Source organism: Echiichthys vipera (assembly GCF_963691815.1).
Source record: "Echiichthys vipera genome assembly, chromosome: 21".
In the NCBI taxonomy this organism is placed as follows: domain Eukaryota; kingdom Metazoa; phylum Chordata; class Actinopteri; order Perciformes; family Trachinidae; genus Echiichthys; species Echiichthys vipera.
The window spans coordinates 19,753,618-19,875,513 of NC_139846.1; the positions used below are offsets into that span (position 1 = coordinate 19,753,618).

Sequence of the window (121,896 nt, forward strand, 5' to 3'; positions counted from 1 at the left end):
CTTCTCCAATACCGTACAATGGTGTGGTCTTGTTAATGAACTTGAATGATGGATATTCCCTTTTGTTACGTTGTTATATATTACTAAACGAGTTGGAGCTAGGTTGAGACATTGGGGACTCAAAGGTTGAAGGTAGGTTGAAACATTTTGTAAAGGCATGCTCATAAATTCTATATATATCTGACACATGCTGGTTGTTATTACAAGATTCTAAACAAAGTTTAACAAGGACATGTTTAACGTTCACAGAATTTTAAGTACGCTTAGAGCATTTTCTGCAACGCATATGTCCACCATATATTTTTATCTCCCTGGTGGACAGTGTTGTTTTCTCACGACTAGTTGGTGTACATTTTTCAACAAGACTTCAGATTGAAGAGCACTGGTTTAATAAAGCCCATGGGAGAGGGCTGGGAAACATCTGGATAAAAATCTCACTCTTCTTCATGCTAAATAAATATGAACATTAAACTTTAGAAGTGTGTAGTTGAGATCAAAATGATGGCCAAGTTCCAAATTAGGATTGATCCTAGCAATCCCCCCCCCCCCACACACACACACACGAACACTCTACGCCCCTCTTTGCCATCGCAGGCTGGTGTGATGCCATCACAAGTTGGTCTCCAGTTGTGCCTGACAACTCTGTGCTGCATGGTTTATGTTTGTTTTGTCTTATCACCATTTTACCACTACTTGTAACTGCATCTTTTGGCATTGTATCAAGATCTCCATCATGATTGTCGTATTCAATTTATGTCTCATTGCTTATTGCTGCTTTGCATGGTTGCATGTGTTTAAAATGGCTATAATAAGTGTTGCTTGGCGGTGTTTTGTTGCTTTGTGTCGCTTGCTTGCATGACTAAACGTGGATATTGTTGATGTGTTACTGTACTAATGTTTTGTTGCTGTCTTTCTGGCGTCTTGTTGTCTTCTGCCTGTACATTTGAACCTGTACTAATGTCTTGCTGCTTCCTGTCGCTCTGGTCTCAAGACATCTGGCCAAAGGACTGAAAAATAGACAGCTGGCTAACACTGACACATTTACAGTAATGTTGATTAATGTTTGAAATAAAAGCTGATGCCGTCCACTGCACACAAAAATACTGCACCACTAAAGCATATGCTGACTTTATGTATTTTAGACATACTCCTCCATTGCCTTCAGATGGCCTAACACATCCTCCCCCCACTGAAGGTCCACAGTGAGAGCATTAGTAGTCCTCAGGTGGTCATGTTTCTGCGGGGGAAACTGAAGAAAATGATTTTTTAATTATCCTCATGGCCTCATCAGAGGGGTCCTGCCACAGATGGCCTTTCCTGAAGTTGATGGTCTTCTTTATTATCTCCCGTGCACGATGGTGAAGGCTGTCTTGGTTGACACTCCTCTTCAGTGTGTGGTGGTTGGGGTTGGTGCCTGCAGAATAGTAGTCCCCATTTTTTAAAAAGGGGAACCAGAGCTGTACTCCAAATGTCAGGTATCACACTGCTTTCCTCTCTTTTTGCAGGAAAGGAGGCTCCAACTGATTGTCCATATCCAAGAAGAGCAATGCAGATTCCTTCCTGGTGTGGAACAGTGGACTAACTCTTGACCCTTGCAGGGTTGGGGCGGGGTAATATGGTCGTGACATCAACAGACAAATTTAATTTCAAGACCAGATTGCATTTTTTAGGACCCATGTGACACAAATGTGATAGATTTGATGTTTTGTATTAAGTGTAATATTAACAAAAAATATACAAATGACAAATGAAAATGAACCCCTCTGTATGATTTATTTTCAGCCAGTCTTTAACATATTGTTTATCATAAAGTCACTGACCACAGGCCCCTGCGTACATAATGTATGTAGTGCATTAACAATAATAGTAGGTGGCCCTAGAAGGTTCTGAACCGGTCACTGAAACTTCCAACAGCTTGATGCGGGAGACAGACAGTGCAAATAAAAAAAAGAATTAGCCTACCTTTACTAATCACCTACATTCACTATTCATGTCAAGGATGGGCTTTTTCATAGCAGACAATTAAAAAAAAACAACAGATATAGCCACCTAATAACATTAACAGTGGCTCTGTTCAGTAAAAGTGTCAGTCCTGACAGCATACTCAATACCAGGGCCTGAAAAAACTACCACTACTACATGGAGTACAGCCATGAACACTCTTATCAATTACATGCTTTTCCTGCAATCAAATGTCAAATGTCTACCTACCTATATCAGAGTGTGTAACTTAAGAATACAAGAGCAGAATTAATAACTGAAGTGTTTCCCCAAACACACGTGCAAATCTGACATTTGGTGAGTTTTTTTTGTTAAATTTCAAAGTCAGCTTGATTGTCAATCAGAATCAGAATCAGAATCAGAAAAACTTTCATAATTCAGAATTATTTTCAGACATACACAGGAATCGAAAATACATTTCTTTCCGAACCACTAAGAATGGTATTGTATACAAAAAATAAATAAACAATAGTGCAAAGGTAAGGCACAACCAAATAGTATAGAAAAATAAAGATACTTGAAAATGTGCAGTATATAGGACATGTTGATGCTGCAATTGACATTTGTACTGCCCTGCTGCACAAAACAATAAAACTGTCTCTACTCAGATTTAATACTATTGCTAATCTATATTACTGACCCAAGAAGTATGGGTCAACCATTTCCGGGCTCACTCTTTAGCATGTACTACCTTTAAAACGCCCTGCTTGTTCAGATGTTCTAAGACACTGTGCCTAATAACTAATTTCAAATGGATTTAGACCAGTGTATACAAAGTCTATATCTGGTAAGAGCAGACACCAGTAGCACAGTTGTATAGAGGCTACATGAGAAGTGAGGTTGATATGGAGAAAGATAAATGTACAAATCGTACTATGCCAACAATCCACACTAAGAAAACAGTGACTTATGAAATAGTCTGCTGTTTGCTGTCCTGAAAGTAAATGAACTGCATATTTAGTACACCTGAAAGCAATTGTATAGGGTATAATTGCTGTGGGTTTGCTGATACTTCTGATTTCAAATTGTCACCCCTAGAGTGGATCTATTTCTAATTAAATGGTTGAATAAATATCTGGCTGTATTTAGGCTACACTCAATGAAACGTGATTATAGTAAGGACAAAGTATAAACAGATTGGAAGTAAAGGTTAAAACTTCATCTGAGCTGTCAGTGTACTGTTATAAAGGGGAAGAATGAAAGAACAGATGTTAATGGTATAGGGCTTTACTGCCAGTATGCTTTCATTCTTTGCTCTCTGCACTAAGAACACAGAAAGTCTGACAATTAAGACCCAGACCTCAGATATAAGAAGAAGAACCTTGGCAGACTAAAGTGCTGAACTGTGTAAACTCTGGATTTCAAACTCAAACCTGATAAACCCTTTTTTATTACTTGGGAAATTGGAGCTTGATTTTGCTAATCTTTTGCTGGCTTTCTGATGTTGAAAGATCAAAAACACACGATGGCCCCAGGCTCTCGGGGCCTGTTACTAATGATGTGAAGGGTGTATCTTAGAATCATCAACATGAATCATGACATATGCCACCCGGAAACAACACCACCGAGCAGCCAAAAAGAGCAGCTAGTGCCCTCAGGCACTGGCGTGCACAGGGAGGGGGCAGGAGGCGGTTGCCCCTCCTCATGGCCTAACTAATTGTTGAAAAACGTGCGGTACAGTGCTCCCTGTGATTCAAAACGTGTGTTAAAGAGCCCTCATGGAGGCCAAACGTGTGCTGCAGTGTCCTCTTCAGTGGCGAGGACTTGCTGGATATGCCCTTTTTTCCCGTTTTCGCCCCTGCCCTTCAAAAAGTCTGTGCACGCCACTGCCTTCAGGTGAAAACAAATTACACCAGCTGGGGCCAGAAGTGCAAACATGTATCCTGGGTGGAGTGTCCCTTTACTCCACCAATAAATAAATAAATAAATCAATAAATAAAAAATAAGAATAATTCAAGAAATGTTGCCACAGGAAAACAAAGGTATAATTCACATAACATATGAGAATGATGTGCTTGCATTCATTTTGACAAGCAGACAACATAGTGGTCTTGGTGTGTGCACTGTAAAAGAGCACCATAAAAATCATGGATATTTAATTACATTAGTAGATGATAAGCAGCTATGTTCTGGTTTGTGCAATAACCGCATTACACCTCTCCAAAAGTACTGACTCAGAGGGTTAACGCTCTTGTCCCGTGTTATTACACAGCAGTATTTGGGGTGGCGCGCCTGTCGCCCGTGTGTTTTGCTACTCGGACGCTTCTGCACAGAGATGGCAACAGAACCGTAGCAGACAGTGCGGCCTGTACGGTTGGGCATTTGACCGACAACCGTAACGCTAGAGACGCGAAGAGTTGGAAAGGAGCGGAACAACGGGCAAGGTAAAACACAGCTGCTTATGTAGCTTCAACCATTACGAGTAATTCTTCACAAGTCTGTCTTTCACATTCAACCAAACTGTGCAACTACGCTTGCTGAATGCGTTAGCAAGCCGGCGAGCTAACTTGGCTAACTCCTTGCTAAACTAGCCGTGTTTGCTTTACTGTGAGTTTATACAGCTAAAGATTAAACAAACACGTTGAGTATTTGATTTATGCGAGGATATTATTATCTGGCTAGCTAATAATGTGTTTGACGATGGTTAAACGGGTAGTCAGCTTAAACAAATAACAGTAAATACTGAAACGGGTATTTTTTTTTCTGAAGCTAGCTAGCTGACTTTAGCTTAGCTAGCGCTAGTGGCTCCTGTCTTATCTGACAGATACACACACTGTACCTGTGCGAAATGTCTGGTGCTTACCACACATTGGTTCAGATTTATTATTAAGTTACTCTCGCTGTGTATGCTAGCGTTAACATGTCAGTAACGTTGGTTAAGTTAGCCAATGTTCGTGTGTGATGATCAGTGTTTGTGTTTGTAAATTCAACAAGACGTTGGTTTTAAGATCTGCTAAGAGTGAGAGCAATCTGCTCCTTTATTATGCAATAACCCATGGTCTTGTTTACTGAACTTTGTTATCTTATAGAAAAAAAGAGACCTCGAACTTTTAAGTGAGTTGACAATTGTCTTCTTTGGTCTTGGACAATACCTAAGTTAGTTAGGACACAGGTAAACAGGCCTGACAAGAGGCACCCTAATACAGCAGTGTTTTAACATATCAGGAGCGCCGTGGGTCTATAAATACTGAACAAGGACAATGTAACTCTTGCACTGTAACAGTACATGACTGGCAAAGACAGACTTTTGGGCACTATGTTCTGTAGGACTTGCTATCAGGTGTTAGTAGCTCAGCCTAGTTTAGGCTTAGCTAACACCTTATAGGAATCTCTATGAGTAAAAGTTGGCTTTTCTGTAGCTTGTATTTGTTTCAGTGGCTGATGAAGATTTTCTACACACTCTTGGCTATAAGTATCCTGCTGTCTGTCAGCTACATTTGACCGTTCAGGATGTACTAGGGCCACAGACAGTGCATTTACATGCAGTTTAGAAACCCGAATATATTCGGGTTAAGAGCATACCCCGACACCATGTAAGCACCATACCCCGGGTAAAATCAGGGTCCTCAAACCCTGGTTAACAGGTCTAGAGATCTCCTTCAGTTCCCCGATTATTCGCCCATGTAAACAGCGTTCTCGGGTTATCATCGGGTTTCTCGTCTGCACCTGTTCCCCACTCCGCGCTGGTGGAAATGAAACAAACCAGGAAAAACAGCGCCGAAAACAACTTAAAAAAAACAACAACAATAGAGCGCTACCTTTAAACCTTCGAGGACTTCGAAGACCCGATTCGGTCGTAATTCTGTCCGAAAGTCATCCATTTGTGATTTTAACAAAGGTGAACCTGGGAAAAAAAACCATAATCAGTCCAGTCCAGTCGGTCATTTTCCCATTCAACCCCTTTCATGTATACGAGGGGAACTTCAATAATCTGATTATTCCCTTAACTAGGTAAGGCCATTTTTGGGTTACTGATGTGCATGTAAACGCACTGACAGTGGGATTCACAGGGAGTCACATCAAGCTGTCATTTGAGCAGCAACTTTTGCTGTCTGGCTCTGAAATATACTTTGTCTCTCTCCCTCCCTCTCACCCCGACTCACCCACACACACATTGACCTTTGGGGCAAGTAGGAGTCGTATTCTGCAACAACTGTGTGAAGCCAGTGTGTCATGCTAATATAAAGAAAAGTTTCGAGACTTTATCTGCTCCCGGTTGTTGTTGAGATAAAGTAGAGCTAGGTTAAAGATCATTATTCACTTATCATTACACAGCCTTTACTCTATGCAGTGAAATTGCGAGCAAAATAGCTGACTCATTACTAACTAATCATTTAGGTTGCCTGATGGTCAGTAGACTCCCGCAGTGAAGTCCTATGTTGTCTGATTGGACTGATTAAAACATCTCGCAGGTAAAATGAAGCTTCTCCTGCCTCCAAAGATAAGAAGTTTGCTTATTAGAAAACTAAAACCATGAAACCATTTAGTGTAGTACTTAAAAAATGAACATTACAAAAATGTTATCGATTACCAATAAGGTTGCTTGGCCTTCCTAATCCAGACATGCTGTCTAAATTGTGTACATTTTCCTCTTTTTAGAAAACCTTCAGAAGAATCAAGTTAGATAATTACAGTGTAAGTCAATCTTAAACATGGCACAATTAGGTCCAACGAGGAAATGAAAAGTCCTGGCCTGTCTATGGAGTCAAAATGCATACTTGAAAGAAATGCTGTTTCAGGGCATATACAGTATGTAATGCAGCCAAGAGCTGGTGAGCAGCAGAACTGTTGTCGAGTTTCTAATGTTCATGTTCAGATAGTCTAGTTCTTGTAGTTTTTGTCCCAGCTGATTGAGGGTGTTATGATGCAATGTATTCTCTGTATTACTGAATGGATACTTTCTTTTGCAGGGAGTTGTTGTGTATGACTAATGTGCTGACAGTGGTTAAATGTCCAGAAGTCTTCCACACATCAATTTGTCACATCCCATCTCTGTATGCTGCTGGTTATCTTCAGAATCAGAATCAGCGGGCAACATTTGACTGTGTGGTTAAAATCATCACTTGCCAAAGTATTTTTTTAAATGCTGGATAGTAGGGATGGGAATCAGAGAGTAAATTTTAATACAGTATTATCACGATAAGTTGCCTATGATTACAATGGTATCACCGTACAGTGATTCTGCGATATTTGATACATTGCAAAACAATCATCCAGGATACATCACGATATCCTTGTAACGGAAGACAAAGCATCCCAACTCTTAGAAATGTGGTTGTATTCATCACACTGACTGCAGCTTTTCCATGTTCATGTGTGCTGTCATTCCCATTTACAATAGCCATTAACTGGCAAAAGGCAAATGACAGGGTTAGAGACGTGACAGAGTAATCAGGGTAAATTAAGTTCATAGAAAATGTTTAAAAACTAATAAATTAATGCAAAAAATACACATTTCTCTCTTTAATAAAAATATGAATATTTGGCACCAGTGTATCAATATCATATTACTAGACAAAGTACTATTATATAATGCTATTTTGTCCCATCCTTAACAGATCGTCTTGAATAGTCAAATCCTTATATTCAAAAGCCATTTTGGATTTTAAAAAATCTGATTTGGGTCCAGATTAATGCTTTAGGCAAAATAAAGACCTTCAGTTGGGATACCCCAAGCTATCTTCCAAATTGATATTTTTACAATTATATTCAATTATATTTACACTTTTGAAAACCATCTAGGGAGAGCTCTGATGAATGTATGAAAATTGGTCAGGATCAAACGGAAAAACCTGCACGTCTGACCTGTTGATTGTCAGAATACACTGAATCCAGGCTGACACTGGCAGAGCATAAAAACCTGATATAGCAGCGCTAGTGCCAGACATTGATTGGGTGTCTCTTGTTGGAAGATGCACTGCTCATCACTGGGTTTTTCTATGCTGTTGCATTCTTCACAAGGCATCCTTTGCTTTTTATCAGAGTTCTAGGTTTAATAGAAATAAGTACCTGACAGGCCACAATATGCTTGTGTTATTTTTTGGTTTGGAACATATGCTTATCTATCTAATTAAATGTTTCCCGTTAGTCAGATCTAATGTTATTTTGACGAGGGAAAAATCAAGCAAAGCAACAGGCGTTTCACAGAATGAGCCATTCATTCCTCCAACACAATAGTTAGTTTGTGTGGAACAATTGCCACTATATGTTATGAGATATACATACAAAGTAATACATTGGTTTCATAATCAGAGGACATGCTTTGAACTGCTACAGTCAGCACCAGCTGCGCTGAGCCTTGTCCTAAAAATGAGCTCTTTTCTGTTTCAGAGGAATCATGGGACACGGAGTGGGCTGAACCAGAGGGTCTAGCAGCACACACCAATTGTGAGTATAAATAGTTTCTAGCATTGTGTCCGTGTAAAGTGATAATAGGCGAAAAACACTACATAGGGATGGACCGATTGGGAAATTCTAGGCTGATATACCAATGGGGTTAAAGTGATAAGTTAAGGTGATAAAGAAATCTGAATCTTTTTTAAAGTCATCATCTTTTTGTTACACTATCTTTGAATGAGCACCTATTCAATCAAACACATTTGTGAAACAGCCCTTACTAATATATACTTCTTTACATGTAAAATAACTGCTTCAAAAGCCTTTTAGCCTCCTATACAATTACCCTCTCAATGACAATCGTTTTTCATTACCTAGACAGCCCAACTAAAACATTTTGTGAAACATAAATTAAATAAAAATGTTAAAGCCATTGCAAACACAATAAAATATTACTATATTATACTATGAGTGTATTACTGCTTTTATCGAGTTCAAATCTTTGTCAATCCACTTTGCAGTGAGGCTAAGCATACTCAGAGCTAGCATCCAAACTCATGAATGTGTGGTCATGCCATGAACTCATCACCGTGTTAGTAATCTCTTTTGATTTAGTGCTGTCCATGGGGAAATTTCTCCCTCTCTTAAATGCTGTAGTTATCAGAAACTGGAGTCTTGCTGGTGGCAGTGTATGATCTTTCTCTGACACACAGTGACACTCCCACATGGTAATACTCCCAAACATTTTCTTTCACTGTAGCAAACCACATATGCCCACGGCGCCCTTTGACAGCAAAACAACACATAAACTTCGTCCACTGCCATCGGTAAATGCCATCCATTTTTGCAGATTGGTAGATAGCAGTCAACGGGGTGGATATCAGCCGATACCAATGTTATGCCAATAGAGGTGCAACGAATCAAAAAAACTCACGGTTCTCGGATCAGAGTCACGGATCGGATCATTTCTTCGAAACTGCAAAAAAACATAAAAACAAAAATTCAAGAAAAATTAACATATTTTGTCTTTTTCACTACATGTGGAAAGCACCCTATCCGTGGGCCCAGTCCTGCTTCATTCACTGTGCTAATTTGATTTTTGGCATTATCAGTTGTGACTGGGATTTGAGTACTGGGCCTCTTTATCTTCAATCCCTCCACTGCTTGTGTCAGTACCTGCGCAATATGAGCGCCTGTGTGACTCTCGTAAAGGGGGCGTGTTTGGAGCACTGGACTTCTCATCTCCCAGTCTGCTGTGATGACGTCCATCCGTCTGTCATGAGCGCAACAGAGGATGCTCGAACACACCGAGTTTTGTGATGGCTTTAGCCTGGTCGGATTGTGCAGCGAGAGGCTGCTTAAATGCAGCGGTGATAAGCAGTTGTTGAGAAGCCTTCGTTTTCACTCCGGTCAGAGAAACACCGGGGTCATGTCACTTCAAATGCGTGGCCATGCTTGATGTGTTTCCGTTTCTTGAGCCACAGTGCCTACACACTGTCAAGGTTATCCACTAACCTCTTTCCTTCATCATTATACTTTACAGGGAAGCCAAAATTCTCCCATTTAAACAAGGCGGGGCATTAAAGCTCCTCCATTCATCCACTGTGTGGACTGTCTGAGGATGTGGACTGAACATGCACACAACTTTTTTTAAATTATAAATCACGTGTCATGGATCAGTGATGATCCATTGCACCACTATAATAAATCCCAATAAATCTTATATTACTGCAATTTTAACATTAAGTGAATAATGTAATATAATTCACTTAATATAGGTAAATATTAGCAGGACCTTAACACAAACCTTAACAAAATGTTCAGAATATGAAGAAGCAGTTTCTACGACTTCCCAGCTGTATCTTTATTGGAACCCTGCCAGGTTCCCCTGTTTCTTATCTGTGATTTTACTGTGTTATATGTCATGTTAGTGTGATGTTTGCTTTATTTGTATGTGTGTATGTGTTTAAAGGTTTCCCATTGTGGTGTATGACATGGCCACGGCGTCATGTAGAGCAGAGTCTAGCCTTAACCACAGAGGAACGTCACAGCTCCATGCCATTGGTGAGTCCAAACACGGTTGGCTGTATTGTACGAGATTGACCTCACATTGAAGCAGTGTGTCTGAACATCTGATAAGCGCGTCAACTTTTCGCTAAAAATGTATAATTTTGAAAGGAAAAAAAATCACTAGTTTCATCACTTCTTTCATGTACCCACCACCAGTTTCCTGTGCCAAAATCAAGAGGAAGAAGAGCCTGTTTGGGACTGCCATTTATGTGGAGGTGACAGCGGAGGGGGAGTCGCGCCGCACGGCGAAGTCTCACAGCTCCTCCAGTCCTAAATGGGATGAGAGGCTCACTCTGTAAGAAGCAACAATTTGGATCTGTTTCTATGTGTGTCATAGCATGTTATATATACAGTATATAAATGCGATTTTCTGGGTTTTCTCTGTCGTATAATGGCAAAGAAAAACATTCTTATCTCCTTTCTAGTTGGTTTAGTATGCTGGCTTTGGTACAGGAGTTTGGGGTCTTTGTCTGTCTGACAGTGTATGCCTTATGTAACAAACAAGGTTCATCGGACAATCATTTGAACTAGGGAAGAACTACTCACACTGTGACACAGAGCTCTTTGTATCATTTGAGACTTTTACAGCTCTCTGGCTTCTGAATAGCCCGGCTAAATGCCAGAGACATGTCATTGCAAATCCTAATTGTCTTGATGGGTAATTATTGCTGACAAGACAGAGTGGTGTTGTCTTTGTGTTCCTGTGATGGCACCATGGATGTTTTGCAAGCTGTTGTGAGTCCTACATATGGCATCTAGTAGGCTATAATGCTTGAAAATCTCTTTAGGCTGACGAGCCTAACCGTAAATGCGATGAATGTGGTTCAGTGTTAATTTTGAGTGAGAACAGCAAACATGAGGAAGCAGCGTTATGTGAGCTGAGGTCATCAGTGGCTCAGCCTACAGCAAAGGACAAGATATAGGGGAAGCAGAATCGGAAGCATCCAGATAATCGTTGTTTTCTTTGTGGCTTTTTTCTTTTGAGTGAGAGCAGATGCGGAAAGTACGAGTTTGTGAAGGGTGATTTTATCTGTTAAATATTCTATGTCACCGCGTTCTTTGTTCTCCGCACTTAAATGTCTTCACTGGTCCCAAATATTTAAAGAATTCTGACTGATTCATTGTCACAGGGTCATGAAATACATTCATATTCTATTGGATCGAGTATACAGCTGCTAACGAGTCTGTTCTTTAGCAATGCTATTCTTTGAATGTCTGACTGTCGTCGTTTTTCTGGAGATGTTGTAAATTTCTGTGATCTGTGTTATTCACATGTTGTTCGTGTGTTCTGGACCTTTTAGGAATGTAACACCGCACACTCAGGTGGATTTCAAAGTATGGAGTCATCACACCCTGAAGGCGGATGCTCTGCTGGGCAAAGCCACGCTGGACCTGATTCAAGCCTTGGACCAGCATGACAGAAAATGTATGATTAAGCTACATCAAACATACAGAACCATATTATAATAAAGTTATTTGTAATTATAATATATGTATGTATATGTACGTACATGCATACATACGTAGATGCCACATTGGCCGATGATTCATCGACGCGGCCGCCATATTGGTCCAATGGAGCTGTCTCCTAATGTCCACTGAGGCAGGAGGTCTATCCTTGCTGAATTTAGCGCTAATATATTCCTTTGATACATTTTTTTTTATCCCCCCCCCGACTTAAGTTAGCATTTGCTTAATTTCTTATCAGGACAGTCACTTAACGTTATGTTAGTTTAAAAGGAGGATTAGCGCCTACTTATCTTAAATTCAACTCACAAGCCTGCATGCAGTATCTATGTGTATATATCTATGCATACATACCCTTGTCATCTCTGATCGTCTCTTGATTTATTATAGGATTTATCAAGGTTTATGTCAATAAAGAAAAGTGACACATTTATTGCTAAGGTTGCCTGATATCAGATCAGTGTGTCTTTTTCTCTAGTGTTAACATTATAAATCAAGCATGTCTATGAAAGTCTTTTGCTTTATGCTTTTCTTAATGTCACTCCATTGTGATGCTTCCTCCCACGCCATCCCTGCTTTGGCTCTACAGTGGAGAATGTGAAGGAGGTGCTGAAACTGAGTGTGGAGCAGAAGGGAGCTGTGGTTCCCATAGGGGAGCTGACTGTCTACCTAGACGGCCTGACCGTCACTGACCAGGAGGAGCTGGCACCGCTTACCAACGGCAACGCGACAAATGGCACCAGTGAGTATTTATGTGTTAGGGTTGGGTTGTAGTTATAGTTTTCAGTTTTAGTTACTTACTATGTGTCCTGGTGAATGAGGAGGAATGGAGACAAAAGAGAGACACATGTATCAATCAATCAATTATACTTTATTCATCCGGAGGGGAAATTCTTTTACAAAAGAGGGTAAGAAGGGGTTACATTACATGAGGGTGTACAGGGAAATACTGGTACACTCACAAATCCTGGTACAATCAAGCCAATTAACAATTCTTCTTTGAATTAATTTACTAAATATACACTAATAATATACAAATACCTGTAGGCTAACCTTGTTTTCTCCAATTCACTCTAGAAGTTCAACAGAATGGTGAAGCCATCCATGAAAATGGAGACACGTCATCATCTTCCTCAAGGGCTGCCAACAGGTAAACTGACTAAACAAACCAGCTATTTACGGTCATTTTATGTTACTCATGAATCATTGGCATGAAATAAATGCTTGAAAACAAGGAGCATGCTAGTTCCTATGTAAAAGGAAGGCTAATAGGCTGATAAAAGTTACATGTTTGCATGGTTTCCCCCACAGTGTACCAGCCACAACAGCAATGTTGGTATTGTTTTCACCTTGTGAGTCTGTCCGTGTCATTAAGGCAAAATGTGATCCTGGAGACACCTATTGTAGTGGGAACAAACACAGAGTTGGTTTTGAGTATTTTGCTCAGTGTGTATATGTCTGTCTGTTTACCATCATATTTTTTCACTGTGATAGCGTTGAAACCGTGCAAAATACAGTCATGAAACTTTACAGGTAGGCAAGTGAAATCACAATGAAGCTCAAGTTCAAAGATTGGGAGTAGTCTGTGTAAGGGGCCAGAAGTAGGGGGTGTATGTAGCAGGGAATGGGCAGGGGTAGGAAGTAGAGAACAGACCACCACTTTACCCTCCGTGGCCCAATTTAATGTTGCGGCTTGTGTGATCCCAAGAGAGGTCTGTGTCTTGTCTGTCTGTGTCTTGTTTTGTTTCAACCCTGGCTGTCGCCTTCTCCTGCTTTAAGTGCTGCCCCACTGGTTCCGGTCTTTATTATCTGTCACACATTAAAAGTGCCCTTCAGTGAGGCTAACTGGCTTTTTATGGGAAAGCCTCAAATGAAGCACGTTTGCTCATCACAACAGACGGGAGGTTGGTGGGAGTAGGGGGTTGAGTGGGTGGTGGCTGCCTAATTCCTCTCTGCATTGCAGTTGCTGAGAGGACTGCAAGAGACAAATTGGTATTTAAAACTAAGTTGTGTTCCTCGTCTCTTGGAGTTCCTGAAAAGTTTGAGTACTCAGCCAGTAAGGTAGCCATGCGAGGGGTATTTGTAGTGGCACGACACAAGTCTCCCCTTGTCATTTTCACCTCCATAATAAAATCTTAAACCTAAATGTGTTCAAGAGAGCTTGGCAATACAATAGCATACATTTTTGTTCCAATGAATTCAAGCATGAAACAGAACATTGGCTCTAGTTCAAAACAGATGTAAACAATTGCTTAAAAGAGAATATCCTGAAAATTGTTAATGTATTTGTGTAGTTTTGGTCTGAATTTGGCCTCATGGAGAGCAGGAGATCCAGCCAACTGTAGCATGATGGATATTGCGTGACGAGTTAACTGATTTACTTGACCTCGACTAAACCTCAACTTTATGCAAATAAGGCCCATCCACCACAATGAACCAGACTTGCAAATTACAATAAAACAGTCAAACTAAGCAGCGTTGCTCAAACATAAACCAAGATTCTGTTACTGTATTGCATATTTCTTGCTTGAAACGTATATCAGTGTGCCATTTACCTGTAAAATGAGAACATTTGTGAGCCGGAGACTAACGGACTTGCCGGGTTCCGAAACCTCTTTCTGTTAGTTTGACAGGGACCTCCCTGCGTCCTCTCCAAAATGCGACTGCACTTGCAGCTTATAAAAGCAGAAGTGAGTGATGCACTTTTTCACTTGGAGACAATCCTTTGGAACCATCTGCCTTATCTCTTTCCTCTCTTTGTATTTCAATTTGTTGTCACTTTTATGTTTGGGTGTTTACTGACAGTCTTCACTCTGTTGCCTCTCCTCTCTTTTCTGTTCACACCTTTCAACCTGCCTCCCTTTAATTATTTTTCTCTTCCAAAATCTTTACGTTTTCTTATGGCCGGCTGCCTGCCCACCTTGTGCCTAGACAAAGCCTGGGTCATTAGCAGAGTTTGTATTGGTCTCAGTGTGGGCACGTCTGTGGCACCGTCTGAACTCTGCCAGCTCACAAAAGCGGCTGTTCAGCTGTGCCCATTACATCACCATGTCATCCCATTATGTCCTCTCCTTACCCGACGAGACAATAGTCTCAATGTCATGAGTCTCTCTTTCATCTTGCACGCACTGGAAGTAGCACACAATTGGCTCACATTCATTAAGCACTGTCAAACAAATGTATTATAAGCCGGTTTTAGCCCAGTGAGAAAAACAAAACCTGAGTTTAGGCACTGCAACTAATGATTATTTTCATTTTCAATTAATCTGCCGATTAGTTTCTTGATCATTTAATTAATTGTTTGGTCTATAAAATGTAAAAAAATGGGAAAACTGTTGAATCCCATTTTCTTAAAGTTCAAGTTGATGTCTTTAAATGTCTTTGTCATTCCAAAACCCAGAGATGATCAGTGCAGTACTATATAAAACAGAGAAAAGCAGGAAGTCTCCATATTTTTTAGTCTTAAAAACAGCATTTTCTGCTATTTTTGCATGAAAAACACATTCAACATTTCATCGATTTTCAAAATAGTTGGTTGATTTTTCTTTCGATTGACTAATCGATAAGTGGACTAATCAGTGCAGCTCTTGACTTTTTTGTTTAAATAGTATAAATCTTTTAGTATAATATACTAAGGTATAACATTTGTTGGGTTCAACTAAGGAATTGTTGTGTGTGTTCTCAGATTCAGATTTGATTCAATGATTAAATCTTTGTGTGTTTTCTCTTAAAGCACGGTAAATGGTACAGACTTGGGCCTGAGGTCAAGTTCCTGTTCAGTCTCCAATGGTGTAGATGGTCAGGTGGCTTCCAGCTCCTGCAGCCCCGCCCTTGGTCACATCGTCAATGGAGACACCACACCCAACTCCACCCCGGTCCACCAACCCTCAGACAGTGACACAGAGAGTAGGACGGGTGAGCTTTATCTTGAGTTTGCATTTCACAATGTGTGAATCACTGGATGGTTTGAAACTGAATCCCTGGTTTTCCAGTTTTGTATCTTGTGTTCAAAGCTATGTTGAACATACTTATTTCATTAGATCAGGCCTGTAATCTATGCTTCTGTAACCACATCTGTAGAAAACTCCCTGGAGAGATAAATGGATAGAAAATGGCAGCAGAGTGCAGTATACTGTGGAGACCAGGCAGGACACAATAAAACATATGCCTAAGTTAGGGCCATAGGAAATAAAAATAAATCCAGTCAAACAAATGAGAACTAGCGTGATTGGTTTTAATTTATTCAAATGCTACTTAATCATTTGAATAAACTATTGACCATGTTGTTCTTCCTATAGTTCCTAGCAACTATAGAAGCGGTCAGCACTTCGCTTACGTTATACTCTTGTCAATGCAAGTCTAGAAAGTCTACCTTTTAAGAGAATGGAGCGCCATCTGTGAATCTTTAAACCCCAAATGTTTACAGCATGTATATAGATTCCAAGACCGTTAGACTCTTGTTGTCCAGCCAGCCAAAGTAAAATGCAGTTCTTTTCCTTGAGACATTACTGACATCAAGTCATAGATGGATGACCTGTAACAACACCACTGTCTTTCTCTGACTTGCCTGCAGTCAATGGGGAGTCCTGTGATGCTGCTCTCGAGCCATCGTCCACTTCAACAGGTGATATCCTGCCCCCTGTAGATGACCACGAAGACTGCAATCAAGATGCCGCCCCGCCAGACCCTAACACAACACCAGATAGCACATCTCAAACCCTGTCAGCCTCCACACAGGCTCCAGCCTCCTCTTCTGCTGCTAAGCCTAGTGATGGCACTGCTGCTGCTTCCTCTACTTTCACCTCCCCAACACAGGCAGCCCCCACCATTACAACCTCCTCATCATCGTCCACTTCCCCCCCAGCAATAGGAGAAGCTAATGCTTCAGGAGGCGGCGGTGGTAGCAGTAGTAGCAGTACAACTGTGACTACAGATGCGGCCAAGCCCAGGCAGCAGGTCCCCAACGCAGGAGCTGCAGATCCTCTACCACCGGGGTAAAAGACACCACCAGCTGCACTTTCTGCATTCCCTGACTGCTTAAATTCACTTTCAAAAAATCAAAGTTATTATTATGATTATGAGGTATTTACTTTATTTCATAAATGTTGTCTTAAAACTTAAATAACACAAATGTTTGTATAATTTATTATTAAATAAAAGTAAAGAAGAGGGTGCCATATTATGATGAATACACACAAACTCACATTTCACATAATTAAATCAAAATCTGTATATTTTCTGTCATTATATGTCTCCTATGTATGTTTGCATCCTGCTTTTTTTTTTTTTTTTTTGCAAATTGTTGATAATTGTTGTCTTTCAGATGGGAGCAGAGAAAAGACCCGCATGGGCGAACGTATTATGTAGACCACAACACCAGAACTACGACTTGGGAAAGACCACAGCCACTACCACCAGGGTGAGTGTCTCTACTCTCTGTCTTCAGCCCTTCTCAGACATGGAATCAGTTAATTGTGCGTTCATTGGAACCTGTAGCAGGTTTATCTGTCCATTTTAAGAGGGACTTTTGGGCTATATAGTTAATTCCAGGTCATTTCTTGCACTTGTATTTAGTCTCCATAGATGTATGTGGAGAGTATCGATGTTTTAAAGTGTTCTACAGTAGCTCAGTCCATAGGTGACTTGGCTGGGAACCGTAGGGTCGCAGGTTCAAGTCCCTGTGTGGACCTGATGGCTGGAGAGGTGCCAGTTCATCTGTTGAGCAAGGCACTGGACTCCAAACTGCTCGGGCAGCGGTCACAGCTCTCCTTAATTGCATGTATATAGGTCCTGTCTGTGCATGTGTGTATTTCGGGCCTGTGTGTGTAACATGATTAATAATAAGAGTGAAAAAATTAAATTTCCCCGTTGCGGAATAAATAAAGTAATTCTTCTTCTTCTTATATGACTATAACCACTTTGCTTTAGGCAAAGAGTCCCGTGAAGCTGTTCTTTACTGTTGTCTGGTAACGCACTTACAAACCGAAGTACTGCTTCTAAGATATATATTTTTAATTGAATAGCCTTTAAGTAAGTTTAAGATATCAATAACAAAATTAACCTTTATTTAAATCTCATTCTGGGAGCCTGTGAAGTAGGGCTGTACGGTATGGTCTGAAATTTATATCACGGTATAATTTGAAGCGTACACACCTCTACGGTGAAGTGTACCCTGGATGTTTCAGGCTTTTTGTGAGATGTTCCTGTTTATTTATTGTACAATATCTCCTTCACTCTGCCAGTTGGGAGCGCCGAGTGGATGACCGGGGCAGGATCTATTATGTGGACCACAACACCCGCACTACCACATGGCAGCGTCCCACTATGGAATCAGTCCGCAATTTTGAGCAGTGGCAAAGCCAGCGCAGCCAGCTGCAGGGAGCTATGCACCAGTTTAACCAGAGATACCTCTACTCTGTAAGACAATTCACACCAACACCCACTTTGTTGTTTATACCCATGAAATGCATTCCCTTGTGTTTTACATTTAAGTCTAAAACTTCAGTTTATCAACATTCTTACTTTGTAGTTTTCGTTTTATTGTGGTTTACCAAATGCTGCACATACCAACATTCCACGTGCTAATAATCGACGCCACTAGCTTGGAAGTCAGACGGATCTGACAAACTCATGTTTCATTTGTTCTGGCAGTAAGGTCTGGCCCCTCTACCATACAGACAGATTTCCAGCAGCTTGACATTGTATTGAATAATCAAAAGATGGGTTAAGATGATGATTCACAGCCTCACTGTCTAGTCTGTTTTGTAAGTTTCTAACATTTAGATTACTTCACTATTAGAGCCTGCACTTTTTCCTCGTCATGACGCTTTTCCAAAGGGCAGTCATGTTTCACTGCACTGAGGACTGAAACATTTGCACTCTTTTCACTTAACACTTTGTTCAACTATGGACACCCTGTGAATGTGTACCTTTAAAAACAAAGTATTATTCAAAATAAACTCTTAAATTTTTTATAGTGAGATAAGAGTCTAGATTTAGATATATGATGCCAATCCACAAAACTCCAAAATCAATCAATATCTACGATGACCTAATTTCCCGTCGGGGATAAATATCTATCTATCTATCTATCTATCTTTTTATTTTACATTCAAAGAACACTGTCGATTAGGGCGCACTCACACTTTCCGTCTGTACCGTGCCCCGGGCTTTAGGGTACTTGTCCCCCCTCCTTTTCCCCCCGCGGGCCAGCCCCGTTTGTACTCACACTGCCTGGGCCTCGCAAGAATGCTTCTTGCCTGTCTATACGTCATCATATATACGCCGTAACACGTCACAAGCATTGATTGACGTCATCGCGATGCGTCGCTTTGTTTACAAATCTTTCCATAGACCTCTGAGTTTTTGTGCGTCTTGTCGACTGTTTTTGAATCTTTTCATCGACCAAATCTGCAGTAAACCCTCCACCTCCGCATCACACCAACGTGAGCCTTTCACCGCCATTGTTTTAAATGTCAGCACATGGTCCGTCTTTTTTTTTTTTCTATGTCCGAATAGGCGCACATAAAATGACGTCAGAACCGCCGTAGGCCTCATGCTCGTACACATGCGCACGCTCGTGCTCGTACATGTGCAGACGTGCTCTACAAAAGCCCACCTCTCCCGAATGGTCCGTGGCGCGGTGCGGTTGCACTCACACTGGTCAAACGAACTAGGCTTTACCCGTAAAACCTGTTTGGGCATGGTACGGATGGACAGTGTGAGTGCGCCCTTAGTCCCCTGACAACACTGGATCTATGCAGCTTTTAGCTTTTTTCAGCCCGTCACTTTTTAAAATATGCATTTAGCTCAAACCATTCTCAGTACTTAAACAGTACAACAGAAAACAGAGCGAACAAGTGTGGCTCTGACTGAAACCACTTTTAAAAATCTTTGAAGATAACTTAGTTTGCCTTTTGGCCAAAGTGAAAGGAGAACTTATGTGGATTATCAAAGCGTACTCTAGCAAGTTTTGCATCATTGTAGGTTGATATACTCTATAGGCCCTAGTGAAATACAGCAAGCTTTAAAAATGATGAGCCTTACTGTAACATATTGTAAAGTTAATCAGAGAAAAGTGAATGGTAAAATGTTCTCATCTTCATGATATATTTTGTCCACTCTTAGTCGGAAAGGTCAAATAAGTCCATGTCAGTATTTTCCTCATGATGATCTTAGGAATCAAAGCCCAGCTTGTGATGGTTACAAAGGATTTAACTTGAAACGTATGTCCTTTACATCCTTCGCCTAATGAATCCCCTCTCTTTCTCTGGGTGCATGTTTTTTGCAACCTCACTCGCTCAATACACAGCTCAACTCATTTAGCCTAAAGGTGAGAACTTTATGTTGCCAGAGTTAAAATATGCATGCCCCAGCCAGTGTCCTAATCTGGTTATCTTGGTGAGGGTCCTTCTCCTAGTCTTTGATCCCAGCGCTGATGTCATCTTCACTGATGATGATTAGTTTACAGCACAAATCAAAAGACAGACAGCTGGGAAGTATTGAATCGTAACCAGCCACAGAGACCGGGCCTTCTTGTCCGCGACATAGCAAATCTATAATTTCTCATTTTGTTTTTATTTGGAATAGTTCTTATTTGCCCAATCCTTGCAGAGTTTTTATCTGAATCCATTTTTTAATGTTTTTGAATACCTATATATATTTGGATTTTTTTTTTGTGGGGGGGCAACATTTGGATTTCCCTTGTGTTTTTAAATGGACGTCTACGTGTGCTTCCCTCGCTTACAGGCATCCATGATGTCAGCTGAGAACGATCCTCTTGGCCCGCTACCTCCTGGATGGGGTGAGTTCACATTCTTTCTCAAGTACCGCGCATATTTTCATACGCTGTCTGTTTGTACTGTTCTTTAAATTGGAAATGAATCAACCTCGGCAGTTCTTGCTGATTAGGAAATCACAGGAATGTATCAATTTATCTTTTTTCACTCCCAAATGGGCTGAATACAAAAGTACAAGCACTCTGTGATCCTGTTCTGAATGTATCCAAATAGCCTAAACCTCCGTTTATAGCAGAGTCAGCACTGATGATAATCTGTCATGTGTTGCCACGTTGTGCGGCATAGTGTCCATTCTGTCTTTTAAGCTACGGATTCCTGTTTGCATTTTTATCAACTTTAGAGAGGCGGGTGGACTCCAATGACCGAGTGTACTTTGTCAACCATAACACAAAGACAACACAGTGGGAAGACCCTCGAACCCAAGGGTGAGCTATGGATCTTTTCGATATCATAACTGAATCAAATGTGAAATGTTATGTAGACGTTAAAGGGGCTTTTTCTCCCCTGTCCTGCATCATATTGATACTGCACAGTTCTCTCTGAGGTTTACTGGCCTTGTTTGCAGCCACTCTTTAGTGTTTTTGCCTTAGACCAGCAATGTTGGGCTCCCTCAGAAAGGGCACAAATTATAATATGTATTTAGTTTATACTCGAAATCTCTGAAATGAAGTGTCATAATATTTACTCTGTAAGACAGGAATCATTGATTTACAAAAAGTCAAAACTTCAAAGGAACTCTTAAATCAATCTCTAATTATATTTAGTTGTTGACGAAATATTCAGCAAAGACAGTTCCGAGGCAGCAACTGTGTTCATAATGAGTTTATTGAATGTGTGCTGGAGGCAATGTCTGCTTTCTGTCCTGGTTTCAATGAAGCCAGATGAGTGCTTATAGTTATTATATCTGAACAGAATGTCCAGAATGTGACACACCATGATGTATGGTAACATTTAATCTACAAGAACAAAATATTCAGCATGTTACAGCCACAGTTAAAGCACACAAACCTCTACACACACCAGATGGCTCGATTATAACATGTCTCAGATATGCACAGGCACAGTGGTTCAGTGGAATTAATAAATTAGTGGTAATAGCCCAGAAAGCGCTGTGACTTTCAGCGTGCACGTCTCTTAAGCCTGCATTGTTGAAACAGAGTAGATAATATTGGTAGCAGAACAACGAGTTAGCAACTGTCCTTAGATTGTTCTCTGTTGTGCACACAGCGACCGAGCGTGAGGAGAGGTAAAGAAGAGAGACTAGAAAAGGGACCTAAAGAGCTGAAATGCAATCACTGTGCTGTAACACGTCTTTCAATATAATTAAAATAATTTTTTTAAGTTTATTTATATGGCAAAGTGCTTTACATAAAACATTAAAAGCTTTGGGGGGAAAAATCACAAAACATTTAAAACACATTTAAAACATGTGAAAGGTTAAAAGATATAAAAGATCATTACAGTTACAGAAGTTAGAGGTGTAAAAAAAAAAGGAATATTCAAATACCAAAATTGAAAATCGAATACCTACCCAACAAATGAGTATCAGAATATTCATATATTTAAGTCCAGTAGGTCCATGTTGTTTTTGTTCATTCGATTTTCAATTCACAAACGAATATTAACAAAACGTTTGTGGTGGTGTATATGTATGTGTGTGTATGTATATATATATATATATATATATATATATATATATAAGGTCTAAACTGTAAACTTCACTGTGCAACAATTTGACTTTAATCAGTATTCCTGGAATGCATTCTTGAATCAAACGTTTGCAGTATTTCTGAAGCACAGCAAAAGAGCAACCTATTATCCCCCATGAGTACCAGAAACCCATTATCCCACCAGCTGCCAATCATGATAGCACAATTATCCTCTTATTCGATTTGTTTAGAAGCTTCTACATCTTGTTCTCCAATGTCATTATAAGAGAGAATATCTTTGATTGGTTGTAACTGATTGCAATCTACTGCATTGTTTGCCCACATTGACATTATGTTATTTTCACACAATACTCTAAGGGTATGTTTTTTGTCATGGCTTTAAGGGCGCACTCACACTGTCCGCCCGTACTGTGCCCCGGGCTTTAGGGTACTTGTCCCCCCTCCCTCTCCCCCCAGCCCCGTTTGTACTCACACTGCCTAGGCCTCGCGCAAATGCTTCTTGCCTGTCCATACGTCATCACGCAGTAACACGTCACACGCATTGATTGACGTCATCGCGTGCGTCGCTTTGTTTAGTCTTTCCATAGACCTCTGAGTTTTTGTGCGTCTTGTCGACTGTTTTTGAATATTTTCATCGACCAAATCTGCAGTAAACACTCCACCTCCGCATCACACCAACGTGAACCTTTCGCCGCCATTGTTTTAAATGTCTGCGCTTGGTCAGTCTTTTTTTAAATTTTTATATATATATATATATGTCCAAACAGGCGCACATAAAATTAGGTCAGAGCCGCCGTAGGCCTTGTGCTCGTACACGTGCGCACGCTCGTGCTCGTACATGTGCAAACACGCTTTACAAAAGCCCACCTCTCCCAAACGGGCCGTGGACGGCCAGCTGGCCGCAGCTAGGCGCGGAGCGGTTGCACTCACACTGGTCAAACGAACTAGGCTTTACCCATAAAACCTGTTTGGGCACGGTACGGAAGGACAGTGTGAGTGCGTCCCTAAGTGTCTCTGGCCTGTCTCGAATTCAGCAGATACGGTTTGTTTTACAGCCAAGTATGGGGGTAAAGTCTGTTGTCATGTATAAGGGTTTTGGACATAGCTGCCATTTGGTCCATGTGTGTGCAGGCTACAGAATGAGGATCCTCTTCCTGAAGGTTGGGAGATCCGGTACACAAGGGAAGGGGTTCGCTACTTTGTGGATCACAACACCCGAACCACCACTTTCAGCGACCCCCGCACTGGAAAGTCCTCTGTGTAAGGCCACATTTTTAGACACTTAACTTGTGTACATGTTATAGATTATGTTTTGCCAGTAGACTGAAGCACTGCAGCTATGGGAACTATAATCTGCCTTTTTACTAGGACCAGATGTTCTGTTTTGCTTTAAATCCGATGAATGGTTCCCACTGGTATTTATTCGGTTTCACATAGGAACTTGAAGGAATTTGATAAATGTTCTCGGAAATACAGAAGATATTTCTCAATGTTCAGTTCAAGGGATCATAGCAGAGCATATTTCATGTGTGCCACATTTGTTATTTGATGAATATAAAGAGTTTTGACTTTGTTAAATCTTTTTATTCTCCTCAGCACCAAAGGGCCTCAGATTGCTTATGAGCGAAGCTTTCGATGGAAGCTTGCCCATTTTCGCTACTTGTGCCAGGTATGTGTTTTCTTTCTCTGACAATGCAATACAATTGTAGTCATGCACGTCCAAATACTGTTGAAAGCAGGTGCTAGAGCAATAGAAGACAGCATTTAAAACATAAAAAAAGCTTAAAATATCACTTTTGGATGTGCCAGTCAATTGCACTTAAGGGAGCTACTGTGTGATGGCCTTTTCTATGTTTTCATTGTTTTCTTTCTTTCTGTACTCGCACTGTTTAAACGAACTAGCCTTTAGCCGTGAAATGTGCTTGGGCACTGTAAGAATGGACAGCGTGAGTGCCCCCTCACCTTAATATTACTCTACTCCCCCATTGCATTATATATATTTTTTACTCTCTTTGCTCAGTCCAACGCTCTCCCTAGCCATGTGAAGATCACCGTCTCCAGACAGACGTTGTTTGAAGACTCCTTTCAGCAAGTAAGTCACAGCATTTATTGTTGTATGCACAGTTTAAAAGTTTCCTTATACAGTGAAACTATTCCTTCGCCTACCAGTTATAAAGAAGTAAAGAAAATAAATCTGGTTCCCATTTAAACTAATGATTTCCAGATATAAGTTTAATCTCAGCAAAAGTAAGATATGCAAAGGAGTATCCACCCAAAAACGTGACTTTTAAGACCACTGATTCTGGCTTTGTTTATCTTGGAGTATAAATGTGGCAGATATGTTAAACAACCTCTATAGGAAATACAATCTGTCTGTTTTAGTTTGTTCGTTTGTTTGGTGGTTGTTAACTTGTGATTGCTTTCATATGTGAAACTCAAAGTTGGAAATAGACCAATAAAACACAAACTCATGCAGTGCTGAATTGCAGTAACACATCACAGCTTGCGTGCATGCTTTTAATAGAGTTTTCTGTAGCTGTACATTCAACACATTTCCGCCACCTGTGCTTATGTATTTGCTGATGTTGTTTTTAGCTTATCTTGTGTGCGTTTTCTCTGTTTATTAGATTATGGCCCTGAAGCCTTACGACTTGAGGAGGAGACTCTATGTTATCTTCAGAGGCGAGGAGGGGCTAGACTATGGCGGCTTAGCCCGGTAATATAGACCATAAAAATACTATGATGTGAATTAAAAAAAAAATTAAAAAGCACCTTTTTGAGAAAATTTAAGCAGGCATTGATCATAAACAACTCCTGTCTCCCCCTCTCCTTCTCCCCCCTCTCCTTCCTCTGTCTTTTTGTCCCACACCTCACTTTGCAGAGAGTGGTTTTTCTTGTTGTCCCATGAAGTGCTGAACCCCATGTACTGTCTGTTTGAGTATGCCGGCAAGAGCAACTACTGTCTGCAGATCAACCCAGCCTCTGCTATCAACCCGGACCATCTCTCCTACTTCTGTTTCATAGGCCGCTTCATTGCAATGGCAAGTTCACATGCTGCTCACACATACAAACAGTCCTGATAACACTGAAGGGGCCTTCACATGATCAGCGTTTTGCTCTGGGCTCACCGCGAGGTTGGGCGCAGAGACCCAGTAAACGGCTAAATGAACGTTAGTATGAAAACAAGCGTTAGCTCGTAAAACTGCTTATTCACAAACCTGGTGTGACTGCTTATGAACCTCTTATGACACGACTTTAATGTAATGTTAAATAGTTCGGTTGCCTAGGAAGCGGAAACGTCACACTCAAAGCTTCAATCTCATTGGTTGCGTGTTTGAAAGGTCAGTGGCAACTAGGCTAAAGCTGAACTGATTTGAACTTTGAGCGCAGCGGCAGAGAGGCAAATCAGAGTGCCGCTACTGTGGACACTGCCGCTACACTGGGCGCTGTATCATGTGTAAGGGCCTTAACACCCATGCAATAACATGAGAAGTGACACAAGCTGACATTTTTACTTAAAATATGTTGACCAAGCAATAATAAATCACATGTTGAAACAAAAAAAGTTTCAAAAGTATGTTTCACAACATTTTCCTGGGGCTGCTTCTGGTTTTCTTATATAAAACACAGTAATCACTCATGTGATCGATGTATCACCATGGATGACATACTTTTGGATTGACCAGCACAGTGAAACAGAAAAAAAACTCTCAATCTCTTGCTACAGGCACTTTTCCACGGCAAGTTCATCGACACAGGATTCTCTCTGCCTTTCTACAAACGGATGCTGAACAAGAAGCTAATACTCAAAGATCTGGAGTCCATCGACCCGGAGTTCTACAACTCACTTATATGGATCAGGTAATTTGTGTCTTCGGTCCACACAGAATTCAGAGTGTGCATGTATATTCTTCTGACAGTAGAGCGCAGGCAGGAAAATGAAAGTGTATGTAATAACTTTAAACGGGACATATTATAGAACTAAAACATGTTTACATGCCTTAATGTTCAAAACGCATTATTTCATACTGTCTGTCTGAATATACCTGTATTCACCCCTCTAACACCTGTCTCTAAAAGCCCAGTCCGTTCTGATTGGTCAGTTTTTCTGGGTCTTCAGCATATGCACTCTTGGCATCCCTTCACTGCCATTGCAGCTGGGAAATGACTGTAACAGCACTGTAACTGCAATTTCTACCAATATATAGTATAGTTGTGACATCACAACAGTACAGAAGTCCTGATGGCCCATTTAAAGACACAGTTTCTGAATACAGGCTGTGTGCACCTATACAGCACCTTGACCTACTTTATAACTATAAAAAGATACGGAAGTCTCCCTTTTTACAATATGGGACCTTTAATGCTCACATTACTGTTAAGAAAGCCAGTTGTTCATTATTGATTTAGCAGCTCTTAATATCACAGCACATTACTCTGAGTTGAGCCTTTCGATTTAAGAGTCACTTTGCGTTCTTAAATAGATCATCTCATGACTTCACTCTTTGCTGGTAATATCTTCCACGGCCCCTGGATCCCACTCTTGTGTGTGGACACTTTTGGTGCGGTTCAAACAGATAGCAGATTCATCTAATACATAGTACATACTGCAGTATTTCTTCCTGAACAGCATGTGATGCAGGATCACTAGTGAAGGGACAGACAGTCACTGGAAATAACCTTAGATTACGCGCCCAGGGTGTCTAATGAATGAATGAGATGTGTTATTCCATATGAATGTGTTCAACTGAAGCCCCCACCACAGCCACTTCCTGGTTGTTTTTTTTGTACCAGGCTAGTTTTTATTTTATTGGAGGTTAAAGTTTATGAATAATTAGGGGCGCGGACTCTTTAGTGACAGCTAGCCGCTCGCCCTCACTTCTCCTCGGAGGTATACGTCAGCCAGATGGACGTATCTCCATCCCCCCACGTTAAATCAATGCCCCTTTTGGTAAGAGGAAATGAGGCAGAGTCAAAGTCTGACAAGATGGCGACTCCCATAGGCGAGTACATTTGTAGTGTAAGTGTAATACGTTTCAGTTAGTGTTAGAGGAGATGACTGTGGATTAAGAAAAACACTAAGACCTCAACCACAAACATCCGTACCACAGAGATATGGAAAGACGACAGGCAACGCATACATACAAGAATACTACTCACACAGAGGGAGACGAGAGGGGATGCTACGAGGGGATGAAGCTGTTAATTGCAGATATACCAAGATGCAAGAACAGTTCTGATTCGGAAGAAACGTGGCGCCAAAACTAAACCTATATAAGGCTGATATTATGCTTCTGGATGGAAAGTTGGATATCTTTGTTTGGTTCTTTTTGTGACGAGCTGCGGCAACAACACAATCTCATTTCTCCTCAGGGACAACAACATTGAAGAGTGTGGGCTGGAGATGTACTTTTCAGTAGACATGGAGATTCTGGGGAAGATCACTTCTCATGACCTCAAACCTGATGGCGTCAATGTTCTAGTCACTGAGGAGAACAAGGAGGAGTATATCAGGTTCAGTAAAACCACAGTTTCGTCATTAACAGCAAATATGTCTGACCTCTGTATTTCCTATAAAAACACTTTCTAAACTTTTTGCTGTCCGGCTTGCAGTCTAATGGCAGAGTGGAGGTTCTCCCGCGGGGTAGAGGGTCAGACCAAAGCTTTCCTCGATGGCTTCAACGAGGTGGTTCCACTTCAGTGGCTCCAGTACTTTGATGAAAAGGAGCTTGAGGTGAGCAGAACAGCCTGCTGCTGGTGACCAGCTCTGTCCTATTTGATGCTGTTAATGATTTATAGTGTTTATTTTAATTTCCAGTAGCCTACCCCACTCCACGGTGTCTAACCCATTAATCATTACTTAAAGAAGATCACAATAATGTGCATGTGTGTAGAAAATCATTATTTTCTCTTGAGAGAATTCTCTCTACGTATTTGCTTTGTGTTCTACGTGTCCTTTATCTACTTGTATGGGTTTGTTTGTCCCAGGTGATGCTGTGTGGCATGCAAGAGGTGGATCTCCAGGACTGGCAGAGGAACACAGTGTACCGTCACTACACAAGGAACAGCAAACAGATCATCTGGTTCTGGCAGGTACAGTCCCACAAACACAAACCTCCACTCTTTAGAAAGAGGCACATTCTTCATGTGTTCCATGTTACTGATAAAGAAGAGCTTACAGGAGAAGTTTCTTTTGAGTTAGTGTTCCTACTTTTTAATTTTTGTATGGAAACGTCATATCATCTGATGGTTGACAGCCTGTCTATTCAGAATCAGTAGTGTGTGGTTACTGAGGAGTGTGTGCATGTCACTTCCTCCCCTGCAGCTCGTGAAAGAAGTGGACAACGAAGTGCGACTGCGGCTCATGCAGTTTGTCACCGGAACCTGCAGGCTCCCGTTGGGCGGCTTCGCCGAACTCATGGGTCAGTGACAGACAGACGCCCAAAGAGTAACACATTCAAGACATAATTATTTAATACATTGTTCTCACCCCTCATCTTCTGCATTGCAGGAAGTAACGGGCCCCAAAAGTTCTGCATTGAGAAGGTTGGGAAAGACACATGGCTTCCTCGGAGCCACACATGGTGAGAATGGCAGAATGCTCCGCGTCTGATTCTTGACATTCATTTCTCCCACACAGGGGTTTGCCTCAAGGTTATTCCAGCATATTAAAAACACAGGGATGTACTGTGATATACTTTGTCTTTTATGACCTTTTGCAAACATATTCCAGGGTTGACATGAGAAGCGCAGCACACACCAAGTAGTTACAAAAAATTCAGATTTGCCCGATCAAGTTGCCACTCTTTGTGGATCCTTTGCGCCGGACTTGAACGATTGGTGACGTCATTTCTCGTGCGATAGCCCTCAGGGGCGCTTGAGTGACCATAAACCTTGCTCTATGCTGCCTTTTTGGCCATGTCACTCTTGGAAAAAGAGATTTTATTATTTAATTGAATTAAATATCACTGGGTTAAAATGAAATCAGCCAATGGGAACACTGTATTAATATTTAATGAAGCGTCTGACCCGTTATACTAATCTTTCATCCTCCCTATTTGTCCTTTCAGTTTCAACCGCCTGGACTTGCCCCCTTACAAAAGCTATGAACAGCTGAAAGAGAAGCTGCTTTTTGCCATCGAGGAAACGGAAGGATTCGGACAAGAATAGAAGGAGTCCTGTTGTCTTTCTCTCCCTCCCCATCGCTGTTTGATCAGCCACGTAAAACAAACTAAACAAAGAATTGCACAAGATAACCACCAATGTATATAAGCTATTTTGTCATTTTAAACCAAATCTTAATTTGCAGCATCATTTTTGCCGCAATCGCGTTCTCCAGCCCTTAAATACTTTGATGCCCCATCATGAAATATGCAAGCATTTCAGCATTTTTGCTCCTCTGTTTAAAAACAGAAATCATGGATCTTTTTTTAATTTCCTCCCCACCGCTGACTGGCTTTTCAAAAGAGACTGAAAGTGTTTCTGAGAGGATTTTATAGTTGAAGCGCAATCTTCTTTTAAAGCTCTAGTTCTATAGAGCTTCTTAATGGCAAGAGTAGTGTTTGGGTCTGGTGCCTGATATTTCCCCCTCCCCCCGTTGGACCCATAGTAATTGTTGCGATTTTTGCGTGCTTGCATGGCTGCCTCTGAAGATGAGAAGACTGCTGTGACCATCCTCTTCCACCACCTATACACACATATTCTAGCATGGATGCTCTGTCTCCTAATGAGCTTTTTACCATTATCATCAAAAAGGGCAGAGTGCTCAGGATGGACCGATCTGAAGCAGAGAATAACCCTCTCATACAAACCCTCAATGAGACGCCGGACACCAGCCCAGAGTCAGAAGCATCTTTGGATCCTCCCTTGGATAAAAAAACAAAACAAACTCTTATCGGGAGAAAGGCTATTATATCACATACACATACAGGGACTCAAGAAAATATTCTGGTGAAATGACCTGGGCCTGTGCTTCATAGTCGTGATGTTTAAGCCAGGGATGCCACATGTGTTCCTGGGCACCGAGACTGCAACCCAGTGCTTCAGTTAGCAAGTGAGACACACACCAGGATGAAACCGTCACACATGGCAGTCAAAGTCTGAGCTGTTTGGAATATTGTCACAACAAAAGATGGATAAAAAAACAGACTCCGACTCCAGGGGTCCTGTGTGCTCGGCAGATTCTCTTTTGCCTTTTTGAATTTTGATCTTGGACTGTCAAATGTCTCCAGTCCTATGAAGCCACTGGTTTACAGAGCAACAGACATGATTAGAGTTATTTGATCACTTTTACTTCAGTTATTATAATAGACAAATACCCGTACAGTGCGTCTCGCTATGAACATTGCCACTGTCTGTAACATGATGCACCCCAAATGAAAACTGACATTGTAATCATAAAGTCCTAAGACGGCATACGATATTTGCCCATCTTGTATTTTAATAAGGTCCGTTCATATGAATGTACGTTCATACATGTGCTGAAAGAAGCTTCTCACTTATTACCAACCACTGAAGCCAATAAAAATACTAGCATTGTTGCAAGAATGTTATTATCGTGGCAGTCAATGGCCTTCAAAGTTCCACGGATAGTTTTTTTTTTGGTCATAAAGGTGATTATGGACTAAAAATGTCATTTTGTGAATGACTTGAAAGCAACATATAGACGTTTTGCATGTGGGCAGCACAGCACTGCTAGGTCTACTTCAAATGTTGGGCTCCTGAAAGTATTACCTGGATCACAAATGTGGACAGTATTGTTAGATGGTAACGATTCTGTCAGATTGAGCCTCTGCTGTGTTGAAAGCGTCAGTGCTGAGCGCTCTTTCCTCAGATCATCCAGTTTCATTCATTCAGCCCATGTTTAATCTCATTCTCAGGTTTTGTGTTGAGGTGAGAGCCTTAGTTTAATAAAGATGTGTGCGTGTGTCTGTGTAAAACAGTACGTTTGCAGAAAAGATAAAAAAACAAGCCTTTCACATACAAATAATGATTATGAAGCATAATGATTAATGAGACACTAAAGTGCCGCAGACCAAATAACATAGAAACCTTCCACAGTGAAACTCCTCAGCAGCCTGTTTGGAGACTGACGCAGCATTGCAGTGCTACTGTGTATGTTGCGTGTTTTAGTTTCTGCACCCCCACTCTCCCCTCGTCTTCTGCTTTAATGCTTCAGGGGACAAGATGTCACGTCTGACTGCATTGTTTCTGAACTCTGGTGCTTTATTTTCAGTCCGTGGTCTAAACGCAGCTGTGGCAGTGGCAGGCCATTCTCCTTGTTTTCTCTCACGTCGTGTTTTGTTTTTTTTTCCCCAGACCACTGGAAACAACAGCAAGCTACTTAAGACTTTTGTTTTCTAGGAAGGAGCTTGCCATTCCTCGACTTATTATCTGTCATGTATATAACATGTTCAGCTGTCCCTGTGGAAGAGCTGGAAGGAGGGACGACAGTATGAAGAAAAACATTTACTGTAGCAAAAGGAGCCGACTTCTAGAAGTCAACACTGCATAACTTTGTGCTTCCTTTTGAACAGAAACCTGTAATCAAAGAAAATCAACTGTGTATGTGAATATTCATTGTATAAAGATAATGAAAGTAAATAAAGTACTTAAATATTATAATTAATTACACAGAGCCGCCGCTCCATTGATGGAAATCTGTGATGCCTTTGTTCTTATCAGATCTTAGAGATGGGACGTTTCAGGTGGCCTCCATTGTAGCCAGTGACAAGATGAAGTATCACCTGGACAGGTGCATTCTCTCTGAGTGAAGCTCATGATGCTGTACATCAGATCAGTGCGTGACAACGCAGCAGGGAGCTTCTTACTGTGCTGACTGCGCTTCAGGCCATCTGAAACACATCCAAATTGTAACATATCGCGTGTAGATACACACTGTAAACACCAACTACACTGTACAGAATGCCCCTTTACTGGAGACGATGTGTATAGAAGATTCATTTTTAATCTGCTTTCACCCATTTTAATGAAGAGAGATGGATTTATGAGATACAAATAAATAAGTGAATAAAGCCCCCCTCTGTGACCATGCTTTCTTTCTGTTCTTTTTTAGTTGTGTGGATATCGGGGGACGAGAGGCCTTCTGCTCAGAGTTCATAACAAAACCGTGATTATATAATAAAACATGCTCTTGGTTTATTCTTGGTTTTAAATGGATCTTGTCTGTGGCGAGAACTCTATTTAATAAATGTGTATGACCATCTTTAAAGCTGGTTTGAATTTATTTATAGTAATTAGTCACCGCCATAAGTATTATAAGTCATATTTCTATTATCATCATAGTTTTAATGTTCATTTTGTGCTTGCTGTGCATCTCTGGAGCTCTCTGTATACTCCCTCCAGGCCTCCAGAGTCTGCTCTAGAACTACTTCATATGGATAGTGTCCTATGATAACTTATGATGATTTGGCGCTATAAATAAAATTGGAACTGAACTGAAATAACGCCCCAAAGTTAGGCTCAATTTTGCCAATAAAATAAACTGCCACGGTCTTTTTCAAAGGGGTCTCTTGACCTATGACCTCAAGTTATGTGAATGAAAATCGGTCCTAAGGGTACAGACGAGTCCCCCCGTTACAGGCTTGGCAAGTAGGCGTTTTAGAATGTTTTTTCGCCCAATCTTAAATGGTTTTTGAACATTTCTGCATCCTGGGGTCCATAAACAGTCTTGAATGAATTGGGTTTGACTGGAAAGCTGAGATGCAATCAGCCCAATTGTGTTCAGGTGTGATGATGTTCGTCCCAATAGGAGCAGTTTCATTGTAACGGTTTTATTTTAAACTGGACCTCACGGTTTAAAACAACCTCTAGGACGCTCCGCGGGCATTCAAAGGACTTTTCACAGCCTTATCTTAATGTTTTATAGTCCAGAGTCGTCAAAAATGGTTCAATTTAGCACCAAATCTGTGTAACAAATGGCATCAACACAAAAAATGCAGATTTAGAACTTGAGCTCACTCTTTGATGGATAGTAACTTAAAAGACAATTAAAAAGAAGAAAATCTGACAGAGTAAAAGACATTTGTGAACAACATTCATTTTATTTTTTATCCTCTTGGTGTCGTAATAAATCCAGTTCAAACAGTGACTGCTCATACTTAAATTGACATGTGAATCACTGGTACACATTACAGTTTGATAATGAAATGACATTTCTTGATTTAGAGCGATAAGAGTATAGAGTTCTATACAGAGAGAACTGCTGCTTACCAGGGCAATGCCAAAAGCTGCATGTTGTACTTTTAATTTCACTAGAAGCTCAATGATAACACAGCTACTGTGTTGATAATTGCAGAATCTGATCTGAAAAAGGAGCATTCGTTAGCAGTTTGTCAACAGTCCAACAGTCCCCAGAGGCACCGTGTCCCACTAAGGGGTCACAACTTCATCATAGTTTGTTCAAGAGTTCAACAGCTTCTCTATGGACCTGCAGAGGAACAGATACACTTTAAATCAACATTGGTGCAGCGAGATTCCTCAAAGTGTGTCAACATCTTCCTCACAGCTAAACCAAAATCTCGTAATCTTAGTGCCTGTACCTCTTTGTCCTCCAGTGTGTGAGCGGGGTACTCTTTCGCTTTGGTTAGAAAGAGCAGAGCTTTCTCTTTGTCTTTCATGCCCATGTAGGTCTTCCCGAGCATTAGCAGGTTTTTACTGTAGAAGTTCGGATCAACTGAGAAACACAAAAACACGCACGTAGTGTTAGTTAAATGCATTTTTTAACCTTTAAAGAGAGAATTCATGGACACACTGTCGATTAGATGTAAGTCTCAGAGCTGCAGCCGACAGGAGACGCACAGTTTTGCAGTAAATGCCTCAGTGACTTTATAAGCACGCTGTGTTTTACCTTCTTCAGCTTTCAAGAAGAACGCCAGCGCCTGAAAGGGCAGAAAAACAGGTCTTCATCCAAGAACGTGTTAAAGCAGTCAGCCATTGTGCAGTTAGTAAGAAAACAAAGGAGGAGCGACATAGACGGAGCAGTGCTCACCTCCTCATATGTGGACACGGGTGGGGTTGAAAAAATGACGGCCGCCACTTTGCGTTGATACCAAGGCAGCTCGGCGAAAGCAAAGCACCTGAGAAAGAAGACGCACCATGAATAATAAAACTTTAGTGACTTAAAGCTCTATTGCTATATACTGTATAATAGAATTGTTTGGCACAATAGCGACCTCCAGGACTGCAGTCTGTCACATGTTTTACCCCGTGAACCTTTACTGGCAGCAAGGGGAAATGCAACAACACTGACTAATGCACTTTTTGCTCCAAAACAGAGGAAATAATTGCAGCAGTGTTGGAAGAAACACACCGTGCTGCCAAAGTTTAACACAGACTAGGCAGCTCCAAGTGTGTTTACTGAACTTTCAGATGCTCCTGAAGCTGCATTGCAAACAAAATGAAAAAGAAATCCTCACCAATAACCCAGAATATGAAGGGAAGTGGCATCTTTGGGATTAAGCTCAACAGCTCTCTAGAAGAAGAAAAAAAAGCAACGAGTTTCATTTCAGAATAAAGCTAAATGTGACACAATGATAATATGACACTGACCCAAATGTCCTCTCACCTCCAGATGTTCCCTGATGATGTAGGAATTTCCAATTTTGACCTTGACTCCCTCGTACTCCCCAACATCACTGAGACATACTGCGTACCACTGTGTTAGGAGAAGAAATTCAATTTTTTCCCTGTTATTATTCAGGTTACACACACACAGGCCCAAAATACACACACGTGCACTAACAGGACCTATACATGCAACTAATGGAGAGATGTCAGAGCGAGGGGGCTGCCAATGGACCGGCGCCCCGAGCAGTTGGGGGTTCAGAACGTCCGGAGTTTGGTCAAATCAGACCTCAAAGGCTTTTTAAAGGTCACATATTGTAAAAAGTGAGATTTTGATGTTTTTTTTTAATTATAAAGCAGGTTGAGCTGCTCTGTAAACGTTGTGAAAGAATCAAAACCCTCAATCCACGGAGAAATGCACACGGCCCGTATTCAGAAACTGTGCCTTTAAACGAGCCGTCAGGACTTCTGTACGGTTGTGATGTCACAACTTCCCTGTAGAAAGGTAGAAAGTGCAGCTGCAGTGCCGTTACAGGCTGCAACGATGGTGCACGGACACAGAGGGCGCAGACGCAGACTGCGTAACTTCTACGTGTCTGTAAATACCCATTTCACCCAAGCCACTACAAGAGGAGATGATATACAATATTTGCTTTTTGCATTTGGTGTAGTTGGGGACATTCCTGCGCTGATACAGTAATTGGTGCAACACAGCACTCTCACTGTGAGGGACTATCTTACGTGTTCAGTGTCTAATAATAATCCAGGTAGGGAATGAGTCCTTACCCCAAGTGAAGGAGTTCAAGTACCTCGGGATCTTGTTCACGAGTGAGGGGACGATGGAGCGTGAGTTTGGCCGGAGAATCGGAGCAGCGGGGGCGGTGTTGCAGTCACTCTACTGTCGAAAAGAGAGCTGAGCCGGAAGGCAAAGCTCTCGATCTACCGGTCAATCTTTGTTCCTACCCTCACCTGTGGTCATGAAAGCTGGGTCATGACCCAAAGAACGAGGTCGCGGGTACAAGCGGCCGAAATGGGTTTTCTCAGGAGGGGGGCTGGAGTCTCCCTTAGAGAGAGGGGGAGAAGTTCAGCATCCGTGAGGAACTCGGAGTAGAGCCGCTGCTCCTTTGCGTTGAAAGGAGCCAGTTGAGGTGGTTCAGGATAATCTAGTAAGGATGCCCCCTGGGCGCCTCCCTAGGGAGGTGTTCCAGGCACGTCCAGCTGGGAGGAGGCCTCGGGGAAGACCCAGGACTAGGTGGAGAGATTAGATCTCCACACTGGCCTGGGAACGCCTCAGGATCCCCCAGTTAGAGCTGGTTAATGTGGCCCGGGAAAGGGAAGTTTGGGGTCCCCTGCTAAAGCTGCTGCACCCGCGACCCGACCCCGGATAAGCGGTAGAAGATGAGATGAGATGAGTCTAACATTTTGTTTTTCATCAGTGACCAGCTACAAGAGACCGACCGAAAAAGGAAATTATGACCACCACTAACATGTCAGCCACAAATTAAAAAAAACATACAGCAGTTACCATCGCCTTTTTGCATCGACTGTTCTTCACAAAAGCATAAAAATGTTGTTGAATTGGTGGAGGGGCGGGTTTCACCGGGCCATGCGTCATATTGAGGCAGTGGCCGTACCGTTGTAATAACACAGAAATCCTCTAGGGGGCGGTAGAAGTTACGCACGATAGCTTTAAAGAGACAAGCGCTAAAACGCAGCGTTTCAGACAGAGTGTGAATATACTGTAGGTATATGCGTATATGACAGTTTGAGAAAAATAATGTGCTTTTTGAACATTATAGCATGTAAACTTGTTCTAGTAGGAGCCAAAAATACAAGTATGAACCTAAAAAATAGCCAAGTATGAGATTCATCTAACATAAACTGTCCTGTGTCTTCATAATCCTGATGGAGGTGAACCAGCGGGGCCTCCTCAGTGTCTTACTTTGTGTGCTGCGAAACAATTCCCATTCTTCTCCAGCGCCTTCTTTGCGTATTCAAAGGCCTCGTATGTCAGATGCTTCTTCCGTTCGGCCTCAATGTTGGGCAGGATGGACAGGTCTCGAGACGCCCGGGCCAGCCTCCAAAGGTACTCTGCATCATCACTGGACAAACAGACACAAAATCACACATTTGAAATCAAAGCTGCAGGCAGTGATGCACCGGCCCTCCCGCACTCTCCTGCATGTGTGGGCACCAGAGGGCCTTTCTGTGGGCATCAAACTCCGTCTGTGTTTGAGCCCCAATTATGAAAAAGTAGAAAATGTTTAACACGTTGGTGATAGTGTTTCATAATACACTGTGGCAGAGGGCAATGCACTGAGTTTAAAACTACAACAACAACAAAGGAAACAAGCAGGGATAGAAAACACCAAATGAATAATATGATGTACTGTGCATCCCAATGGTGCACTGACTGACCTGTCCTTGTAGTGCAGCAGCAGCTGATACAGCTTCTCTGTCTCTGCACAGCTGTACAGGTAGTCGGCCTGCTCCAAAACCTCCTCTGCACAAAACGGACACAAAGCACGACAGCAAATTCAGCCACACACTCACTGGACTCTTTATTTTTCCTTCATTCAAAGCGTTTATTAACCCTTATATTGTGTTAGGGTCAAATTCGACCCGTTTACAATTTTAGATGTGTAAAAAGCAGCACTACTTTTTTAAAATCGGAACAAGGCTTTATGATACCCTCAGAAAAAAAGTTCTTTTAACACACAAAAAAAATATCTTTTCAGCGTTTTAGTAAATTGTAAAGGAAAGGGGGAAAAATAGTGACATCTGTGGCGTTTCTGGTCAATTATAACACACACACACACACACACACACACACACACACACACACACACACACACACACACACACACACACACACACACACACACACACACACACACACACACACACACACACACACACACACACACACACACACACACACACACACACACACACACAGAGTTTAGTTTTTACCTTTTACCCTAACATGAATCTATACGGGTCAATTTTGACCTTTAACACCACAGATGTTATTATTGGTCATACTAAGTTTTAAAAAAAACTATTAATTTACTTTTAGCAGTGTTATAATTTTACTCTATTGTTGTCAGATGACAGAATTACCCAGTGTCTTCACTACAGGAAATCTAATAAGTGAAAGTTTAAACCTTTTAAAATTGAAAAGGGGCAGTTTATTTTAAGATGAAAGGTCCTGGGGGTCAAAAAATAACCTTTAAAAAAAGAGTGTTTACATGTTTATGACTGTATAATAAGTCGGCTATGAGGTGAAAAACAATATTGGATGATAATCGTTGTTTTTGAGAGTTAAATCCAGTCTGACCCGCTTACACCGCAGTTGTCTGCAGCTTTCTAACACATTACAAGAGTTAATGGCATGTTTACTAATCCTGTGTTTGCCTGAGTCTGTAATTGAAGGATTCCTCACATCTGGCACAGTTTGACACCTACCTTTCTCTAAAGCGTGGACCACAGCTGAACACTGCACTCTGCCATAAGCTTCATAACCCAGACAGGACAGTGCTGGGAGCCCCAGGAGGAATGCAGCTCTTCCACTCTGTGCACAAGAAAGCAGGTGCCATAAAGGATGGGTGTCACACTGATCCAGTAAGTGTGGCTGCAGGTTGTTCTGGCTGGGTTGGAATGAAAACCTGCAGCCACACTTACTGGATCAGCTTGACACCCGTGCCATAAAGGATGAGTATGACACCTATGCAAGGGACTAGGTAACCTGACAGCAGTGAAGCTGGTCAGCCGTATTCACAATTAGACTCAGTGCATTTTAAATGATGGATTACCCTCATAATCATAATCATAATCATAATAACACTGACAGAGGAGACAGATCCTAATACACAGCTGGAGTAGTGTCCTGCACCTGCATATGCATAAACAGTCGCTTCTACAGTGGCGCCATTGTTCTTCCAAGGCGTAAACTCATGGATTATATCTGTAACTAGGTCAAAGGTGATCGACTGTAACAGTTGCATGCAGGACAACAACAGTGCCAGATGAGTACGAATAGAAAGCATAGTTATGTACAGTCAGCGCGGCGGCAGTCCTTGTGAAAGTTGCCCGGTAGCAGCGGTCGGTCCCCCGGGCTCTGGTGCCCTTTGCTCTGGATGCTGACAGTAAAGTCCTGCTCACACGTCGCCCCAGCGCGAGTCCGGCCATGGTGTCGAAGCCGGAACCCGGAGCTCAACGAAGACGCTGCTGTTCCGCAAACACAACCTGCCGGGGTGCGTTCAAGAGCAACAGCAGAAAACGGAATGTTGCGTTTATAGCGTAAGCACAGCGTCTTATCAACATATAGACGTTTTGCATGTGGGCAGCACAGCACTGCTAGGTCTACTTCAAATGTTGGGCTCCTGAAAGTATTACCTGGATCACAAATGTGGACAGTATTGTTAAATGGTAACGATTCTGTCAGATTGAGCCTCTGCTGTGTTGAAAGCGTCAGTGCTGAGCGCTCTTTCCTCAGATCATCCAGTTTCATTCATTCAGCCCATGTTTAATCTCATTCTCAGGTTTTGTGTTGAGGTGAGATCCTTAGTTTAATAAAGATGTGTGCGTGTGTCTGTGTAAAACAGTACGTTTGCAGAAAAGATAAAAAAACAAGCCTTTCACATATAAATAATGATTATAAAGCATAATGATTAATGAGACACTGAAGTGCCGCAGACCAAATAACATAGAAACCTTCCACAGTGAAACTCCTCAGCAGCCTGTTTGGAGACTGACGCAGCATTGCAGTGCTACCGTGTATGTTGCGTGTTTTAGTTTCTGCACCCCCACTCTCCCCTCGTCTTTTGCTTTAATGCTTCAGGGGACAAGATGTCACGTCTGACTGCATTGTTTCTGAACTCTGGTGCTTTATTTTCAGTCCGTGCTTTGGGTTTTTTCCCAGACCGCTGCAAACAACAGCAAGCTACTTTAGACTTTTGTTTTCTAGGAAGGAGCTTGCCATTCCTCGAGTTATTATCTGTCATGTATATAACATGTTCAATTCAATTCAATTCACTTTTATTTATAGTGCCAAATCATAACAAAAGTTATCTCAGGACACTTTACAAACTAGGTAAAGACCACACTCTATGACTTATTTATGATAAACATAGACCCAACAATTCCCCCGTAGAGTACGGTGGCAACGAAAACCTTCCCTTTAACAGACAGGAACGTCAGACAGACCCAGCTCTGTGGAGGACGGACATCTGTCTAGACCGGTTGGGGAGGAAGAGAAGGAGAGAGAAAGAGAGAAAAGACGGACAGATGGACAGAGAGAGACAAAGACAGACAGACACACTTCCAGTAACTATAATAATATCTATAGTAATGTGAATATGACTTATATGTAATGGCAGTTAATACAGCAGAGTAGTAGAAACAAGCACAGCTAAGGTTATAGATTATAATAGTAGCAGGAAGCGTCATGCAGGACCACGGCAGCAGGCACCACGATCAGAAGAGACCTGCGAGAAAACAAAGCACAAACAACTCCGGGGAAGAAGTTGAGTTAGTAACATGCATCGATGAGACATGAATGACAGAGACGGAGAGGAGAGAAGCTCAGAGTATCTGGAAAAGTATTGTCCCCCGGCAGACTAGGCCTATAGCAGCATAGTTAAGCAGAACAAAATCAGCTTAAAAATAACATGCAGATAAAATAGTATTCTGTGGAAAGACTATTAAGTCATTGATTTCCACACCATAAGCCAAAACAAGGTTGAGGGTGTGAGTAAAACAGTGAGTAGGTTTATGTACACACTGACTAAAACCAATCGAATCTAATAGAGAGATAAATGCAGTGCTAAGGCTATTATCAACAACGTCCACATGAATATTAAAATCTCCTACAATGATTACTTTATCAGATATAAGGACTAAATTTGACAGAAACTCTGAGAATTCAGATAGAAAGTCAGAGTACGGACCAGGAGCACGGTACACTATAACAAGCGTAATTGGCTGCACAGTTTTCCAGGTTGAATGTGAAAGACAAAGAACAAGACTTTCAAATGAATTATAATTTAGTTTAGGTTTAGGGTTGATTAATAGGCCTGAGTCATAAATAGCTGCAACGCCTCCTCCTTGCTCACTGCCTCGAGGAATATGAGTATTAGTATGAGTGGGAGGAGTGGATTTGTTTAGGCTAACAGTAAGAACAGCTGTCCCTGTGGAAGAGCTGGAAGGAGGGACGACAGTATGAAGAAAAACATTTACTGTAGCAAAAGGAGCCGACTTCTAGAAGTCACCACTGCATAACTTTGTGCTTCCTTTTCCTTAAAAGTCGTTTGAATAGAAGAAATTCGTACAGCGTAAAAGACATTTGTGAACAACATTCATTTTATTTTTTATCCTCTTGGTGTCGTAATACATCCAGTTCAAACAGTGACTGCTCATACTTAAATTGACATGTGAATCACTGGTACACATTACAGTTTGATAATGAAATGGCATTTCTTGATTTAGAGCGATAAGTTCTAATATTGTAATTTACAATATGCAACTTTTCCCTTCATTTTCAGTACACAAGAATGAACAAAAACAATAGCATAGTAGAAGTAAAATGTTCACATGATTTCAAACATTAAGTTTGAAATGAATGTCTGTCAGAGTCAGAGATGTCAGAGAAAAGTCAATTTAAGAGGAATTCAGGCATGAATAGATACAGAGAACTGCTGCTTAGGACGGCACTGTCAAAAGCTGCATGTTGTACTTTTAATTTCACTAGAAGCTCAATGATAACACAGCTACTGTGTTGATAATTGCAGAATCTGATCTGAAAAAGGAGCAGTCGTTAGCAGTTTGTCAACAGTCCAACAGTCCCCAGAGGCACCGTGTCCCACTAAGGGGTCACAACTTCATCATAGTTTGTTCAAGAGTTCAACAGCTTCTCTATGGACCTGCAGAGGAACAGATACACTTTAAATCAACATTGGTGCAGCGAGATTCCTCAAAGTGTGTCAACATCTTCCTCACAGCTAAACGATCACAACTGAGCTAAGCGGTAAAATCAAAATCTCGTAATCTTAGTGCCTGTACCTCTTTGTCCTCCAGTGTGTGAGCGGGGTACTCTTTCGCTTTGGTTAGAAAGAGCAGAGCTTTCTCTTTGTCATTCATGCCCATGTAGGTCTTCCCGAGCATTAGCAGGTTTTTACTGTAGAAGTTCGGATCAACTGAGAAACACAAAAACACGCACGTAGTGTTAGTTAAATGCATGTTTAAACCTTTAAAGAGAGAATTCATGGACACACTGTCGATTTGATGTAAATGTCAGAGCTGCAGCAGTTTTGCAGTAAATGCCTTAGTGACTTTATAAGTACGCTGTGTTTTACCTTCTTCAGCTTTCAAGAAGAACGCCAGCGCCTGAAAGGGCAGAAAAACAGGTCTTCATCCAGGAAGGTGTTAAAGCAGTCAGCCATAGACGGAGCAGTGCTCACCTCCTGATATGTGGACACGGGTGGGGTTGAAAAAATGTCAGCCGCCACTTTGCGGTGATACCAAGGCAGGTCAGCGACAGTAAAGCACCTGAGATAGAAGACGCACCTTGAATAATAAAACTTTAAAACTTCAAAACAATTCTATTATATATGGCATTAGAGCATTAAAGCTCTAATGCCATATATAATAGAATTGTTTGGCACAATAGCGACCTCCAGGACTGCAGTCTGTCACACGTTTTACCCCGTGAACCTTTACTGGCAGCAAGGGGAAATGCAACAACACTGACTAATGCACTTTTTGCTCCAAAACAGAGGAAATAATTGCAGTAGCGTTGGAAGAAACACACCGTGCTGCCCATGTTTAACACAGACTAGGCAGCTCCGAGTTTGTTTACTGAACTTTCAGATGCTCCTGAAGCTGCATTGAAAACAAAATGTTTTATTACAGTAATAAAAAGAAATCCTCACCAATTACCCAGAAAATGAAGGGAAGTGGCTTCTTTGGGATTAAGCTCAACAGCTCTCTAGAAAAAAGCAACGAGTTTCATTTCAGAATAAAGCTAAATGTGACACAATGATATGACACTGACCTAAATGTCCTCTCACCTCCAGATGTTCCCTGATGGTGTAGAAATTTCCAATTTTGACCTTGGCTCCCTCGTACTCCCCAACATCACTGAGACATACTGCATACCACTGTGTTAGGAGAGGGAGGAACATCAGGAGTTTGGTCAAATCAGACCTCAAAGGCTTTTTAAAGGTCACATATTGTAAAAAGTGAGATTATGATGTTTTTTTTTATTATTATAAAGCAGGTTGAGCTCCTCTGTAAATGTTGTGAAAGAATCAAAACCCTCAATCCACGGAGAAATGCACATGGCCTGTGCCTTCATAATCCTGATGGAGGTGAACCAGCGGGGCCTCCTCAGTGTCTTACTTTGTGTGCTGCGAAACAATTCCCATTCTTCTCCAGCGCCTTCTTTGCGTATTCAAAGGCCTCGTATGTCAGATGCTTCTTCCGTTCGGCCTCAATGTTGGGCAGGATGGACAGGTCTCGAGACGCCCGGGCCAGCCTCCAAAGGTACTCTGCATCATCACTGGACAAACAGACACAAAATCACACATTTGAAATCAAAGCTGCAGGCAGTGATGCACCGGCCCTCCCGCACTCTCCCGCATGTGTGGGTACCAGAGGGCCTTTCTGTGGGCATCAAACTCCATCTGTGTTTGAGCCCCAATTATTATTTAATTATTATGAAAAAGTAGAAAATGTTTAACACGTTGGGGATAGTGTTTCATAATACACTGTGGCAGAGGGCAATGCACTGAGTTTAAAACAACAAAGGAAAGAAGCAGGGATAGAAAACACCAAATGAATAATATAATGTACTGTGCATCCCAATAGTGCACTGACTGACCTGTCCTTGTAGTGCAGCAGCAGCTGATACAGCTTCTCTGTCTCTGCACAGCTGTACAGGTTGTCGGCCTGCTCGAGTCCGGACATGGTGTCAAAGCCGGAATCCGGAGCTCAACGAAGACACGGCTGTTCTGCAAACTTAGACAGCCTGTTCTGCAAACTTAGACAGGTTGTACTGCAAACTTAGACAGGTTGTTCTGCAAAGACAACCTGCTGGGGTGCGTTCAAGAGCAACAGCAGAAAACGGAACGTTTGTGTTATACCGTAAGCACAGCGTCTTATCAACGTTGCACCATTGAACGCAGCCCACTCGGAGAAGTCTGCCCCCTTATGTAGTCGACAAGAAACAAGCAACAATTATAAGTACCATTGTTATTCACGCTTATTATTGTACAGTACTACAAATGCTTTTCGTTTAATCTTAGCACAAAAGTACCAGATACATGAATTGCGAATTGAGTAAATGGTCAATGGAGTTGTACTTATATAGCACCTTTCTAGTCTTCTGACTACCCAAGGCGCTTTCAAAGTGTTTGTCACATTCAACCTGTAGGAATTTCACACACAATACGTTAGTCAAATCAGAAGCAACTCACAGAGTATATGTTGCGTAATTCAAATTCTACAGGAGGCTTTCTGGAGTCAGCAGAGTCGTTGGTAGTTTAGTACTCCAGCAGGCATTTATTAGCAGGAGGGACATCGGATGATACAGACGTCTGGAGAAATGTTCTATTCTCTATCTGGAGCATCTGTGAACACACAGTACCCGTGATCAGAGTCAATAAGTTCCTGATCTCTATTCTATCTGCTCCAGCATATAAACTGGTTATGGGTCCGCTTGTGCGTGCATATGTTTATTTCAGAAGTAGCAGCTGCTCCAGCCATCTTCCTCCCTGCGCGTCGGAGTATCCTCTGTACAGCAGGAGTCTTCTTCTTTATCTGTGAAAGAAGCACAGCACGTACAGCAATTTCCCTAATCTCAACTAACTTTTCCAGGTGCATATTTGCAACATGGCTAGTTCATTGTCTTTGTGACCTTGACTTGTTCCTGTGCTTTTGGAGAAAGCAGAAAAGCTTGAGCCTGGTCAAGTAATAGCAGAGGCATATACTATCACATTCTTAAATGATTATACTTATTGCGTCTTATTATCACACTCTCATTAATCATTACTAATACACACGCTAACACATGATTATGATACTTCACACATTGATTTTTAATTCTTCAACCCACACCATCTATTTCTAATCATTAACACCACATTTACACACCCATGCGAGGAGCAAGTCGGGGTTCAGTGTCTTTCCCAATGACACTTCGACATGTTGACCGGGGGAGGTGGGGATCGAACCGCCAATCTCTCGAATGGATGACGACCCACTCTGTCACTCGAGGGGGTTGGCCCCTCGGCTCTCCTCGACTCTCCTCGGCTCTTCTCGGCTCTCCTCGGCTCCACCCCCGGGTTTTTCAGCTGTTCTTGTCAGATAAACGTCGTTACCATGGTCGTTACGTATGTATGACGAGTCCAGAGGCTGCCAATATTGTACATTTTTTCACAACTAAACAGGTAAATACGTCTAACTATGTTTTCAACTGATAAGAGGAAAATGTAATGTGTAATTTAGTTGGAGGCTGGTTAGTTTTCGGTTCCCGGCATAGCCACACCCACTTCACTGCCTGCATATTGACGCATTCACTGGTTAACGGTAAACCTAACGGTAATTAACGCCAGGCTAAAGTTGACGTTAGCTTATTTTAGTTTGGTTAATTCTGTCGTAGTCCAAGCTATATGTTTTTATTTATATTATTATCGGTGTACTATTTTTAACGAGTGTCTGTGTTTTCGTTTTTAGGCACCTCACTGCTGTGGTCCGTTACAGTAAAGGTGTTTTTTTCAATTTAGAAATATTTATTTCAGATTAAAAACAAGCAAACAGTTAGCAAAAATAGAGATGCATGCACGTAAAGCCAGCGTGCAAATAATACAATTAAAAATATGGTTAAATAATATGTAAACAAAATATACAGTACTTAAAAAATAAAAAGATTAAACCTAAATAAACACAATAGTCACAATAGAGCCACAGAAAACTATTCATCAAAATATACATAATAGTAATATAAAAGTTGACTTTTTAGAATATTTGGTTATTGCTGAACAGCCACATTACAAACACATGATGCTGATTTTATTGAATATGATGCATTAGTGTAGATTAAACTACCCAACAGAATAATAGCACTATGTAAAAAATACTCTTTCAAAGCCAGGTGACAAGGCCTACATTCAACATTTTTATGGATTTAAAGCAGTGTTGCTGAAAGAGACGGGGTCACCGAAGTAGTTATAAGCGACAATATTTTACTTAAAGCAGTCATTATGCTGAGTGGCCCCTGTCAAAGTTTGAAAAGTACAATATTTTCATTGGACGTGTAGTGGAGTAGAAGTATAAAGAGGCCAAAAATGGAAATACCAAAGTACTATTGCATCAAAATACTAGTACAGTACTTGAGTAAATGTTCTTTCTCTGTGGTGCCTCTCACTTTTTCAGTATTTGTTGATTGTCTGGGGTGAATCTTGTTAATCATCTCAGTACAACCAGCTGCCATGGCCTCAGGAGGGGCTCCATCAGTGCCAGGAGCCAACCATATGGCCACCAAGGTGGAGCTGACCATCTCCTGTGACAACCTCATGGACATGGACATCTTCTCTAAGTCTGATCCTCTGTGTGCCTTGTACATCAACACCTCAGGCTCCCACTGGTATGAGGTCTGTATTCGGTCATGGCAGTTAAAAATCCTGTTATGAATATGAATGAATGTGTTATTTTGAATGAACAATTCATATTTAAACATTTAGATCTAACAAAGCATTGTTGGCACAGAAGTGGATTATGTCTCCTGTGATATATTCCAATGTATGGCTCCAGATTTAGCAGTGTCAGGCCTGGTCAGGAATGAGGACTCAGATGCAAAGGTGAACAGGTTATGCTGGCTTTTATTCTGAAACCAAACTTAAGCTGCATTGAGCTAGTAAAAACACAAAACAAAGTCACTCCAAACAGGAGGAAAACAAATGGACTATAAGAAAAGTTTCTCCAAAAAAACCAAAGCTGACAAAAATGCAATCAGAATCCAAATCCCTCTTCTTCAGAGGAAAAACAGAAAAGCAGAAAACAAGAGCGTGGCGATACTCAGACTCAAAGGCTGGGACAAGGCTGTGGACCGGGCTGGACGTATTCAACATGACGGACGAAATACCCTGGAAACGAGACAGGGGAAGACACAGACTATATACACATGAGGGAGGGGGGAACACAGGTGGAAACAATCATGGATCAGGGGGGAACGTCTGACCGGTGACACAAGAGGAAGGGCAAGTGATCTGAAACGAGAGGAGAGTTACCTTTTCAAAATAAAACATGAAATTCACAAGACAGAAAACCCAAAGACAGGACAGACCTCACCGCGGTGTGCCAAGCAGTATCTTTGCTAATATGTTTTTTTCTTTGTGAACCAGTTCGGACGCACTGAGATGATCCTGAACTGCCTCAATCCAAAGTTCGCCAAGAAGTTTGTGATCGATTACTATTTTGAGATGGTGCAGAGGCTGAAGTTTTGTGTCTATGATATTGACAACAACACCTATGACCTGGACGATGATGATTTCCTGGGGGAGCTTGAATGTACCCTGGGCCAGGTGAGCTTCACTTTGTAAAGTGCTGGAAAAAACACTGTAGTCAGTCCGTTACCTTGTCATTGTTCGGTGACACTGCCAGTATTTTGTGTCCAGATCGTCTCTAGCCGGCAGCTGACTCGATCTTTATTGCTGAAGGACAAGAGGCCTGCAGGTCATGGGACCATCACAGTGAGTGGACTCTTTTCTCATTTCAAAAGATGAAGAGGCAGGCGCTAAAGTTGAGTGTTTCACACAGGTATATTCAGACGGACAGTATGAGAAAAATAAGGTGTTTTTCGAACAAAATAAAGCATATACACATGTTCTAGTAGAAACCCAAAATACAGCTGTGAACTTGACATTGAGCATAATATGTCCCCTTTAAGAGTATCTAATCTCATCTCATCTTCATCCGCTTATCCGGGGTCGGGTCTCGGGGGCAGCAGCTTTAGCAGGGGACCCCAAACTTCCCTTTCCCGGGCCACATTAACCAGCTCTAACTGGGGGATCCCGAGGCGTTCCCAGGCCAGTGAGGAGATCTAATCTCTGCACCTGGTCCTGGGTCTTCCCCGAGGCCTCCTCCCAGCTGGACGTGCCTGGAACACCTCCCTAGGGAGATGCCCAGGGGGAATCCCTACCAGATGCCCGAACCACCTCAACTGGGAGCCTTTAAGAGTATTGTTTTATTTATATATTTTTTATTTTTACCCAATAGATCTCTGCTGAAGAAATCACAGACACCAGAGTGGCAAACTTGGAGGTGGCCGCCCGCGGGCTCGACAAAAAGGTAATGAATGTCAACGTCAAATGTTTAAACAGTTAGGATCGACATTGGGTTTCTTTAATATTTTGTCTGCTGTTTGATTTACTTTAAACATCTTGACGTCCTGCCCATTATTAATTCATGATATATGGTTGTTTAGTTTTTATGGTGGTCCGACCCTTTCCTGGAATTCTACAAGCAGACAGAAACTGGATGGCAGCTGGCTCACAGGACTGAGGTACACATATTCACCAACGAGTCATTCCTCTGCATGCATGATATCATTTCTGACTTGTGTCTCATCGTAACCCGTTTGCATAGGTGGTAAAAAACAACCTAAACCCAATATGGAGACCCTTCCGCATCTCATTGCGATCTCTCTGCGGAGGAGATGTGGAGAAACCTATAAAGGTAATTCTGTTTACCATATTAGACGTTATCTCAGTTGATAGAGTCTGGTAAAATGCAGCCCATTAACACAACCTGTTCCATTAACAGTAGAACCTTTTGGTCCTTTTTATTATTTTGGATCAGCTTGGTTGATCATGCTAACATACTAATGATTCATCTTGTAATTGCATTTTCTTTTCATCTTACAAACTTTAAAACATGCTGCGACCCAGCTGGATAAGCGATGTGTGTATGTATGCGCGGTTCATGACGTCCCCGCCTGAAGGTGTGCATTTTTGTTACGTTCTTTTTACACTGATTATTTGTGCATGTGAGGTGTGACCGTTGTCATTTATTGTAAGGTTGGACTGGTATTGACCAAGTTTGCACTGAATATGATGAAGCTGACCACAAATAGGATAATACTGACTGTTTTAATTGTGCGCATCACATTTATGACCTATGTTATCAGGTCGACTGTTACGACTATCATGTCAACGGCTCCCACGACCTTATTGGGAGCTTTAAAACCACACTTGCTGAGATGCAAATGGGAACTCACATTTCCCCGGTGAGTCTTTTATGTGTTTTATTCCAGCTCTACCAACAAAAGGTCATTTTTTTACATTTGAACAGGCATAAATATAACTCGTGTTCTCACTTACAGGCTGAATTTGAGTGCATCTCACCGAAAAAGTCAAAGAAGAGAAACTATAAAAACTCTGGGGTCATTTGCATCAAGAACTGCCAGGTAATGACTTAGAAATAATGAACCCCACCTTGATCTCAGTATATTTTCTCTCCCTGAGCATCTTCTCATTTATTTCTAGATGCTCTTCACAACCAGAAATACCTCTTACCTTACCTATCTTTGTATACTCTACATTGTGCAGTGCTGCCGTCAGTTAACATAATGTTTACCTTTTCAGCTGGTGAAGGAGTATACCTTCCTGGATTACATTATGGGGGGTTGTCAAATCAACTTCACTGTGAGTTTGGAAATGACATGTTCTTACTTTGATACTTTTATTTATGTTTGTTTGTCTTTAATCAGCATATCACATGTAGTGACTGACTGTACTGTTTTATAAGTCAAATTTAGTACAAGGCAGCGTGGCTCTTGCAGAAGCTTAATAGACTACATACAGCACTGCGTTACGTATCTCTCCTTTGCATTGGTCACTGATAGACCTGCAACAATTAATCGATTGGTTGTCAACTATTATATTAATCATCAATATTTTGATTATGGATTCATCAGTTGAGTTGTTTTTTCTGGTTTCTTTACTCTTTTGGGACAGTAAACTTAATTTATTTCAGTTGTGGACAAATGGGACATTTGAGAATGTCATCTTGGGCTTTGATCAGTTTTCACCATTAGATGACATTTTATAGACCAAACAACTAATTAATAATTAATTGAAAAAGTAATTGACAAATGAATTGACAATGAACATGATTATTAGTTGCAGCTTAGTCACTGAGCAGCTCTTCATGTCTTGATCCTTCTCCTCTCTCGGGCCCCGGACAGATTGCCATTGACTTCACAGGCTCCAACGGGGATCCCAGTTCTCCTCATTCCCTCCACTACATCAACCCTGAAGGCTATAATGAATACCTGACAGCCATCTGGGCAGTGGGTAAGGTCATCCAAGACTATGACAGGTAAACTCAACAGTAAACTCTGCTTCATCCTACATTATCCCACCACTTTAATTCTCTCGGACTCTTGCAGAGTTTGAAAGAAATGCTGCATTTTCTGACTTATGATTTGAAAACTTCTGTATAATAAAGTGTGCTTCCCTTCAATGATCACATTCAGGGTTGAACTTTAGAGCTTTAATCTACTTACAGATGTGCCTTGTTTGATGTGTGTTATTAATGTTAGACCTATACCTGTTTTTCTTTCTTTCTGTGTAGTAACAAGATGTTTCCTGTGTTTGGTTTTGGAGCCCAGCTCCCTTACACCTCACAGGTATGAAAAAAATTCAAAAAAACTTTTAAAATCCTAACCATCATTAGGCAGATATGTCATCAGCCATGAATGACACTCCTACTGTAGACAAGCACACTGTGCTTTCACATTTATGCCATTAACCTCCTCAAACTGTTTGAATTATATACAGTAAATCAAAGATGTGTGATTTAAAGTGGTTTGATACTCAGTCAGGGTAATGTGTACAGTCATCTGTCCATAATGACCCTTTTCTACGTAAAATTGTAGAGTCAACGGCCAAATTAGGGCTTTAAAGGGTTTTAATGAGGGTGTGAAAAGTTACCATTTTCATTTGATTTGATCCATATATACCTGCAGTATAATGTACTTTCAAAACAGCTCATGCATTGGTCTCTTTGTGATTTTAGTTGTGTCAGCCATTAAATTATTCTTATAAAGTCAGACTTCTTATAAAGACTTCATGTTTCTGACAAGATAAGGATGAATGGACATAGGAATAATGTGGCCTTAATGTGGTTTTTCTGACTTTCATTTTAAAATACAGAAGCAGGACTACAATTGTCATGGATTGTATTCTGAAGCCTTTATATATTTATTTATTTATTTATTTATCTATCTATGGTTCATGCTTACAGGTTTCCCATGAGTTTCCTGTCAATTTCAATCCAGCAAATCCATTCTGCGCAGGTAAGTAAACTTTGTGTCACAAGATTGTGTTTGGTTTTCTGAGAGCTGTTCAGTAATGCGGCAATGGTGTGTGTGTGTGTGTGTGTGTGTGTGTGTGTGTGTGTGTGTGTGTGTGTGTGTGTGTGTGTGTGTGTGTGTGTGTGTGTGTGTGTGTGTGTGTGTGTGTGTGTGTGTGTGTGTGTGTGTGTGTGTGTGTTGCAGGCATAGAGGGTGTGGTGCAGGCCTACCAGCAGTGTCTACCCCAGTTAAAGCTCTGGGGCCCCACCAACTTCTCTCCGGTTATCAACCATGTAGCCTGCTTCGCCAGGCAAGCTCTGCGGCAGAATAATGCCTCAGTAAGTAAGCCAAATTATTTTCCCAAAACAAAAACAGTTTAAATAGATTCCATTTTGAGAGCAAGACTTTGCTAATAGAAAACTGAAAAGTGTGACAATTAATAGGTAATACCTGTCATTTGCCAAATCCACATGGTATCAAACTGAAAATTTGACATTATTTCTTATAACTACTGAATCATGGTTTTTTTTCGTATTGCTTATTTTGGAGTAACATACATATTTTACTTTTTGATGATGCATGGAACGGTTTGGATGGCATCTGAATCCACTGGTAGCCTACGTTAAGTCATCCACCTGCCAACCACCTGAATGCATGATTTTCACTCCCCTCATAGGCTGTTTTAAGTTATATATTATATTGATGCATAAGTATTTTCTTCTAAACCATAAACTACACCGGATATGTGATCCAAAATTGGGTACAAACATCATCCGCCAAGACTACAGGTTTCCCTGATGTTAGCATGTAACTACATGTAGCAGTGTATATAATGTAAACACTGCAGTAACGTGCCATGGGACTATGTAAACTTGAGCCCAGGGTAGAAAAACTGTGTTCAGGACGCTCTGAAATCTCCGATTTTTACTCACAGGGATTAAATTAACTTTGACTTACCTCATTATTTAGAAGCCGTTAATATGAACATCCAATATTCTAACATTATATTTATATGACAGAAAATAAACCTTTAAAAATTCAAATCTAAGATCTAAATAAAGCAAAATAAGAAAACGATAATTATCTAATAATTGTATACTTTATATCTGACACTGTCTAATTAGTTTCCTCTCTCCACCTGCAGCAATACTACGTGCTGCTCATCATCACAGATGGAGTGATCACAGACATGGACCAGACACGCACTGCTATTGTGGAGGCCTCTCGTCTGCCCATGTCTATCATCATAGTGGGTGTGGGTGGCGCAGACTTCAGTGAAATGGAATTCCTGGACAGTGATGACAAATTGCTGTGTTCGCCCCGAGGGGGTGTCGCCTCAAGAGACATCGTCCAGTTTGTGCCCTTCAGAGACTTCCAGGTAAGCTTTACACTGCTCCAACTGAGTTATTATGTACATATAAGGGATTTTCAATTAGAGAATAATTCATCATTCAATATTACTCAGTATAACAGGTGTTTACTGATTTTGAGGTAAATATATATATGTACATTCACACATTTTTCAACTTCATGAACTGTCAAAAGCACAGATGCATGCACTTCAATGTTAGCGAGCATGGACCCAAACATGGCTGAGTCTTGCTCTTGTTCTTGTAACATTGTCATTGCAGGGAAACAGCGTGGCCCTGGCCCAGAGCGTCCTGGCGGAGTTGCCTGATCAAGTGGCCTCCTTCTTCAATTCTTACAAGTTGAAACCCCCCAATATATTCAACGTTTCTGATCCGTCCTAGAAAAGTGGGTTAAATCCGCCCAAATACCTCATATTTACTATGCATCTGCACCTCCTACACCCTCTTTCTGCACCTCTATGGAATGACACAAATAAATGCCAAGAAATCAATGTGTGTACACAGTAGACAGGTTTTGTGTCTTAATCTTCAAATCATCTGAGAAAGCAGTGGGCTCATATAGTGTGTGGCTGTGTGGCGCATAGCCCGACCCGTTATGATACATACATATGATTCACAGATGATTTCATGTGCGAATTTTCAACTGAGATGTACAATGGTGTATTATGGCCATTGTATGAAAAACATTTTTTATGGACCTGGAGGAGGGGGGTTAATATTTCGAGAAAAAGTGGCAAGTCTTTGAGAAAAAGTAGCAGATTTAGAGGAGAAAAATGGCAGATTTATGAGAAAAAAAGTCGGAAAAATAGTGTTTTGATTTACTGTGATTACATCAGGGTATGTTGATCTGTAACAGCAGAGTCAGAGCCAACGTGTTCCACTGTGTGCTAGTCTGCTGCACGTGAATCCGAAGATCTCATGTCACAGACTGACTAGTGTCTTTATTCATCAACGTACAACAACTGATGCTAATTTTAGCATATATCTTATTAATACACCTGTTTACCAGGCATAAATATGCAGAAAAGCGATATTTCAATCTGCTCTGTCTATATGCAGTCTCTCATCTACCGCCGCTCTTTTACACAAACACAGAGCGCTAACCTGCAAATAGCGCATTATTGAAACAACAACAACAAAAGCTGCCTCTATTTATTCTTCCTGTTAATGTAGCTGCTGGCAGAAACAAACCAGCTGTCTCTACCAAAGGTGGTTACTTATTATGCATGACGTCATTGGACCTACACATGCACGTTCTTTATTCTTTCAAAACTTTAAAACACAGTATTTTGGCTGCAGACATAGTACACAGCATGCGGAAGCGTCTGTGGTGATCGTGAAGCGATGTAGTCAAACAAGGAGCGTAAAACAAAACACTAGAGGTGTAAAACACTATTTTTCTGACTTTTTTTCTCATAAATCTGCTCCTTTTTTCTTGTAAATTTGCCACTTTTTTCTTGAAATATTACCGTCCCCACAGTCCACAATTGTTTTTTTTCCCATACTTGACCCGAATACACCGTCGTAGATATGACTGTGCAAAGGTGCAAAGGGAACAGAATGATGCTTTCTTAAACAATTAACTTTATTAAACAATATTTAACATTATTATGCATTATGCAGTACCTATAGTGTATTACATTGTCAACCCATTCTATAAATGAACACTCAAAAGTAAATAAAAAGCTAAATAAACATCAGTACTGTGTGTTCAGTATCAGTCAATTGCTGACCATCAAAATAAAGAACTACAAAATGACACAATTTCTGAATCAAAACAAGTATTATTTTCTGCCTTATACGTTCTGTAAAACAAGTTTCCATATGGGCACATATTGGACAACATATACGTTCATAGCAATAGATGTCAATATGTTGGCTTTAGTGTGGTGTATTCTTCCAGACAGTGATCTGGGAAAGGGTCGTGGTCAGACATTGTAAAGGTTGCGTCAGCACCATCAACATAACACTAATGTGACACTGTTCTTTCAGACCTTGTTTGTTATTGCACTTGTATCGTAATTACGGTAAAAAGTCACGTTTGCTTCTGTACACAAGAGCAAAGTTTAAATTTATCTACTGCACTGGTTCTCAAACTGTGGTACTTGTACCACCGGTGGTACTCAAGCTCTCTCTGGTGGTATGTGAAGGAATCCCCAAAATAAAGAAAGGAAACATTAATGACTTAATATATATAATACCAAGAAAATACTTAATAAGTTCAGCATTTCCTGTCATATCTTTGTCTCAATATCAGCCTGCTATGTAATCACGTCCAAGAGCTGAAACTGTGATTGCAGGATAATGATTGGTTTGAAAACACTGACATGTCAGTTCTGATGCTTCATACAGCGCGGCTGTGGCTGGAGAAAGTTAAACAATAAATCCTCTGATTAGGAATAAAGCTTCCGTTTTTTGAGCCGAATAGTGTCGGCCTACGCTGCTGTGTTTTAACATCGGTCTTGGAGGGGGTACTTGAGAGAGCCTGACATTTTCTGAGGTCACAAAGTTTGAGATCCATCGATCTACTGTATAGGATAATGTACTTTTTAAGCGTGATTCATTTAGTACTATGTTTGTGATTTCCCCTGTTACTGTGGGTTTTTGGAACATGGTGACAGTAGTTCAAATATAAATCAGTAAACAAGCATCTGCAGCAAGCCCCTTGCATCGGTGCTGTCGGCTGATTTATGTTCACCCCAAAGACACTGAACTGTCGTCGTCTCTTCTGGCACCGTGGTGTTTTTCTGACGTTACAACTGATGGGCGTAAAATCACAGTCCAGTGAGCTTTATGAAGGTTTAACAAGCTCCCCAACAAATATATTAAAGTCTGTATGAAAATGTCAATAAAAGTAATATACTAGCGCTACCATTGAATGAATGTGTATCTGTAATCTTTTAAATGATTCTACCAAGACTGTTTTGGGTCGAGTTCAAAAACAACCTTTTGATTTCCCACTTAGAACATGGGAATCTGGACTCGGTCATGAATGTCCATATCCGCGCACAGTTCTCCGCTATGGTGAATGTTTGGCGTCTTCCTGCTGTTTCATTTTGTCTGACTATCACAGCTTTGACCAAACACTAGTGTTTGAGACCAGGTTGAACGCGTTACGACATTTGCGCTCACTGCATGACGCTCTCAAAGTATAACTATTACATCTTTAATATTTAATCACATATCCATTTTTATGTAGCTGTGTTTGTGACCATTTATGCACCGAATAATCTATAATATTTAGCTATTTATCTTACCACCGTCACTATATTTTGTCAAAATTCTTCTGGTTGTTATTGTTGTCTGTCCTCTGTATAATTTGTTGTGTTCTGGGTTCTTCTGTTCGTTAGGTTTTTTTGTTATCCCTCTGTTAAAAATCTGAACTGTACAGAATACCCATTCTCGTGTAACGTTCAGCTTTTCAATAAAAACATAACACACAAAAAAAGAAAAAACACAAAACCATGATTGCATTGCTTTTATTCTTGATACTTTTTACAAATAAATACTTTTCATTGTATCATGTTTTCACCATATAATTATTTTCAGAATTTAGATTTTCAATACAAGAGCAGAACAAGACAAAATTACATACAAAAGGGTATCGTAATAAAGAGAGAAAAACATTAAAGAAAAATACAATATGCAGATGCTTTTATTTCTGCACTTTCAAGGGATTTTACTGTAAATCTGTTGTACTGGTACAATGACAATAAAGACAATTCTCATCTCATCTTCATCCTCTTATCCGGGGTCGGGTCGCGGGGGCAGCAGCTTTAGCAGGGGACCCCAAACTTCCCTTTCCCGGGCCACATTAACCAGCTCTAACTGGGGGATCCCGAGGCGTTCCCAGGCCAGTGAGGAGATCTAATCCCTCCACCTGGTCCTGGGTCTTCCCCGAGGCCTCCTCCCAGCTGGACGTGCCTGGAACACCTCCCTAGGGAGGCGCCCAGGGTTCATCCTTACTAGATGATCCTGAACCACCTCAACTGGCTATTCTATTCTATTCTATGTGGGCTGCTGCGGTAGTTGCTGATTTATTTCGGCGTCCACATTTCAAAGTAAACGGTTAGGGGTTTGTTATGGGTACCCGTCTCTTTCCTGAGCTTATGTGGACATCCCCCCACATGAACCACACTTTCCAATACAAACTACTATCTGATCAAACACATGTTCTAATAAAATGTATTATAATTATTATTTATTATTGTTCTGCACACAGAATACCAGCTTCTACCATCAGGTGGACACTACAGAGTCCCAACTTGCAGGCTGAACCGCTTTAGGAATTCATGTTTGCCCACTTCAACAAGGGGGCAAACAAATTGTGCAATAGTACTACTGACCATGACCCATGGTGTAATACAGCGGGCGGGGCGGGACGCTCTGTGGCCTATATGTATGCATTGTGTTTGTATTGTTGTTTATTTTATGTACAGCAGCTTTACAGCAAGACAAATTCCCCTTCAAGGATAAAAAAGTGCATCTGATCTTATCCTAAAATGTATCATATCTTCTCACAGACCCCCTATTTGGGGTACAATTTACAATTTCTGTCTATTCTTTGTATATTCACTGCAGTTTTTAATGCCAACCAGTAGTCTGAGACATTGTTTACAGCTTTAAAGGGAGTTAAATAAGTTAATAATTAGAGTTAATAATGGGTGACAGTAGCTCAGTCCATAGTTGACTCGGCTGTGTCGTCGGTTCAAGTCCCTGTGTGGACCGTGAATGGAATGTGGACTGGTGGCTGGAGAGGTGCCAGTTCATCTCCTGGGCACTGCCGAGGTGCTGTTGAGCAAGGCACCGAGCCCCCAACTGCTCGGGGCGCTGAGCCATTGGCAGCCTATTTATTTAGCAACATTATCAACATAGCAAAGCTTACGTTGTTTTTAAACGTCTCCATTATCTCCATCATTTTCCAAACAGTGACAGCGAGTATCCTTTAAATTCCCGCCTACTTTCTGGTATCATACGTCACTTCCGTCAAGCCAGGGACTTATGTCAAATGAGGGGCTTGTGCTACACACTAACGGGAGACCCTGTGACTGGAAACGAGCGCACCGGGCCCCGCCCACCTCAGCGCTGCCCTGTCTGTCTTCAAACACCAAACCACAGCTCACACAGCTAGCTAACGTTAGCTGACAAGGTAGGACATCAAAAATAAGGACTTCTTTATCGTTGTCCAAACAAATAAAGGTAGAACGGTTTCATTAGTACTACAAGGGACTAACATTTAAAGTTTTAACGTTATTTTCTTTTATATAGTGGGTTTTAACGTTAGCTGAAACAACATGGGCGTGGACTCGTTAACAGTTAGCGTCAGACACTAGTTCATATCAGCTGTCTTTTTCTTATCTTTTTTTAACATTTATTTCAAAAAACGTGAGCAAAGTGTGTTTCGGGACGAGCTGCTGTAACGTTGGTTACCCGTTAAAGCTCCTGACGTTACAGCTCGGTCCGTTAGTTTCACGTTACACAAAGTAACATCAACGTTAGTCGGTTCTCTTTTAACGGACAGACCACACACACACACACACACACACACACAACACCGGGGAAGGTTACTTTAATAATTAATTAATTAATTAATGTGACATGTATCAGGCTTCAGCTAACGCTAGTCTCGTTTGCGAGGTCCCATGACCCTCATCCACTGGTTTACAGCAACACCCACATCTGTGTCCACATCTGTGCCACCGCGCTTTGATGTCTACGGAAGCCCTAAAAGGTCAAACGTTACATCCATTTTATTTCCTCTGTTATAGATAATTACTTTGATAGATAATGAATGAGATTTACATCACACCTGACATGTTATGCCTGGTAAAGACTTCTTATATTTTAAAGAACACAACACTGACTGTTATGATATTAAACTGTAGACTTAGACTTAGATTTATACCTAGACTTCTCTTTATTGGTCCCGTTGGGATGACTCCCGCAAGGAAATTGCGTTTCAAGCAGCTTACAAGAACACAAGGGAGGTATAAAGAAAGATACAGTATAGGACAATCAATAAACTCTGAGCTAAATAGATACAGAAAGTATACAGTATATACAGTAAACAATAAACTCTTAGTCAAATATATATGAGGTAGATGTAAGAATACAGGTCAAATAAAAGTCACGGAAAATGAAATCAGATAAGTTAAATGTAGAGGAAATGTATAAGGTGTAATCTGTATATTTATGTACCAATTGTAAAACTCCTCCCTGTACTGGTATTTATGTTGTTAGTAGTAGTAGTTAATAGTAGTAGTTAATAGTTGTAGTTAATGAGGACATCAGGCTCACTCAAGCCCCCGATAATAATAATAATAACTTTATTTAAGCTTTATTAAGCTGAAGCCTTGTTTACCGTCTTCTTAGATGGGGTACACCAATGTGAACATTATCAGTAATAGAAAGGCATGAAGCTGTTTCAGCCTGTCAGACCTTGATTGAAGAGATATGTGATCAATGTGGTGATCAATATTCTCCTGCTCCTCTAACACTGATACACTGAAAGATGTTTTCTGCAATGATTTCACAGACTAGACTATTGTGTTTTCTCCAGATCTCAATTAAATGATCTCGTTATCACGAGAAAACATAGGTATTATCTTGTTATCACAGGAAAACAGAGGTAATGTATGTACTCTATAACCCTTTAGGGCTTCCGTACCCATGTATTGCAGATACATCTGTAACTCAATTCTTTCTTTGTCAAAAAGAACATTTCAGATATCCACAATGACATTCTTCCCATCTACACTTGTCATTTCAGACATGCAAAACATCATTCTTACTAGTAAAAATGACGTCACTTCTGCCATGCATGTGTATTAGACTTTAAATTCTGGATATCCACAATAACATTTTGGATTACAATTACAATCTACATCTAGCATTAACATTCTGGATAATGATAGTCCGATACCTCCGCCAGCTGATATTATATTATATATGTATATACTGTATATTATTAATATATTGATGCAGGCTGCTGCTTTCGCTGATAGTTTTTTCCCGTCAGTATTTACAGACAGGCGTCCACAGGCAGCTCCGTGTTGCTGGAGACGCCTTTTATAAGTACAATAAATGTTCATTTTTTTTAAATTCAGACTCATAACCTAGTGATAGTGTAGTTTTTATGATGTGCCTTGAGGGAGCAAAAGTGGTATTGAATCTGGGGTGGCCGCTGGCTGAGTGGATGCAGCGGTCGCCCCATATGGGGAGGCGGGAGGCGGGAGGCGGGAGGTCCTCCAGGCGGTGGCCCCGGGTTCGGCTCCGACCTGCGGTCTTTTGCTGCATGCTCACCCCATTTCCTGTCCATCCTTTCTAGTAAAGGCTTGAAAAACTGCCCAAAAAATTATCTCCAAAAAAAAAAAAGTGGTATCGACTGTAGAAAATCGGCAGTCCGTATCGGTCATCGGCTAAGGCTGAAAAAAAAAACAGTATCAGCCCTTAAAAAATACATATCGGTCGATCCCTAATTCTGGATATCTGTGTTTTCCCTTCTGTTTTTGTAAGACTGTTTATCTGTGTGTCTGTTCGTCAGTTTGTGTGTGTGTGTGTGTCTGAGTGTGTGAGTGTGTGTGTCTCCAGGCCCAGTGATGGCAGCAAGTGGACCCCCGGGGCCAAAGACACCCGACTGCGTGACCAAGGTGGCACTGAGCATCTCCTGTGAGAACCTGCTGGACATGGATGCATTCTCAAAGTCTGACCCGCTGTGTGTCCTTCTCATAAACAGCTCAGGGCCTCACTGGACCGAGGTGAGTAGATTACAGACATTGTTGAAGTGAGACACCTCAACTGTATCCGCAGACACTTTGGAAATTAGTCAATTGCTGTAAGTGTCCATACGTACAAAAAAAGATCCTTGATTCTGAAACATGTGTCTGTGTTAGATTGGCCGGACAGAGAAAATCCAGAACTGCCTTAATCCCAAGTTTTCCAAGACTTTTGTCATCGACTACTACTTTGAGATGGTGCAGAAGCTGCGGTTTGAACTATACGACATTGACAGTGACAACCACAACCTGCATGATGCTGACTTCCTGGGAGAACTGGAGTGCACCTTGGGACAGGTTAGACTTCTTTGCCTACTCCAAAAAGCAACATATGCTTATGATTCTCTGTCTTCGTTAGGGTTAAGCAAAAATGTCTTTCTCTGTAGAAGTATCATTTGAAATGTTGTTTGGGGCCATGGTGTTTCCAGTGATGGATAAAATAAATGTTTTTATGTCCAGGTTGTGTCCTCAAGGAAACTAACAAGACCACTTGTCAAGAAGGACAAGAGACCTGCAGGGAAAGGAACCATCACTGTGAGTCACTTTCATTCAAATTGGCAATGACATTTGGAACATGAAGGATATTTTAATCTAAGTGTGCATGTGTTTATTGGTTTATACAATTTTTTTTAATACTTATTTGATATTGTTAACACTGTGCTGTTTCATGTTTTGTAGATATGTGCTGAAGAAAGAACAGACAACAGGGTGGTGGAATTTGAAGCTGCAGGTAGAAAACTGGATAAAAAGGTATTGGTTGCTACTTCACATTTGTATTATTTTTTTTTAGGAATTTAGAAATATTGAAATGTAGATGAACCCACAGGAGTTTAAAGAAATCTGAGATGTTGCTGTGGTTTTTGCATCTAAGTTTTTATGAATAGAAAAACATTCTCTTATTTTTTATTTTCACTATATTACACAACCAAACTTCAAGGCTATGGTGGTTTCAACAATACCACGTGGAGACTGAGAAAGACCTGTGATTGGTCCGCTTGGCTTTCTTGTGCTTTCACCTAGTGAGGCAACATTAAGCAAGTTGAAAAAAGGCTCAGTTATCTGCTGCTTGTTTGGAAACCGTTCCACTGCTAACCTTCAGCTCTGTCATTGTATAGTAAAGGAAAGATTGTGAAGAGATAATGAAAGCTTAATACTGCCTGTTGCATTATTCATCCATCTGGTGTTGAAGTGCTGCTATCAACAAATTACATCTGATGTTGAATTATGAATTATTACCTCCTGCCCTAGGATATCTATAACGAGACTTAGAACTAACTACTGAGTATTAATAAGTCATTTATTTGATTCAGCCGCATAATACTTTCTTACTTATTCCCAGGATTTCTTTGGCAAGTCCGACCCTTTCCTGGAATTCTTCAAGCAGACAGAAACGGGATGGCAGCTCGCTCACAGGACAGAGGTACAGAGATCCTGCTTGTGTACCATGGTGTCTAGTCCGAGGATTCTTGGGCAGTGAATGGCCATATATTACAGTCATCACTAGACAGGTGAAGTGTATACATTTAATACATGTCAAATGCAGTGGTTTTTCATCGCATTACGCAGGTGGTGAAAAACACCCTAAACCCAACATGGAGACCTTTCAGAATCCCGCTGCAGTCACTCTGTGGAGGTGACGTGGAGAAATCTATCAAGGTACACACACACACTCACTTATTGACTTTAGGGCACTGTGACTGATGATGACGCGGCAGCCTTTTCCTTTCACACGGTGTGTTCTCACATGCAGGGTTGCAATTGGGGCGGATATTTCGGGGTATTGATACAACCCCTCCTGCGTCATCCTGGCTTTTGTAGTGAACAAAATGAAACGTTGACTGAAACTTTTCCCAGAATGTAAAAGTTTGTAATTAGTTAACCAATCATCAATCATTAACCGACAAGCAGGCAACTTACAGTACAGTATACTCTCAGCATTCCACGTCTGCAGACAGCTGCGGACTAGGACTGTGTGTTGGTAAGAAACTGCCATTTGGTCTCAGGACTAGGGGCCCGTCCACACAAAGATGCATTTTCCTGTAACCGCACAACTTAAGTATCATTTTAGCCGACCATCCACACACAGCCAGCGTTATCAGAGCCTGAAAACGGTATCTTTTGAAACCTGGTCAGAGTGGGAAGATTTGAAAAAGCCGCCCGCAGCGTATTCCTCTGGACGCAAAAACCGCATACTTTGTTAAGCGATGCCGTCATCATCTCGGACCTCCAACCCCCGCGGTGTCACATAACAACGTGAGAGGAGAGACACGGACCCATAGACGGTATACTGAACTGTACTCTGAGCCACATGCATGGGAATGATATATTTATATATATATATATATATTTCTCCCTTTTCCCTGATGCTGAATAAGTCGCTAAATTGGTCGCTAGTAGCTTTTTATAAATAAAGTTTCTAAGAAGGTCTAAATCTGGCGAGACATTGCCTGTCTGTGAGTGCTTTGGGACGGGGAAGGGGCTCACCGTAGCACCTGCTGCAGAAGTGAAGTGATTTAGCAACAGTGATACACCAAATGCTACAAATGGGATCATCTCAAAGAATAGACCAAATGTGTCATACATTGAAAATGAAAGATGTGTTTTCAGCCCAGCTGCAGTGCAAATCTGAGTCATCAGCAAACTTTGATCTCTGATCACTGAAGGTTTTTTCATTTTGTCATAAAATCACAGAAAGACTGAATCATGGGAAACCTGCCTGTGATTTAATGGTTGCCTCTTGTGCATATCTTAAAGTTTGATAATCTTGGTGCAAATAAGGAAATGTATTTTAGTATTAGTTTACGTATGTTGTTTTTTTTGTTTCCATCCTCTAACCCTGTAAGCACACTTGTCAGGAAGAGACGCTTTCCAGTCTACGGTGCAAGTGAGTTTACTGTCTTCACCGTGAGTGCTCTTCACGTGAAGGATGCAGTGTCTGTGACAGGACAGACCAAAGTCCTTGACGCATCTATATCTGTCTTAAAGGAATACGAAAATAACTTGAGGAGTTTGGCTCTTTGGTCAACTTACCTGTGAAATGATGTGTCCCTGGTTAAATATTGACCTTTAGTGGACCTTTAGTCCGTGTCGACAATCTGATGAAACAGTGGGGCACTTCAAGAAATTCAAAATGGACTGAACAAGAATATGACGTATGTAACCTAAATTATAAGACGAGATATCCAGATGTGTCTGGTAGTTAACAAATTATAGCAAATGAAGCTTGTGTGTGGCAGAACACTAGTGTGTTGTTGATCACAATGCGCTCGGCTCCATCAGTTATTTCATGTTAAGTCTGCTCTGAAGGCCATATCATGAAAAACAACATTTTGCAGTCAGTGTTAGGGAGTTACTATCATTCAGCATATTCATTCATACTGTATATTTTTATTTATTATTAATTACCCGATAAATATAGTAATTATGTATTACAGGTAAGTCAACCAATAAGACAATTTCCCAAAAGTAGACACTTTCCGTTAAGATGGATCACCTATTTAAGTTATTCATGAGCTTTCTTTGATATTCATCCTGTAGACTGACTGTAGCACCACAACCCATGCTGTGTCTAGACCTGTTTGTCTTTTGCTGTTCTCTCAACACTGAAGGTACTCTGAGCAGGTGTGTCTTGCTCTAAAGGAGGTAGTGGGAGCTTTCCCCATCTGTGTCCCAATTAGAAGATTTGTTTGTGTTTGTTTGTTTCTGTTGGATTTCTCAGTATCAGGGTGTTTCCTTACATCTAGAGCATCTCCCCAAAGCATGCTTCTGTCTCATCTGCTTTGATTTTCCCACACGGATATTAAGTTATCAGTTAAATATAAAAAATATTTCGCGCTCAAGAGAATTGACTGAATTTCTCCTAACTGTGTTTCCCAGGTAGATTGTTATGACTACAACAGCAGCGGATCTCACGATTTTATTGGATCCTTCGAGACCACGCTCTGCCAAATACAGCAAGCATCACAAACATATGCGGTGAGCTCTCTCTCTCTCTCTCTCTCTCTCTCTCTCTCTCTCTCTCTCTCTCTCTCTGTGTCTGTCTGATACATGTTTGTCTGTTTCTCCTGAAGCATAAACAAAAAGGGCTCAGAAACATTACATGAAGCTAGACAGGCATTTTTTGTGTTTATTTATATACAATTCTGGGCAGTAACTTCGCTACAAGTAGGCTAGCGGCGTTACTAGTTTAACTACATTTGTCAGTAGCATGGCCATAGCGTTGCTGTTTTCTGAAACAAATAGCTTTTCATTTGCTTAGTTCTTTTATTGATCAAGTAGCGCGGTAACGTTCTGCTACATTTCCCCAAGCATTTGTAAAGCTCAAGGCTTAGCTTTCTGCTGTGGTCTGACATAAAACTGTTAAGGATAAGTAGGTGACACCGCCGCCAGCAGAAGCCCTTCCGTATGTTGGTACGGTGACAGCATGTACCAATCCTTGGGCTGATATCTGTGCTGCAAGACAGAGAGGAATTGATCCTGAAGAAGTCACGTGTGTGTGTGTGTGTGTGTGTGTGTTCCTGACACTTATGTGTTGTGTTTGTGTTTCTCTCAGGCCGAGTTTGAATGCATCAATAGTAGGAAGAAACAGAAGAAGAAAGGATACAAAAACTCTGGAATTATCGTTATTAAAAAATGCAAGGTACTGTGATTTTATTTATTATCTTGCTACATGTTGTAACTGAGATAATAAAGGTAAATGCAAAAACACCACTACAAGTAGGTACGACACCATTTTTGTTATTATATTCATTTTTTAAACAGTTAAATGATTTTCTGTCGCCAATATTTCTTTTCAGATAGTGAAGGAGTACACGTTTCTGGATTACATAATGGGTGGCTGCCAGATCAACTTCACCGTGAGTACTACACGTTTTTGTGAACTTAACTTTTTATTGAATCTCTGATAAAACAACAAAAGATATAATTGATAAAGTTACATTTTACTGTTGTTTTTTATGATGCCGTGATTCATCTTCTTTCATATTCTCTGTTCCCCGGGCCAGATTGGTATTGACTTCACAGGCTCCAACGGGGATCCCAGCTCCCCGCGGTCTCTGCATTACATCAACCCTGAGGGCTATAATGAATACCTGGCAGCTATCTGGGCTGTGGGTAATGTCATCCAGGACTATGACAGGTACAGAGATTGTTACATATAAAATATTATGTTGGTAAACAAAGCAGAGGAACGATAAAACATAAATGGTTTAAGCATAGCAGTGTGTTATTCTTCCTATAGCAAATTAGTCAGATGGACCAATTTAGAAGGCAACAAAAAAGTTTGATAGCAAAATGTTTCCAACAACAAACTTAATGACAAAATACCGTCACTACAGTTGTAATCCTTTATATATGTAAACATCCTTGGACAATAACACCTAATTTATTTCTCTTACTACAGCGACAAGATGTTCCCGGCTTTAGGATTTGGAGCCCGGCTCCCTCCTTCATGGCAGGTAATTGTTTATGTTAGTTAAAACGTACTTATATTATTATATTAGTAGTATAGGCCTTTCTCCATGTGATCGTTAACATTCTCTAATACACAAAAAGCTCATTTTGGATAGATCATCTCAGATAAGGTGGTGTGGCATCCAGATTAATAATTGTTTGTTTTTGCAGGTTTCCCACGAGTTTGCCATCAACTTCAACCCAGCCAATCCGTTTTGTGCAGGTAACTGTAGCCTGAAGCTAACGCGAACTCACCGCTGTGTTAGTGAGACAGAACACGTGTGACATGTAGGACATTTTGCCGTTTACAGATGTGGCTTGACACAGTATGACATGAGATCAGCATAACTTTTTCTTTACAGAAAATTTGGCATTGAATATTCAAAGCAAATATAGTGTAGATGTGTAGTGGAGGAGTGACAACAAGTGTAAACAATAAGCGGTTAAGTCATATATCAAGCAAAAATGGAGATGCAGCATGTTCCTGTTTTATTGTTTTAGAGAGAAATAATTTATTGATACTTTTGAGAATTGTACTGAACAGATGAATCCCTTCTTTATTAATGTTTGTTCCAACATTTCATTTCTGTGTGTGTTTTAGGTATAGAGGGTGTGGTCCAAGCCTACCAGCAGTGTCTGCCCCAGGTGAAGCTTTACGGTCCCACAAACTTTTCCCCAATCATCAATCATGTAGCCCGTTTTGCCAGTCAAGCCGTCCAGCAGGAAACTGCCTCTGTGAGTTGCTGGAAGTCTAAAACCAATCACAAAAGTGTCATCGTGGCTGTTGTGTGCAAATGTTTGTAGTGATGGTGTGAAGGTGGAAACCACTCCCACTTTACTCTGTTTCTCGTGTCGTTCCCTCTCATGTCAATGTTTCACAGCAATACTTTGTTCTGCTGATCATCACCGACGGAGTGATCACAGACATGGATCAGACACGCAGCGCCATCGTCAACGCCTCTCGTCTGCCCATGTCAATCATCATTGTCGGAGTCGGGGGGGCAGACTTCAGCGCCATGGAGTTCCTGGATGGAGACGATGGAATATTACGCTCTGCTACAGGCGAGGCTGCCATGCGGGACATTGTGCAGTTTGTGCCATTCAGGCAGTTCCAGAATGTAAGTCTTTGCAGGCATGCACCACATACACTTCTTTAAAACTCGTAAATAATGTGTACATTTGAATGTCTGAACATCTTATTTCAGGCTGGCACTGCAGCCCTTGCCCAAAGCGTACTGGCAGAGTTGCCTGACCAAGTGGCCTCCTTCTTCAATTTATTTGGCCTGAAGCCCCCCAGCGAACCCAGTCCTTCCTAGAAATGTAGGAATACCCCCCCAGAAACTCACCCATCCCTCTCCTCCTTACCCTCATTTTTCCAAAGCTGCATTGATTTAATTTTAAGCATAGTTAATAAACAACCTAGTCAGCTTGATACACCACCCTGTTTTTTTCAGGATGTCTTTATCCTTTCAAATTTACAGTATGTGGGACAATAAATAATGATAATAATCATAATAATAACAGTAATTGTATATATGCATATCATGTACTGCAGTACTATGAGTGTGTCTGTCAGGGTGTGGACATGCTCTGCCTACAACTCTAACTCAAGAATGCTCTTACAGAGGGATTCCCTGCAGGACCGTTTCTTGGCAATGAGCAGAAACTTCCTGGAGTCTCTGCTGGTTTCCTGGCAACTGATCAGAGCCAACAATGCACAAAATGTTGCATTAAACTTAAAGAAACAAAATATGAGCTACACTCAACACCGTGTCCTAACAGCACACGACGCGAGCAAGCATCAGCGATTACACAGTTTACTGTTGGAATGTCCTAAGCGGCTGCGTGTGTTGCGGCGCATTGATGGAGCTTGTGTTGTCGTCACACGTGTTGAATGTGCCACGATGGACGAACAGCTGATCGTGAAGCTGAAATGATTATCTAAACGAGGCCTCCTCATTTCAATACAGAACCTAAATAAATGTGTTGTTGTAGCTAAAGAAGTCAGATACAATGCAGAGGCTCGGAGGAAATGACTCTCACTGCATGTGTGTGCGTGACCGTGTGTGTGTGGCAGCTTTGGGGGGTCTTCACGGTGTCCACTGTGAAATGACGGCGCTGGCTCCTTATTAAACACATTAGGAGTCCGCTGGTACCGAGACATTTAACAGTTTATCTGTATATATTTTACAGCTTGTTCCACACATTCTATGAATCCGTGTGGACGGAGCGCTTCAATGCAGCGTGATAGTCTGACACTCGCATGCTGTTAGGACATGGTGTTAGATACCAGATAGAGTTGGTCTCCCCCTTTCTTGTCTTGGTGTTAAGCTAAAATAACTGGTACTATATGCAGTGTTCATAACAGAGCAGTATTAATCTTGTCATCTAACTGTCCGCCAGAAAGGAATAAAAAACATTTCCCGCAATGTCATACTATAGACCGGATCACCATGATGTTTAAATGTATATATTTAAACACGATTCTGACGTATCTGATGTCTCTGCTGTAATTATATAATGTACTGTGTTGCTTTACTAGTTTCTTTTCAAACCCTATCCCATATCACTCTAGGATATGACATCTGGCGCATATCTCAGCACTGTATCTAAATGGAGCCAGAGTAGGTAAACTCAAGCTGTCGTTTTCTTTAGTCTGTGGCCCAGTGGGTAAATTAGGTCTCCAACCTAATGTTGGTGATGTTTTGGTGAAGTGTTGTTATCAGTGAGGTATGAAAGGACCAAACATGCATTTTAGATGAATAAGATGAGAGTGTATCCAGTTGTTTCTCGCCCCTGTTTGCTCAACCTCTTTGAATTCTATGCATGGGATGCAGGGGTTTTCTACCCAGAAGTTATGGTAAACAAACATTGGGTTTGGTTCTTTTGCTTTAATTATTAAGGATCAAAATACATAGCAACAACATTTATATGTTGTTGGATGTATGTTGACGTTACACTTTTACAATCTGTCACTGACCTTATTTACATAACTCACCGCAGGATATTTAGCAGTTTAATGCTTTTTATTTATTTATTTTTTGGCTACTGCCAAATTTGCCAAACTGTCAAGGAGGCTCCGATCGGTTCAGTACCTCAAAGTCTGAGGCCACGGTCCTCTGCTGGAAAATGGTGCATTGCTCACTTTGGGTTGGGAGTGAGTTAGTGCCTCAAGCTAAGAAGTTCAAGTCTTGTTCACGAGTGAGGGTAGAATGGAGCGTGAGATGGGCAGGTGGTTTGGTGTGGCATCTGCAGTGATGCAGGCGTTGTACCAGTCGGTAGTGTTGAATAGGGAGCTGAGCCAGAAAGTAAAGAGATTGTTGATACAAGTGGTCAAAATGAGTTTCCTCTACGGGGTGGTTGGGCTTAGCCTTAGAGATAGGGTGAGGAGCTCAGACATCTGGAGGGGGCTCAGAGGAAAGCCACTGCTCCTTCACGTCGAAAGGGGCCAGTTGATGGTGGTGGTTTGAGCATCTGATCAGGATGTCACCTGGGCGCCTCCAGTTAAAGGGTTTTCTGGGTGCGTCTGTCTGGAGCAGGGGTGTCAAACTGATCCAGTAAAGGGCCGCTGAGGCTGCAGGTTTTCATTCCAACCAAGCAAGAACACACCTGACTCGACTCATTCAATCACCTGAATTGCCTTCACACAGTCGATTTGTTGGACCAGGTGTGTTCTTGCCTGGTTGGAATGAAAACCTGCAGCCTCAGCGGCCCTTTACTGGATCAGTTTGACACCCCTGGTCTAGAGGAAGGCCCTGAGGTAGACGCAGAACCTGAAGAGATTATATATCTCATCTGTCCTGGTCCCCCAGGAGGATCTGGAAAGCGTTGCTGGGGAGAGGGATGTCTGGAATTCACTGCCTGGACTGCTTCCCCGGCAACTTGGCCCTGGATAAGCTGGATGGCTCGATCTGCTAAACTTTTTTATATTAGGCTTGTAACCAAAGGAACATCTGTAGTGAGCATCCTTGGGCTAGTTTTTAGTAAATCATATTCTAACCAAAGAAACATAAGCAGTTGCTCACTCCTGCATCTCAGACCTCAGGAAATATTGATATACTGATCATATTTAAATATCCAACAAATCCATGTCACACTAGTTATTTCCCTGCTATCCTTGTAAATCTTGTTGTATATCTATGGCACTCTTCCCTAATGATTTGGCCTGTGCTCCCTCTCTTTAGGGTCCTCAAGAAATGCTTGCTCAGAGTGTCTTGGCAGAAGTCCCAGGTCAAGTGGCGGGCTTTTTCAATATCATGAAGTTGAGGCCGCCCCACAGTGACACACCTCTCCCTGACCACTCGGCATCAGCACCCCCCAGTGATGTATCCTGAGGACCAGCGTCACCCTTCTCAGTACGCAAAAATAATGATGAGCATGCAACATCCAGTCTGGCATGCTATGATTTGTAAATACCATGTACAGTATCAATAGTATAAAGCCATAGTACACAGATATTGTCAAGTATTTCCTAACATTTGTGAAAACGAACTTATCGTAGATATTTAATGTAACACTTACATTTGGCTTTAAGTGACTCAGGTGCCAGGATTGTTGAGGCTTTAAGTCATTTCTTATTTGATTGATCGGCACAGTCTTAGGCATTAATTGAATCCAGTGTGCCTTGACTCAAGGTCTTTTGTATCATCTCATTAGTGTGTATTTAATGTGTTCTCAATGTTTCTGGCAATATTACCTCCAGCATCTCCATATTACAATGTTTGTTGGTTTACACATGAATACAAACACACATTTCCACTTAATGCATGCACCTTGATAAAGGAATGGCTATGTCACATACAATTCAATAATGTTTACATACTTAATCCATACATCATGGATTTAAAAGTCTGCCTATATGAATGCCTTTTGTAGATTTGACATTGCAGCAACTATAACATTGTATCCTTGCTGCGGTTTTGCATTTCAGTCTTTTTAAAAACAATGTTTCCGTTTCGTGCCATGACTGTTAAACGAGGAGGATCCTTAGAAGCGATCAACCCTCTCAGTAATATAAATGTGGTGATTTGTATGTTTACATTGAAACACTCTAGAAGTTCACGCCGTCTTAAGAGGTCGTACAACTTCTCACTTTACTGACTGTTAGGAAAATGAATATATTTCCCCGAGTGTATGTTATTGTTCTTTAGATACGTCGTTTGCACCGATCACTGTGGCATTACCTTACGTATTATCTTTGTCTTTGATTTTATTAATATTTTATGGAAATATGATATGCAATGAATAGGAAAAATATTTAACCTACACAGTAGCCTGCTTCTACTTCAATATGGGACGTGAACTTTTTAGATTTTTGCCGGTGCCGTCATGTCATGATATTAAAGAGCTCATTTTTTGGATGTAGGATTTTGTATGAGTACACACTTTTCCCCGATGGTCACAGTACAACTTAATCAGTTTGGCTTTGAACGATTAAACCAGAAGTACTAACATATTATTGTCTCGGGTTCGACGTGTAATTGCCATTAAAATGACTTTGAGGAAATACTAAACCTTGGTTATCCCTTTCAAAATGAAACCAATGACCAACACCTCAAGGATCATCTCGGTTGTTGTAGATGTCCTTCAGAGTGTTTGCTGCCATCTTACTTGTAATGATCAGGGAATTATTATTATCACACAAGGTCTGAACAATATGTCCCATCATCATCGCCATTGCAGTGTGAGCAGTGACGTCTCAGAGGCCACAATTATGGTCTGAGTGTCTGCTGCTCAGTGATGTAGTGTGTGTAATGTCTGATTCTTCCTGCCTGATTCTCTGGTTTCCTGCTTACACCTGAGGTGAACGCTGCTCCTGTAGGTTCGTTCTGCTCTGAATGCCTTAACTTGTGCTTTTTTTAAAATCACAACATACGTTGCGAACAATAAAACTGCAGAACAATATCAAAATATTAATATTCAAGTTCTAGTGAGTGCAAATTATTCAAGATAAAGAAATAAAACTTTCAAAGTAGTCGTATTCGTTGGGTGTTCTTTTGTGTTTGGTTTGGTTTTCTGCACAACTTCATTTGCAAATTTTCACAAACAGTTGTAGAACAGTCCGTCATCATAATTTAATATATATATATTAGGGGGAAATTATTTTTGTTACAAAACTCCAGATATACAAACAACAAATATTATACAGACTAAACATATATTAGAAAGAACTCAAATTTAAATTTACAGAAATGAACATTTACAGTAGTGAAATAATACAATATATACAAGATCAAAGAATATTTATGTAATATATCTAACATATAAAGTCATTTACCTTTCCCACTGAATATAAAAAAAAACAAGAATTCAAAACAAATGTTCCCCTTGGAGTGATTTTCCTTTCCCTGTAAAAGTAGTTCCTCATATGTTTATTGGAGCATTTATGACTTTTCAGAAAAAAAGGGACGGGTCTAAATCCTGCAGTCCTTGTCTCCCAGAGTGACACTTCATCAGTTGAAGGATAAAGCATTTATTACTTATTGATATTCCTTATGGGTGACAGTAAAAAGTTTTAGACCTAAGAAATTCCTCATAATAACAAAAAATAGTACAAAGGTGCTGTAACTGACATGTGACGTCATCGGTGGGCGCGGTTTGGGCGTGTTGACGGCAGAGTCCTGGTGCTTTACCCGCGACACTTTTACAGTCGAAAGGGCGATACTCCACTGTCAAAGAGTAACGTTGACGCTCATTTTAGAGCACCAGTGGCCTAACAAAGTATTTTCTCTATTTCCATCCACACAACGTCAACGGTAAGTTTACATTTACATCTGCATTTGCTTGTTTACGGTGTCGCGTAATCCAGTTATTTACTTTTACCTAATGCTACCCTTTACTAGCATGCTAGCGTTAGCTGTTTTACTTTCTCCTATTGTGACTTCATTGGTGCTTAAGGTCCTTAAGTCACATTTTCCACCACACTCAGTTACGTGTTTAGACCACGTCCTTTGAATAAAGCGCCGCTGTTTTAGTGCAGTTGTGAGAAGCTAACGTTAGCTAAACGACTCTACTTTTGATAATTGTGGCGTAACCATGGTAGCTGTACTGTATGTACAATACCTATAGGGAACGTATCACCAGTCGGACGCCGTTCGCTGGTGTAAGCCCTATCCTGACAGATCTGGTCCGCCTCAGTTTCCGGTCTTTTCCTAATGCTTTTACTCTCTGATCACCTCCGAGGTGCAAGTAGAATTAATTGACACACTTCTAAGAATCGACAAGTGAAGTTTTAGATTTGTGCATGAACATTTACTTGTCAAATGAGTAAAGTAAAGTGACGATGCTCAACCTGAGCGGCTCGGGTGCTGGTTTGCATTCAAAACATAAATTAAGAAGACATTACGGTGTATTTTGGAGCTGTTAAAGCATGTCATTTTATTGTGAAGGATCAAAATATGATCCCGGATGTTTTGACAGCATTGATGTTAATGTGAACGACCAGCAGCTCCCAGTGTTTACGGCGAGGAGATCGGGGTGTCCGACCAGGGCCAAGAGGAGCACACGGCTAATTCACCGGTGTTAGAGTCCTTTTGACCACTCTTGTTAACACACAGATACATTAGTCTGTTAAAACGATTTATGTTTACAAAGATAAGAAGTTAAACATTAGTTTTACACCATTAAATCCACTCCAAACGTTACACCATCATTTATATTCGTAGGTTAACTTGACTATCGTTTAAGTATGTGTGTTATTTTCACATAGTAACGTCCCTCTCTGCATGTGTTGTTTCCCCAGCTACTTCCGATCAGACATGGCTAACCAATGTGTAACCAAGGTGGAGCTGACTGTGTCCTGTGAGAATCTCCTGGATAAAGACATTGGCTCTAAGTCTGACCCTCTGTGTGTCCTGTTGATGAGCAGCTCTGACTCCCAGTGGTATGAGGTCAGTGGGGTGGCTGGACCAGGGTTCAACATTTATAGTGTAGAGATCAGTGAGGATGACTGGTGTAAAGTTGCTGAAATCTGGTCGGTTTGATTCTGTCTGAATGTCAAACACGTGTCTTAGTATTCCAAAATAACCTTTATTTTGAAAGGCAAACTTCTTCTGCTCTGAAAAAACAATATTAAGAAATATTTGAAGCAACCCATTTTGTAACAGCCCAGTGTTACTTGTTAACCCCCAAAAGAAAATTAACTATTGTGTAAAGCAGCAGTCGCATCATGTCCATTTCCTGTTTCATCAGTGGATCTGTGCCACTACATACTACTTTTTATACATTTGCTCAAACGTATGGATCTTGAAATATGTGCATGTCGCAAAAAAAACAAATCCAACCTTTCATAACAGGTGGGCCGCACGGAGAAAGTCCAGAATTGCCTCTGCCCAAAGTTTGCAAAGAAATTTCTCATCGACTACTACTTTGAAATAGTGCAGAAACTGAAGTTTGGGATTTATGACATCGACAACAAAACCATTGACCTGAGTGACGATGACTTCCTGGGGCAGCTGGAGTGCACCTTGGGCCAGGTAAGGCCACTTCTTCTGGGAGGACATGATTCAGTGTTCACCACACATGTTTGTACACGCTTCTATAGACGATAGATACAACCACTTGAGAGTGTTTGGCTTTTTTGGTTCCCTGCAGTATAAAGCTTCATTATAAATCAATTGTATTTATTATATACTGACATGAAATCACAGTCTATTCAGTCAGACAGGTGCAGGGCACATCCTGTGCTGTAATAACATACAATTGTTACAGATCAAGAACGAACGTTCCTGATAAGCAGTTGCTGTGTAGTGCTCTCTCTGTGTAATCTGACCTCAGATGTTCATTCTGCCCGCTTGTCTTGGATGTTTATCTTATGGTCCTAAGGCTGCTGTGTTGTACTGTTGTCCTGCTGCGGCTGCTTCTCCTTTGTTAACTGCTTGCTTTTGTTTTTTTGCTTTAAAGGTTGTGTCCAGTAAAAAACTGACCCGACCGCTTGTCTTGAAAAACAAGTCCCCGGCAGGAAAAGGGACCATCACAGTAAGTGGCGGGGAGAGTAGAGAGAGAAACCTGCAGTGTTGTGTTTTGTTTTGTCTCCTCTCTTATTTATTTCTCCTCTGTTCTGCTGCAGATCAGTGCTGAAGAGGTTAAAGACAGCAGGGTCGCAAATTTTGAAGTTGAAGCAAGGAAACTAGATAACAAGGTACGGCTGATTCTTGTTGGAATATTAAATAGCTGTCATTCGTTTTTAAATATTCGGGTGCATTTCACTTATTGGTTTGTTTCGTTACTTTATTCATTTCCAGGATTTCTTCGGGAAGTCTGATCCTTACCTGGAATTCTACAAGCAGACAGCAACTGGATGGCAGCTGGCTCACAGGACTGAGGTAAACACTCGTGCAAATGACAGTGCTGCTACCTGGCTGTGGAAAGAAAGTTCCTATAGTATTGTAACATTAACCTTTCATTTATTTCTTGTCATAACTAAAAGGGCCATTTTCCCAGAAGGGGATAGTAATAACATGCTTTGGGGGATGAACAGTTTTAAATGTTTACCTGTTGCCTCTCACTTCATTTTTTTGGTTTTCACTCATGACTGTGTGTGTGATAAGAGGAACCAGGGGTTTCATTTGCACAAACATGCGTGTTTCTGTAAAGTACCTCACCAGAGAGAGTCATGATGTTGGAATATGTGCCTCATGCAATAGTAGATTCTGTAACCCTCTTCCCGTGCTCTCACTAAACAGCTGCACTGACACACCACTGAGACCATTCATTTTTACAAGCAAATGTTGAATCTGATGTTGTTATTGCGAAAGAGGGAGCAGACAAATCACATTTTTGAGTGTGACAGAGTTGGAGAACAACCAATCAAAACAATTAATTTATTTTGCACAACACAAGAACCGCAGACTCTCACCACCGGCTTTCTTGTTGAAGTTTCCTTGTTCTTTAACATACAAACATCAGCTAAGCCGTTCATTTAAAGGTATAATATGTTCATTTTCTGTAATTTTGTGTTTGTGAACACAACCCAGCTCAACAAGCCAGGGAGAGAAAGCAGAGGTGTTTGAGTGAGCTAGAGAGTGAAGCTGGTCATACATTATACGATTTTGTAAATGTTGTTTGATTCCAACTTATACTGTACACATACATCGTCTGTGCTGTAAAGGCAAAGCTCATGATTTGAGTACTCAAACTGTTTTTGTAGTATAGACAACAATGGCCCCTTCTAGCTATTAACAATTGTCAACAAAGAGCTGAGAAGCAGGTAGAAGTTTGTCTCCTAGCGGAGGTCTGTAACTGATCTAACAGAAAGGAGCAGTTTGGCAAACAGTTTGTAAATCACAGAGGTTCCCATTGAATGAATGGACTTTTTGTTGACTTGCATACGTACAAAGAGTTATGTGGAAACGAAGCGTCAGAGGCTGGGGGCGTGACAAAGCTCACACTGCACTCTGTTAGTGGATGGGGGTTACACACCCACGTGGAGCTCTAAGGCTTTCTGCTGACACCCACAAACTTCGGTACAGACACCAACACATCATTCTAGTTATGATTGGCAGAGATTGTTTTTTAGGAATACCCTGTATTTTAAACCTTTTAACAATATGTTGACGTTATTTTTGACTGCAAAAGAAAGGGATGACTAAATGTGACTTAAGTTGGACTCTAATAATCTGCATTTGTTCCTTTTATAAATTAGTTCTTGGTTAGTTTCTTCACCTTTTTTAATCCTTTTCATTGTGTCCTCAGGTGGTGAACAACAACTTGAACCCAACATGGAAACCTTTTCGAATCCCTCTGCAGTCTCTCTGTGGAGGAGACCTGGAGAAACCGATAAAAGTACATTTTCTAATATTAATTATATACACATGTGGAATGCGTTTCTTTGAACTGCCACTTGCATCTGCAATTACATTGAAATTTTTGGTTCAGTGGAACTATGTATTTACATAATACAACCTTTCTTGAAGGGGTAATTAGTTTTCAGAGCAAAATTGTGTTTGCTCTCTCAGATGTCATGATTGTGGTATATTTAGTACCAGCTTGACAATATACATTTTTTTAACCTTTGAAGCGAACATGTCAGGAAGGAAGCTGTTTTCAACCAGACAGTGCAAGTGAGTTACCCAATGCGTTACACTGTTTGTCTTTTTTCATCTTACCATCACGTAAAAGGGTGAAGTGTGTGTGAATGGAGTAGAAGGGGTGGAAACACACACCGGCGCCTGACTAAGTTCTCTGGCCCTCCAAGTTTCCTTCATCCAAATGGATCCTCATAGAATGCATTTGTCTGAAACGACACACTCTTCTTTGAGTCATTTTACTGTCAGCGTCTCTCTAGTATGACAGCGAGTTGTATTTTGACTCTCACTTCTGCATGTTTTTGTTTCTTCTGTTCTCTACATCTCCAGTATTTAACAAAAGGGTCAGTTCACACAAATTACAAAAAAACCTTTGTCACTGTTGTGCAGATAGTTTTGTTTTTTAGGATCTGTCCCCAGCCAAAGACAATGGAGGGTAACAGGATTTTGGATAATGTGTGCTGTGACTTTTGCATTTTTTTTTCTAGTTTTGGTGAAAAGACCCTTTTAGTAGAATTTTTCATCTGAGTGAAAGATTGAACAGTTTTCCTGTTTGCAACATAACTCTGTCTTTTACCTGTTTCCAGGTCGAGTGTTATGACTATGACAACGATGGCTCTCATGATCTTATTGGAACCTTTGAGACCACAATGACGCGCTTCCAACAAGCATCACGGAGCTCTCCGGTATGTGTGTGTGTTTACTTTGTTTGTTTGGATGTATCGACCAACATTTCAAACAATATTTTAAAGGTCACATATAAAAATGTGGGATTTCCATGTCCTTTTTGTTTATAAAGCAAGTGGAGGTGGTATCTGAACACTGTGAAAGTATGCACTGTCTGTGTATGCTTTGTGTTAATAATGTTGTATTCCAGGGAATTACATTCTTTTGAATGTTGGTGGAGGTGTAATGTTCAAGTTTGTTGAAAATAAACTAGGCACACCCAGTCTTTGCTGGTGCACACCCAATGTCTTTTTTTTTTTTTAACCTTTTATGGTCTTCTGACATTTACACCCCATGCTGTTGTGTTTTGCTCTCCAGGCGGAGTTTGAATGTGTCAATAGTAAAAAGAAACAAAAGAAGAAAGGCTACAAGAACTCTGGTGTTGTGAGTGTGAAGCTATGCCAGGTAAAGTACCGTTTTTGTTTTTTTGTGTGTTGAATGTGTTCACTTATGTTACTAATCCTTGGATTTGAGTAGCAGTTTGGATCTGAGATAGATGTGCTTCAATACCTTTCTATAAAACCGATGTTTTATCTTCCAGGTGGTGAAGGAGTATACCTTCCTGGATTATATTATGGGAGGCTGTCAAATCAACTTCACTGTAAGTTTGGACTTGTGTATTAATGTCTCTTTTTTTTCATTCATATGTATTGTTGAGTCACTAATAAGCCCTCCTTGTCCGCCTGCTCTCTGAATGTTTTTGCAGGTGGCTATTGACTTCACAGGCTCCAACGGGGATCCCAAGTCTCCTCAGTCTCTGCATTACATCAGTCCTCAGGGCGTTAACGAGTACCTCTCTGCCATCTGGTCTGTGGGCAATGTCATCCAGGACTATGACAGGTATGTAGGACACATAAAACACATTCTAGTACCAGTACCCCCGAGGGGTCGAAGGGTAAATCTTAGGGGAACCGTTTTTGGCTGACCCGGTTATAACCTAGAGCAGTGGTTCCCAACATGGGAGTCATGACTTACAGGTTTGGGAAGCAACAGAAATGTAGTTCTGCTGCACAAAATGATTTTCTAATCAGTGATTTTTCGCATCATCAGTTACTGTGTAATTTTACAAAATGACAATCTGAGAATGAAAATAAGACTTCTTTGCTTCAAGAGGCCAACTCCAGAGTGACATTTTCCACATGTGACGAAGGTTGACAAGATGACATAAGATGACATATTTTTAATCAGGGGTCATAAGAGAAAAAGCTTGGGAACCACTGGTCTAGTATATTAAAAACCTCATATACAGTATTATCATTTGTGCAAATAAGTGCCAACTTCCAGATCTTTTTAGAGATACCCCATCACCAACATTATTAGTTGTATGAAAGTATTTTCCTAACTTTCTGAGATGCCATAATAGAAGCATGGATGAAATCCAGCTGTAATGGTCAAAGTATCAGCTCATTGGCAGCATATCTTGCATTTCTTTGTGCCAGCTAAGGCTGTAATGGTTTGTATTTAGTTGACAAAATATTCTATCATTTATGTATCAGTGTTGTTTGTCCCTCCTATGTAGTGACAAGATGTTTCCTGCCTTTGGCTTTGGAGCCCAAATCCCTCCCACATGGCAGGTAAAACCTTTATTTAATCGTGAAGCTATAGATCCTTACAAAAAGAAAAGGCTACTGTCTGCATGTCGTTTTAAACAGATATAAAGTCATATGGTAGTTTGGCACAGGGAACTGATATCTGGGGGTATTGTGTTTTTACTTGATAGGTTTCCCACGAGTTTCCTCTCAATTTCAACCCAGCAAATCCCTTTTGTGCAGGTATGTTTAAATATGTTATGTTGTAATATTCAGCAGTGCACAGTTCATAGTGTGTTGGCACTAGTGTGATCTCTACGGTGTGTGTTTGCGTAGGTGTTGAAGGTGTGGTGGAGGCGTACAGGGTGTGTCTGCCCCAGGTCAAACTCTATGGTCCCACCAACTTCTCCCCTATTATCAACCATGTAGCCTGCTTTGCTAAGCAAGCCCTCCAGCAGACCACCGCATCAGTGAGTATTCATCTGTTTAGCCATCACCACTAATGTGACTGTTGGCTCTCATTTGGTTGTGCCACATTGGACGGGTTGAAAAGGAAAGCTACTAAGTACTCATTTCCTAATTCTTTGTGCATCATTTCCATAATGGAGCTAGATGATTCAATAATAGCTCGATCCAGAGCAACATGGGTTTTCAGATAATACCACTCTGAGGGCCTGTCCAAGCTAATTTCAGATGTCACACTCATATTTATTAGATTTGTATTCCCAGCAGAGGTACTACCTTGAGTTGTGTGCTTGACAATAACTGGATATTTGTGGAAACTGTCAACTTGATTTGAGCCAATAACATAATAATAACTTCTTAAAGTCATGAGCAATGTCCGTGTTGGATGAAATTATCATCATAATAGTCTTAAAAGTCTTGTTTGAAATATACACTCTGGTGGTGTGACTTGTCTTGTCCTGTATTCCACTCACCTCATTGCTCCAAATACAGGTGAATGACACCCATAGACAGCTGACAGTTGTAAATTAAGCTTAAAGGTCAGATATTGTATGAAAAAAAGTTAGTTGTCCATGCCTTTTTTTTTTATTATAAAGCAGGTGAAGGTGAAGTGAAGATCAAAACTCTCAATCCACAGAGAAATGCACACAGCCCGTCTTCAGAAACTGTCTTTAAACGAGGCGTCAGGACTTCTGTAACATTGTGATGTCACAACTATACTATATAAAGGTAGAAAGTGTAGCTTTACAGGAAAACACAGACAGACCGTATGAGAAAAATAATGGGTTTATTAAACATTGAAGCATGTAAACATGTTCTAGTAGAAACCAAAAATACAGATTTTAATGAACTTGAGGAGAAAAACTATCAAATGCATTTTCATTTGATTTAAAATCCAGTTCACCATAATTATGTCAGACGACATGTAAGAAGCATTTAGGTCTTTATCAAAACCTGCAAACAGTTCAGCCGTTCAATTATCCATCCACTACTTCTGCTGTCTTCCCGAAGCAATACTTTGTTCTGCTGATCATCACCGACGGAGTGATCACAGACATGGATGACACTCGCAGCGCCATCGTCAACGCCTCCCGTCTGCCAATGTCCATCATCATTGTCGGAGTCGGGGGGGCAGACTTCAGCGCCATGGAGTTCCTGGATGGAGACGATGGGCGTCTGCGCTCTCAGACCGGCGAGGCTGCGATGCGAGACATCGTCCAGTTTGTGCCATTCAGGCAGTTTCAGAATGTAAGTGAAAACATTACTCACCTTTTTCACATTACTGATTGCTGTGTATAGAAAAGGGGAATGGGGTTTGCTGTGATTTCACCTGAATTTTCTCAATAAGCAGACTAATTTTTTTTACAAACTGCATGCGTTTCAAACTTTTTTTTCTCAGCATTTCACCGCGTCATCTTTGGTTTAACTGGCTTCAAAATCACTGGCTTCATCCAATCCCAGTATACTTGCCCAAACAGGGGGATTCCCAGCCCAACAGACTAGATCTTACTTGGCTTACTTGTGTGCCTTGTGTATTTATCTCTTTTCAGGCGCCCAGCCAGGCTCTTGCCCAAAGCGTATTGGCCGAGTTACCTCAGCAAGTGGCCTCCTTCTTCACTTTATTCAAACTGAAGCCTCCCCGCGATCCCAATCATTCATAGGGGTACCCCGAATATTTCAGTCCTTAACCCCACCACCACCCTAGCCTTTGCTTGGCATGATGAATAACTGCCTCACTGCATGAATCCTCACATGTAGTGAATGCTAGTCTTTTACTTTGCTATGTTCCTTCCAACTTTTCAACTCTGTTTGTGCTGACTGAGAGAGATGGTATTGTAAATTCTGTTGTACTTTCTGCCTCTCTGAGGATCTGAAGCACTGAGACCTCACACACTTTAAAGGGAAAATCTTTCGCTCACTAAAACAAGTCAGTTACTGATACAACTTCACGTTTTTGTTTCTAATTGGTATCTAGTCAAATGTAGACAACATAATGTCAAGATATTGGCAGTTCATACTCTCAACATTAGCAGCAAATCTCAGGTTCTGAGGCGAGTTATCAGATTTAAGACCTTCTTTCTTGACTGATCACACAGTCAAAATGTTGTTTGTATGGTTAGTTTGTGAATAATTGTTGCCACAATGCGCACAAGCTCAACAGCGGTTTGTGTAGGTTCATCTGTAGCACACAGAGTCAATCATTAGTCAACGATCTGTCATGACCGCTTGAGTCTTCAGCTTATTTCCAAAGTGAGTCGGGTCAAAGCTCAACAAAACTAAGAGGAAATGGCGAAACAATATTGCTGCTGTAACTGCCATTATTGCTCACTCCATCTGTAAATGCAACAAGTACAAGCAGCTCCCCTGGAGGTTGCCAGAAAAAGTCATTGACAAAATCATGACTTGTTGAAGTATGAAAGTGAGGGATTTTCCTTTTTAAACTTTCTTCAGCTGCATGACTTTCCACTCGTCATTCATGCTCCCTTCATTTATTGAAATCAGTGGTGAAAATTCTCACGTACCCCACTCAAATATCCCTTCACTGTACTTTTTCAACTCTTTCTTTCTCACTACAGGCTCCTCGAGAAGCGCTGGCCAAGAGTGTGTTGGCAGAAGTACCATCTCAGCTGGTTGACTTTTTTAATACCATGAAGCTGAATCCACCCAAGTCCAGTCCTGCACCAAATCCTGCAGGGACCGCCTGATGCTACGAGAACGACACCAGGAATGGGTCAGTCTCATCTCCTGCAGATGTAAAACGGATCCCAGATTAATCTCGTCAAGCAATTAGACAAATGTCCTTCCTGCAATTTCCTTTATTTCCCCCACATTAACAAAATACTAGCATGCAGCGTAGCCAAAGACAACCACACACAGTTCGTTATACATAAGCACTCCACACTGACCAACCTGTGTTTTTTTTAAAGTGTCAAAATAGAAAAGCTTTTGGTAGATATTAACATCCAGGTGTTACTTTTGCCTGTTACTTTGTGCTACGGCAAAAAAAAACAATCATTCCTTAATTTTTGTAAGAATAAATTGCTGGAAAGGGAATTGCAATTTTAATAATATACCACCAAGTTACAATTGTTATGTAAAAGATTTTTACACACCTGGATAACACTTTAATCATGGCATCAATACATATGTTGTTTACATCACCAGTGACAGCTGCAGCACTACTAGAAGCATAATTATGTACATATAGCCACATATAGTGAGTAGCTTTGTATTTGCTGCTGTTTTGGCACATAGAGAATATATTTGCATTCATGTTTATTGACGCACATGCTTCCTTATGCACTCGCCTATCATAAAGTTTTACTCCAGAAATGCCAAACTGAGTGTAGGTTATAAACTGGGGTAAACCCAGAGCTATGTATACCTTACAGTATGACTCTTAAATGTTGTGATAACTATAGGAAGTGGTCTCTTTGTAGATTGGTCGTATTGTGTCGGTCTCATTGATAAAGTCTATGTTCGCATCACTCATCCTACAGTATGTGTGTACATTTACTGTGGTTTACCACTGTGCCAGTTCTTTTGCTTAATTTTCCGTCAACATTTAGATTAGCAGAGACACCGTTGGGTAGTTCTCAGGACACAGACTAACAAGTCATAGACTAAGGAGGTTTACAGTATATTCCAATGTTATGGACTTTTGTTTTAGTCGAGGTTCATAAACTGGACTCCTACATCCATTCATCTTCAACTGGGGGGGCTGGAGCCGATACCAGCTGACATCAGGCATGAGGCGGGGTACACCCTGGACACATAGAGACAGACAACCATTCACACTCACATTCACACCTACGGGTAATTTTAGAGTCATCAATGAACCTAACACGTGCACGCCTTTGGACTGTGGGAGTAAACCAGAGACCCGGAGAAACCCTCGCAGACACAGGGAGAACATGCATAACTCCTCAAAGAAGGGCCCCAGCCGGGATTCGAACCAGGAACCATGTCGGCCTTAGCCGATTAAATATATAAATATCAGTATTAAACATGCCATCATCATAGAAACTAAGTATAGCACTGCGTATTGAATCTGTGCAAGTGTCTATTTCTGTTGTGATTTTTTTTTTTTATATATGAAGCTCAAATGCATCTGATGTATCATGTTGTACCAGCTTTAGGGCTCTAATACAAACAGGTAATGTGCCTTACTGTTTACAGAAAGCGCATCAAGCTTGCCAATAAAGCACCTCTTATTCAATACTAACTGAGCTTCACATTTATTTACACATTTAAAGCAATTCTACAGCCCTTTTTATGTCATATGGTCATTCTCCAACATTGTGTACCTGCAGAGATGACCAAAAGGGGAATTCACTTGATCGTGGTCATTGGGACAACTGCAGCATATCGATGCGTGTAAAAGAATCACAGTCTATGTGTAGAATACACAGAGCACCTGTTATTTGTTCCAGTATTGTTTTTTTAAGGTCATTTGATTCGACCGTCTGTAAATGCTGAATATTCAAAATGCATTTTACTTGCATCGAGATGTTTAAAGAGCAAAAAGAAAGCTTGTCAATTTTTTTTTTTTGTAATCCAATGGATCGCGTTACCAATAACAAACATTGCCCTACTTGTGTATTCAGTAATGACTCCATTTCAAAGCAATCTTAACAAACTCTGGATATGTGACTTGGTGTCTGATAGTGTGAAGCTGTTAATGCTGCAGCGGCCTAATGAGTACAACTTTAAGTAGTTAAAATGTTGACATTGTGGAGGATATATCTGTGAACAGACGTGTGCTGTGAGCTGTTGTTATCAGGCAGGTGAAATGCAGGCTTTTGTTGCCACCTACTGCATTGACAAGTCAACAACACCATTTTGTGTCCTCTATTTGACCAGCCCATTACTGAATGAGTTAAAATACTAATATCACAAGACTAGATATTATCTGGAATACTATCTCGGTAATATCCACAGAATAAATGTTTATCAACTGAACAAGGATCACATGACCTAGGATTGCCTTTAAACATTTTTACATTATTTCCTCCTTACTCATAATAAACTTTCACGTGGAAATGTTTTTAGACACACAGACACATTGCAAAATACAGCCATCTACTGCCAGGCAACATGATTAAACACTTTATTGTGTAAAAGAGTGCAAAGACACAGCTTCTTCACTGATATCATTGTGGACAATATACAGAAGTGACAGTAGTTGTTGTGACATCACATCAGTACTTGGAGACACTACTCATCTCAACCTAATGACCTGTACTCAGGCACTTTTAAGTTTTTATACAAAAATAGGCTATTCTCCTCATGGAGCTGTCACTTGTACGATTGCATTTCTCTTTCTTATAACATGAGTATGCGTGCTCTAAACACTTTAGACTAAGAGTCACCCTAGCAGTCCTACTTGTATCACCTCTTATGCTTTGATGAATGCTCCTTCGAACCACATCACCTCTTCTGTGTAGCAACACTTAAATATTCTCCACCTCTTTTGGTGTAGAAGTCCTACGTCCTAAGTCCTACCTTGGCAAAAGCAGCCAGTGATACTTATTTCTCAGTCTCCTAGCACCTCAGCTTGTTGTTTGTATGTCAGTCAAGTACTACTACGACCACAGGTTTGAAATGACTGAAGGCAGAGGCCCGTCCTGGGTTTGGTTACATGCGGTGGATGTTGTTGTGGTCCATGAACTGTTTGAGGTTCTGCAGGTTGTCCCACCACTGGAAGAGGAAGGTCTCTGCGATGAGGCTGAACCACGGTGTGATCTCCACTTCTTTCCGCTTGGCCTTCTGCAACATCTCCTTCAGCTCCTCCTTGCTCACGTAGCAGTGGCTTTTAATTTCATTGGGGTCTGGACTCAACTCCACGTCCTTCCAAGAGACAATAAAAAGATGTTATTGTCAAACATCCAACATCCACATCATAAGATGGTATTTGCATGATGTAAACCAAAATAAGTTTAGATTTTCAATGCAAGGAGATGTAATTTCTGGTACAAGATGGGCAATAAAGTAGCAACTTGAGAGGAAGGTTAAAGAGCTTTTTAAAGATTGACAGGTATTTCTTTTTCAGACTCAACTTAACTCTAAGGCCCTGTTCAGACCTGGCATTAGCATGCATCTTTGGTGATCTGATGGTGAGGTGGTACTTTTCTCCGACCATCTGCGGTGTGTGTAGTATGTTTGGATTTTCTGGTACGTTTAACGAACCTGAAAATATAAAGTTATGTCTACCTCCGTGCCGCTGACACCGTCGAGTTCTCCGGACAATGGTGCGCAATGAATGCAATGAGCTCCAGAGAGCAGGAAATACGAGCACGTGGGTGGGTGTCGGATGTGTGCAGAGCGCCAGAACGAAAACACTGACACCACAGAGAGTATGATAATAACATCTCACACACAAGATTCACCCACAGTGGTTTCGGTGGCATGAGAAATGCTTATAAATGGCCCAAACACACAGAGCTTTCACACCTGTACTTAGAGCTGTGCACTTGTGATCGGAATTCCAGCGTAAAATCATCCCAAGGTATTTTTCGGCAAATACACTCATCAAATAAGCCATCGAGACAATTCTTTTGTGTCCAACAACTATTAACAGAGATAAACAGTCGCTAACAGCCAGACACTGATGACCTCGGGGCAGCACGGTGAAGGCATTAAAACAGCTTTTTAACCACTAATACTGCTCAAAATAACACCAAACCTCTGCAGTAGCGTGAGAAGAGTCATTACACGTTAATTGAAGCAGCAACAACGTAGTTAGTGAACCTGGAGTTTATTAAAAGAGTGTTTTGAAAGACTTACCAACTGGCCCCTGTACCAGCTCCTCTCATAGTAAAGTCCATTCAAGTGGATTACCAATTGCAATCCAAAAGGAAGGAGCTCATTGGTGCTTTTTTTATGTGTAAGGACTCTTCTCACGCTCCTGCCGAGGTTTGGTGTTACCATGAGCAGTATTCGTGGTTAAAGAAGCCTTCATCATGCTACCCCGAGCTAATCAGTGTTAGCCGCATTCGACTGTTTGCGACTCTCCAGTATTTCTCCGTTAATAGTTGTTACAAAAAAAACTATTGTCTCGATGGCTTTATTTGCTGAAAAAGAGCCCGGGATGATTTTATGCCTGAATTTCCCTTTAATACCAAGTCTGACCAGTGCCTAAGTCCAACAGACACTACGGCGCTACCTTCTGCATGAAGAGGATGTAGTCGATCTCATGTTCCCCCCACACTCCGTCTGACTGGGCCTTGTAGTGGATCCTTGTCAGGTATGTCATTTCATCTGGTGTCACCTGGGGAACAACGGTAAGGAAGAGGAGATCAGGCGCAAGGAAAGAGTCTCTGAGATCCTCAATAACCCGCCTCCATTAAATGAAGGAGCCAGACATCCGCAGTATACCTGCTCCATGGGGATACCCAGTTCAGCTTTGAGTCTCCTCTGAGCAGCTCTCCTCACTCCGATCGCTTCCTTCTCCTCCATCTCACTGTCTGTGTGCAATGGGTGACTGCAGCATGTGTTTGTGAAACAGCCTGCACGCACACACATGCACACACACAGTTTAGTTCTCTTGTTAAGCTACATGTGTATCCCAACGGATCACAGGAGTACGTTGGATGGTGGTCAAACTGGAGGTTTTAATGATGTGTCGCTAACCTGGAAAAGTGATTTTGGCGTCAGACCTCTGTTGTAAAAGCAGCTTGTCTTCACTGTTGAAAATGAACACGCTGAACGCTCTGTGTAATAAACCTGGAAAAAACAAAGATTTTACCCATAAGCGCAAATCTGAAATAAGAGATACGTACGAGAGGCAAGACAGGCGCGGGGCTGTAAACCTGAGGTACCTTTGTCGATGTTGGAGTTGAGGTGGCAGTTTTTCTTGGTGTCCGCTCCGGTCTTGCAGTCGTTGTCGTCGATGAGGATGCACATCTCGGACAGCAGCTGCACCTGCTTGTCGTCCAGGTGATCCGTGGTTATCTCGGGCATTCTGACGGCAGACTGTAGGTGTCTCGCCTCACTGCAGGGCACAGGGCGGAACACAGACGGTGGTATTTGAGTTTTTTTACAACAAGAGTTTAAGAATAAGCTTTCACACTGCAGTAGGTTGTGTATTTATTCATTCATTCATCTTCAACCGCTTGTCCCTGTGGGGGTCACGGGGGGGCTGGAGCCGATCCCAGCTAACATCGGGCGTGAGGCGGGGTACACCCTGGACAGGACGCCAGGGCACATAGAGACGAACAGAGACAGACAACCATTCACACCTACGGGCAATTTTAGAGTCATCAATGAACCGAACACGTTCATGTCTTTGGACTGCGGGAGGAAACCGGAGAACCCGGAGAAAATGCGGAAGTGCCCCAGCCGAGATTCGAACCAGGAACCCCCTTGTTGTGACAGTGCTGACCACCACACCACTGTGACGCCCCCACATTAAATACATGTGTACATACGTATGTTGTGCCTCCACTGGACATATTTCTTTCAGTTTTAAATAAGGTCTGTATCTATTTAAAATTTTTGAATACTCTTTTATCAACACAATTACAAATAATTACGGATTGACAGATATGGATTTGTTAGGGCCGATGCTGATGCCCCCCCCCCTATCAGCCTTAGCAAATGACCGATACGGACTGCCGATTTTAGGAGCGGATACCACTTTTGCTCCCTCAATTTACATCATAAAAGTGACACATTGATGAAGTCTCAATTTAAAAAAAGAACATTTATTGAACTTAAAAAAGGCGTCTCCAGAAACACAGAGATGCCTGTGGATGCCTGTCTGTAAAAAATGACGGAAAAAACTATCGGTGAACGCAGCAGCCTGCACCGATACACCTAAAAATCCTAAATATCGGTCCGTCACTACAAATAATATTACAATAAAATAATATGCAATATGCGCACATGTCTAAGGGGAGGTCTTGGACTTCCTGGTTTTGTCTGAACATAAGTCCAAACCCCAAAGATATAAATGCACTACATATTAAATACAATGAGGAGCAAATAGTCCCATTTGAGGAGCTGATATTTGCTTAATGAAGGAACAAAACAAGTAACAATGAAAACATTTTTTTGGACTACAGTGCTCGTCAGTAAATATCAGTTTTTGGTCGCAGTTGATGCCAAAGCTTTCTTTTATTTATGACCTTGGCCACAAAGTAAACAAACTGCATGAAGCGCTTTGTAGTTTTTCATTCTGCTCTACTTTCTGTGACATTGCCCGGACCAACGACACGGGCTTCCGTAGACACACACACGCCGTTTCTAAGGCTCATTATCTCCGGCTTTGCGGTCTCTAAACTCAAACCGTGGGTCGAAGCTGCTTCGGTGACCTCCAGGGCCCTCGCTTACCTCGATATAGCTCTGCGGCAGGATGTGATCGGTGCGTAGGTAGATCCGAGACGCGGTGCGGTGACTCTGCCAGCGCCAGGTACGTTTGATTTCAGCACAGCTGCTCCCACAGAGGACACCCTCCGGAGCACCGCCCACACAGCCCGCACCATCGCCTGACCAAAACAGAAAACCAATCACAAGGGCTGAAGGTTTGGGTGTGGGTAAGAACCGGAGAGGAGTTTACTCTGTCAGGATCGGAAGATACGGTGCTGATAATGCCTGGGGACCCAATTAGAAAGTCTATGTTAACATTGATTCCCTGTGCCCTTTGATCCCCCAGGCGGCACTGCATTAAAAAAAACATCATTCTGTGTAGGATATTAACACGTGGGCTCAGGAACACGTCAGTAAACACTGTTTGTCGCTACATCTACAAGTAAAAGTTAAGACTCTACCATGCAAAGTGAAAGTCATATATCCAAAACACCCCCAGCTTCTCTGGGCTCAAACTCATCTGAGATGGACTGAAACAAATTGGAAAAGTGTGCTGTGTTCTGATGAGACCACATTTCAAACTGTTTTTGGAAATCATGGACGTCGTGTCCTCTGGGCCAAAGGGGAAAAGGACCATCCAGATTGTTATCAGCGCAAAGTTCAAAAGCCAGCATCTGTGATGATATGGGGATGTGTAAGTGCCCATGGCATCATGGGTAACTTGCACATCTCTGAAGGCACCATTAATGGTAAAAGGTACAAACAGGTTTTAAAACAACAAAAGCTGCCATCCAAGCAACGTCTTTTTCAGGGAAGTCCCTGCTTATTTCAGCCAGACAATACTAAGCTACAGTCTGCACCTGTTGCAACAGCGTGGGTCCAGTGGGTACTGGACTGGCCTGTCTGCAGTCAAGACCTGTCTCCCTTTGAAAATGTGTGGAGCTTTATGAAGCGCAAAATACACCAACAGGGACCCCAGATTGGTGAGAAACGGAAGTGGTACCAACGAGAATGGATAAAAATTCCAACAGTTAGTGTCCTGAGTTCCCAAAGGCTTATTGAGTGTTGTTAAAGGAAAGGTGATGCAACACAGTGGTAAACATGCTCCTGTCCCAGCTGTTTTGGAACGTGTTGCAGGCATCAAGGTCAAAATGAGTGAATATTTGCAAAATTAAATGAAATGGATTAGTTTGAACATTAAACATCTTGTCTTCGTCCTATATTCAATTGAATACAAGTTGAAAAGGATTTGCAAATCATTGTATTCTGTTTTTATTTACGTTTTACACAACATCCCAACACTGGAACTGGGGTTTGTACAAGAAAAAGTCATGCGTTGAGAAAAACCTGTTACATACTGTACGTAAAAGTATGTACGTGTTATTATCAGCAAGATGTTAAATTACTTACGAAACAATGTTCAAAGCATACTTTATTTGTAAAAAGTTAAACGTACTTGATCTGGTAAAATGTCCCCTTTTACTTTTATTATAATATGTTATGACAGCAAACATAATCTGTTGTATTTGTCTTATGAAATCCCAGTGAAATGTAATCCCATCCCTTCATTGTGTGCATAATTCATCCTAAAGTGTGGCTCCACACCAGCACACAGCACAGTCACATGAGAGCACACAGTGGCTCTTATGGTCCCGATCCAGCAGACTCCACCCCGTGTTTTCCTCTCCACACTGATTGTCAACACGCCATCAGACCACTGCACAGCCCGAACCACCCAGGCCTGACAACTGGACATAAGTATGCATTGTCTGCTACACACACAACCAGAAGAGAAGCCTTTAACACGTAAACTTACTTACAAAGCAACGCAGATAACCCTCGTCTTGTAACGTGTCTCGGTTTGCTGGTTATTTTAGAGCCGACGCTGTGGTCGAGCCACCTAGCTTCCACTCACCGCTCCTGAGGTCACGGGTTCTCATTGGACGCCTCAGTCTCGGCGCGGCAGCCCATTGGCTCACACAGTGCAAACACAAACCACGTGATACGGAAGTCACCAGCAGAGTATGTGATGTGTCAAAATTTGGATACAAAATTGTCGAAATATAACGCGTCATTGGCAGCCACTAGCAAAGTCAGACATGTTGAAAATGACACATTGACAGGTTGAACGCTTACTTTACCTCATTTCATATCGAGTTAGCCCGTCTGTGCTGGGGTTTAGCCGCAGTGTGGTGGATAAATGCCGCAATGAAGGTGAAATGTGGCACTTAGCCCGAGCTAGCCCGGAGCTAAGTATGAATTGAGGAAGTGACAGATGGTGGTGAGTGTCTTTGTTGTTTCGTGTTTACCAGAATAACTTCGGTAAAAGGACACAAGCCATGAAAGCAACGTCTTATATTAATTTTGCATGAGTCATTTATCTTTTTGATTTGCTCTGGGCAGTTATTGGGCATAATAAATACACTTAACCCTCCTGTTAGCCTCAAATTACAGGGATGAGGGTGTTTGATGATCAGGGGGTGTTAATTGTTTATTTATTTAGTTTGTTATTTATTCTTTTATCTGTTTTTTGTATTTATTTTTAGGGGATTATTATAGTTATTGTCTATACTATACTATATTATATACATTATCCTACACTTATTATAGTATGTATTTGATCTGAACATATAAGTAATACATTTTATTTATAGACAATTATATATTTGATACGTTAAAAATTAATATAATAAGCAGGGAATGACACTAACTTTGTTGCTCACTGTGGCTAGTGGTTTTCAAAAGTTACTAGTCTCTCAGCATCCTCAGTAGCCACAGTTTTGTACATATAATAATAATTTTCAGTTACTTCAAGTGGATCAGCTACCTAAACATTATGTAAGGTGTTGTTTTTGTTGTTCGTGTTTTTGTTTATTTACATTTACTTGCATAAATTCAGGAAGTGACAACACACATTCTGTTTAATACACTTGATGAGAAAAAGGGGCGGGGGATACATAAGATTTTTTCTTCTTCCCGCTCCTTTTCAGGCACAAAGTGCGTTCAAATGTTGCCGTTTTTTTGTGCAAATGCTTTTGTTTCCTGACGTGGATGAAATGTGCACTGTTTGTGGAGATGAGCCTGAAACAATTTTACATTTATTCTGTATTTGCCCGTTGTCATCGTTTTTTTGGAGGGGCATGGAAAACTTTGTCTAAAACAAAACTTAATACATAACAGTTAGACCCAAGGATATTCATTCAAAATCTGAACATGAGGACAAATGAGGTTTGCTTCATAATAAACCTCATGATTCTAATTTTCCAAGTCCCGTCCAAACTTTAATGTCTTCACAGAAGAGTTTAATGTTTATATAAAAAACCTTTTTACTGATGCTAAACAAGGAAAGTGAAGGCACACTATTATACTTGAACTTATTTTCACTTACCCCAGATTAAGAAGGGTCTTATCTATATATTTATTTTGATATATTTTTTTACTTTATTTTTATATATATTTTTATACATTTTATTCCTTAAAAACGTGTCTTCCTCTTAGCATGCTTGTACCACGATGAACTTCATCAAAATACTATGAATTTAATGTCACAAACCCTGTGGGCAAATGCAGGTTGATTACAGAAGATGACTTTAGGTCTGCCAGGCTTTGTGGTCTAGTAGTTCGGTGACTAACGAGTTAAGGAATGCTAATTTGTTCGACAAATTGTTGTTTTTAAAAGAAAAAGAAAAATGTAGCCGTCTTCCAACAACAGTGGGCGTTAGTCAATAAAGGCAGTTACCCCTAAAAGAGGATTTAATTGCTTGGTTGATTATTGCATCAAGCATTTACCAATTGTAGTGGTAAAATGTCTCAGTTCTACACAGTATACTGCTTGCTGATAAGCAAACCAGCATTAAATTACTGGACTTTTGAATGGAGTTTGTAATTATGTTGCTTCATAGCAACAGGAATCTGAGAGAGACTAATACGCATCTGAACTGAACTCTATCTGTATTAGTCTGGATCTATGCAGGGAAGGTTCCCCACACCTTTAGCAGTTCCTGCAGTGGCTGTGAACCTGAACATAACTTCCCTTTTATCTGCAGACAGGTGGTGATAACAGACCCAACCATCCACCAGCCAACTAGCAGCCTGGCCTTTGTTTACCTGCTTCTCAGGTAAGAGGTGAGCAGGGGGGCAGGGCCACCCAAGCGGTAGGAGGGATGCCTGTGGAGGGCGGAAGCAGCAGCGGCTCTGCTTCGGCTGCCCGTCACCCCAAGCAGAAGCGCAAGGCTCACAGTTTGTCCATCCGGCGCACCAACAGCACAGAGGAGAGGCCCCTGGGCATCCAAAGAGGAGACATGCTGGAGGGACAGGTGAGGCACATGCACACACATCCATGCTTTTCTCTCTCACACACAAGCGCTCTCTGGCAGCTGCAGACATTCAGCTTATATGACATGTGATAACGTATCTTGTCATGGCATGGCCTGCAGAGTTTCTTGTGGATCTGCTCAAAAAACACATACCAGAAAATGATTCTGTTAATTAGTATTTTGATTGTCACTTTGTTGTGGTGTGAGGCTGTGTTTTGTCAGTCATGAGAGTACAGTACCAGCCGGTTGAGCAGCATTGCTTTAATTTTGTACCTGCCTGGTGTTGCAACAAGCAACACATGCTAACGTTCCCCCAGGGGTTAGTTGTTTTTGGGTGGCAAAATGATTTTACTTTGGAATAGACTTGCTTCAGTCAAAGTGGTAATGTTGTGTAGATTTTACATTCTCTAAACGTTAATGAACTGCCAGGTGTGGATGTGCATGCCGGTTACTGATTTCTCTTAAAACAAAGGGATGTACTGTGACGTGCCATCATGTTAGTGATTAACTATCGGCAAACATGTTATTTAAAATAGAGCTTCGATCGATTTGTTATTTTCCAGTAAGGGAAGACTGTAAGCCTTTAAATGAGCAGGCAATTCCTGATGCAGACAAGTTGTAGCACACTATCAAGCCTTGTTGCTACTGAGATAATAAAAGCTGTTTCTGTTTGATTAAGAACATCCTGGTTGTTAACTTTGGGAAGTTGGCTGTACTCTATCTAGAGTCATCTCTCTGCGAAGTGTGTTTTCAAATGTATGTTTTTCTGTCATGGGACATCGAAGTGGTAGAATGAAAGACTAAACATTGTCTGTGTCTAAGTATTAAGTGTGAAATGTAGTAATGCTTTATTTTGTCAGTGTTGCCCAGCTCTAGTTGTGTCCATGGGAGTCCTTTAGCATTTACTTTCTCTGCTTAACAAAGCCCTTGAATTATTAGCCAGTAAAACTAGGGCTCAGCTTGCACTGGCCTGTTGTCTCATCAAGTTTTAATATGGGCTGCATGTCCAGGTCTGATTAGTCTTTTCACCGGGCCTTTTTATGTATTGCCAAGACATGCTGGCTCCATATATATACCTAGTCTACCCCCCACGCACAAGTTCCACACGCACAGACAGCTTTATAAACCTATATATAACACTTTCAATGCTGTCATTCTTAGCCAAAGTACGGTGCAGGTTTTAGGGTCTGAACTAAGCAGCTTTGAATTCATAAGGGCTGCCTGTTGTTTGCTAATTGACCCTTTTACAAAGTGTGTTGACATGTGGTGCAGACAGAATGGTCAGGCTGTTAACGTCACCGGGACAAGCGGTGGGTTTTGAACACGTGCCGGCAGAAGGAGTGACAGTTCAGTATTTGGTTTTCCTCGTCTTTCAGATGGCTAGAGATAGCAGCAGCTCTCGAGACGAGCTGTCAAACGCAGCCTCTTGAATCCTTTGTTTTCACGTCAGCTTTTTCACGTCTCTTTTCATGCTCGTCTGGTGTAAACTGGTGATCACCTGGTAACTGGGTACTTCTTGGAGTTCACCATGGAGGTATGTCAGTTGAAATGAGTTTGAGTGGCTGAATCCCGGCTATTTTGAAGTTGTTTGGAGCTGAGGTTGTAGTTATGTAGCCCTAAATGTGGCTGAGTTTTTACACCTGTGATGGCTGATTTAAATCAGGTAAACATTCAGGCTGTGTTTGACTTTAGATTTCTATGGGTTTGTTTTCGATTACTTTAAGTGGTGTGTGTTTTGAGTCAGCCAACCGTCTCTGTGAATAGTGGTAATACATGAGATACTTTGTGGTACAATTGTATCGGTGCCTGTCAGAAGCATTTTCTTGCTTTGATGTTTTAATGTTTGAACACTTATTTGTGAACTATTATTTTGGCCAGTATTGAGATCATGATTACTTAACACGATTACTCTCACTGACATTGGAAAAAAAGTGGATTTTCTTGAAAAACCTATACAATGTAAATGTATATCTATAAACATTTAAATAGATAAAATGATACTAATGATAAATAATCCTCTTGGCTTGAGGGGAACTAAACGTCTGGGTCAAAGCGCACCACTGTAAAGGAAAGGGGAGCGCAGGAGATAAAGACACAAGAAAAAAATAGAGCATCATTGGGAAATTGAATGCAGCCCAATTATGGTTTTATCTTGCTTATCTTGTTTTCATAATGGTTGGACGTCAACATCGTAATGGAAAATGAAATTAGATTATTCACCCAGCCCCACACAACAACAACAACAACATGCTGTCTATATCACAGAATAAGAAAAAGCGAAACGCACCCTCGAATGGGATGTGAAGGGGATACAAGTGGTGACTCCTGCTCCCATGACAGTATGAGCACTAATTCTGTAGGCCTGTATGTCAGATAACCATCAAGTTTATTAAAGCCTTGTTCTTTTCTTGTCTGTCTGTCCAGGACTCAAAGCTGCCCCTCTCCTTACGGAACAATCTTCTTGACCTTTTTGGCCAGATTGAGCGCGAGTTTGAAAATCTCTACATCGAAAACATTGAATGTGAGTAACTGACCGAAAGCGTCAGGCAAATGTACTTAGATTGCGTTTAGATATCCTGGGCACACACTGTATTGATCTTCAAGTGTTGATTAACTAACCAGATGGTTTCAGAACAGCGCAGTGTTTGCTAACTGACGCCCTATCACTGTGTGAACATTACAGTACGCCGGGAAATTGACTCGCTGAACGAGCGTCTGACCGGAGATGGACAGACCATTGAGGGCGGAGACCCCACCAAAGGAGCTCTGAAAACAAAAGGTGCCGCATTTACTTAACACTCTTTTACAGGTGTCAGTATATTTAACAGACGCTTCTGCTTCTTTGGAAATTTAAATAGAATATGATGGTATTGATGAAACTGCTTGCATGACTTTAAAATGGAAGTATATTTCTCCTTCCATGGTGTCACAATGAAGAAAAGCCTCCATATGATGAATACACAGTTTAATAACCTTCAGACTGACTGTCTATCCTTGTATTTTTACACAATAAACAGATTAGGTCACACCCATCAGTCGGATGGGTGTAACCTAAGGGGTCAGACTCCGGGTGCTGGTGTTTGCACTGTATTTGAGTTGCTACAGCTGCTGGCGACGTAGTCCCCTAGAAGCAAGCAGTGAGGCAGGGGGACCGAGACACAGAGTGTGCTAGATAGCCTATTTTTGTTCCATTTGTGGTCTGATGCACAGTAAATTCATGAAATTCAGTGCCCCATAGCTCTATTTTCCAAGCTACTGTGTTCCCTCTGTCATTCTTGGGACCCACATGAGCATGGTTTCCATGGGAACGCAGCCGTCTAGGCGTTCGTCCCTGTTTGTCACCTTAAGAAAAAAATTGATGAACTAACAAAGTTGTTTATTTGGTTGTCACTACTTTGATAGCGACTGACATCCTGTCACCGTTCCCGTCGCTCATCCTCAGAGTGGAGAGGGCGGACGACTGTTCGACTCCAGTGGAGAACAGAGCTCTGCAGAGTCGCGTAATTGCGACTTCATGACATTTCATAAAATTCTCAAGCAGCAGTGGCAATACACTGACGTATGTTGACTGGAATACTGTGCAAAAAAAGTACTTCTTGCAGCCTATGTCAAATTGTGATCGATTTGACATGCACTACAAACTGAGTTTGTGTTTATAGTGCAGCAGTAAAGAGGAACCCTCCAGGATAAACCTGCGATTAATCTGGGATTCAGTCTGGCACACTGATTTAAAGACTGACAGAAAGAAAATATTTTGACTTTGGCTTAGATCTAACTGCTAGTCAGACTTTAGCCAGATGTCTAAATGTATCTGAACACCACGCCTCTTAGTCCACAGGTAGCCTGGGGGCATGGTGGCTAACTTTTTAGGCTTAAAATAGTTTAAACTGTCTAGACCATGGGTGTCAAAGTCAAGGCCCAGATCCAGCCCGCAAATGAATTATGTTGGCCCCCGGGATGATATTTGATTAGTATTAGAACCGGCCCGCACGCCACAGCCGCCTGCTGGTGTTTTTCACGCACCAAAACTACATTACCCACAATGCAACGGTAGCCCGCGAACTCACTGCAGCACCGCAAGTGGGCCGCCTCGGCTTCATTATTCATCAGCACTCAGGGCAGATGTCAACTTTCACCTGAAATGACTGCTGGAGCCATACAAAAATATTGGATTATTTATTTAATTATTATATATAATACGGTACACTGTGTTAGGTCTTGGTTCAATAGGTTATATGCAATCATTTTAATATGTTTTAATAAACATTGAACCAGTCCGGCCCTCGGCTGGTTGCAAATTTGTTTTTTTGGCCCTCTGATGTATTTGACTTTGACATCCCTGGTCTAGACCAATCTAGCAGCAAGACTGACCTAACACTACAGACCAGTCTAAAATATCTTTGCGAAACCGGCTGCAGGAGGGATGCGTTTCCATGGTAACTCCGGTCAGACGTATTTAAACCTCCTTTAGCAACCTGGATTTCCTAAAAAATGAGCCTTGTTACGCACCGGTGTGGTGTGTGCAATTAAAAGCTTTGACACTTTTTTATTAGGCCATTAGTGCAGCAGTGAAACCAACCAATGAGTTTTTCACTTGGTGGAGAATTTCTTTCATTGTTCTTTGTCTTTCCGTCACACAGCCAGCCACAGCACCAGTCAACTGTCACAGAAGCTGAAGACGACCTACAAAGCCTCTACCAGCAAGGTACCTGACTCCAGCTATTTGAGCCTATTCTATAGGACTCATAAGATTTATCATGTGTGTAATTATCTGAGCGGGGGGTTTAATGGTAACACACTATCAAAAGCCCCTTTGTGGCTGAGTGAGGAGAAGGAAGTGTTTTTCTATTCCTCTGAGGTCACGTTATGTGAACAAATGAGATTGTGAATAAAAATCATACCTGTCAAATTCTTTAGATTGTCAAGTGCTGATGGATTTATTTAAATATATTTGGAATTAAGTCAACTTGATTTTCAGCATTAATCACTAAATGATCTCCCTTGACTTCTTCCTTTGTAATCTCTTGCCGATGTAGCCCTTGTACACTTTCCAAATAGGTGGACCTCGCAACTTCAGTGTGGCCTCATGGGAGTTGTGGGGAGGAGATTCATGGGTAACTTCCTGAATGCTCTGTTTGTCTCTAAGCATTGTGAGGGGCAGCTGTGCGCTGAGTCTGTTATAACTACAGTCTGACCTTGACTCCTCATCTCTTCTCTGCTCTGAACCCTGGCTGTTGTCATTCGGGTGAACGGCTGCATTTGTAAAAACAAAACAAACAAAACAACAGTTTCTTATAATTTTATATAAAAAATCCACAAGTAAAGTAGAATTTTAATTCGTTTGGTGACAACTTGAGGCCCGTTCCATCTGCAAAAACGATATGTCAATATGGATTTGCAAAGTGAACAGGGTCAAGTTTAGACGACAACATGTTGCCTTTAAACAGCTCTTTATAGAAAGGTTTTGAGAAATACACCTATTTGCTTTCTTGGCAAGAGTGAGATGAAAGGATTGATACCACTCTCACATCTATATGCTAAATAGGAAGCTAACGCCAGCGGAAACTTATCTTAGTTGAACACAAAGCCTGGAAACCGGGGGAAACCTGTTAAAGGTAAAACGTTGCCTACCAGCACCTCTAAAGCTCAGTAATTAACATGTTATATCTGCTTAATCCATAAAAAACTGCAGTGTGCTGGGATATTTCTTGACTAGAATTAGTGACTTGAAGTCTGCGCTGGCTGCCTAGGAACTGCTCCCAGGCAAGAAACAATCCAGCGCATAACGTCCGTAAAACAGTGAAAAACAGACACGAGAGTGGTATTGATCTTCTTCTCTAACTCTCGCCAAGAAAGCAACCAAGTCCTTTCCCAAAATGTCAAACTATTTCTTAACTGCAGGGCTCTACGGTGCATATGCTAGCGAAAATGTTTTGTTCCAAGTACTTTTTAATATCAATCTTCTTTAGTATCTTATAGTTATGTCAGTTAGCCCCAGTGTCTTATGTATACGCTAAGCCAGGGGTGTCAAACTCAGGCCTGTGGGCCAAATCTGGCCCGCGATGTAATTATATTTGGCCCGCAAGATCATATCAAGGTTCTATGAGAGCTGGCAAGCGAGTATAAAGCACATGCACCGCTAGTTTTCTGTTGACAAACATGAGCATCCATGCTACCACTCTTTTCGGACAAACTTCATCCACCCCTCCCCAAAAACGGCCAAAAGAAAGATGGAGAACAGGAGCTTTCAACAGCGGTGGGAGGCAGATTATGTGTTTCTGAAGGTAAAGAGCTGTTTGTCTCGTCTGCAGTGTAACAAAACAATATAAAATAAGAAATACCACGAGAAGAACAAGGACCTGCACTGAAAAGGTTCAACATTGCATATCTGGAGAGAAGGAAAACACGCACATTTGCAGTCTTTTTTTTTTTTTTTTTTAGTAAATATTGAGTTTGGCCCGCAACTTTGTCCCAGTTTTTAAATTTGGCCCACTGTGAATTGGAGTTTGACACCCATGCTCTAAGCGGATTCATGTTATTTCTATATGAAAGCTATGCCCCTAAATCTTGTCACTTTAGCGTAAAGCCCTGTGATGGTGTAAGTATCATATTGTGTATATGTTTACTTGAGTATATTATGAGTTTTAAACATGTCATTGAACTTCTCTTCCTCCACATTGCCGTTCTTAAAGCAAAGAAACAATGAGAATGCAGCCAAAGTCTGAGCTGGATGAAGAGTAGGACACGATCCTCTTCTAATTTAAAGAGTTATTAAAGAGGATACACAGGATCAAGGGAGGACTTCTTAGATTAACAGAACTAGCTGCTATATAATATACAGCTAACCTAGCTAGCTAATAAACACTGCCAAAAACTAATTTACTGCACTAGTACTGACGGTCCTTGAAACTAATGATGTGCACTAACTATATCCTCGGTTTAACACTGGGTTTGCCTGGAATGGGCCATTTTTTCTGCTCATTGTGTTTCAGTGACAGAAAACAAATAAGCTCATGTTGTTCTGTAATGTGAATGTAAACACGGCAGACAGAATGAGAGCGTATATTAACAACATCTCACACGAGGGAGACAGATGCTTCGCTGCTGCATCTAATGACTACCAATGATCTGAGCTTATCGCTGTGGTCAGCCGTCTGCTTGCTGCAGCATGCACAGTAAATGTTGTGACCGCTCTGAGACAATTACAACTACAATTCACCCTTTGACTTGTTCATATGGAAGTCTGCAGTGACTGAAGGCCACTACTGTAGATATTTTTCAGGTGCACCACCTAGATGATCTATCTTCTTTACACTGATACTTGAATTGGCATTAGAGCATTATTGACATTAATACTTCAGTGACACACTGTTTTGTGCAGCGTGAAACCTTTTGGCAGTTGCAGGAACATCCTTTGATATGAGAGCAGTGCTCGCAAGCAGTGAAGGGCGGCTGTGGCTCAGTGGCAGAGTGGGTCGTCCTCCATTCGAGAGATCGGCATTAAAATCCCCAGCTCCCCAGCTCCCCGGTCCACATGTCAAAGTGTCCTTGGGCAAGACACTGAACCCCGAATTGCTCCCCGTGCTGCGCATGGATGTGTGAATGGGGTGTGAATGGTTCGATTAGATGGTCTGTAGATCAACTGCCATCTGTGTGAATGTCTGTGTGAATGGGGGAATGTGCCTTGCATAGTCAGAAAACTAGAAAGGAGGTATATAAGTACAAGTCCATTTACCATTTACCATGAGGTAAAACATCTACATTATAATGACATAAGTAAAGTAAAGTAGAAGTAATATCCACATATTAATCATAATGGCTGAGGAAAAGACAGAATGTCATAATGGACCGAGCTAATAAACTGTGCGTATTAATATGCAGCTATAATTGGCATTCATTAGTCTGTGGACACATAATTGTGCAAAAAAGGTTTCTTCTATCTCTGACTTAACCATGGAAAGCAAAATGATTCTACTAATCTATAAAGATATCTCTATTGCTTTTTATGACTAAGCACTTATTGTAAGCTTATTCTGTTGGATTTATAAATATCAAGCTGGGAGAGGCGACGTTTTCTCCATCACTGAAGCGCTTTGCAGATATTGACACGTGTTATTCTTAAACATGAACTTTAATCACAGTATACCATCTCAAAGGGCTTTACAGGCCCAGAAATCTGCCAGGAATTGATAATTATGTAATTCTCATAGAATGGATTAAGATCAAGATGATTGAAATTATAATGACATACTATAAATTGATACATTTGTTTCTGTAACTGTGCCATAGTAGACCATTAGTGCTTGTAAATGAAGTTATACATACTGTATTTTGTCAAAGTGATTAACTCATCAGGTCTGTAAACTTTGCATTTGTGCACCTGTAGTTATTTCAGTTTTACTCGGCCTCCACTTAAAGTGACACTGTGTTTGTTCTAACTGTGGTTCATAGGAGGAATGTTCACCGCTCTCTACATTCCTCTCTTCTCCATCATGCCCACCTCTCTTCCCTCCCAGATTGTGTCCAGTTTTAAAGCCACCGCAGGGTCCCGCGCTTTGTGCCAGCTGCTCAAGGAGTACATGGGCCACCGGGATGGGATCTGGGACCTCAGCATCACCCGAACTCAGCCGGTAGTCCTGGGCACCGCCTCCGCAGGTACACCGAGTAGCTTTATTGACTGTTTGAATGTGAATCACTGCGCCATTGTTCTACACACAGTCTAGAACGAGTCAAAACTAAAGGTGTTGCATACAATACTAACATCATCATCTTTATTATTTTATTATTGTCACATTCTTAATGAAATTCTTAAAATAAAGAAAAAACTCAAAAAGACAGAACTCTAAGGGCTTGTCATTTGCCAGTGCGAGAAACTTTAGAAGCTCTAGCTAGCTCAGTTTGTGTTCCTTTTATGGACTTGGTAAATTAACTTATTAGTTACTTATTAGTGCGCACTCACACTGTCCATCCGTACCGTGCCCAAACAGGTTTCACGGCTAAAGCCTAGTTCGTTTGACCAGTGTGAGTGCAACCGTATCGCGTCTGCTGGCCACGGACCGTTTGGGAGAGGTGGGCTTTTGTAAAGCGTGTTTGCACATGTACGAGCACGAGCGTGCGCACGTGTACGAGCACGAGGCCTACGGCGGTTCTGACGTCATTTTATGTGCGCCTGTTCGGACATAGAAAAAGAAGGAGGGACCATGTGCTGACATTTAAAACAATGGCGGTGAAAGGTTCACGTTGGTGTGATGTGGAGGTGGAGTGTTAACTGCAGATTTGGTCGGATGAAAATATTCAAAAACAGTCGGACAAGACGCACAAAAACTCCGAGGTCTATGGAAAGATTTGTAAACAAAGTACAAACGGGCCTGGGGCGCGGGGGGAGAGGGATGGGGGAAAAGTACCCTAAAGCACGGGGTGCAGTACGGATGGACAGTGTGAGTGCGCTCTTAGTCTTCTGACTCAAGGCACTTTTACACTACTTGTAACAGTCACACAGATGTGAATGCACAGCACAGGGAGCAATTTGAGTCAAGGGTCTCACCATAAAGTGGTCCAGAGCTGAATCTAACTAGAGAGCCCACTATGTAAACACAGTATAATACAATATTACCTGATTACTATAAAAATGTCAATGGCTTCACCTCTGCTCTCCTTTCACAGATCACTCAGCTCTGCTGTGGAGTATAGAGACTGGCAAGTGTCTGCTGAGGTATGCTGGCCATGCAGGATCAGGTAATGACTGCATTTGTCCTCAACCATGCAAAGATTTCAAAGTGCATGAAAACACAACACTCATACTTAGATATTGATCAAACAACAAAATAAAATGGATAAAATTACAATTCATGTAGCAGATTCTGTCATGTCACATGTCTTTTTATGAAACCGTGGCTGCTTCACGTGCTGTAGGTTACTATGAAACAGTGTCTTTCCACATTTGCTCACTAGTTAAAGAATAGCAATATGTGATATCACATATATACACGTCTCATTATTGTTCTCTCGCAAACAGTCAACTCCATCAAGTTCCACCCCACAGAGCAGATGGCCCTCACAGGTATGCATTCAGATGCGTGTGTGTATATTTTGTCAAATGATCTCATGTATTTACATGTTAACTGTCTGCATGACTGTTTGACCACCTTCTCCGTGCCGCTGTTGTCTCCAGCAGTTATGGTTCTGTAGATGCTGTGTGTTTGCTGATGTGTACTTATGCTCCCACAGCCTCTGGGGACCAGACGGCTCACATCTGGCGCTACATGGTGCAGCTTCCTGCCCCCCAGCCACCACCAGATGTCAGTGTGAGTAACTTTGTATGTTCTCTTCTCTGAGTTCCTGCTGCAACACCCTGCAATGCCAAGGAGTTAATTTATTAAATGCACCTAGTCAGTGAATATTAAGTACATTTACAAATAGGTGACCCATGGATCATAGCGAATGTATCACCAAAACTAAATCTCAACTGTCACAGTTTTTGTATTCTGTATCACTGCAGGCATATGTGCATTGACTGAGCTCCTGTGTGTCCTTTGTCCAACCACAGGCTCTATGTGAGGACGACCAGGACTCGTCAGACCGAGAAGAAGGGGAGGTGGATGGCGAGGGCCCTTGCGAGGTCCCGACTGTCCGCCTCGCAACAGCAACCATGAAGAGCCACCAGGGTGTAGTGATCGCAGCTGATTGGTTGGTGGGAGGCAGACAAGTAGTAACCGCTTCCTGGGATCGCGCTGCCAACCTGTATGAGGTGGAGACATCTGAACTGGTTCATGCACTCACTGGTAGGTTAACTGGCTGACACATTATATCGTAGTATATTTATAGCATAATATAGGGTCATCGGTGGTATCTTCTACATTTAAAAAAAATCTATATTTTAAATATAAGAGGTGGGAAAAGAATCGATTCTTAGATGCAATTCTGTCTTTCAAGATTCTGTCTTGATGCATAAAAATCAATAATCTGATATTTAAGTCTGTTGTTCTTATTGGCAACACACCAGTGTTTTAGTGATAAACTCTTATGGGCTAATGAGCCACTGTTGAATAAGATTAGATATTCCTTTATCACTTCCACAAAGGGGACATTTCTTTAATATTATATTAACATTAATGTTATATAATATAATATTAACATTTTTCAAAATAACTTGCAGGTTAATTGGTGACATTTCCCGTAGGTGTGGATGTGAGCGTGAATGGTTGTCTGTCTCTGAAAGTCAGCCCTGCGATAGTCTGGCGTCCTGTCCAGGGTGTTCCCAGCCTCGTGCCCAATGTCATCCCGACTGGAAAAGGCGGTTGCAGATGATGGAAGATGCATTGATGTTCTCATGTCATTCAATGAGATATGATTCAATACTTTCCAGTGAGCGTAATTTGTAGGACAACACAGAGCAAGTTGGACCAGAATCCAAACATTTGAAGTAAACCTGGTCCCGAAAAAGACATGAAAAACCAGTCCAAAAAGGCCACATTTACTCCTTTATGTAGCATCCAGTGAAGAGGTAACAACTAACTGAGCTTAAATGGCAGACAAAATAGTCGCCTGTTAATTTTATGGAGCCGTTGTGAACAAAATTGGCTGTTGATTTTTTGGTTCCCAGACTAAACAGGAAGAAGCCACTGTTTCCTCTATTCAGTGTGACTACACAATTAGAGTTAGACACATGAAATGGCCAGTTTGTGCCTCTTCTGGCACTTTAAACATCATTATTTTTAACACTTGAAAGGAAACAGGCTCATACTGTATGTGCTGTGTCTTTGGTTGCACAAAATGAAGGGGAGCTCTGACTGACATACTCTTAAATCTTCCTCACCGTAGCAACCATCTATCTCATTTAATGATGTACGAACCCAAGGAGTTTAGTATGTTTACTAAATTGTGTCTGTGTACGCAGGACATGACCAGGAGCTGACCCACTGCTGTACACACCCCACCCAGCGGCTGGTGGTCACTTCATCCAGAGACACCACGTTCAGACTGTGGGACTTCAGAGACCCGTCCATCCACTCTGTCAATGTCTTCCAGGGACACACTGAGTAAGTCTGTCTCTCTTATACCGCTTTGCCACCAAATGTAGCGTGTATTTGCAGGTTTTTTAAACACAAGTAAACCCACTACTTGACCATTGCCAGTAGACAAGTATGCCTTTTTATTTATTTATTCTAGTCTTTCGAGTTTTATGTCACAAACGCACCGGGAAAAGGGTTAGTTAATAGAATTAAAATGATGGTATTTTTTCTAATATCTCAGTCTCTATTTAAAACATCAGTGTCAACTCATTTTGAATGATGTCTGAGTGCTATTTGGGTGGAGATGGAGAGGACTTGTGGCTGAGATGTCCAAAAGTCATAACATCGCACTGGAAAATGGGCAAAAATTGCCGTATCCACCCGTGTGTCAAAAACCTGTGACTGCTGCAGAGTCATTTGTCCTGAGATGAATGCCTTTCCTACTAAAGAAAAAACATCAATAGAGTACTGCTACTAACTTAGTGGGTGGACTAGTTTAGTTTTTTGTCCAGTGAGAAACGCGCTTCATAAACGCACAGCGCTTGAGATATCCTTAATAAAGACTGAAAAGCATCAATAGCAAGTTGCTGCAGTCCTTATTTTGTCCACAGGGTGGTGCTGTAACATCTCTCTGGTGTGTTACTCCCTCCAGTACTTTGTTTTTTTTTCCTTTTTCCTTTTACAGTGCCACATTAATTTACAGACCCTATTGCTCTAAGCTAAATCCTCAGCTTGCCTCTCATTCATTACAGAGCACTTCTCCTCTCTTCGATTGTTTGCTTCTCTTTCTCCCCTCTCTTTCTCTTCCTACCTCTCTCTCTCTCTCTCTCTCTCTCTCTCTCTCTCTCTCTCTCTCTCTCTCTCTCTCTCTCTCTCTCTCTCTCTCTCTCTCTCTCTCTCTCTCTCTCTCTCTCTCTCTCTCTCTCTTGCTCTCCTGTTAATTTATCTGTCCGTTTCTGCGTTAATCCCCCACTCTGTGTAATTTGGCACTTTGCTCGCTGTTAACACTCAATTGCAGACGCTCATTTCAAAACGATGTCTGTCAGGCTTGTCTGTGGCTTTCAATGGCAGCACTCTTTAAAAGGCGTTAGCAGAACGTGTGTGTGTGTTTGTCTACATGTGTGTGCTGGCTGGCTGGTACTGTCTGGCAGCCTTTGATTGCAAGTGAGGGATTACATGGAGCTCATTATGTACGACCCCAACATGTATAATTCCTGCAGATCCCACTCTAATTCGCTCCCATAGACAATTGTTATAATGAGATTAAGCACCAGTGTTTCACAGTTAACAACAGCCCTCCTCCGTTCCATCCTTCCCTCTGTTCTTCTTCCTGAATGGGTTGAGAGTAACAACTTCCTTAGACTGCTGTCGAGCTGAAAAACAGATGAGACTGTTTGCAGAAAGACTAAAGAAACTTTAAGAAGCTGTTACCTGTTCAGCTGCAGTATTTAGAGCAGTGCTGCAACACGACGCTTGGACGTTTGAATGAGGAGGGAACGAGTAACTAACTTGAAATGCCAAATGTTCAATAGGATACTTTACATGTAAGGATGCAACTGACAGTTATTTTCATTATCAGTTTATCAGTTTGTCTGCAGAATATCACAATCAGGGAAGAATCATGAATGACATTTAACTGTCTTTTGTCTGACTCACAGTCCAACCACCCAAAGGTTTTCAATGTCCTACAGCAGCAGAATGTAAAATAAACTAATCATTTATCGGTTGTTAAATATTTGCAGATTCATTTTTTTAGTTGTTGCAGCTGTGGTTCCACAACTTTGATCTAAACATAAACATAATGTAAAACCGCTCCTGTGTTATTTTGTACAAGCGGTTGTTCAGTTTGACACTGGACATCAGGTGTGAGTGTGACAGGGCTGCGAATAATGATTATTTTCACTTTCACTTAATCTACCGATTTTTTTATTAACTGATATTTTGATCATTTGGTCTAAAAATATCATGGAATGGTTGAAAAGTCCACATTTGTGTCAGAGGTGTTATTTTTAAATGTCTTTTTTCAACCAAATGTTTACAGCCCACAGATATTCTGTTGTTTTTTTTACACTTGGAACCAGAACTGAGGCCGTAGCCGGTGAATTTCTGGCATTTTTACTCAAATAGTTCATTAGTTCATACTTCATTGAGTACTCACTTAATCTATTTATTATAATTCATTGATCGAATCCGGATTCAGCTCTAGTGTGTGAGAGGGGGAGGGGGCGAGGACATGACAAGGGTGAGTTGACTGGGAAAAACAGCAATATCTTTAACTGTACGTGTATGTTTTTGCTCGGAGCCCCATCGTAAAAGGTCACATCAGCAGTCAGCCAGAATTACAAGTGTTTAAACCAAATCCCACAACAATAGCAGGTTGCTGTCTTCATGGCATTTCTCTTGCTAATTTCCCAAATCTCCAATATGACATCATGAAACAACCTCCACGTCGCTCCCGTGGCAACGGCAGAGGAAAGGAGTGTGTGAATGGTTTAATAGACAGCAGAGATTGAGAGCTGGAGGGGAGACGGCCTCTTGTTTCCACAGTCTTCACTGGCAATTACAGCTAACGCGTCCTGACAGTGAACCACGGCAGCTAAAAGTGCAGCATACACCATCCCACCATAATTGCAGATTAATGACAACTGCACTTGAGCTATCAAAACAGCCAAGAGCAAACGAGAAGTGACAGCGGACTTGCTCTACAAACGCAACGCCATGTCACGTTTGTCTCTCCTGCTGCCGCTCCGGCTTTCAGAGACATTTGATTGCGCCTGATAGAAGTGTGTGTGTGTGTGTGTGTGTGTGTGTGTGTGTGTGTGTGTGTGTGTGTGTGTGTGTGTGTGTGTGTGTGTGTGTGTGTGTGTGTGTGTGTGTGTGTGTGTGTGTGTGTGTGTGTGTGTGTGTGTGTGTGTGTGTGTGTGTGTGTGTGTGTGTGTGTGTGTGTGTGTGTGTGTGTGTGTGTGTGTGTGTGTGTGTGTGTGTGTGTGTGACTTGTCTCTGGAGGAATACACCAGCACTTACCGGGTTCTCAGCGACCGTCAGTTTTGCTGCGGCACAGCAAAAGTAACAGAGTGCTCTAAAATCTCTTAGTCGTCTGTACCTGAATTGTTTCATTTGCATTTTACCTTTTTAGGGGATTGGCGCACACACTCATCCACTTACAAACGAGCACATTGTAATATTTCTAGAGATTTTCAGAAATTCATACGCCAGAATAAATACTCCAGTGTATCTAGCAGATTTATGCATGATGGAGACGTGCTGGTCGACGAAGAAATGACAACCAGGCAAGGAGTGTGGCATAAAGACGGGCCAAAGAACTGTCCTACTCTGAGACGTTTGCGGTCACTGAGATGTGCTCATCCTTGTTGGATATTTGTCCAAGTCCGATGTTTGTCCAAGTCAGTAATTTCTCTCAATGCATTAGTACATATTCTGAAAGCCTGCAATCATCACATCATAGTCTGTGCAGAATATCACTTCATTTCTCTGTGTGAAAGCAGCTTGAATTTCATGTAAATGCGTGTTTTGAGGTGATAAGCAACGGATGTGATAGCGATTAAGAGTGTAAGTATTTCTTAAGAGCGTAAAACTGACTGCGAGAGCTTAAGTCTCAGTAAAGACAAAGGAGGGTGATTCTAAGCCATAATTGCACTCAATCATTTAGAGCGAACTGTAAAACTTAACCTCAGAGTAGTGAGGGGAGGAAAATTTGCGAGCAGGCAACCACAAATGGAGGTATGAAGTCCCCTCCTGCTTTGCCTCAACTCTGGGGGTGTTCTCGAAATCTCACAATCACGGCACAGTTAAAAGTCAAAAATCTGACCTTGTGTGCACCACTTTTATGCCCCAAAAAGGGACCTGTGGGCTTCATGGTTAGGGATTCATACAGCTCACCTTAACTTCTCCGACTGTAGCGATGTCCCATGAGTCCCTCGGTGTCTCTCTTCTCTTCCCAACTCCCTAATTCTCCAATCGCAGGGAGTCTCGACCTTGGCTGTCAGACACACTGCAGAAATGCCATTTCGTAACACTGACTACTTCCCTCCCCCCTTACCACCCATTCTAAAAATGCTTTAACCTTAATCAACCTTTTAATCAATTACCTTGTCTGATAGCACTCCCCGCACACATCCCACCTAGCACACCTCCTATCTCTCTGTCTCTCTCTCTCTCTCCACCTCTTGTATTCCCAGGTGGGCTGTACCCTGCAATGTCAGGAGGTGCCTGAAACGATGCAGCAGTTTCCCTGAGCCCCGGCCCCTCTAATAGGACAAAGTTTAGTCCCCTAATTAGCCCTTAATGCCACGTCAGTTTCAGTTAAGAGGGAAGGCAGTTTTGGAAAGAAAAACCCGATGTGGAACTCCAGCCGATGCTTGTGTGTGACCGCTCAACGCTACTCTTAATCAAGAATCAGAGTTGTTTTTTTTTAACTTACCTCCACGATTGAACAGACACAAATGGCAGGAAAGAAGAAAAATACCTTCACGGGAGCAGCTGACATACAGTAATAGATTGGAAGTATTAAAGGTCTATAAAATGAACGGCTTGGCCTGACAGGAGTGCTGTCACATGGAGCAGTGCATCACGGCTGGTTGGATAAAGGGCGTGGGAGAAGGGGGACGCTGTATGCATATAAAGAATGTTTCGGCCTCCATTGTGCCCACCATAGCTGATGAGATGATGTAGCAAAAGATATTGTGCATTTGGTATCATTTTTCTTTTTATCATATCTGTTATCTCCTGTTATGGGGGCTGAAGTCATATTGACTTAGACTTAAAGAGTACAAGAGTCTTTTTAAAGTTTATTTTTTATTCTGAACTGTCCAAAGGTTTCAGGGCTACTGCCCCTCTGAGCTAACCAGACCAATCTGACAAACTCATGTTTCATTTGCTCTGGTAGATATGTCTGGCCCCTCTCCTATACAGACAGGTTTTCTGCAGCTTGAGATCATAAAGACCAAACACAACCATTTATCTCACGGGCAGCAGGTTAAAGATGAGTGACTGTCTGCAGGTTCGTCCTGCATAGTTTACCAGGCTCACGAAACTCTGATCAAATTGTCACTGTTGACCCGGCCTTCTTCATTTTTCATCAACCAAGCACCACTGCTTTGTTGCCGTGATCGGTGGAAAGGTCTATCCAGTTGCGTCGAGAAGCATTTTGATAAATAGAAAAATCTAAAATTGGAAATCCAAAATGAACTACCAGACTATCTCTGACCACACCCAGCTTCAAAGATGGATGTGATCAGAGCTGCGTCTGTAACCAACACCTACAGTGAAGTTATGACCACTGCTATGGTAAAAGTTGAACTACTGTAGGTTAACAAAATCAAGGTTTCCAGTTGCTGTTAGATCTTAGGCAGCAATGAGCAGCAGTAATTGAATAGGATACCATTTACTTTTTATAGTTTGGATAAGCTGTTTTAACATACTACACAGCAGTGGTTCTTAATGTTTTTTCAATAATGTACCCCCTTTGAAAAACATTAGAACTCCCTGACCAGCGCAAAACATTTTTTGGTGGGGAAAAAAAGGTATATATAATTTATGATTGCAAAAAAAAAAAAACTTGGATATCCAACTGAGAATGAACACTGACATTTTACGGTACATAAATATATTAAAAAAACATAAAATGCTGTGATTAATAATCCGAATTGAGTCATAACAGATAATAGTAATAGCTTTATTGATTTTATATAATCAATAGAGTTAAATTACGTCCAGTTAAGAACGTTTTTTTGTGGTACCTGAACTCATCTGATGTCAGACAAAAAAAATTTGGAAACCGAGTTCTTATGCTGCGTTCAAGTGCCGTGGGAGGTCAGAACCTTCGGACCTCCAACTCTGAAAAGTGCACTGGAATACTTGTACTCAGGGGAGCTCAACCAACCCCGACCTCACCAAGATAAGTCGGAGAACAATGGCGCCGCCTGTGGAAACACATTTGTGAGAGATCAAACGTCAAAGGACTGGCTATAAATGTTACTTCCCTGCATGTGGTGTAATATTAGATACTGCAATTTGAACACAACTGGTTTTGAATATTCTGGCATGAAAATTTGAGTTATAAGTTATATTTGCAGACTCTTATTATTTACTATTACAGTATATTTCTTCTATACACATTAATGTTTCATTTTGATGAAGTAAAAATCTAAGTGTCACAGCAGAACTGAAGGCCCTTTGTAATATCGTACCCAGTTCCATTTCATATCCATGTGCAGAGCTTTTACACATACGGCTCCAGATCCTTTGATGGCGATGTTTTCGCTAGAATACCGCTCTAATGTCAACCAATGTCATCCACCGCTGGGCAATATGTTAATTAACGCATTTGATGGCGGTCCTCCATGTTTTCTGTCTATGTTTGACTTAAATGGTCGGGAACGCTTTGAAGTCGGAGCTCGTAAACTCCATCTAGGAGAAGTCCCATGTCCAAGTGCTTAGGAGTGCAGCATAATACAGAGATATTTAATTTAGATTTTATTTACAGTGCCAAATCATAACAAAATTTACCTCTAGACACTTTACATATAGAGTAGGTAAAGACCACATTATGACTTATTTATGATTTACAGAGACCCAACAATTCCCCCATGAGCAGCAACAAGTCGCACTCTCTTAAATAAAAGTAGTAATAATTATTATAGTTATTTTATACAGATTTAATCCAACAATCCTGTGCACACAGTGGCGTCGAAAACATTCCCTTTAACAGGCAGGAACGTCGAACAGACCCGGCTCTGTGGAGGACGGACATCTGTCTATTAACGTATAACTAGCACAGTGGATGCATTTCTACTCTGTATTTTTTGTAATTGCCTGTAGTGTTTGGTTCAGCACGGAGGAAAGTGTCTTTAATGCCGTCTTGACAGCTCAAAAACACATTCGAAGGTGTGAACGCTTTCATTATTTAACCCAATAAGTCTCAAGTGTGATCTTGCGTACGTTTCTTTTCTCCAGTGAGAAGTTGCTACCTTGTTCTGTTTTTAATTGGGTCTGTGGGAGAGGGGGACTAGACTGGCTATAAATAATTGTTCACTCCTGAAACTTTGTTGCTTTTTTACTTTTGCCGTACTTTCCTTTCAATGATTGTCACTGCGCTCGAACCGGATTGTGTGAGCGGTTTGAACATGGGGGGGATGAAATTACATCGTTTGTGTCTTGTTTGTAGCACGGTGACGTCAGCGGTGTTCACGGTGGGTGACAACGTGGTTTCAGGAAGTGATGATCGCACCGTGAAGGTGTGGGATTTGAAGAACATGAGGTCGCCTATAGCAACCATTCGCACTGACTCAGCTGTGAACAGGTAAGTGTAAGGAGCCTGGCTTTGTTGGTGCATTTCTTTGTATATTTTAATGGAAAACTTCCGTCTTTGGTTCTAAGTGACTAATGGGAACAACTATTTTTTAAATAACTTTGAGATTTGAGCCAGCCTGTGAATGTTCTCATTTGTCCAGGTCGTCGTTATCCCCAAAGCAATTTCAGTCAAAAGCAACTGGACTTGGTTATTTGTCTAGGGCAGGGGTGGGCAATTCCTGTCCTGGAGAGCCACTGTCCTGCATGTTTTAGGTTTCTCTCTGCTCCAACACACCTGATTCTAATGATTTGCTCGTTATCAAGCAGCTGATGCTCGTCACAGTTTGATTATTGTTAGACTCAGGTGTGTTAGGGTAGGGAGGAACCTAAAACATGCAGGACAGTGGCTCTCCAGGACCAGAAATTGACGACTATCAATACAAGACAAATGTTTCAGTGATATTCTGTTACCTACAGCTTCTGAGTCACCAACACATCTCTTTACAGGTGGAAAAGTCCCTCGAAGTGACGTTGTTGGCCTGCTTTCTTCTTTAGGAAAAGCAAATTCAAGTTTCACTTGCAACTGTAAAAGCACTTTCTTAGCAACACACCAAAAAAAAACAGATTTCTGATGAACCAGTGGGTGAAATTCATAAAAGGTCCACTTTAAATTGTTCCTTTTCTAGAACAACTGAGCAAAACTGCATTTACTGATTAAGATCATGTCATAGACTTGACTTTGAGGTCAGATAGTTTAGTTCCAAGGTCTAAAAAAACTTAATAATATTAAATGAATCAATATTCATTCTTAAATTCTTTCTTTAATTATTATTTTTTTACTTTACCTTTGCATTTTACAAAGAGTAAGTTAGTTAAAATGTTACAATAATGCAGCTCATTAATAAAGGGAAGGATAATTGTTGTTGACACCAGCACCAACTGTCCTGTCCTGCACACTGTAGTACAACTGCAAGGATATTTTTGTCTCCATTTACAATTGAATCAATTTTTATCCCAGTGGGGAAAACAGGTTCCAGGGGCAGCTGGTGTTGGTGTTGGAGTTGTGTGCAAACTAGAAAGTGAGACATAAATAATACAACATGCAGCAACTTCTGTTACCAAATCATTCAAGTGACATTCTCGAGAATAAACTGTAGTTGTACAGAGAATAGTTTATCTAGAAGTATTAACAAAATGTGACCAGTTTCAAAGAGTTTCAGAGTCCAGTTTCAGAGTTTCAAAGTGAACTTGCTGTGATCTTTCAGGATAAGCGTCTCTGCCAACCAGAGGATCATCGCTTTACCCCACGACAATCGACAAGTCCGACTGTTTGACATGAGCGGAGTGAGGCTGGCCAGGCTTCCACGCAGCAACAGAATGGTAAGGAAGGAGACAAAACGAACGGGAGCGTGTGTTCGATCAGTCAGCAGCATTAAAACTAACATTTTAAATGCGTGTGTGTTTGTGTGCAGGGTCACAGGCGAATGGTGTGCTGTACGGCGTGGAATGAAGAGAACCAGTCGTGCAACCTGTTCACCTGCGGCTTCGACCGACAGGCCATCGGCTGGAACATAAACATCCCCGCCCTTCTGCAGGAGAAGTGACGGTCGTGACGCGTGGCACACACACACACACACACACACACACACACACACACACACACACACACACACACACACACACACACACACACACACACACACACACACACACACACACACACACACACACACACACACACACACAGAAACACAAAGTACAGAAACACAAAGTACAGTAGGAGACGGTACATAAACACTGTAATCTGTGGCCTCGCACATGCTAGCATGTTCAAAGTGTTCAACCAGTGAAGCATTTTAATTGTTATGAATTTCACACATTTCCAGCTGCTGGAATGTGTGAAAAAAACGAGCGTTATTCTCGAGCATGCAGCTGCAAATGTTGATTGATACGAGCATTGTTCTCAGGTGGATCACTCTGTCACCTATTGTGTCTGCAGTTGAAACCCGCGGAACATCTCCTGGTGTTACATGACTGACACGGTTCCAACATTTTAAAGTCGGAGTGTGTGCGAAGCCACGGAGCCGATCTCCTCCGTTTGACCCTTTTCACTTATTAAGCATGCGTTGTGATTTGTGACATGTCTACGCTGACTCTTTGGTTCCTAGCCGTTTCTGTTTTAAAGTATCAAAGTATATATTTGACTCCACAGTCACAGGCTGCTGCTCACATCACTGTTGTTTAGTTACTGCTGAATGGTCGCTCTTGCATGTAGATAATCTCCGTTTGCAAATGTTACTTGTAAAGATGTGAAAGAACAATTATAAGTCGAGGGGAGTTTGTAGAATACGTTATAAAAAAGTTATGTATATATTATGTTGTGGCCTGATTAAGTCACCTGTGTTGCAGGTTGTTGCTATTTCATGGATTAAGTGTCTTACCTGGCACTACTACTCACTTATCTACCTTTTTGAGGGTGGGGTTTGGCAGAGATAGTGCGGTTCTGTTCACGTTTTTAACCCTTTTAGTCAGACTTGAAACATTTCTTATCATGGAAAGAAAACGTATAATACTCATGCCGGGCAGATTACTTGCATCAGATCATTCAGTTGTCTTAAATGTTTCAGGATCTGCTGTCCTGTCTGAAGGTTTTCACACATAAAAGGGGTAGTTTGGATCTTTTTACAATGGTTGAATGACGTACTTAACCATTGTCAGTTTATTAGCTATAGTAGATGGTGGTCAACATTTACCCAGTTTGGAGAAGCAGAATGGAGAACCAGATGCTAATGACTCTTTTAGACTGCACAGTACGGCTCGACTCACTTTTTTTCCATTAGCAGAAGTTATGGATAGTTCCTGGTACCTGTTACTTTTTTAAACTTTTTTTTTTTTTTTTACCTCTGTTGCGGTTCCAAGCAAGCTGAGCCGATACTAAAATGGAGTCTAGTGTGTGTTGTGAGATTCAACTCATGCCCGTGCAGGAGACGAGAGAGAGAGTTAAGTTAGTGCTGATGAAAAGCCAACATTTCCTGACTTGGCTGCCTCATAACGAAAGCTTCTAAATAAAAAAAGCAGCAAGGACTTTTATCTTTTATAAGATTTCATAAGAAATGAAATGTATTCTTCTTATTGATCCGTTGTTTTACCACTCCTCAAGCTCACAGGCTTGTACATAGCAACAGCAGACGTAAGAACAGGAATGTCTGTTGTTATAATCTACATACTTTTTAATTTGGGAAGCCCACATTTTATGAAGCTAAAATTAAGTTTATCGTCCGTGCCGACCCTGCTACCTTTTGCCCGACGACAGCAGCAAACTGAGCTCCAGACAGCACGACACCACTGAAGGTATTAAAATAATTGCAGAGATTCACTCTCAGTGGTTTCTGTGGCGGGACAAGTACTTTTATGATGATTAAAAACACAAATACGGCCAAAATATACAGAGCTACAATAGAGCCATAGCCCATCCCTGCCCTGCTGGGCTGGTGCAGCGAGTCGAGCTGGTACCATGCAGTGGAAAAACACCATAAGCAGTGTGCTGCTGTGGACGGGACGTGGACATGCCGACTGCCATCTACTGTAGGTAACACACTGACTATGACTTCATACGACCACACTTCAAACATCCAAACTATCCCTTTCAGATTCATGTCCTTGCCTATTACCTTGGATGCTTTCAATTCACAGCCAGCCTCCATGTTTCCAGATGTTGTTGTCATTATTTTAGTTGATGCCGTAACTCTGCCTTGCGTCATGTTTACAGCGGGATTTAATTTTAAAAGTATCGCCCCCGTTCTGTCTCTGTCAGACTGCAAAGTGTCAAGAGCATAGCAATAATGGGAAAACGACTGCACTTCTGTTCCTTACACATATTTAGTAGGATGTGTTCATCATTATGTCGTATTCCCTTTGTGTCACGGGTTTAGGTGTCACTACTTTTAGCCATAATACGCGCCCATAATTCCTCAGTGTCAGTGGAGTACAGACTCACACTCTTCAGCCCGTTTGCACCTCAGAGCCCTGTGTCGCTGTGACGTATCATCCCCAAGTGTGCTTGTTACTGGTCCTTCTTGTGCTTCAGTAACAGCCTGTCAATACAGTGATAGTATTTACACTTTGCATTGAACCCATAGCTTCAAGTGACCGCTCGGACCTTTTGTTTTACATGGCAATGTTAAGTCTGTGTGAAACGCTCTCTTTCCAAACTCAGAAGCAATAACCCAGCTCCTTTTATACTTCTGTCTTGGACATCAGTCACTTAGCCTTGAAATACACACTGAATCTCAGCTTGAGAACTTAAAGAGTAAGAATTGGACTTGACCAAAATGCGGGGAAACTCTTTTACTTGTTACACTCGTGTGCAATATCATTCACATGGAGTCACGCTGTACTTTTTGATCTTCCGACGTCTAACTTATTTCAGCGCAGGTGCGGATGTAGCTCAGTGTACTTAGGTATGCAGACTTACTCCAGAGTTGGCTCCAGACTTCACGCTTCACTGCTCTTTCTACCAACAATAGCCAGGGAGGACTTTGAAGTAGCATGAACCTAAAATGTAATAAACGTATATTGAAATGCCTTACCATTGCATTGAAAAATGGTGCATAAGCCTTATCCATCGGAGCAACAATGCACTTTTCCAAATGCTTATTAAATAACTAATTGTGTCCCACTGCACCCTTCAGATAGGATTTTTATTCCTGTTTCTTTCAGGGAACTCAAGCTCGCACCCACTGATATCAGTGTCATTTTAATCTGTAGGTAGAGAGGCGAGTCTGATTTATGCCCCGCATACGAATCTCAACTCGGAGGAAATATGATATTAGATTGATACATTAAATTATTGCGTGCCGGATTGGAGGGGGGTAAAAAAAAAAAAAAGTGGATAGGCTTCGCTTCATTGTAGCGAATCATATTCACCTCAAACTTCATTATGTGATCTACTTTGCATACGTTATTGTAACGGGTACGTGCTCTCTGACACTTTCCAATAAAATGTGTGATTTCCTTTCCCGCTCTCCTCATGTCTCTTTTTCATCTTATCTAACACAAACCCCTCACACCATTTTAGTCCGTTAAGTAAGAAATGTATGCTTTTGAAAGTCACACTGTTCATTCATCTGGATGTTTTTCTGGTGTCTGGTCATAATGAAGTGTAGTGTTAATGAAAAGAGAACCATAATGTGTTTGAATGTTTCCACTGAGTGAAAACAGGAACATTGTTATTTTACCACTGTTAAAAAAGTTAAAAAAAGTTGTATGTCAAAAAAGTGAAGTAAAAAAATGTATAGTATATCATAAAAAGTTAAAAAAAAATATAGTATATCATAAAAAGTAAAAAAATATAGTATATCATAAAAAGTAAAAAAATTATAGTATATCATAAAAAGTAAAAAAATTAGTATATCATAAAAAGTAAAAAAATATAGTACATCATAAAAAGTAAAAATATATAGTACATCATAAAAAGTAAAAAAATATAGTACATCATAAAAAGTAAAAAAATATAGTACATCATAAAAAGTAAAAAAATATAGTATATCATAAAAAGTAAAAAAATATAGTACATCATAAAAAGTAAAAAAATATAGTACATCATAAAAAGTAAAAAAATATAGTACATCATAAAAAGTAAAAAAATATAGTACATCATAAAAAGTAAAAAAATATAGTACATCATAAAAAGTAAAAAAATATAGTACATCATAAAAAGTTTAAAAAAATATAGTATATCATAAAAAGTAAAAAAAATATAGTATATCATAAAAAGTAAAAAAATATAGTATATCATAAAAAGTAAAAAAATATAGTATATCATAAAAAGTAAAAAAATATAGTATATCATAAAAAGTAAAAAAATATAGTATATCATAAAAAGTAAAAAAATATAGTATATCATAAAAAGTAAAAAAAATATAGTATATCATAAAAAGTAAAAAAATATAGTATATCATAAAAAGTAAAAAAATATAGTATATCATAAAAAGTAAAAAAATATAGTATATCATAAAAAGTAAAAAAATATAGTATATCATAAAAAGTAAAAAAATATAGTATATCATAAAAAGTAAAAAAAAATATAGTATCATAAAAAGTAAAAAAAATATAGTATATCATAAAAAGTAAAAAAAAATATAGTATCATAAAAAGTAAAAAAAATATAGTATATCATAAAAAGTAAAAAAAATATAGTATATCATAAAAAGTAAAAAAAATATAGTATATCATAAAAAGTAAAAAAATATAGTATATCATAAAAAGTAAAAAAATATAGTATATCATAAAAAGTAAAAAAATATAGTATATCATAAAAAGTAAAAAAATATAGTATATCATAAAAAGTAAAAAAATATAGTATATCATAAAAAGTAAAAAAAAATATAGTATATCATAAAAAGTAAAAAAATATATAGTATATCATAAAAAGTAAAAAAATATAGTATATCATAAAAAGTAAAAAAATAAATAGTATATCATAAAAAGTAAAAAAATATAGTATATCATAAAAAGTAAAAAAATATATAGTATATCATAAAAAGTAAAAAATATATAGTATATCATAAAAAGTAAAAAATATATAGTATATCATAAAAAGTAAAAAAATAAATAGTATATCATAAAAAGTAAAAAAATATAGTATATCATAAAAAGTAAAAAAAATATAGTATACCATAAAAAGTAAAAAAAATAAAATCTCATAAAAAGTAAAAAAAATAAAGTATATCATAAAAGTAAAAAAAATATAGTATATCATAAAAAGTAAAAAAAATAAAGTATATCATAAAAAGTAAAAAAATAGTATATCATAAAAAGTAAAAAAAATAGTATATCATAAAAAGTAAAAAAATATAGTATATCATAAAAAGTAAAAAAAATATAGTATATCATAAAAAGTAAAAAAATATAGTATATCATAAAAAGTATAAAATAAATAGTATATCATAAAAAGTAAAAAATAAATAGTATATCATAAAAAGTAAAAAAATAAAATCTCATAAAAGGTAAAAAAAATAAAGTATATCATAAAAGTAAAAAAAAATAGTATATCATAAAAGTAAAAAAAATAAAATCTCATAAAAAGTAAAAAAAATATAGTATATCATAAAAAGTAAAAAATATATAGTATATCATAAAAAGTAAAAAATATAGTATATCATAAAAAGTAAAAAAAAATAGTATATCATAAAAGTAAAAAAAATAAAATCTCATAAAAAGTAAAAAAAATATAGTATATCATAAAAAGTAAAAATATATAGTATATCATAAAAAGTAAAAAATATAGTATATCATAAAAGTAAAAATATATAGTATATCATAAAAAGTAAAAAAAATATAGTATATCATAAAAAGTAAAAAAATATAGTATATCATAAAAAGTAAAAAAATATAGTATATCATAAAAAGTAAAAAATATATAGTATATCATAAAAGTAAAAATATAGTATATCATAAAAGTAAAAAAATATATAGTATATCATAAAAAGTAAAAAAAATAGTATATCATAAAAAGTAAAAAAAATATAGTATATCATAAAAAGTAAAAAAATATAGTATATCATAAAAAGTAAAAAGAAAATAGTACATCATAAAAAGTAAAAAAAAATAGTATATCATAAAAAGTAAAAAAAAATATAGTATATCATAAAAAGTAAAAAAAATATAGTATATCATAAAAAGTAAAAAAATATAGTATATCATAAAAAGTAAAAAATATAGTATATGATAAAAAGTAAAAAAATATAGTATATCATAAAAAGTAAAAAAAAATATAGTATATCATAAAAAGTAAAAAATATAGTATATCATAAAAAGTAAAAAAAATATAGTATATCATAAAAAGTAAAAAAAATATAGTATATCATAAAAAGTAAAAAAATATAGTATCATAAAAAGTAAAAAAAATATAGTATATCATAAAAAGTAAAAAAATATGGTATATCATAAAAAGTAAAAAAAAATATAGTATATCATAAAAAGTAAAAAAAATAAAATCTCATAAAAAGTAAAAAATATATAGTATATCATAAAAAGTAAAAAAATATAGTATCATAAAAAGTAAAAAAAATATAGTATATCATAAAAAGTAAAAAAAATATAGTATATCATAAAAAGTAAAAAAAATATAGTATATCATAAAAAGTAAAAAAAATATAGTATATCATAAAAAGTAAAAAATATAGTATATCATAAAAAGTAAAAAATATATAGTATATCATAAAAAGTAAAAAAAATATAGTATATCATAAAAAGTAAAAAAATATAGTATATCATAAAAAGTAAAAAAATATAGTATATCATAAAAAGTAAAAAAATAAAATCTCATAAAAAGTAAAAAAATATATAGTATATCATAAAAAGTAAAAAAAATATAGTATATCATAAAAAGTAAAAAAAATATAGTATATCATAAAAAGTAAAAAAATATAGTATATCATAAAAAGTAAAAAAAATATAGTATATCATAAAAAGTAAAAAAAAATATAGTATATCATAAAAAGTAAAAAAATAAAATCTCATAAAAAGTAAAAAAATATAGTATATCATAAAAAGTAAAAAAAATATAGTATATCATAAAAAGTAAAAAAATATAGTATATCATAAAAAGTAAAAAATATAGTATATCATAAAAAGTAAAAAAAATATAGTATATCATAAAAGTAAAAATATATAGTATATCATAAAAAGTAAAAAAAATATAGTATATCATAAAAAGTAAAAAAATATAGTATATCATAAAAAGTTAAAAAAATATAGTATATCATAAAAAGTAAAAAAAAGTAAAAGAACACAATAGGAACATTCAAGTAAAGTAAAGTCACTTCATATTTGTACTTGAGTACAGCACTTAAATAAATATACCTGGTTACCCTTTACTGTTTTACTGCTGCCATGTGTGCCCTGTCCTGATGGAGGCCGTTTGGTGCCAAAACAGAGGATTTTTAGATCATTTTCAAAATGTCTAACAATACTAGAGATGCAGGACTATTTCAAAAAGCAGGTATTATCCCAGTGCACGGACTATATGTTGCTCTAAGCCTCCATGTTGAAATAGAGTCATACTTCGTGTGCTATGGCTCTTAGATTTCATTGAGACACAGCATGACGCTGGGAGAGAATATTCGGTGGAGTTTTACCTCTCTGTCCTCGTCCATTAGATTATAGCTGGCCGGCCGTGACCAGCCACTGGAGCAAATTGTCAATTATGATGTTTATTGTAGAGCACACAGTCGACTCCGTGGCCTGAGGGGGGGAGGGTGGATGCTGCTGAGGAAGCATCCCTCGATCCCCTTCTCTCCTCTCCTCTCCCCCTCGTCCTCGCTTC

General features: G+C 40.5%; 7 protein-coding genes across 10 annotated transcripts; 4 read left to right on the forward strand and 3 right to left on the reverse strand.

Annotated features, from left to right (window-relative positions):
- Positions 1 to 4,255: 4,255 nt before the first annotated feature.
- wwp1 (WW domain containing E3 ubiquitin protein ligase 1) lies at positions 4,256 to 32,395 on the forward strand. The gene is made up of 25 exons (XM_083935924.1): positions 4,256 to 4,385; positions 8,332 to 8,388; positions 10,310 to 10,401; positions 10,564 to 10,702; positions 11,709 to 11,833; positions 12,464 to 12,616; positions 12,952 to 13,024; positions 15,608 to 15,789; positions 16,448 to 16,868; positions 17,198 to 17,293; positions 18,117 to 18,291; positions 20,623 to 20,677; positions 21,013 to 21,097; positions 23,474 to 23,602; positions 23,939 to 24,011; positions 24,363 to 24,434; positions 24,970 to 25,058; positions 25,224 to 25,383; positions 26,070 to 26,203; positions 27,716 to 27,856; positions 27,956 to 28,076; positions 28,331 to 28,435; positions 28,668 to 28,764; positions 28,854 to 28,926; positions 29,413 to 32,395. The coding sequence occupies exons 3-25, from the start codon at positions 10,332 to 10,334 to the stop codon at positions 29,510 to 29,512; spliced, it is 2,868 nt and encodes a 955-aa protein (XP_083792050.1). The 5' UTR covers positions 4,256 to 4,385; positions 8,332 to 8,388; positions 10,310 to 10,331; the 3' UTR covers positions 29,513 to 32,395.
- A 999-nt stretch (positions 32,396 to 33,394) lies between these two features.
- On the reverse strand, positions 33,395 to 39,163 carry LOC310963564 (regulator of microtubule dynamics protein 1-like). The gene is made up of 10 exons (XM_083936429.1): positions 38,987 to 39,163; positions 38,396 to 38,501; positions 37,346 to 37,430; positions 36,870 to 37,029; positions 34,929 to 35,018; positions 34,780 to 34,835; positions 34,353 to 34,440; positions 34,212 to 34,242; positions 33,904 to 34,037; positions 33,395 to 33,791 (listed from the first exon to the last, which is right to left on the reverse strand). Exons 1-10 carry the CDS (start codon positions 39,116 to 39,118, stop codon positions 33,753 to 33,755), a joined length of 921 nt encoding a protein of 306 aa, XP_083792555.1. The 5' UTR covers positions 39,119 to 39,163; the 3' UTR covers positions 33,395 to 33,752.
- A 2,479-nt stretch (positions 39,164 to 41,642) lies between these two features.
- LOC310963212 (regulator of microtubule dynamics protein 1-like) lies at positions 41,643 to 43,932 on the reverse strand. The gene is made up of 8 exons (XM_083935904.1): positions 43,809 to 43,932; positions 43,328 to 43,487; positions 42,997 to 43,086; positions 42,859 to 42,914; positions 42,388 to 42,475; positions 42,283 to 42,313; positions 41,990 to 42,123; positions 41,643 to 41,850 (listed from the first exon to the last, which is right to left on the reverse strand). Exons 1-8 carry the CDS (start codon positions 43,892 to 43,894, stop codon positions 41,812 to 41,814), a joined length of 684 nt encoding a protein of 227 aa, XP_083792030.1. The 5' UTR covers positions 43,895 to 43,932; the 3' UTR covers positions 41,643 to 41,811.
- A 1,325-nt stretch (positions 43,933 to 45,257) lies between these two features.
- On the forward strand, positions 45,258 to 71,820 carry LOC310963551 (copine-7-like). Its single transcript, XM_083936415.1, has 32 exons — positions 45,258 to 45,375; positions 46,403 to 46,578; positions 47,329 to 47,508; positions 47,602 to 47,676; positions 48,203 to 48,274; positions 48,411 to 48,488; positions 48,572 to 48,661; positions 49,113 to 49,211; positions 49,308 to 49,391; positions 49,570 to 49,629; positions 50,172 to 50,305; positions 50,561 to 50,615; positions 51,233 to 51,284; positions 51,486 to 51,619; positions 52,426 to 52,659; positions 52,913 to 53,014; positions 59,270 to 59,279; positions 60,227 to 60,408; positions 60,544 to 60,723; positions 60,886 to 60,960; positions 61,105 to 61,176; positions 61,766 to 61,846; positions 61,993 to 62,082; positions 64,303 to 64,401; positions 64,979 to 65,065; positions 65,223 to 65,282; positions 65,430 to 65,563; positions 65,828 to 65,882; positions 66,049 to 66,100; positions 66,479 to 66,612; positions 66,759 to 66,995; positions 70,062 to 71,820. The coding sequence occupies exons 2-32, from the start codon at positions 46,417 to 46,419 to the stop codon at positions 70,209 to 70,211; spliced, it is 3,309 nt and encodes a 1,102-aa protein (XP_083792541.1). The 5' UTR covers positions 45,258 to 45,375; positions 46,403 to 46,416; the 3' UTR covers positions 70,212 to 71,820.
- A 695-nt stretch (positions 71,821 to 72,515) lies between these two features.
- Positions 72,516 to 83,840, forward strand: cpne3 (copine III). 2 transcript variants are annotated; one of them, XM_083936171.1, is made up of 17 exons: positions 72,516 to 72,632; positions 73,619 to 73,766; positions 74,172 to 74,351; positions 74,779 to 74,853; positions 74,945 to 75,016; positions 75,120 to 75,200; positions 76,570 to 76,659; positions 77,489 to 77,587; positions 77,946 to 78,032; positions 78,169 to 78,228; positions 78,334 to 78,467; positions 79,147 to 79,201; positions 79,348 to 79,399; positions 79,493 to 79,626; positions 80,633 to 80,869; positions 81,172 to 81,284; positions 82,198 to 82,338. In XM_083936171.1, the coding sequence occupies exons 2-16, from the start codon at positions 73,635 to 73,637 to the stop codon at positions 81,280 to 81,282; spliced, it is 1,599 nt and encodes a 532-aa protein (XP_083792297.1). In that variant the 5' UTR covers positions 72,516 to 72,632; positions 73,619 to 73,634; the 3' UTR covers positions 81,283 to 81,284; positions 82,198 to 82,338. The 2 variants fall into 2 exon arrangements, with proteins under 2 accessions (XP_083792297.1, XP_083792296.1); XM_083936170.1 differs by lacking the exon at positions 81,172 to 81,284 and having other exon boundaries at positions 82,198 to 83,840.
- Positions 83,841 to 84,725: 885 nt separating this feature from the next.
- Positions 84,726 to 90,858, reverse strand: idi1 (isopentenyl-diphosphate delta isomerase 1). The gene is made up of 7 exons (XM_083936248.1): positions 90,751 to 90,858; positions 88,955 to 89,109; positions 87,442 to 87,614; positions 87,254 to 87,346; positions 86,999 to 87,129; positions 86,787 to 86,891; positions 84,726 to 85,471 (listed from the first exon to the last, which is right to left on the reverse strand). The coding sequence occupies exons 2-7, from the start codon at positions 89,104 to 89,106 to the stop codon at positions 85,259 to 85,261; spliced, it is 867 nt and encodes a 288-aa protein (XP_083792374.1). The 5' UTR covers positions 89,107 to 89,109; positions 90,751 to 90,858; the 3' UTR covers positions 84,726 to 85,258.
- On the forward strand, positions 90,630 to 117,634 carry LOC310963409 (WD repeat-containing protein 37-like). Of its 3 annotated transcripts, none has more exons than XM_083936246.1 (15): positions 90,630 to 90,688; positions 92,977 to 93,246; positions 95,671 to 95,767; positions 95,930 to 96,025; positions 97,887 to 97,951; positions 98,283 to 98,360; positions 101,763 to 101,901; positions 102,910 to 102,981; positions 103,262 to 103,306; positions 103,474 to 103,550; positions 103,793 to 104,027; positions 105,143 to 105,284; positions 112,444 to 112,578; positions 113,834 to 113,948; positions 114,041 to 117,634. In XM_083936246.1, the coding sequence occupies exons 2-15, from the start codon at positions 93,094 to 93,096 to the stop codon at positions 114,170 to 114,172; spliced, it is 1,581 nt and encodes a 526-aa protein (XP_083792372.1). In that variant the 5' UTR covers positions 90,630 to 90,688; positions 92,977 to 93,093; the 3' UTR covers positions 114,173 to 117,634. The 3 variants fall into 3 exon arrangements, with proteins under 3 accessions (XP_083792372.1, XP_083792371.1, XP_083792373.1); XM_083936245.1 differs by lacking the exon at positions 90,630 to 90,688 and adding an exon at positions 91,003 to 91,211; XM_083936247.1 differs by lacking the exons at positions 90,630 to 90,688; positions 98,283 to 98,360 and adding an exon at positions 91,003 to 91,211.
- Positions 117,635 to 121,896: the final 4,262 nt, after the last annotated feature.

Excerpts from the sequence above, each read along its gene's own strand:
- cpne3 (XM_083936170.1), top strand. The coding sequence starts at position 73,635 with ATGGCTAACCAATGTGTAACCAAGGTGGAGCTGACTGTGTCCTGTGAG. Across the intron at positions 78,229-78,333 it reads GCTGTCAAATCAACTTCACT|GTGGCTATTGACTTCACAGG; the intron begins GTAAGTTTGGAC and ends ATGTTTTTGCAG. Across the intron at positions 78,468-79,146 it reads GTCATCCAGGACTATGACAG|TGACAAGATGTTTCCTGCCT; the intron begins GTATGTAGGACA and ends CCTCCTATGTAG.
- LOC310963564 (XM_083936429.1), bottom strand. The coding sequence starts at position 39,118 with ATGGCCGGACTCGCGCTGGGGCGACGTGTGAGCAGGACTTTACTGTCA. Across the intron at positions 37,030-37,345 it reads CTGCTGCACTACAAGGACAG|TGATGATGCAGAGTACCTTT; the intron begins GTCAGTCAGTGC and ends CTGTTTGTCCAG. Across the intron at positions 34,038-34,211 it reads CTTCTTGAAAGCTGAAGAAG|TTGATCCGAACTTCTACAGT; the intron begins GTAAAACACAGC and ends TGTGTTTCTCAG.
- LOC310963551 (XM_083936415.1), top strand. The coding sequence starts at position 46,417 with ATGGCCTCAGGAGGGGCTCCATCAGTGCCAGGAGCCAACCATATGGCC. Across the intron at positions 46,579-47,328 it reads CAGGCTCCCACTGGTATGAG|TTCGGACGCACTGAGATGAT; the intron begins GTCTGTATTCGG and ends TTTGTGAACCAG. Across the intron at positions 60,961-61,104 it reads CAGGGAAAGGAACCATCACT|ATATGTGCTGAAGAAAGAAC; the intron begins GTGAGTCACTTT and ends CATGTTTTGTAG.
- LOC310963409 (XM_083936246.1), top strand. The coding sequence starts at position 93,094 with ATGCCTGTGGAGGGCGGAAGCAGCAGCGGCTCTGCTTCGGCTGCCCGT. Across the intron at positions 93,247-95,670 it reads GAGACATGCTGGAGGGACAG|GACTCAAAGCTGCCCCTCTC; the intron begins GTGAGGCACATG and ends CTGTCTGTCCAG. Across the intron at positions 96,026-97,886 it reads AGGAGCTCTGAAAACAAAAG|CCAGCCACAGCACCAGTCAA; the intron begins GTGCCGCATTTA and ends TCCGTCACACAG.
- idi1 (XM_083936248.1), bottom strand. The coding sequence starts at position 89,106 with ATGGTGCGGGCTGTGTGGGCGGTGCTCCGGAGGGTGTCCTCTGTGGGA. Across the intron at positions 87,347-87,441 it reads CAACTCCAACATCGACAAAG|GTTTATTACACAGAGCGTTC; the intron begins GTACCTCAGGTT and ends TGTTTTTTCCAG. Across the intron at positions 87,130-87,253 it reads CGCCAAAATCACTTTTCCAG|GCTGTTTCACAAACACATGC; the intron begins GTTAGCGACACA and ends GTGTGCGTGCAG.
- LOC310963212 (XM_083935904.1), bottom strand. The coding sequence starts at position 43,894 with ATGTCCGGACTCGAGCAGGCCGACAACCTGTACAGCTGTGCAGAGACA. Across the intron at positions 42,124-42,282 it reads CTTCTTGAAAGCTGAAGAAG|TTGATCCGAACTTCTACAGT; the intron begins GTAAAACACAGC and ends TGTGTTTCTCAG. Across the intron at positions 41,851-41,989 it reads ACACACTGGAGGACAAAGAG|GTCCATAGAGAAGCTGTTGA; the intron begins GTACAGGCACTA and ends GTTCCTCTGCAG.
- wwp1 (XM_083935924.1), top strand. The coding sequence starts at position 10,332 with ATGGCCACGGCGTCATGTAGAGCAGAGTCTAGCCTTAACCACAGAGGA. Across the intron at positions 11,834-12,463 it reads GGACCAGCATGACAGAAAAT|TGGAGAATGTGAAGGAGGTG; the intron begins GTATGATTAAGC and ends TTGGCTCTACAG. Across the intron at positions 24,435-24,969 it reads TTGAAGACTCCTTTCAGCAA|ATTATGGCCCTGAAGCCTTA; the intron begins GTAAGTCACAGC and ends TCTGTTTATTAG.